Here is a 132,671-nt window from a genome sequence, read left to right as displayed (position 1 = left end):
CTGACCCACTCTTCCTCTACCCAGGGCAAGCCTTCCTCTCTCTGGCTCTCTTCGTGTGTCCCTAGGGCCTGGGATTCTAGAGGGCTGCCCCCGACAAACACGGAAGCAAAGGCAGCATTCAGCAGTTCTGCTTTGTCCGTGTTTTTTGTAACCAGGGTACCCACCCCATTCACTAGTGGTCCCACGTTCTCCCTGACCTTCCTTTTGTTATTGATATATCTGAAGAAGTTTTTCTTGTTACTCTTAACATCCCAGCAGTTGAACAAGCGTTGCTTATGTCTGAGTTGTGTTATTGGAAACAGCTAGTCGCACTTCAACATTCGGCATCTTACCTCACCTTACCTCTTGGCACCTTACCTCTTTGGGGGAAAAGTTGGGGGAAAAGTTACTGTACCAAACATTGTTGCCAAGTTTCTAAGGCCAGGCTATGGTTTAATGGTAGTAACTATGTAAAAAGAAAGAGGAAGAATCAGTCATTTGAAGATTACTTACGCTTGCAAATTTTATGACTAGTAAAAACTGATAGTCTTGCAAAAAATGTCTTAACAAAGTACTGTTCTCTCATTATCAACCTAAACTTTCCCATTTCAGTATTCTCATTTCACTACAGCTTTCAGAAAATACCCAAACAAAAACTTAAGCACCACAGAAAGGCTGCAGCACACACACTCTCCGTTGCGCTATTTGCATTTACAGCAGCTGGTTTCATCACATTACAGAAGGATTTGCTATCCAAAATACCCCTGAGCCCTAGGAGACCCCTAGAGGCGAAGGCAGCGCCAAAAGTAAGCGCCTAAAATGTTTTGAACAACTTATTTGAGTCGCTCTCGTAATGGAGACCTCCGAGGCCTCTCCATTTACTGCGGGACCCTCTGAGAGGCGGTTACGGAACCAACGGTCACAGCCACACGCTGACTCGCCCCGCCCCCCAGCTCGCCTCACCCCGCTCCGCCTCCCGCTCCGCCCCGCCCCGCCCCGCCCCTCCGGCGACGCGGCGCATCGCCACTGGCTCTCCGCGCCCCCCTGTGCCCCGCCCCTGAGCCGCACTCAGCCAATGGCGAGCGGCGATGTGGCGCCTCGTGCAGGGCCGGCCGCGGCTCTACCCAGTGGCGGGCGGTGATTGGCGGCGCGTGGGGCAGCCAATGGCCGAGGGGCACCTCAGAGCAAGCGGCTAATCGCGCGCACGGGGGCGCGGGCGCTTCGGCGGGTGCCGGTGGCGGCAGCAGGGACGGCGCGATGAGGCTGAGCAGGGTGTGGGTGCTGGTGCTGCTCCTGGGGCTGGCCCAGCTGGCCATCCTGGCGCGCTGCGAGGAGGAGGACGGAGGTGAGCGCGGGAGCGCGTGCAGGGGCGCCTTGTGGCGGGGGGAGCGCCCTTGGGGGCAGCGAGTGACCGTTGGGAGCGGCGTGGGGTGGGGGAGGGGCTCCCGTAACGGCTGCGGCCGCTGGGGAAGCTCCCTGGCGCTTGTCGCCCCCGCGCTGCCCGCGGCTCCGCTTGAGCACGATGGCCGCGCCAGGCCTGGCGCAGTTGGTTAAAGCGCTGGGAAGGGCGGCGGGCGCGGGGCTGGTCGAGGCCTGCGCCGGGCCCCGCGGGTGCGGAGCGTGTCTAGGTCCGGAAAGGCGAGCCCCTCACCGCCAGCAGCGCCGGCTGGAGCTGCGTGAGCGCTCGCAGGGGCGTCACGAAGTTGCAGCGGATGCAGCTTCCCACAGGAGGTCTGCGGGTCCTGGCTGCGCACTCAGTCCCGGGCCTTTCCTGGTGAAAACTTGGTGGGCTGGGCGCACTTCCCAATGTGAGCTTGCAAAATCCATCTACTACTTACCGTGTTGCTTGTTGCTTTCTTTGTTTTCAATTACCAATAAGTATTTTTCTTAAGGAGTATTTTCCAATGCCCTCCTTTCAAAATTAAGGATTTTTTTGCATTTCCTTATTATTTAAAATTTAATGCTTTTTTTTTTTTTCCAGAAGGCAGCTTTTTAAAAGGGCTTTTAAATGAGCCTGCAACAGATTGCTAGAATCTTCATGTTTTACATTTCTCAAGACCAAAATAATCCAGGACTCTGACTGGAAGACGGACCTTAGAATCTGCTCTTGAAAAGGAGGCTTTCAAGAACTGTATACAGATATTTATTAGCCTTTGCAGATTCGTGGGTCTCAAAAGCTGATTTGGTATCTGATAAGTCTAAAGGATAATCACTGGTGCAAAAGAGTTTATGTCCACTTTAATAAAATAAAATCTTCCTACTTTTCTCTCCCATGCTTTTTTCCAGTGCTTGAAGCATATCTTCAATACTCCTCCTGAAAGAAAGGATAGGGGTAGCCAACATAATGTTAAATGTTAGCGTAGCTTGGAGACTACATAAGATGAATTTGGAGTCTTAAGGAGAAATGTATAGGTGGGCTTTTGGGGCATGTAAGGAAATGTGGGTTCTCCTTAAGCCAAACTACAAGAACAAGAGTCTTCTTGTTACATGTTGCTGTTCTGGGTTTCTGTCCCTGAGCTGGAAGAAGTGAACATGTCTAGTTTCCATGGTCATGTACCACTGTCAAAGACGTTTCAGTTTGGCAGGGCCAGCAAATCTTTCTAATGCAAGTTAGGTTGTGTTTTCAGGTTGGGAAAAGTAGTAAAAGAGTTAATGATAGGCCTGGTATATTCTTCACTTGTTTAAAACTGTAGCTGCAGGTGGCGCTTAGCTCTCATCTTTCCAAACAGTGAGGATATGCCATCCTAACTGGAGTGGTCTTTTCTCGGAGTGGGGAGAGGGAGGAATGATGCATAACAAGCAGAAATAAGAGCTGTAATCTCATAATTTGGGAGAGATAACTGCGGTTGACTGACTAGCATTGGTGAAAAAGTACTTGGGCCTTTAAAAATAGTTTGGAGTGATATGCTTGGAAAATCAGTGAGCTTTGCACAACTTGTTGGGAATTTTAGGCACAGACCAGCTTTGAATGCTCTATAAAGCCTTTGAACACTGAGATCAGTGGAAGTTTCAACTGCTAAACAGCTTTGAAAACTTATCTTTTCACTACTGCTCTATGTAAATGAATATGGTAATAATTCTCTTGAAGTGTGTTTTGAGGGTTATTTCATTCAAAGGCGCTCTGAAGTAGCGACAATAGAATGCATTGTCCACTTATAAAGCAAGACTTTAAGTTAGTTTTTAGATCAGATGAAACGGTAGTAGGTGTTAAGGAAACTTAATCTGTGTCCAGGTGGCTTTTGGGTGATAAATGATCTGTTGTAACCTCACTGCTTTGGAAGCTTATGTTTGGATGTTATGTAAATTTGAAGCTTAATCAAAAACAATAGTGCTCTCGCTCTCCCTGATGCTTCTTTTAGGGGTGTGGTTTTTTATTAATATAATCTTTTAACAGAAAATGATTATTCTAGTTTAATGGCATCATTTCATCCACAGTAAGCTTGTTCTTAAGATTTGCTCATCTGAGAATTGCTCTCTTTGTTCCCTTCTTCTTCCTCAACTCCCCTATTTTGTCATACCAGTTCATTGACTATCAAAGATTTCTAATTCTCCAATATTGAATTATAGATTCAAGAAAATATTTTCCTGAATAAGTAAAATTTCACGTACATGCTTTGTTTTCTCACAGTAGTCATGCCTGTTAGCTTAGTCACAAACTTACTAAACTTAAGCTTACTGAGTAGTTTAGAACATGGAAATATTTGATTTTCTCTCTCTCTTCCTATATTTTTGTTTTTATTTATAATACTGGGATTCCAAAGCAGTTGGCTAAAGAACCTTTCCATTATTGCCGTAGGGTTTACACTGGGGGTGGGAGATGTTCTCTAAAATGTTAAGCAATGCCTGTTTACCTTGGATAATAATTTTTACAGATAACTTTTTAAAATTCCTTACATGTTCTTTTATTAAACCATCTCAATTTCAAGCCAAAATTGAATGAATTGGTTGAAATGTCTTAGCTTCAGATTTAATGTGCTAACTCCAGAAATATTTACTTGATGTATTCCAGAAGACTATACCTTGTATCTGCCAGATGCATGGAAATAGGTTTACACAGCACTTCTCGTAACTGTGTATATTTTTTGTTTTGTTTTAATAAATTTTCACACTCATTCCATGGACTGGTGCTACTTCAGAGCTAGTAAGTTGAGTGGTGTTCCTGTCGGAGGAAATTTTTGTAGTAAATTGCAGACCTGAAAGGTATCTATAACCAAGAGCGAAATACACTAGGGTGGCAGGGGTGGGACTAAGGGATCAGGGAAAGGGTCATAATTTCAATATGTCACCTTTCAACCACCTTGCTAGTAGCAAAATGATAGCACCTGAGATTATAGCAAGTGTGTCTGTTGCTTATCAGATTTTCACCCTTGCAGAACGTAAAGTTGTGTCCTTATTACATCTGTAGCACTGCAAGTGACAGATATCTGCTATATTGATAAAAGACACCTAGCTTTTCCTGCCATGCACTGCTGTCCTTGAAGGGGGAGCTGGTTAGCTGCATAATAATGGACTTCTCCAAATTCAGGTGTTGTGTATGAGGCCTTGCCTTGGGTGTCACCTTTCAACAAGGTGCTCAGTCTACCTTGGTAGACACTGTCATAGGTCTGTATGTATTAATACTCTATTCACACTGTATTTTGCTTTGAAGAACAAAGTAATATGCTGACATGTTAATGAAATACTGGTATTATCAGCTGGCATAGCATGCTCCAAAGTTTAAGACTATTAGAGTCTAGATTCTTTGTAACTTAAAGCTTAAACACTAATTTTGAAACAATTTGTATTGCATTTTTAATTTTACCTTTCCAGAATCTGTTACAAAAGAAGCTGATGATGATGAAGATGATGAAGATGACGATGAAGATGACGATGATGATGATGATTCTGAAGTTAAAGAAGAAAATGGTGTATTAGTCTTAAATGATGCGAACTTTGACACCTTTACTGCGGACAAGGACACTGTGCTGCTGGAGTTCTATGCGCCATGGTGAGTATCCCTGTGTGCTGAGCCCTGCCCTAAGTTTGGGTAGGGTGGATGTGAAAGGTTTTTTTTGACAGCTCACCCTCACTTTGTTTGTTGCCCGTCCCCCTCCCCCGCAATTGGTTTTTAGGGAATGAGAGGTCATCAGTAGCTTACTGCCATGAGGAAAAGCACGGGTAGGTGAAGGTCAGGATCATGACCGGTTTAAAAATATAGGTGGTTTTAAAGGTGATGTAGAAATAAATGACTTCTAGGAGAAGCACAGGACTCTGTAGTCCTTGGTGGGATGGGGGCTTCTCCAGCAGGAGATGGAGATGCTCCCTTCTCTGCCCATGTGCCAAGGAATAGAGCAGCTTGCTCCTTCCCAACAGATGTGGGTCAGACTGAGGGATCCAATGCCAGGAAAAGCACAACTCTGCTCTTACCTCCTGATTCTCTGACTGCATCCCTGTTGCAGCGGTGCGGACTGACAGTTGACGGTCTGGAGGGCCTGGTGGATGACAAGATGAGAGGGAGCTATGAGTGCAGCTTTGCAGCTGGTGATGCCAGCAGCATCTTGGACTCTTATGAGTGAGACTATGAGTGTGCAGTGTTTTTTCACCTACACTCTGCAATTACAAGACTGCATCTGGAAGACTCTATCTGCTTTGGCTTTCCTAGTAGAAGTAGTACAGTGACGTAGTCCATTGGAGGACTACCAAGATGGATGGGGACCTCGGGTATGTGACAGAAGAGAAGCTGAGGGAATTGGATGTACTTTTACTGGAGGAGAGTTGACTGAAGGGAAAACTTACTGCTGTTCATTATTTGGGAGGATAGGAAGAGCCACTTTTCTCCAAAGCACAAGTGAAAGGATGAGAGACAACCAGCACAAGTGGCACACCGGAAAATTCACAGTCCTAAAGAAAATTTTTTTACATGATGCTATAGCAGGTTGTTGAGAGAAGCTGTAGATTCCTGGTCCTTTGAGGTACTCTAATTGGACTGAATAGGGCCTTGGGCAATCTGGTCCAGCAAGAATTGCTTTGAGTTGGAAATTGGACTAAGTGACTTCTTGCTGCCCCTTCTAACCGACCTGTTTCTATGACTGATTATTTGTTGCAAGAGGCTCGCACAAAATCCACTCATGAGGTAAAAATGGCTTTAAACCAGAGTACCGTTATAGTACCACTGGATTGTTTTACAGAAATTGTTCTTGGGACTTACCTTTTCTCAACATCAGCAGTTTGATTTTTTGCTTGTATTGGTACTTCTGAGTCCCAGCAAATTCCAGAAAGCTTGTAAGGCAGCACGGTCTGTTGGCGTGGTGTTATATGTCCTGTTGCCTCACTGAACCTCTGTGCTCATGTGCCTCTGTGGAGGGGGCTTCCATAGCAGGGAATTGTTGAGATTTTTTTCTTCTCCTCAAGTTCAAATAGCTGCTGCTGCCAGAGGGTGTAGTAGAATTAAGGGCATGGCTTATTTATCTTGTCAGTTGAAACAATGCTTTGTTATGCACCAATATGATGATGATACCAACCCTCAGTATGGTTTCCAGTAACTCCAGAGAGCTCCAAGGAGCTACATTGGATTCACCTGTGTATAAGTGAGACTGAATTTACGTCAGAAAGTTTCTTCTCTTCAATATTTACAGACAAAAGTAAGATTAGGGAAAAATAAAGGGAATACATCTGCAGAGAAGTTAGTGTTGCAAACTTTTTCTTCGTGGCTTACACTTCTGTGTTCTGCTGGTCCAGTAGAAGAGGGGGAACCACTATCTTGCTTAACGAGCTAAACAAACTAAGTTTAGCTAACTTATATTGGCAGGCTTGACTCATAGAAACCTGGTGCTCAATACCATGTCTGCAGGTGTAGTTTTCCTGCATGAAAGCTTAACACACAGCTTGATTTAAATGAGCAAAAGGATGAATGGTCATCACAGACTAGCTCTTTACTCTCCCTCTTTCTAGTGGTGAGGCTCGGGAGTACAGGCACACTACATTTCCTTGTTTTCCGTCATTACGTTTTTGTCTTAATCTTGTGAAGTTTTCAAGTTTTTCTGCACCTGTGTCCTGGCTTTCCAGCTTGCGTAGCAGGAGCTCTTCCCAAAGAGCTCTGGTGCCAGAGAACAAGATTTGTGTTATGATGGATATGAGGTTTCGTTAGGCTTAAGGAATTTCTAGTTCATTTTTTATCTTTTTAGCTTGATTTAGCTCACAGGTGGGGAAGGTGGATCCAGATTAGGGAGAGGTTGAAGTCTAGGAGAAAATATTGGGGGGAGGGAAGAGAAGCCATGAGAGATTTGCGACTTTGTTGTGAAAGCAGTTAGAAACTTTTTTGCTTTGTATTAGGCCCCACTTGAAGAAGTGCTACCTATTGACTGAAATAGAACGGGAGAAGCAGTGCTTCGATCCCTCTCCCATAATCCCATGGACAGTGCCCACTTGATTAAGTTGCTTGAAAGTATAAGTAAAAACATTCTTACATTGTTGTTACTGTGAACAGTTTTTAAAAAAGACCTAGAAGTGCAGAGCAGTAAAATACTCTTCAGGTCTGCTATGCATTTATTTATTTACTCATGTTTCCCTTTCTCTGTTAGGTGTGGACACTGCAAGCAGTTTGCTCCTGAATATGAAAAAATTGCCAAAACTCTGAAGGAAAACGATCCTCCTATTCCAGTTGCCAAAATTGATGCTACTGCAGCCACATCACTAGCAAGTCGTTTTGATGTCAGTGGCTACCCAACCATTAAAATTCTGAAGAAAGGTCAACCAGTTGACTATGACGGCTCTCGAACAGAAGATGGTAAGCGTTGGTCCCTTGCAATTCTCTGTAACAAGGCAAATATATTCCTGAGCTTGCTTATTATCGGGGAGCTGTTTATTGAGCCTGCCGCAAAGGGCTGTGACCTTGAGCTAGGCAAGTTCTTAAGCAAAAGAGCTGTGGCTGAAATTTTAATTCAACTTCCAAGTTGGCTGCAGGCTAGAAGACAGTTTCGCAGGTAGTAGTATGGTTGCTGATGGAAGGTTTCCAGAAATCTTGTTTAACTAAAAGAGAAGGTAATCTTGTGCTTGCAGAAGGATTAGCCGCTTACAAATACTGGGTCTGTATGTTAACACCTGATTTGCAGCTATTACACTAATAAATGTGTCCAATTTCAGGATTATCAGAAGGGGAAACACTGTTTTTTGAATGTTTTGAGAGGATTTCATTTAAAAAAAATGTTGGAAAGTACAGACCTGTACTTTGCTGTGGAGGGCAGGACACTTTAAAAGGCTCCTGGGCAATACTGACTCTGTGTTCAGTCTGTGTGTACCACTCTGATTACAAAATGTTCACATCAACTCTCTAGTGGCTACAGAAATGATGATACACACTTGCTAATGGGGCAATTGAACTGTCTTTCAGCTGTTGTGGCTAAAGTCAAGGAAGTTGCTGACCCCAACTGGACCCCTCCACCAGAAGCTACCTTAGTGTTGACCCAGGATAATTTTGATGAAGTTGTGAATGGTGCTGACATAATTCTAGTGGAGTTCTATGCCCCATGGTAAGCAGGAAGGCAGTTGGCTCTGCCTTTCTAGGACAACTGTCCAGAAAACAGTTGGCAAAACTAGCAGACAGTAGCTGATATCTGCCAATACGATGGTTTTCTTTCATTATTCCTTTTCTAAGGTGGATTGCCTCAACACTGTGCAGATGTGTCTATATCTGATGTGTATCAGTCTTCATCTGGACTTAGAACCATATTGAATTCACTTGAAGACTAGACTGAATTTGTATCTCAGCCAGAGCTGGGTTCCAGAACTTTATTGTCTACATAATTTGTTTCTTAGAGTTTCTTCATATTTACTAAGCTGGGAACATGTTGGGAGGTGTAGCAAACTCTGGGAGAGGGTTTGTCTTTAGTTTGAAAGTTACATCACTGAAGTGATTCAGTCCCCCTGTCTGAGAATTTCCTCCATAGGTTAAAGTAAACGATCTCTTTTATTTTCTCCATTCAGAAAAACTTAGAACCCTTCCCCTTCAGGTGCAGAAAGTACCTAGCAAGTTTTCTGGCTCATAGAATTGTCTCTTTCCCTTGCCCTAGGTGTGGACACTGCAAGAGGCTCGCTCCAGAGTATGAGAAGGCTGCCCAGGAGCTCAGCAAGCGCACGCCTCCTATTCACCTGGCTAAGGTCGATGCCACCGCTGAAACGGAGCTTGCTAAGAAGTTTGATGTTACTGGCTATCCAACTTTGAAAATCTTCCGCAAGGGCAAACCTTACGACTACAACGGTCCACGTGAAAAATACGGTATTACAACTTCTCTTATTTTCTAAGGGCTTGACTACAAATGTATCGATATGACTTCAGAGCTTACAGAATTATTTACCTCACTGGAATGGTATTTCCCTTGAAGAAATCTTGTTCTGAGGTAGCTGGACATAACTTAAAACCCCCAAAACTCCAATTTCTAAATAAGCCAGTAGAATAAAGATGTATATCTGAATTTTTACAAAACCTTTTCAGTAACTGGTACCATATGCTCCTTTTCAGATAAACTAAGTGAAGTAAATACTTCACTTACTACTTACTATAGTAAAGCAGCAGTGGTGTAGGGAAAAAGTGTTTATGAAGGCTGCCAGTGTTTAGTACTGATTTTTAATATGAGTGAAAACTTAAGAATTTTCAAGCAGAATTTTGTCTAGTGGCCAGGAGTTAGGAGACTGTGAAAGACCTTGAATTTCAAGGAGGATATAAGGCCAATAACCTGAAAGACTTCCAGGTTCTAGTTCTAGCTCTGAATTCTAGTTCTAGATTCTATTATTTACTTATTATTTACTTAAAATTATTAAATTGGTATTTTTTGCTTATGATATACACAGAATGTTGTCCTGGCAAAATATGGTATTAAACTATGTCAGAGAAGAGAACCTGTGAACATTTCAGGTGACTAAATGTTCTAAGCAATTTCTTGGGTGTTTTGTCTTCCAGGTATTGTGGATTATATGATTGAACAGGCTGGTCCTCCTTCCAAACAGATTCAGGCTACCAAACAGGTGCAGGAATTTCTGAAAGACGGAGATGATGTCATCATTATTGGTGTTTTCAGTGGAGAGACTGACAAAAAGTATCAACTTTATCAGGAAGCAGGTAAAGAATCTTTTAAGATATTAAGCAAAAATGTTTATTGAGTTTCTGACCAGGATCTTGTGAGCATAGTAAGAGAATTCCTTTATTCCTGCTGTTAGCTTGGTTGGGAGGTTGAGTGGAAAGAGAAGAGGAAGGTTAAAGGATGATCTTTCACTTGCATTCAAGGAAAGAAGAAGAGAAGAAAGAAAAAAAAAAAACCACCAAACTTTGAGGATATAATCAATATATCAATCTACCAGTAACAGGAGATCTGAGCATTATGCTAAGACGTAAGACAAGTATGAGAACTAGAAAGGAAGGGAAAAATCCTAGCTGAGCAAGAAATTCAATATTCTTGGCTTAAAGCCTGTCTAATTCATTATCTCTTGTTGTGGTTTCCCACCTGACAGTTACAGGTGCTGTGCTCTGCTGAACATCTTGGGGGTGGGGAGTCTGGAGAGGAGAGAAAAAAAAAGAAAAAAGCAAGAGAGAGAAAAAGCTCATCTGCATCAGAAAGGTGCTGGGCCCAGGAGAGGGGAAGAAGAGAGGAGAAAGAGCAGCTTGTAACTGCACAGACCAAGACAGGCAGAGAGGCAAGTTAAGAGTCCTGTAGAGGAGTGTATGAGAATGGATGTTGAGAGATGAAAGACAGGGTATGAAGCAGGGACCCACTCTGGTCAGCAGAAGCAGCAGGCGCTCTAGGTGCCTGCTAGATTTTTGGGAAGTCTCTGATAAGAAATGGTTCATTGTTGAACTCTTGACTGGTATTGCTCAACTATCCCTGACAACATCTGTTTCTATGAACATCCTTACAAGGACATGTCAGTGGTCCCATTAACAATATTTTGTACTATGCAGAAGAGACCAAGCCCTGCTGCCTCAGTCTCTTTAGTCAATCCTTCTGTGCTTTGCATGCTCAAACTACTCTGAGCCACTTTTGTGTCTCATAGAGCTTTGAGAGGAAGGTGGACAATTCTTTTCCCCATGGCTATGCTTCTGGGGCTGCTGTCTAGACTGAGCTCTGCATTGGGTTCTAGATGATTGAACCTCCTCTTTTATCTGGCAAAAGCCATGATTTGGAGACTAAGGTACTAAGTCTCCATAATTTGGAGACTTCTTCATTGTGTACTTTGGATGCTGCTCAATGTTTTGAAGCATTTAAAATAAAACCATGGGTTTTTCATGGGTTGTTCAAAATCATTAAAATAGTACTATTCAAATTATATGCTCTATATACTTTTTTTACATACTTCTCACTCTCTTTGGGTGGGAATAATTGAAAGATGGCAAAACTCATCTCAAAAGATTTTGTTCCACTCTAAGTCTCTGAAATAAGAATGGGAAGAGTATGCCTTGCAATATAGTTGCAAGGTTTCAGATAGAGGCTCTTAGTTCTTTACCTATTTTTTTTCCTTACCCTTCTTCCATCTTAATTTTTTTTTTTTTTCAGCTAATGTTTTAAGAGAGGATTACAAGTTCCATCATACCTTCAGCAATGAGATTGCAAAATTTTTGAAAGTATCTCCTGGAAAACTGGTGGTCATGCAGCCAGAAAAATTTCAGTCAAAGCATGAGCCAAAGATGCATGTCTTGGATTTTAAAGTGAGTATTTGTCCCAAAGTTACAGGGTGTGCTCACAGATTTATAAGAAGCTTTATTAATCTGCATACATGAGAGCTGACATCTTCCTTTTGGAAGTGCTCTACTAAATATTCAATGCATCTTGTTTTCCCATATCCCCTCCCCCAAATTTGCCTTTTTTATTCTAATAAGCTTTATAAAGTGAACCCAGAGGTTATATATTCAAATATTTACGGCACTTTTAAACTAATCACTCTAAAGATGAAGTATGAATTTCTTCAGTGCTCTAGGATTAGAAGGATATAGTATGTATGTAACTTGCTACCTTTTTCATTTGTACGTACACAAACGATGATGTGTAACAGGAATATCAGTTAAAATTCATTTTCTGGACTCTTTTCCTAAAAAGGACTCCACAGATGGATCAGAGATTAAAGAGCATGTGTTAAAACACGCCTTGCCTCTAGTTGGTCATCGCAAGCCCTCCAACGAGGCCAAGAGATACTCGAAGCGCCCTCTAGTGGTCGTCTACTACACCGTGGACTTCGGTTTCGATTACCGTGTTGGTGAGTTAACTAGAATAACCCTTGAGCCACTTCATGAGGAAGGAAGTAGTAACTAGAAACCACTAATTTTGTTGTGTTCCTGTGATTTCAGCTACCCAGTACTGGAGAAGCAAAGTCCTGGAAGTAGCCAAAGACTTCCCTGAATATGTTTTTGCTGTTTCTGATGAGGAAGACTATTCTTCTGAAATAAAAGATTTGGGCCTGATGGAAAGTGGAGAGGATGTCAATGCAGCAATCCTGGATGAAGGTGGCAAAAAGTATGCAATGGAGCCAGAGGAGTTTGATTCTGATGTACTCAGGCAGTTTGTGCTTGCGTTCAAAAAAGGTATGGTCCCTAGAATAGGGTTTTGTTTTCTATTTGCTATCGTCTACCACTTATTTTTCTTTCCAAGTTGTGTTTTCCCAAGGCAATGGGTACTATCAGCTTAAATATATTTTTATATATATATGTGTGCAACATGATGCCCTTCTGTTGCCTATGGCTTTTTGATGTATCTCTTGCATCTTCTGTTAAACTCAGTACACTAAGTCCAGGCAGAGTCAGTGAACAACACTGTGGCATCTGTCTATATCTAATATGGAATATACATTTGGCAGGTAATAATATATTTCTGTAGCTTTGAAGTGCCAGTAGTTGATCATTTATATTCACGACTAGTATAATAAATTGCTGTCCATCTAATGCATTGGTGACAGACACTCCTAAAAAGAGGAAGAGTGCAAATTCTGTTGCCCATATTTCACCAGCTTACTATATTAAATGTTACCAGCAAGCTAACCCATGCTTCATGCTGGGATAAGTTTGCTTGCTAACGTGATGTTCGCTGTTAAGAAGACACATCCTTGCTCCATTTTCCTGAACGGAGATGATAGGGGTTGCTCTTACTGTATTCTAATAATGCTGTGTGTTTTGTTCCTTTGTAGGAAAACTGAAGCCTATTGTAAAGTCCCAGCCAGTGCCAAAAAGTAACAAAGGGCCTGTAAAAGTGGTAGTGGGTAAAACCTTTGATGCGATAGTAATGGATCCAAAGAATGATGTGCTCATAGAGTTCTATGCCCCATGGTGTGGACACTGCAAGAAACTAGAGCCTGTGTATACTGAGCTAGGCAAAAAATACAGGAATGAGAAGAATCTAGTCATAGCGAAGATGGATGCTACTGCCAATGATGTGACGAGTGACCACTACAAAGTGGAGGGATTCCCCACGATCTACTTTGCTCCGAGGGACAAGAAGAACAGCCCTATTAAATTTGAAGGCGGGGACAGAGATTTAGAGCATTTGAGTAAATTTATAGAGGAGCACGCAACAAAACTCTCCAGAACAAAAGAAGAGCTTTAGATAAGCTGAGGGTGGTGAAGAAAGAATTGTTTGTAGAAAGTAGTTAAAGCAAGTTACTGACAAAACTTGTTGAGAGAAGAATTTAGCTGTTTGAGCAAGGAAATTCTTGAGCAGTAAAGCAATTGCAGTATCTTTTTTGTATTGCAAAAAGTTTTTCTGGACACTGAACTTCTCTCTGACATGAATGTCTTATATTAGTTATGATTTCGATCTTTGGAGAAAAATACATCCTTTATTTTTTTGGTGACTGTCCTGAGCTTGATTCTTTGATTCCAGTGCAGCTCTTTTTTAACTTACAAGATTCTACCAAAAAGAAAAGGAGGGGGAAATGCCTCTACCAAAAACATTTCATTTTGTCTCTTTATTTGTTGGTTGTTGTTGGGTTTCATGTTCAGTTTAAACCGATCTCTCTTCTATTGTATTTTTGCATACACATTCACTTGACTGTATCATTGTATACATTACTGAGGGTAAGGAGTGAATTTCTGAACTGTAGACAAATTAATTAGTCTCACTGAAAGCAGACAGAGCATCTTGCCAACTAAACATACCTTGGGCCTGGCTACTTCTTGTTGTGCATCTCTGCAGAGAGAGTGATACCAAAATAACTGGTTTTTCTAACTGAACTCTCTACCAGTCCTTATTCACCTGTTTTATCTTAAAGGTCTTCCCAAGCATGTTTGGAATGGTAGACACCTGAAAGAAAAAACATCTGTGCTTGCATTCTGGTGTCAAGTTTGTGTACCATGGGTTTATTTTGCAGAAAGATTAAGGTGAGAAAATTACTCTTCAGTAGTGACTCTTCTGGAGGAAGTAGCCTGAGACCTTTTGATGTGCTTTATTCCTATAGGAGTTATTGCCTGTACGAGAAATGGTCACAGCTGCTCTGTGCTGCTTTACATGTATGTGTGCTTAAAAGTGGATTTTGATGTGGAATGAACTCATGGATACATCCATAAATTCATAGGCCTTGGTCAGGCTGGCCAGACTTGCTGACATCAAAGGCTGTCTTGTGAGCTTTGTTTTGTCCCAATCACATAATTTAGAGGGTTTGTTCTAAAAGTGCTGAATTTTCATTAGTCAATGGGAAGGTAAAATGCAGAACTTGGGATGTCAGTAGCCTTTAGATGACTGGCTTACTAGAGCCTAAAATGAAAAATCCTAGACTAAAATGCATTTGAAAGCGTTGCTCTCAGGCCATCTGGGCTATGACTGTTGAGTAATGAAAAAGTCCTGTTTGCAAAAGGAATTGGGACAGAATTGTTGGAACTTCTGTAATAAGCTGCTTCCTTTCTACTGGTTCATGGCCTGCCGTTACTAACTTTTTCTGAGAAATGGAGCAGATTTTTGTGGGGATCACATTAGGTTTAGATTTGGGAGAGTTGCTAACACCAAAGGAAGTAGAAAGAAGAGGTGGAAGAATAAACTGGGCATATAAAGACTGGCAGAAGCATTTTTGAACTCTTTCCTCAAGAGGTAGCTTCTATCCTGCTGAAGTTGGCCTTGCTAGGCTAAGGAAGCTGTGACTTGAGTGAGGAGTGAAACTGCTCTTGTCAGGGTATTGCTCTGTACATTCCTGTCACATAGCATATTGTATCTTTTAATTCTTCCTCATTAGCACTTCTTTTCTCCCCAGTACGTTAAAGATGAAGTCGCCTCAAGCATCTCCAAACCTTCACATTCAATAGCAGATTTAAAAACCAAAACTCTCCTGAAATACAGCCTGCCTCTTCTCTGATGTTGCAGTGTGGGCTGCTTGTGAGTGTCACCAGAGTAATGTTGCTATGCGTTAATTTTACAGATACAACTTCTGCTTCTGGCATAACTTACAAAAGACCAGTGTAATCAGTTTTTCCTCGAGGTTTCTGTATTGCGTTAGTTTCCATTGTTTTGGAGGGCATGTAGATGCAAACAAAGTGTAGTGTGGAGAGACTGATTTCTGCATAGCAAGGGTAAACCTAAATCCAGAGGATGCTTGGACCCCAAGCAGCAAGGGGCTACATCATCCTTAATGTTTGCTGCATCTTTGCTTTCCTGGTGAAGGGACATGTCTCCCTGCTGCCTCAACATGGATCTCTGTCCCCACTGACTGTGTTATCAGCACCCAGGAAAAAGGGACTATTGAATCATTCTCACAGAGGCTGCGTTAAGCCTTCTTTGTTCTGGTTAAACTGAAGCCAGTGAGCAGAGTACAGCAGCAGCCTCTCAATGAAGAGCACAGTACCAGATCTCCCCTGGGTGCTGAGATGGGAGCTGAATGGGCATTCGAGCACTTTTATCAGCAAAAGCTGAGGAATGTTAAGTAAGGATTCAGATCAAATTTCAGTTACTGCTTTATGTTGTATATTCATTCACTTGAGGCCTTGGCATTGCCATTCTCCATTTTCCACAGTAGAGGGTGGATTCTTCCTCCTAATCTTTAAATGTGTGGATATAGTTTGAGCTTATGCAGTACTTTAACTGCAAGGCTCTTACTGAATGCCTTGTCTAGACTTTGCTTTGCCCTTTCTTTTTGCAGCTCACACCTATAGGAAAGGAGTAAAATGCACTTCACTTTAAGAGCCTGGAGAAGGACTTGTGATAGATACCTGTGTATAGGAAACAGACTGAGATTGGTCTCAGATGAACATCAGTTTATATTAAACTGATGTTTTTAAACTTTGGGAAGTGTTTCAAAGAATTTGTCCCTTTTTATTCTGTGCTGGCCCCCAATTTGAGATGCACTCAGTTCTTCACGTAGCGATAGACCTTGCTTAGTACTGCAAGGTCTTTGTCCCAGTAGCAACAGAGCTATGATAATACTGCAGACTAGTGGCTGTACTGTTGCTAGCTCAGCTATAAAATAGGTGCTATTAACCCGAGCCACTCTGGGTTAGTAGTAATCAAGTATGAATCCATTTTATGTTGGTGGCAGCCCTATTTTGTGGCTGTACCACCCTGACATCTGTACCTATCCATATATATATGTCTCCACCTCCCAGCAAGAGAAAATGGTACTGTCACCTCTAGGCATCAGTCATGCAGGAAAGCAAACTTTTTTTGTTGCTTGTGTCTTTACAGCTAGCTGCACTCTGGGTGACACTTAGAACACACACAAACTTTCTGCAAAGTCAGAAGTCTCAAGGGGATGGCTTCATCATTAGGCCTCTGAATAGTAACACTTTCCACCTGAAAAACAACTTTAACACAATTGATGCCACTAAGGAGGAAAGATGCCACAATCTCTTCTAACTTTGTATGGATGCATCTTTCATTTCTTTGATGGCTTTTCTCATGCATTAGAAAGATGCAACCTTTAAAGTATCACTAAAGTGACAGTGATCTATTTTGGTGGCTTCTGCTCTCTTGCTGAAGAAAAAAAAAAAAGTGCAATGTCAAAGCAACCTGATTTTCTTAGCCACAGCTGTGTAAGTGTATGCCATCAGGGAAGGCAAAACCTGCAGTTTCTTCCAAAGGGAAGAAAACCTGCAGTTTATACTTTACTGTTGTATGGGTTGGTGCAGTAGCAACAGTCACCCAGGTAGGTGCTGAGAACCTGACACACACATCTTGTGGTAAACAAATTATTCTGCAAACTGTAAAACATCTCTTAAAATATTTGGACTTAGGAAGTTGTGGGGTTTTGTGTTTTTAGGGTCACCTTGCCCTGAAGTGTCAAGAACCAAGGTGGACAGCAATCCTAGGACTCAATACTAGTAGCTCAGGGAGTGAGCTCAGATTATCTGCGTGTGTTAGATGCTAAATGCTAAAGGCTGTAGTGAACCCTGGCCTGGAATCCTTTTTTTATACTATTTAAATGTTAGTCCTGGAGATGCTTAGGGCTGGTCCAAGATCTAGCTGGCAGCAAGTAAGGCAATGTGAAGATGAGGAGGCTGTGCCCCTGAAGTTTCCCTACCCTCCTGCTCTATGCTGCAGTAATGACTTTCTAAACAGTAAAAGGTAAAGAAGGCTGCATGAAACAAGGTCAAAGGCTTTGGGAAATGAAGCACAGGCTGTACTTGCTGGGTGCCTGCCCTTTCCCTGTGGGATGCGGGAGAATTTGTTGTAAGCAGCTTAAGCTCCGAAATGAGTGTTGGTCACAGAATTGGAATTGCTCGAGGATCAGCGAGTTGAGCGTTGCAGACACTGCAATACGCGATGCAGATGCTGCCCTTGATGTGGAGAGAAAAAAAGTAGTCGAGAGCTGTGTAAACAAGCATATACCCACTTAAATAGACTGGTGCACAGCCTTGTGTTTGCTTAGCAATTTGGTTTGGGCTTCCTGTACTTGAGCTGTGAAACTCGTCCTGCAGTGCACAGTGGAGTAGGATCCTTGAGCAAAGTGGAGAGGGACTCCAGTGTCTTGTCCCAGCTGATCACAGCCCTCCAGCTTCTGGTAGTGTGGCACAGACTGAAGTACACTGCAGGCTGCATACTGGGTTTCTGTAGGCTGGGCTTTGAATAACCATCTGCTGCTTCACACTGGAAATTGGTGCTTGTTATAAAGCTTTCTGCCTGCTCTTGGTTAAAGCTCTCCTATTTGCTGTGTCTGAAGTATTGTAACTTTCCTGAGATTTGGTATGTTTTGCTTCAAGGTGTAGGAGAGTTATTCTGGAAAACTGCATAGCAAGTTCTAGTCAAAATAATAGAGGGCAAATAACAGAAAATACCAAAGTTGTGCTCAGAAAAAGCAAATGAGAATCCAAATTTCCATGAAGTCAGAGAAATCCAGACCAGGTTTATCCCTGCTTTCCGTGACACCTTTCCCCACTCCCCGTATGCTCTGTGTTTTCAGAATGCTTATTTCCATATTGAGCTTAATAACTTCAGTTTAACAGATGTAGGTTCCTAACTCTGTTAAGAGCTAATCTTGATTTCTAAACTACAAAATGCATCCAGGAAATACAACGTGCCTCTTGAAAGTCACACTGTTTTGAGTAAAGAATGCAGTTTTGCCTTCATCAGCTAGGTGGGGCACTTCATATGCTTCTTTGAATGTAGTATATTTAGTATATTTAGTTGCAAGTAGTGCAGTTGCACTACTTGCAAGTAGTATTAGTTGCTCGAGTATATTTAGTTGCAAGTTTGGGCACTTTTTTTCCTGTTTTTTACTTTGAGCTATTTTGGGTCTTCTGCAATCTCAAGATGATGGAACAACTAACTCCACTGACTAATCAAATTGCAGCTCTCTTAAGTGAAGGAGAACTTCATGGGGGGCTTGGTAATGGGTAGATTGAGCTTTGCTCATGATGCTTCCAGGAAAGCCAAAGGAGAGAGAGAAAGCAACAGATCACAGAAATACTGCGGAAATGGATCTAACTGTGCATTAGTTGGAGTACTAAGCAGTCTTTTGAAATGTAAGTGGCATTATTACTCTGCACACATTTTTATTCTGATAGATTTTCCTTACTGTTCAGTTCAGACACAAACAGGTGCTAAATTTGGCGGGGGGAGAAAATAAGTCTTTATATGGGGGGAAAAAAGCTCATAGTGGGCTTTTATGTTGTTTTTTTTCTCTTGATACTTTACAACAAGTGCTAAGAAGACCTTTGAGTCTAACAGTTCCCTACACTAGCAGGAGTAATTGCAGCACTTCCTCACGCTGGAAACAGTCCAAAAGAATTGGGAAGGGTCAAAAAGTCTTTCCTTGATCCCTGTGATGTGACAACGAACCCCAGTGGCATAGCCAATTTGGTGTTTGTTTTATTTCTAACACTCTGGCCTTGTTTTGCTGAGAATTGGGATCGCATAGTGTAGGAATGGTCAACCTTAACTGGACATGGTGCTTAAACATACCAGCTTAGGGAAATGCTTTTGAACTATATATGTAAAGTAACGAGTCATCCCCTTGACTGTGAAAACACGGCAGGCTGCAAGCCCTCACTGTCTTGCATTGGTCAGCCTAAGTGGTTAATGAAGAATGCACAGCCTGGAAAGGAGAAAGGAAGCAGGATAACAAGGATGTTACCAGTAATGGTGAATCTGTACCCGTGAATAGCAGATAGCACAGCCATCATCACCTACAGATCAATAGCTATGTGACTGCAAGCAAATACACTGGTTTAGACACAGAATAAACCCAAGAAGATGAAGGTGGCCCATCTGGACTTAAGAATATCACTTTATGGTCTGGACAAATTGAAAACACATGTAATTCTAAAACTGTTGTTTTCAGCTTCTCACTAGCTGAAATCAGGAACCAACTTAGGCTACACTTTTAACAATGAAAAGAATGAATGCGCATTGCCAGTTTTGAGTGAGATGCCTCTGTAACGGACAAAGAAAATAGCAATTAAATTGAAAATTGTTTGATGGGCTTTGGCTTCAAAGAGTCAGTCAAAGGTGTTCAGTAATATAGTGCTGGCTGGGCTCATTTGTTTCCTACCAGAAGTAAATTATTATTATGTGGTTTTCTAAGATGCTTCCGAAGACATTTCCTTCCAACTCATAGATGGAGCTTTGGCTACTTTTTTTTTTTTAAATTCGATCCATTTTCAAAAACCTTCCAGAATAAGATACATACACTCAAATTTTTCTCATCCTTAAATCACAATAATTTAAAGCCAGGAATAGACTTAGTATGTTAAGAAAGAAGAAGGAGGGGGGAAAAAAAAAAAAAAAAAAAAGGCTGTTTCCTGCAGGGTAAGTCTGATAAAGTCTGATGCCTGAACAGTGCAGGTACTTAGAGGTCTTGTTCAAGACCAAGGTGGGATCTTTCCTTCCTCTTCCTAAACTTGCTTTGAGGTGCATCTCAAGAGCATGCTCTGGCCATCTACCTCTGCAAGATATGCACTTTCCCCTCACCTCTACTTAGAGAACTGGAAATCCCTCAGGGCAGAGAAAGAAAAGGAGGCTTCATCACCAGCCTCTTGGAGAGAGGGGGTTTGCTCGTCGTATTCATGCGACACTTGGGCCATTGGGTATTTCTTCACCCTAGAATCCAACCTACATCCTGCTGGATCGGGGCACTAGCGGACATTTGGATGCCTGCACACGAGCAGTGAGTGCTAGAGATTCTAGGAATGTTAGGCACAAGGAGGAACAGAGGCATCTGTAGCTCTCCTTCCCCACAGGAAATGTCAGTGTGGACTGGATAAAGCCGGAGGATGGATCTCCTCCTCTCCCCTGCAAGGACAGCACCAGTGACAGGAGGAGGTTTGAGCATTACAGCTCTTGGGGGAAAGACTTGCGAAGTTAGTGAGCTGACGGGTTATAAAGAAAAGAGTAGAGGGAGCAGGGGAACTGGACAAGTATGGAGCTGAGGGTGAGAAAAGGAAAAGAGAGAACGGATGGAAGAGAATGGAACACCAGAAAGAAGGGGAATCAAAGCCACAAAGATAGCCCAAGTGTTATACAGAAATAATCAGCTGTTATTTCTTGCTTTAGCTTCCAAAGTGTAGATTTTTTTCCCAAAAGAGTTAAGTGCTCTTTTGTAAGGTTCCCCTTCCCCTGGAATATTTTTTATTTATTTGCGTTGAAACATCAGTAGGTACTTCAGGGAGTGACCTCCAACTTCTCAAAAAAGCTACATCTCCAGGGCTGGTGCCTTCGTGCTGGGCTCCTCTCCCTGCTCTCTGTCATCCCTGCCCCAGGTGGCAACAGCACGGGTGGCTCCATCCTGTTTTATGGGGTGTCCATAGCACCAGCCTCCCGACAGAAGGAACCAAATTATTTATGTTTGGCTGCAAGTGTGGCTCCTGAATGATTTTGTAGATGTAAGGGAAAGTGGTATTTTAAGATTCTTGAGGAGTTAAGTGTGGGGTTTTTTTGCATTGTGGGCATCCTTCCTCATGCTAAATCAGTCTAAGTGGGAAGAGTGGAGGAGAAAACAATGTTGAGATGCAAAAGACTAGTCAAGTGCAGTAGTGGGAAGGGGGGAAAGAGAGAACAAGGAGATCAATCTGTAACTGACTGTGAACAATCAATTGAGATGCCCCACTACCTTCGGACCAGCCGGAAAGACATTCCTGTGCCTTATGTATTTATACCACCCGCTCTCCGCTGCTCCCCATGTTGTGGTGATGTGTGATATAGCGCAAGGTTTATTAACCCGCAAGGCTTTTCACTTTTTTCAGCCTTTTTGAAGGGTAAAAAATGCAACAGCAAAAGAAATGCCTCCTAAATTCGGAGTAAACCTGGCCCTGGGAGACAGGAGCTGCTGCCCCGCTGCCTTCTGGGAAGTCAATATGTAAAATAGGCATCCACGGCGCCCCGCGAGGAGAGTTTTTTGCATAAATTCGGTTTTTTCGCATAAAATCATATATATACATATTTTCCCCCTAAAAGGCGGTGGCAGGGGTTTAGTTACTTGTGCCTCTTTCCTGAGCAGGGTCAGCAAGGGAAGGCTGCAGCGTTTGGCTCCTGTGGACAACAAGGTTTTCTCTAGTACCAGTGCTCTCAAACAGCTTTTTCAAAAATTTTAAAAAATATATATATATATACACACACATATATATGTATGTAAATATTTATATATGTGTGTATGTGTATATGTGTGTGTGTGTATATATATATCCATATGTGCATATGGATATATATATATACACATATGTGCATATGGATATATATATATACACACACACACACACACACACATACCCATACATATGTGTATATGGATATACATATATATAGTCTCATGCTTTGTCAGCTGCTCTCACCACTCTTCTGAGCCAGAGCAGCAGTTATTTGTCCTCCTCCATACCTGGACAGCAGGACAGCTGAGGGAACTTAGAAATGCATTAGCAGTGGGAGATTTGGGGGTGCATTTGGTAGCACTATTAACAAGGCACTAACAGGATCTAGACAGGGCACAAGCAGCAGCAATTTTGTGTTAGTAGGCAGTTAAAATAACTGCAGCACAGAGCCAGAAGAAAGCACAAAAGAGGAAAATTATGTCAACAGGAGAAGGAGGGAAAAAAACTGGAACTAATATTTAGTACTTTAGCACTTGGGTTGATTAGCAGGGAATGTAATTTGCAGCAGTCTATTACTGAAAACCTGTAACGTGTGACTTGTATGCAATTTTAGGTATCTTTTAAAGCTGTGGTTATTCAAAATATCCATTACATCAGACACAGATTTTTTAAATCAATATTTTGGTGCACCAAAATAAGCCATAGTTCTCAAGAACCACTTACTAAGCAAGGCTAAAATAACCTGGTGTCCAGGATTCCTGGTGTCAGCCCAGCTGGACGTTGGAATACATTGGAGCATTGGAAATCTTGAAATCAGTCTTACTTTTATGTAAGGTAAATAGAAACCAGACCACATTGAACTAGGCCCAAATGTGGGCCTATGAGTGTGAACTATGATAAGAGACAGAAGTATGAGTTATACAAGTGATTCTGACAGGAAGGGAAGGTCTCCTCATTGCTCAGCTACAGAGTGAGCTGAGCGGTAAATGGAACCTGGTTTAATTTAATTTGGAGGGAAGAGGGAGCTAGGTGGGTTGATGGCCTAACGCTACCTGGTTTACAAGGATCTGTCTTCTCCAGAGCTGCTAACACAATGTCTTGCAGATGGGCTCTGTGCTACCTAAATTCACTCTTAGCCACACTAAAACCTAACACACAGAGAGGAGGCAGATGATGGAGCAGTGATACAGCCTTCAAGGGCTGCACCTGCTGTGTTTGGCTTGGAGCTGTACTGTACATTGTCCCTGCCTTTTCCACTAAATATTGGTTTCTTGTAATGCTGAAAATACTCATATGCTACATGCAGCAAAAGGATAAGCATGGGGTGAGTTTTTAATAGTTTGGTTGGATTCTTGGTAGCAATGTTTTGACTTTTCCATTTGGAGGAGGAACTGCAACATTATTAAGTACTCAAAACTAAAAGCTCCATAGCTGATCTTTATCTTTAATTTTCAGAGCACAGACTGCAATTAAATGGTCAGTCACAGATAATGACCAAGATGCTAATCTCCTCTACTGCCTTTGATATCAGTTTATTCCTTTTCCTTTTCTCCTATGAAAGGTTTTATTACCTTTGTGTCTTATTACTGAAAAAAAATGAGTAAGTTCTGGTTTCTTTGATTTCATTTGGATTTTCTTTTTTTGCTTGCTTATTAGAAGATTGTGGACTTGGATCCTTATCTCATCAGTCTTCTCTTCTGGAACCAATTATGGGCAGACACATGAAGTTCAGCTTGTTGCCTCTTCTTCCTGTTTACAATCAAAGCTGCCTACAGTGGTAGAAAGAAAGGATCGTCTGGAGTCCACTGTTTCAATTCGTGCATCTAGAGAAATTTTCATAGCAAAGGAATTGTATGCAGGTTAATTTATTTTATCCTTAATGCTTGACTTTCATGAAAAGGTTTTTTTTTTGTTTGTTTGTTTTTTTTTGTTTTTTTTTTTTGGTGGGGGAGAAGTGAGGGGGTCCATCCCTTCCCTTTTTCTCCCGCACAAGCTATGTAGTAGCTGTTTTATTCCAGCTAGTATGTAAAATAACAATCCATTTTATTTTATTTTTGCACTTGCAGATAATTGGGTTCATACCTTCAGTAAATGGAGAACAGTATTGCTGTAATAACCTCAAATCCTGTTAGCTATTATTTATGTTGAAATTGTATCTGTAAGTCTCTACCAGAACTGTATCTCCCCCGCCCCGCCCCAGCAGTTAATAGTACAAATAAATAAACAGACATACTTCCTTCAAGCACCTTAAGGCAGAGATTTACTGCATTGTTGATATACATTAGCTAAAGACCTAGGAATATGCATGAAGTTGGGAAAGTGGTATAGAATGATACAGACTTACCAATGTGCTGTAAAGGCAGTCATCCTCAGGCATATAACATTCCATCGCTTTAAATTAGTGGGAAACGACTTCTTAAATTATATATCTTTATTTTCTAAATTATAAAAAAAATCTTATGACACTATTAGTAGCATATCTTTCTGAGACCAAATAAGATGTTGTTTTGCCCTATTCATGGTTTCAGTCCTAAAATAAGTAATCCGTAGCACTATCAAAACATTTTGTGTGTTCTGGAGGAAGAAAAATATGTGAAGTATCTGGAATTACAAATACGCGCACTTTTTTTTTCTTCCATAAATTCCTTGCAATTTAGACTTTGGGAAATATTTCCTCCTAGTGAATTAATTTAAATACATTTGTTTGCTCTCTGTAGACTGCAGGTATTTATATATTCACATATAGCTAATGCTTTTCCCTAGAGAACACTCCCTAAGGAAATAGCTAGGGGAGTTTCTCAAAGGTAACAATGTTGCAGATTTCCAATTACTGTTTCCAACACTAAGCATCCACTTGCATACTCGGAAAGTTCAGTTTAAAAAAAAAAAAAATCTATTGATAGGATAAAACTGCTTAGAGAAAAGATACTATGTCCAACTTCACTTTAAGGTATATTCTGTTCAATATGTTTTATTTGCCTTAATGACAGAATTTGGTATACTTCCACTACTCTGCGTTTCTCGAGCTAAGAGTGAGTGATGAAATTTCACACTAACTATTGCTCATATCATGAGGAAGAATATTTTTACATATTTTTGTTACTGCATTTGAGTCTAACGTGTTTGTGGTGAAAATGTGACATTGTTAATCAGTGTTTATAAGTAGCTGAAAAGGCTGGAAAGACAAAAGAAGTTCTCCTTTTGTGGGTTATCTGGGGAATAAGTTTGTCCTCTCCCGCAGGATGCAGATGACCCTTTGGCAGAAAACCAGCAACATTTCTGTGGCAGGTTGTCATGTAAAAGGTAAGGACACTGTGCTTTGTGGCACAAGCACCCCCCTCACTTGTGCAGAGGGACAAGGGGGCACTAAAAACACTGCCCCCAGCCTGACACGTGTGCCATTACTTTCCCTCAGTGGTCTCTATTTATGTTAATTTTTTTTCTTGGTGATAGAGAAAATCAGCAGCTTCCTAAATGAGCTACACCAGTCCTAGAAAGACCTATCAGTCTGGGAGAGGCAATTAAAATTCCTAATGAAATTTCTGCTCAGGTGTGTCATTCCATACCTGGAACCTGTATCCCAAGTATCTTCTAGGCTTCCTCGGCCAGAATGAAATTCAGTGTTTGCTTCTGTTTCAGGCAAATGCTTGTTCTTAAGGCTTTTTAAAACCTTCAAATTCTTTTAGCTTCATAGGCCTGCTAAACATGGCCACAGTGGGGAAGGGCAATGCATTAACCCCAATAGCCAAATACTTAGCATTCATCTCTGAAGGTGTACAGGCTGTAAAAAGACCTCCATGACTGTAAAAAAGGCAAGAGAGAAAATGACAATACATCTATCAGGCGGTTGTTTTTAAAGCTGCTTGAATCCAAGAGGAAAAGCTACCACAAAACTTGCATTCATCTAATAAAAAACCTTGAGAAAGGACACAGGGCTCACAGCAGCACACAGGGTAGCAGCACCTGTGGTGGATGCAAGGGAAAGAACCACTGAGAGCTGTGAAAAGAAAATAACCAATAGCCCTCATGTCCCTGGCTTATTTAAGAGGCTTACTTAAAATACAAGGGTGCAGGGGATTAGCGGGCAAAGGCAGCAGATAGGAAGGGAAAGAGGTCAGAAAGCGTTATGACGATGGCACTCCCCTCCCAGAGAAGGAAGACAGCAAGACACATACTGCAAAATAAGATTTTTTTTTCTCAATGTGGCCATGAATAATGCATTATTTTTTTCCCCCATGCTACCTGGGTTTTATTAAATATCTCTGTGGTACTATAAAGTTTGCATAGTGACTGGTAGAGACAGGTGAGGAGAGGCTCTCTGCCTGGAGAACATGGCATTGCCACAACTGAAATGTGCTGTGCTGGGAGCAGAGGCCTGGGGTCGCTTGCTGTTACAGCCCTGGGGTGGCCCAAAGGGAAGGGGCAACCCCTTGGCAGGAAGAGACTGAGCAGGGCTCTGGTGAGGTGGCCAAAGGTTTGGGAGACACGGGGAAAGGGGAGAGGTGGACAAGGAGGGAAGGGGAAAATGGCGGAATGGCCTGTCTGCCCAGGCAAGGAGACGTGTGGAGCCATGGTGCGTCCTGGAAGGCACAGCCTGCAATTACAGATATTAAAACCTGGATCTTTCATGGTGTGTGGGAAGATGGGGAGCTCAGGGGGGCACATGGAGGAAGACAGGGCCCCAATGTCCAGGGCTGTGTGCTGAGAGCATGGCTGCCACCAGGCCTGTGCCACCTGCATCTGGCGCAGAGAAGGTGCCAGAGTCTTCGTTTCAAAGCGACAATGACTGTATGCCTCCTAGGGAAGAATTATTTTTAAGGCCAACACAATTATAGGCCAGGATTGTGCAGCAAATGAGGTTACTTGAAGCCCCTATAGGCCTATGGAAACTGGGGAGATATACTCATTGCAGTAGTGTCTTACTGTCCGCATGTGAGGAAGTGGAACTTTAACCACCTCCCCCTGATTTGCCTCTGAATACAACTGTGCAGGACAAGGAGGCTGTGGAAGGGGCTATATGAGCATATAGTGCAGCTTGGTTCACAAAAGGAAACTTTAGTTCTCATCGTTAGAGAGTTACTTGAGGGACATGACCACCAAAAATGAAATGTCTTTCTGTGTTAGAGCAGGATCTCCTGCTCACTGAGTTGTGTTCTCTGATTCTCTGAACAAATGAGACATAAAGTACCTAGAACAAAGAATTCCCATGTCTACTATGTGAAAAGTATAGGCAGTCATCACTTATTTCATGTTATTTATTCTTTTATCTGTTATTTCCTTTAATTAAAGCCAGGCTTGAAGTCATAAGCATTAAAAATAAAAACTAAATAATTAAAATGGAATCTTAATTTTCTTCATGGACTCTTCTTTCCCCTTCTACCACTAGCAGTGAATACCTCTTTCCACTGACTTTCTAGAAATACCTTTTTTATGCCTTTTAGTGCCAGGCAGTGGCTTCACAGAGAGACTGAATCAGAAAGCACAGTCTATGAGGGATTAAGGGTTTTGTTTGTTTGTTTGTTTGTTTGTTTGTTTTGCTGGGTTTTTTTTCTTGACTGAGTGCTTGTTTATTCCAAAACACACCAGGCTAACAAAAAGGAGGGTCAGTTCACAAACCAAAAGGGACAGAAGCTGCTAGACATGTTAAAATCAGTAAAGCGCTTAACAAGTATAAACAAGTGAAGGTTGATTTATACTGTGCATGATGATGATATTCCTGAACCCTGTTGATGAAATACTGCTTTGTCTTCCCACTGGAGTGTGGGAACAATGACATGAACATGAACAATATTTGTGTAAGGCTTTATTGCAAACAATATTAAAAAAAAAAAAAAAAAAGAAGTTCAGGTTTCAACAGCAAAAGACTAGTCAAGTGCAGCAGTGGGAGTGGAGAAAGAACAAAGAAATCTGTAACTGACTGTGATCAATTAATTATAAAGTCCACTGCCATCGGACCAGCCAGAAAGTGTGTGCTGCAAAGAGTGTATTTATATCTCTCTGTAGAGCACTACTCCCATGTTATAGTGATGTTGTTGGTGCCAGCTTTAGCCAAACAAACAAAACTGTCAGTCCTTTTGTAACTAACAGATATGTCTCTCTTTTAAAATCCAGGAATTATCTGTATTTTCCCCTAAATCTCTTTTCTTGCAGCAGCGACTGGCACTGATGCATGATGGGTGATATGCAAATAAGCCGCCTGCATAAATTGCCGGTTGCGGGGAATGAGCTCTGCCTTGTGCTTTTCAAAGCAGTGAAGCAGCCCAGCGTCAGTTTCACGGGCATTCTGGGATGATCTCCGGTATAAGAAAAACACACTTTTCGGATATTCTGTAATGAATGAAGAGTGATTTAAGAGCAGTCCTATGTATGTGATGTGCTCTGCGCTTGCACTTCTGCATGTGCAGCTCTCCAGGGACAGACAAACAAGGTCATCCACACACCTACGTGCAGACACTCTTCACCTGCATCTGCTGTAGCTTATAGCACAGTAAATGTGTCTGTCTGTACAAGAGAGGCTGAAGCTTTTCACTGTTGGCAGATCCCTGCTATGCAGCAACTCAGAGCTTGAACTGAGGAGACAGAGTAACAAGTAGTACCAAGCAGTACTGTGGGCCTGGATGGAATTTGTTTCTCAACAGCTGCTAACAAAGTATTCTTGCAAAAGGGAACTTTTCTTCTAGGGCTGATTAAATGTTTCAAACTGACATTTTTTGCTGCTTCCTTGTGGAGAAAGCCAAATAGTCCTTAAAAAAAAAAGAGAGAGAGAAAAAAAAAAAAACCCACAACTCTCCTAAAATATTACAGAGCCTGAATTTGTGAATTTGGCTTAATGGCTAGATGACATCATTTCTTGAGTATAAAAACAGAAAAATTCCATGCTCTCAAACCAAGCAGCCCACCAGAAAATTTCATTATTGAGAAAAAAAAATGTCTAAACTTCATATTTTGGCCTATTTAGGATTTTATGTATAATACCATGATGGACCTGAAAGAAAAAATATTTCAAATTTATTGTGGTGGAACATTTTAGTGTTGTTATCCTAATAGCACCATTCTTAATGAATGAATTTCTTTAGAAGTGTGTAACATTTCCACAAAGTCACATACCCCCAAAGAGACAGAATTCTTATATTCTGAAACAAGAAAGCTTTTCATGGCTTCAGGAAGTGAGGAGTCAAAGCTTCAATAAAACTGTTTTTCCTGAAGTCACCTCTGTTTGTTGTGGTTGAGATCCAGTGGATAGACGTGGATGGGAAAAAACTTACTTCAAGACAAGCAGGGACACTGAAGCAATGTCTTTATACTTGTATTTTTTTCTGGTATACTTTTCCAGCATAGCTTTTCTTGCCTGCCATCTTTGAGGTATTGGCGAAATACAGCCCAATGCGCCTGAACTCCAGAGAAAGCATTCTCTTTCTACAATCATCGCAGAAGTTAAGCTCAGCTTCTGTAAAACTTCAAGCCTTGTGAGCTTTCCACAAGAAAATTCTGTCCTTTGTCCAGTAAAAGTATAGCATAAGTCATGAGTTTTGCAACAGTTCCATAATATCCCTGTTAAATTGCAGAGTTCTAGACAAAGCAATTAAAGATATATATTCATTTCCCTGCCTTAGCTCAGATATTTTGAAGGGGAAATAATCAACAGATTCATATTGTCTTATTTATTTATTATCTAGGTTGGTTTTCACTTCCTCGATTTCTTGTGATTAGTCTTCTTCCTCAAACTCAGAACCTTTTACCATTCCTGATTTGTCACGAGATCATAAGTAATCCTCTTCTCCTGCCAAGTCTCTCTAATTACATAAAACTTACTGGGCAGAGAGAGCAGGGAAAAAAAAAAAAAAAAAAAAAAAAAAAAAAAGTCATTGGATAAAATTAGTTAGAATGCACGGGAAGGGATGCTCTCAGAATTCAAAATATTCCTTGAGCCTATTTATTATGTCTCTTTGTTGTCAAGTATCTTTCTAATGCAGTAAATATGTTTGGTTTCCAAACTGCTTTTACAACACAGTTCATTTGTGCAAGTTTTACATCAGTGATACTGTATTCAGTCTCTTCAAAAGATTTCCTAATCTCACAACATCTTTTTGGTCTCTCACAGTTGGAATCCATTTCTCTTGCTACCATTTTGGAAACTATTTTGCTGTGGAATTTGGTTCCTTCCAAAAAGCTGCAAAATCCAGCCACTCTCAGCTGTCATTCAGTGCATTGGTCACAAAACCTTTACTACAGCAGACTCCTTCACCAGTCCCTCAAGTGGTGTTAGAGATGCTAACCACCGTGTATGCATTGGATTTAAACTCTGTCTTCACCCTTGAAAGAGACGGCTTATTATCCTTTAGCCTTCATACTCAGATTTTCACATGTCTTCTCCACTTCCACAGCAAGGCCCTGCTTAACTTCACTGATATCCGTTTTCCTTATTTCAGAGATCTTCAAGGACTGGACCTGGAATAGGCATCACTTACGATAGGAGAGAGCCAGAATACCTGTGTTCCCTGTCACACAGTGGGAACTTGGGGCCAATCCCCAGGAAAGCATCAGGATCTGTCCCATGCTCATTACTCTTGGCTTCATCATTGAGCTTGTTCTAGTCGATTTTCCTCAACATCAAATTTAGTATCATTTTAGCACACTAAATTGTTAGCTCGTAGGATGAGCTGAACTCCATGGGTAATGTAGGAGAAATATGTCCTCCTCTTTGACAACTTTTCTAGTATATGTTTGAAGCTTTATTATCTACTGCAGAGATCCACTTTGAATGTAATAGGTTTTGTAAGAGCTCAGGGGGATTTCTTTATATAGCTTGTATTAGCTTGTTTGTTGTGAAGCATTGCTCTTCTTAGTAGCCTTGCTAATTTTAATGCTTGCCCTCTCTCACTATCGACTCCTTGTATATTCGGCTGGATCTTTAGAGACCTAACCCATAATCAAAATATTTAACATGTAATGTTGGAGAGTTAATGTTGCTAGGAGCTTTTATTATTGCTTTCATTTAGTTACTCTTAATTAATGATGACAGACTGAGGAAAAGGTGACAAAGATTCTACAGAGTGCCTCAGATAGGGCTCTACTCAAATCTTCAATGTTAATGATTGAGTTATACGTATTCACTAAAAGCAACAAATGACCTCATTTGACACTTTAATGTGTACTGTAAGCTACGTTCCCAAGAGTACTCGAGGAATGCAAAGCAAAATGTAATTTTACAAACATGTTCACATCCTTAGTTCTGCCAGCATGAAGATTAAAGGGACGTGTCTCCTTCCATTGTGTCTGAAAGGGAAAATAACACATGTGACTCCAAGAATTCTCCTCCTCCTCCAAAAAAAAAAAAAAAAAAAAAAAAAAAAAGGACCTCTCTTTAAGAATAGATATTTTATCAATACTGCTGATCTTAGCTAACAATGGCACAATGGCATAGCTCATATCTGAGGAAGGCATTTTTGTTAATCAATCCCCTCATTCAAAAAACTGAGGAGTAAAACTTCCTCAGTTTCTATTCAACCATAATACATCTACAGAAAATACAAGAGCCCAGAGCCAAGAAATGACCTCTCCAAGTGATCTAATCTGGCAATAGGATTCCAGTGGGTGAAGATAAGGCCCTGAGCACATCTGGATTCTCCTTTAGCTTTTATTTCCTAACATTGACACATGGTTTGCTTTTCATAATGGTTTCCTTACCTTCTCTGCACAGATACACTTTGAAGAGAGCAACAACTTTCACCAAGAAGCAGTAGTAAAAACAGGGCTTGGTGAAGCACCTTCCCCTACTTATGGCTGAGCTTCTTGAAATCGACTAAATATGACATTATGGTATTAATTTTCTTTGAAATAGCTTCTTTGTGTTCTCTGTACCTTGCTAGCGAGCTCTCTAATTTGTTACAGATATGTAAGTCTGTGTAGAAGAAAAAGCGGCGTCATGAGCCCACTTACATTTCTTGCCAGAGTAGGCTTTCTTCCCATTTACATTCTACTTTCTTCCCATGAGTTTTAATAACTGCAATTTACGCCAAAATTCACTGAAAACTTGTGTTGCAGCAGAATGGCTGCTTGGCCATACAAGCCTAGATTTAAATCCAGATTTTGCTGTATGCCAGATATAAAGTAATAAATGCCAGTCCATTTCAAAAACTGGAAGAACCATCAGCTACAGACATGATGTAACTGGGTAGAGGGTCTTTGTAGTTTCACCTAAAGGAAAGTATAAAAACTGGCATTTACGTAATTGGAAATTTCAGCAGAAATGCTTCCTTTTAAGCACTTCCAGACACAGGTAAAAATGTTTTTTAACGACTTCTCTCTTTCTGGTTTAAAGATACAGTTGGATTTAGTATGCTGAATCAGCAAAATGCTGCTATTTATTGAGCATGCTAAATCAAAGCAATGTGCACATCTACTTTGAAAGACAAGACTCTATGACAAAAATATTTTAAAGACTTCTGATATTTGTGGTTATTAGCTTACTAAAGTGATCTGACTAAAGTTAATTTTATTTCATCCTGTTTAGGCAGCTTAAGGGAAAGCTACCTGAAAATCGATGGCCGTTTCAGCCAAGAAAATTCTCTTGATGTTTGTTTTGTCCCAATAGCCTTGTCCAGCTTTCAGAAAATTTTATTTCAGTTTACATTGCCTATCAATAGGTCTGTGACTCTCCTCTCTGAATCTCATTCTTCTAATCTGACTTGTGCTTGCAAAACTAGCTTGATAGTGAATTGTTATTTCCTAATACATGATGACTCACACCTTAGGATTTTTCATTTACACTTTTTCTTCTTCCTTTTCACTGTCATATTGCAAATTTGAAGAGTATTAACATTATAGCTCATACTGTAGAAGCAATTTTATGCTTTAAAACAAAACTGTTCCTCCTTTCTCCCAAGATGCAAAGACACAGCCTAATGAAGTATATTCATGATATAACCCACAGCTTTTGTGATTTTTACTAACTTGGAAAAGAAGGAACTGTGAAGCATGTAGAACCTTTGTTTTATTTCAACATAAAATCTAATGTGTCATCCTATTCAGGGACCCACGGATGCTTGAATCATGAAGCAATAAAGTTATGCCTTTTATAAACTCATATGTCAGTTAAATTTGCCATTTGAAACATCTATTTTAATTTGCTTATGCTATGCCTCGTGAGGGAGTAATACTCTGTGATAGTGAGACTACATATTTAAATATAAAAATACAAATGATGGTCATGAATACCAATGTGATTGGGTCCCAGAATCTCTCTGTTTCAAATAATGAAGACTGGGAGCCACCCTTGAGAAGTGCTTAGCACACCGTGGTTTTAATGGGTATTTCAAATTAGCTTCAATGTTAGATCTTAGCACCTAGCTTACCTTTAAGTTAAAACAAAACAAAACAAAACTACTGGATGCTTCTTTGGGTAAATTTTCTTTTCTTTTTAATATACTGCATATTTTTAGTAATGTTATAATCTTTCACTATCCTGTCAGGTTATGACTATATGTGAGCAGTTAAATGGTTTATGACAAAGTAGTTTCTTTAAATCTTGGTAATAATATGAAATAAAATGAACTGAAGCTTAGCAAAAAGATCTAGAAAAAAAAAATTGCAACCCTCGCTCGACGCATGAAGTTACTCCTTTTGATGGTGCAAATGTTGTGCATGAGCCCAATGCTGGATTGAGGCTGTGTAGGGTTTCTAGGGTTTCATCTCTGTTGGTTTCATGTCTATTTTATCTAGACTGTTACAGTTAAGGTTGGAGGTCCCTTCCAACCTTAACCATTCTGTGATTCTGTGTTTCTGTGATTCTGTGTTTCTGTGATTCTGTGAAGGCTGGCACATCGTCTGTTTGTGCTACAAGTGGAAACCAGGCCTCCTCCTGACCTTTTCTTAGTATCCCCCCCAAAACCTATAGCATTAGAACAGGTCAAGGCTTAGTGACACACTCACCAGAAAAAAAAAAAAAAAAAAAAAAAAAAAAGGATAATTAATTCTTTGGTAACCAGGTCTGTAGTGCCTCCTAAACCTTGTATGCCTAAACATCTCTGTGAAATTGGGTCTCAATGATTTACTGAATGGCTTTAAAGCAAACAAAACAAATTCTCTCCTCCACTCCTGCTCTCCATGTGAGGAAGAGACTGACAGAGCCCTAGAACAGACGGCACAGAGAGGTTGTGGAATCTCCTTCTCTGGAGATCTTCCAAACCCACCTGGATGCCACCCCGTGTCCCATGCTCTGGGTGTCCCTGCTGAGCAAGGGGTTGGAGTAGATGATCTCTAGAGGTCCCTTCCAACCTCAACCATTCTGTGATTCTGTGATTCTCTTATTCTGTGACTTCAACTTAGATTTAAGCTTGACATCAAAATAACAGATTTGCTGTTCTAGAAACCTAAATAACAGTTACACTTCAAAAATGTGTTATGGAATACAAAAGTTGGATTTTTTCTTTTTTCTTTTTTCTTTTTTTTTTTTTTTTTGAAAGTCTGCAGTTTATGAGGAAGAAATGTTTCAAGATTTAGCAAGGTACTCATTTTCTTTTTTGTATCAGTGCAAATAATCAGTATATGTCATCCTAAAACTAATACTTTTCTTCATTTGTCTTGTTCTAAGGTGTTAATCAAGGCTAACATGGAATTACAGTTGAAGGTCTTCTAAAAGCGATGAACTAAAGTTTATGTGGTCCTTGTGAATGTAGTATAATAACTATTGAAAAGTACTGGACAAGCACTCACAGACATTATTGCATATATTTAAACAAGAGTAATGTTTATGTTGCTACAACAGTCAGGAATGACCTAAGGGGGCCACGTTTGGATTCAGTTTACATTTATAGTAATGTTTAGGCTGTTTTCCAAGCCAGAACCAGAGATTCTCATTCCAAAAGTTTTTCTTTTCCTAGATTTTTTCTCCACATATTGTAAACCATTTAAACATCAGTTACTTTAAAACTGGAAACAGTAAAGAAGTTTCTTCTGAGTTTGCGTTTAATCCACAGCATTTGGGCAGGTTTCCATCTATCCATTCATGTATCTGTGGTCTTCCTATTCTCTCTTAAGAAAGAAAAATATTATTCCATTTTATTAAAAGTTCAGGGTTCTTACTCAGTGAGAACATATATTTTTATTTTGTTCAAGCTGAGAGAATACTTGGAAATTTAGCTTTCAGTCTATCAAATACAACCTTTTTCTCCCTCTGCTAGTTATCTGTCAGGTTAAAGTTCATATAGTAAACCAGTGAAAATATCATTGGTAGAGCCATTAGTAACACCTTGCAACGCAATGATCAAAGATCAAGATGACAGATCTCTGTAATTTAATTCAATAAAAGGCATAAACTACCTTAAGTTTTTATTGCACAGTCTCATAATTGCTTTACAATATCAATTTTAGACCGACTCTGGTTAGAATACTTAAAACTTTGGGAATGAGCAAAGCCCACTATGGGCAAAGGCTGCTATAGGGATCAGTCTGAGGATCCTCTTTAATACATATGAGGTGAGATTTAGCTTATGAAGTGCCTCTGTCGGAAAGAATTACCTTTCTCATGATTCAGATTTGTGATCTCTACCATCTTGCATCAATGTTCCAAGAAAGGAAACATTTTGAAATATCTGCCACTCTTTGGACTACTAAATGCTGAGTGTTTTCCTTTGGGTATTTCCAGTCCCTTTTTCCCTGTACCCACAAAGGCTACCTGACACTCCACTGCTGGGATGGCATTCCAATTGTTTATATAAATGTACACAGTTTGTTTTACTGAGAGCTTTCCCTGCTGAGTTGGGGATTTTCTCCAGTGTTTAAATAGTGGTCTCTGAATCATCCTGACTTTTAGAGTATGATGTAATGCCTCACAGAGGAAATTCTGAAACTCAAATCATTGGAAAAATCAATGGGCAGTAAAGCTCTCTAAATGTCTGAGGAATGAAAGATTTAAAAAAAATTAAAAAAGTACAGATATTATCATACTGGATAAATGTTCTCCATTCCTAGCAGACCTCTGATAAAAGCACAAGTTTTGTTCAGATGCCTACTAGGAATATAGAACATTTACCCAGTATGATAATTCATAACCAAGGCCAGTACTTGAGAACTAATCCCTTCCAAAATGGATTGCAAATCCATGATCTCTAATCAAGAAAATGATTTTTTCCTTAATTCTCTTTAGCTATTTCTTGCTTATTCAGTTAAACAACACAAATGGGATTCATTCTAGTTTCAGCTGGTTTTTCCTGTCTGTACCATATTTCACAGGCCACTCATAGGGCAACAATCAAACACAGTCACTGTGTCCAAAGTCACTGGAATTTCTATATGATTTTAACTTTAGACGGGGCTATACTTATCCCATCCTTGCAATATTAGGCACAAGTTCCCCTGCTTGTTTGCTTGCTCAGTCCTGCTCAAACTGTGACCCCAGCAATGGACTCACTTAATGCGTTTAAGCTTCAGTAAGGACACTTTGACTGGGTCTGTCCTCCTCACTCACCAGTCCAAAAACCTACCTTGACAAAAAAAAAAGTGAGATAAAGTAATTAACTCATCTTACTGAGTAGGGGAAGGGAGACATTCTAAATCAAACTGATTTATCAACCACCAAAACCTACAGGACTGAAACCTGGCCAGAGGGACAGACCTGAGCTCTGAGACTTCCAGAAAAATATGTGGTTTAAGAAAAGGGACAGCATTTCTTGTCACATTTTGCTGATTTTAGAAATGACTCTGAGTGACCCTGACTGTTTGATCTTAACAAGGTATAACTGCCTCATACTCTAGAACAAAGACAAACATTATGAACAAATCTGAAGTAAGGCTTTTCGTTTTGTTTTGTTTCTGCAGACATTAGACATTCTTCTGTGAGGCAGAAATATAAGCAAAACCCAATTTGCATTTCACTCCTTCTGCCCTGACAGACCTTTTCCCAGCAGCAGAGATTCAGAGCCAGAGAACACATGGCAGCAGATGACAAACCGTCTAGTTTATCATCTAGGAACACATTGGGAAAGCCACATATTTACAATTACTTCTGTTCATTGGGGAATCTTTTGCTAACTGCTCCTTGTGGATGCAGTCTGCATGTACTGCTCTGATTTGCACTGAAGCTTCGAAACTGGCTCTTGGCACAGTGAAGTGTTGCACTAGGGGCTGGGCTTATGCAGCCCAACACCTTGTTTGCCAAGCAGACAGTGGAACTTGCTGCATTCTGCCTCCATAAGGTGTGTCACATATAACAGACATGCACAAATTCTCCTGGCAGGGAGAGCTGCATGTTGAATTGGAATTGTTTATTGTCATACAAATATTGAACATAATGAATTGACCAACCTGATTTTCTACAGGAACATCTTACATCTTACCTCTCTGGAGTTCCTTCACTTCCAGACTAGGGCCTGAATTACTATTCAGCTTTTAATGGCAAGAAACCATGTTTTCCTGGTATTATTCTTTTATTGTTGTTGTTGTTGTTGTTGTTGTTGTTATTATTATTATTATCAGCTCTTACGTCCTTTATTTTTCTAAAGTCACCCTGTTCAAAAATAGAGAAATCATTCTGCAATCTAAGAAAATCCCTCTTTAAATCTATCATATAGTTGTGGCCTCCTTATCCTTATTCCTACCTTACTTATTTTACCAGCAAGTAAGGTGCCCACAGGTTCTTTATACTATAGTTTTCATCATCTCCCATCTGGATATAATTTGCATTTTTCTGTTGCAGTATTTCTTTCCCAATTCTCATTGGCTTCTTAAAAGTAAAGGTTCATCTTTTCAGTGTTTTCATTTTATTCTCTGAAGGTTGTGTAACATTTACCACCTAGAACTTACCCAAGTGCAAATATTACTTTTGCTCTTGCTTTCTATCTAAACCCATCATCGGTACCCCTTTATATTAGAAAAGTGAAACATGAGAAGTTGTGCTTCAAAAGATACCACAGAATATTGGTGAACTCACAATTTTGCAGAAAGATATCAGCCAATCTCAATAAATATGTGAACTATAGTATAAAAATGTAGTCACCTGTAACAGGTAGCAGAGGAAGATACAAATCAAGCCATTGTAGGGTATTATATCACCCACGTGATATAGAAAATATTGTAATTCTTGCACTTCAGTGGGACTTAACCCCTTGCTTTAAGTTAAGACCTGTCTTATTCCTCTGATCACTGTCATGCAAAGCTCCCACTGTGATGCTTGGCTGTGATTTAAGAGCAGATAGCAGAAACATCAAGGGAAATTATGCAAGTTGGACATCATCACTAGTGTCTAAATTTGGTCACAGAGTTGGAGGTAGCTCTTTTTTATGAAGGCTCCTTTGGTTAGTATTGTGGGCTGAAGTACAGAGAATTACAGCTTTATTGCTTCTGAAACAAACAAACAAACAAACAACAGCAACAAAGCAGAAGTTTACTGGCCCTCAAAAAAAAATGTATATGTATATATTTGCTTTTGTTTCAGAGGGGAAAGCGCCGCGTACTGAACCGCCTCCCATAAAAGTGGCATTAGGCCCAGAGAGCTGACATTCAGAGCACAAAGAGTTTATGAGAGAAGACAGAAAACCTGCTTAAATGCCAGTACATGTGGTCAACAGCAGTAAACCCGTTAGAAAAAGAAAACCCCACGGGTACGCAAAAGGCACTAAAAAGACCAGTCAAGGTTAGTAGTGGGGTGGAATATAGAAAGGTTAGTTTAACTAACGGTAAATAATTTCTGTGAACCCACTACCTTCGGACCAGCCGGCTCGCCTGCTTCCTCAGCTGATATATAAATGTCTCTAATCACTCTCCCACCCAAGTTAGGATGATTTATTCTACGGCTACAAGGGAAGAGGAGGATGTCCCCAGCACCCTGAAGCAGCGCCCTGGTGCCGCTCCGCAGCCCCCTGTGAGCCCAGCGGCACAAGGAGCCCTCGCACGGCGCCCGGTTTGCATGACGGGAAATATAAGCAAATGACTGAACTGTGCACCCTCCTTTCAGGGCCTGAAACATCCTTATAGCTGATGAAATACTGGGCCGAAGGCTTCTTTAGGGATTGAATTTAAAAGTACATATTGGGAGCTTTGCTATTGGTGCAGAAATATGAGACTTGTGGCACTGGTTACACTTTTTGATCTCTTCCAGCTATAATTACAGATGGGAAGAAAAAAAAAAAAAAAAAAAAGCCTGCTGATAAAATGCAGCAGATGGCAGTAACGTACAAAGGAAACATGATCCTTGCTTATCTCAGGATTACTTTAAGCACACAGACTTTACCATGGCTCACACTCCCTGGCTGCCCCAGACCTGCCAAATGTCTCCATTTTACTTGTCTGGATTTCAGCTTGCTTTAGTGTATTTGCCAGCAAGTATCTTAAATCAAGAAAAAAGACAGAGATTCCAAGCTGAATGCCTTTGCAAGGTCAGGAGAACATCACGGAGAAGCGATTGTCATAAATAAATAGAAATAAAAAGAGCTGCTGGTAATTAGACATACCTACTGAGAAGAAGAATGTCATTTTGCCTTCATTTTAGAGGTCTTTTAAAAGTACCTGCTCAGTGATTAAAAGGGTGAATCAGATAAAAACAGTGCTACAGATTTTAAGCAGCGATATTTCATGGATTCATTCTGATATGGAAAAGTAACTATGCACTGGAACTGCTACGGCTGCTGTAGGACATAGAATTTCAGCATTTCTTGCAAAAAGTATAAAAATTTGCAGCTAAAATAGGGCATGCCTGATTGAAAAACATTTTGTATTATTTAGTTGTTTATGGAGATAACAATGATATTTTTAGCATGGCTCAACACCTGTCTAAAAGTGAAAATAATAAATCCTCCTTTGTTTTATACTGCTCAGAGCAGTTTTATAAAGGGAGGTCGCCCAAGCCCTTTTGCTCCTCGGGTTTAGGCTGCCTGTGCCCATTTATTTTTCTATCAGATAAGTAACTGTGGGCTCTGTGGGGTTCATAGGCTGTGGGGTGTGTGGCTGGGGCCAGCTTTGTGCTATAGCTGGATTTGGTGGCAAGCGTGAGAGTGGCCTTGAAATGCGGAGCTGGAAAGACGTGGCTTAATTGCATGCTTTGGTTTTCTGAGCTCTTTGGCCCCGTAATTATATGAGGGTGGACACAAAGTTTTGAGAGTTGGCAAAATGAGCCAACCCCTTCATTTTTAATATGACAGGAAGAAACATGCTTTAAAGAAGAGTCTTATTTTGGGTTTTTTTTTGTTTGCTTGATTGTTTTTATTTTTGTTTTTTTTCCCGCAAAACCGCTAAAGCGCTGCCACAACCAAACTCATTCCAATAATAATAAAATAAAATAAAATAAAATAAAATAAAATAAAATAAAATAAAATAAAATAAAATAAAATAAAAATAAAAATAATAAACAACCACTAAAAGGATTATTATAATGGTATAATAACAATCATCTCCTGAAAGCCACCTTTGATAAAGTGAAGTTAATCTAGCAAGAATTTTGTAGAATTCATGCCAACAAACTGTAGCTGTTCAAACTCGAACATAGAAACCTTAGTGTCTTTTCCACCTGCAGATGTATCTCCATGATGTATTCCATTTCATAATGGAGATAGTTGAAATAATCTTGTTTTTCATACATCTACTTAACTGATGTTTGTCTCTGGGAAAAAAAGATATCTAGAATAAACTAGTTAAGTGGTATTTCTGGACTTCTTATGAAGCACATCATAGAATATCATCTGCTACTCTCTGTTGAATGTTTAGATATACCTGTTGGTAGAGAGTATTTGTTTTTCCTGTTTTTCCTCTTTTTTTTTTTTTTTTTTTTTTTTTTTTTTTTTGTGGGTTTTAGTTTCAAGCTGCACTTGTCACTTTACATTAGTGACCTTTTTTATGGCATATTATTTTTGTGAAGAATATTATCCACTGATTTCTAAAAAACAAACAAATAAAACCCCACACAAGTACATTCAAAGAGATATTTGAGTCAAATTCAGAATCTAGATAACCTCATTTTTTGAGTAACTGAATTCTAAATTTAGGTCTTCCTCTGAATCTGGCAAACAGATGTAATCTGACACTGATAAGCCATACTGTGGAGTCAATCCTTTGGGTCATTTTCTGTGTGCAAGGACTAAGGCACTACTTAATTTCCTCTGCAGATGAATGTAGGTATTGGAGAAGGATGATTACAAGAAATAGTGTCACAAAAAGGAAGAAGATATTATCTTAAAAATAGTAAAAAGGCAAGAGGAAGATATGAAGGCCCAAGAAAGAAGAGCTGGTAAGAAAACAAATATAGAAAAGCACCAGAAAAAAAACCAAGAGTTATATATTTTTGCATGTTGATTCATCAATTCCTTCTTTGTAGAAGCAAGAAAAGATATCAAAAAAAGTAATTTAGCAAAGCTCACTGGATTATGCTAGTTGGTTTTGTGGATGTGAAAGTTATGCAGGATCAGAAATTGTAGCTGTCTGTTTTATAACTATTTTAGCCATTTTACTTTAAATCATACTACTTATAAAGAGAATATTAATGAATGAATTAATGAATAAAGTGAAAGTTAAGTCTGACTATTAATCAAAATGTTAAGTAAGTAGTCTCAGTGGACATTTATAATTAATTATTATTAATTAATTATAATTATAATTATAATTAATTATTATTATTAATTATAATTATAATTAATACTTGAATATATAAGTAGATAATAATTGCAAACTAACCAATGAATTGTAGAAAATACTGTCATCTGGAGTATGAAGGAGGTTTGATTTTTTATAATTTCATTTATTCATGGAACACATTTGGATAAACACAGGCTCTCTTGGCTCTCCATTCTCCTGAAGCCAAAACAGGGAGATTCTTAACGTCTGTCAAAACAGTAACTTTTTTTATTTTCTCAGGCAAAAAAGAAGCTTGGGATGCCAGGTGGATGGCCTTCTTACAAATCCTTCACATGTAGCAGCTGCACACATGGCCTGCAAGCAACACCTTTACATCACGTTCTGCTGGCTACAACCCCAACATCATGAGAGCCCAAAGCGAGTCTCATCTTCCCTTGGCTCTTGAGACCGCTCTGCTCACTGTGCCCTGGCAATGGTCTGAGGGCTCCTTCTGCTTCACATCTGGCCACATCTGTAAGAAAGACTCAGAAATTAAAATTTTAATGATAACTCCATTAGAGATTCACAAGTGAGACTAAAGCATGGCTGCCTCTCCATCAGCTCTTCTAGTAACCCAGTGCTAACATTAGTTAAGGGCCTAGTTGTGCCAGCAGCACAAGCATGTAAAAGCCAGAGAGAGGTCACACAGTAAAATAGCACGTTTGAAACCTTTGAACATGGCAACAGGTCAAATTCTTTCTATTATATAAACATCTACAAAACCCACAGATTTCTAAAAACAGCGTTCTGATTAAGAATACAAGTACTTTAACTGCAGCTTATTTTTTTCAATAAATTAAAAACAGTAATCCTGGTTCCAAATCTATAATTTTATATTGTCATTTTTGCCTGCATTAGGGAAAATTAAGGTATAAAATAGCACTGTTACCAATTTAATCCAGTATCATTATTCCCATTGTGTAACCTGTAGTAATTTATTGTACACATTAATGCTACATTATCCAGAAAGAATATACTATACTATTTGACTTTCCTTCATAAGATAGGAACTCAAAACTTGTGTAAAATTGGTCTGGCATTTTTTTGTTCTGAAATCTAATTAAAGATCCCTTTGAAAAGGAAAAAAAAATGGTTGAAATTAGACACAGTTGGAAAGTAGCATGAATTTCCAAATGTGGTTAGCTGTGGATTTTTTCATTATTGCTATTATTTTCTATTTTCATGGATTTTCTATGGAGTATTTGATATGAGAAATTTCATAGGGAAATTAAAATAATAGTGATTGCTTGTCTGGTATCAGGAGGGTTTGGGGAGGGTTTGAGAAAAGGCTGCATTATGAGTATTCTCTGACAACACAGGAAACAGCAGCATGGGAAGCGTGAAGTGAGTTGTTGCAAACACCACAGTGTGACCAAGGGGAGCCACAAACAACTCCAAGGTCTCCTGACTCTTATTCATTTCCTCTGCTGTCACCCATCAAGCAGAGCCCTAAGGAGACATTGAAAGGATATGTAGGCTTTACATTTCCATGAGTGGATTTCAGTGTGAGTTAATAATGTAAGAGTGCTGCTAGTTATTTCCCTTTCCTTGGTGGTCTTCATAAAACCCACAATTAGCATCTTGAAAGCACAGAGAGACTTTTGGCCTGCCCATCCTTTATTAGTAGCTAAAGAAAATGAGACTAAAGCCAAAGAGAGAAAATAAAATTAGCATTACACCTCACTAAGTAATCCTGAAAAGGCTGAAGTGCTATTAAGAAACCTCTCCCATGATTAGGACAGAAGACTCCAAGGTTATTTTCCAGGCCATCAAATCTTACACACTGCTATAGCAAGCACCATATCCTATCATTTATTTTATAACCTCTTCTGTTCCGCAATTCTTCCACCATATCACCTACTCCTAAAGTAGTCAACACGAGTAAATGCCTTCCCCTTCCCCGTCCCTGCCTTCTGATTTTACAGGCACAAATTTACAGTTCCTCCTTATTTTTGTGCTGAGTTCCAGTTTGCCAAACACCAAAAAACCCGGAGGAACCACTCCCTGCCTCCCCTTTCCTCTAACTTTCAGTTCTGATTCTTTGCCCCAGAGCACTTCTCAAGAAACATTAACTTCCATTTAATGGGAAGTTCATGCCTCTGCTAGAGGCAGAGAAATTAACCCTTCCAAGTCACCTAAAACCATGCTTACAAGACCAAACACCCTATGTTTAAATAGCCATTCACATGAGACAACACTTACCACAAATGATCTTGCATAGGGTTATTGGCTAGACCTACCTCAAACCTAACCTAATGTCTTGACCTGACATCTCACCCTAGGTAAGGGTTAATTTCTCATTTAGCACATGTAGCATGATACATTGAATGAGCAAATTTACTGCCAATGCAATTGTAGAATTTATTCTATCAACTAAAGATAGACTTTATTTAAAATGTAATTGCAATTTATACTAAACTACAAACAGAAATGCTAAAAATAAGACATGAATGTAAGTTCACACCACTGTTTCAACAATGTTAAAACACCCGTCTGCTTATGTAGATAACCACAGATACAATTTTTAAAATCAATAACAAAAAAAGAAATAATACCCAGGTGTGTGTGTCAAATATTTTGGCTTCCACTTAAGAAGTGGAAGTGGAAACAGTCCTTGCCTTATTTTTTTCCACGATTGTATTATTTCCATTATTGTATTAAAGCATCTTTGTACTTCCTAGCTGAAATAGCTGAAAAGGGGGGTAAAATACATTTGAAATCTTTGTTAACATTTGAAGACCAATACAACCTACAATTCCAAGTATATATGCTGTATATCCCTATTAGAGGTGTTGCTTCAATACTTCAGATGTTTCAGACAGCTGCAATCCATAGGAAATGTGAACACTGCAATAAATGTGGCACCCTTTCAACAAAGCACTTAAGCCAACACTCAAACTTTGCTGAATAAAGACCTGAAACAGTAAGACATCATAGTGTGTGCTTTGTATAAAGCACTTATTGATATATACAGGACTACACAATCCTAAATTCTGCTAAAACATCCTCTTTTCTACACTAAGACCAGGATTTTATGCCTTCCCCTGACTGCATGCAAGCATACATCTTTTATATCAGTTTGGAGCTAGCAGATATTTACAACATATCTCAAAAGCCAGAGCCCAAAGTATAAGCGTGCTAATGTGCTACTGGCCGGCTCCTTCAGTAAAAGAGGTCGAGACAAACAAACCTGATCCTATAATTTTGAAAGGAAATAAGATGGTACAGATCTATTTCATCTTTCAAAGAAACCTGACAGTCTCTAAATGCTTAAAATTGGCCACACAGCACTTGTTGCTACATTTTTGTGTGTGTATGAAATTTTGCTTTGCGGTATATGCACTTCAAAAGATGAGAAAGCTTGACCAGCTGCACTGCAGCATCTTCAACCCTTCTCAATCTATTATACATTTCATTGCATATTTTGAATGTGTATATAATATGTGGTAACAGGATAATGGGTATTGGCTCCTTGATGGCTGTTTCAGACCATTATGTAATCACATAATTGCAGACTTGAAGTATCTCATTTACTTGTTAGGCCTGAACTGCAGTTCTTAAGAGCATATTGTAAGGATGCTCAGGCAAGATTGTAAGGATAAAATATTCAGTTTTTTTTTTTTTTTTTTTTTTTTTTTTATTTATTTACCTCAGTGGAACCACTGATGTGGATGGGGTGAAAACCTTGAGTAAAACACAGTAGAAAACAGAATCAGGGTGAAGTAGCTAATATCCCAAGTTAAAAAAAAAATCACAATAAATCCAGTAAAATAAATATTAAATGAAAAGTACCAGTTCTAAGACAATAAAAGTATAATGCTATATCATCCTTATTAAATATAGAATTAAGTTGTCTGTGAGAGTGTCACGTAAGGTCATCTGGAAAAATCATAATTTTCAAAATAAATCCCAGAGCTTTAGATCAGATTGGTATCTGTACCATTTATTTCTTTTTAATCATAGATGCTATTCTCTCCTATTCCCAAGGCGCAACACAATGTGTTTTTGTGTTTGAGTTAGACATAAATGCTAATCCCACCAAGAAATAAATTCAACAATTCAAGTGCACTTGGCAAGAACTGAAGTTGCTCTCTTAGACAGCAACTTTATCCATTGATAAATATCAGTGAAAAACTTTTCTTCAAGAAATTGGAAGAGTTCATTGAGACCAGTCAAAAAACCCTAAATGAGTATAGATTTATAAGAGGTATAGATATTACATACTACATAGCCAATAAACCTCTGAAGCACTTGGATGGAATGAAATGAATATGATTAAAACAGCCTATATTTCAAAATAAATTGTCTCCTCTCATGTATAGATGAAAATTATTTCTATTAATAGTAAAATAAAAGATACCGATGCTTAAGGAAAAGTTATTTACATTCAGGAAGGAAGCACACATTATTTTAGGTTATTTGCAGTGTTAATATTTTGGTGTATATTTTAATAATTGATCATTTTAGCTCTTCATATGACCACATCTCACTGCTGTATACAATATAAAATGAGCTGCTTAAAGTCAGTCTGTGATTTCCTAGTATCATAGTGTCATTGAATTTACCACTTACTTCAGCCCTGAGTGGAAAGCACAGCGCAAAATACTGACCCAGAACAAAATCTCTCTGCTGGTCCAAACACGTTCCCAGTCTCTGCTGAAGAATGTGGTCCCGGCAGCTCGTGTGCCAGGTCAGTTATTCTCTGGTTGAGCTACTCCAACCTTACAGTGGATTTGGTGTCCTCCATCCTGCTGTGCTTGTGGGATCGGACTAATTCAGCAGCAACATGAACATGGGTCCGTTCATCTGGGTGGAAAGTCTATTCGAGGAGATATCACTTACAAACTGGTGCTCCAAAAATGAACTGGGTTCAACAGCTGCTTGCTGGAAGAGAAGGTTGCCATCTTAAATGTCTGCTCATCTTTGTGTAGCCCCTGTTGAAAGATTACAGCGCTAGGGAAAGAAATAGAGAAGATCCTACTGTATTTTATACATAAGGGAAAAAAAAAAGGCCTAGTACAATTTGTCTTGGCTGAAATTTTGCAAAGCTTAAGTTTCTCATTCCTCTTCTGCTTTTTTAAAGTTTTTTATTATAAAAACATATTAAATTATATATAAAATATAAAAATATTATCCCCCAAAAAAAGATTTTTAAAAGAAAGATTTTTTTAAATTTTTATCTTAATACTTAGTATTATGCATATATTATTTATTTTGTATGGTTCTGGCACTAAGTCTGAACATTATTTAGATTTAGGTAGACTCTACTGATGTGACAAAGAGATTACTTGCCAAATTTAGGAAACTCAACAAAAGGGACAAAAGCATTTTCTGATCCCTTTCCTTCCATTCAATGTATAGTGCATACACAGGTTCTATTTTTCATTTAATAAATAAATAAATAAATGTGAATACTGGATGTTTTTCCCCGGGGAAGACAAATTTTAGAAAGGGTCAGATGTTGGAAACCAAGCATGACAAAGTCTTGCTAACTGGTATTTCCTATAGGGTGTATTCCACAGGATGCTTTTGGCTCGTTACTCAAGAACGCCTTGACTGCTTTACACAACACCCTCTTTGTCATATCCACAAACATACAGCTAGCTGAAGTCTCAGAAACTATAATACGATGCAGCAATGGAAAATAAAGTGCTCTTGTTCAAATGATTACATTATGAATCCCATGGGAAAGGGTCAGGATTCAAAAACATTTTTGCTTTACTTCCACTGGCTATGGACAACGAACACTGGATGAACAAGTAACTGCTACTGTAGGTGCCTTTGCTTGCCTGTGCAGGCTGCTTTTCTTCACCCAACACATACTGCAGACTTGTGCAAGAAGTTTGGGTCTAGCAGCTAATTTGAAATGTTCACATTTTCAAGGCATCTTTATTTGTAAGCTCATTTAAAAATCCAGTTCAAATGTATTAGACTGTTGCTACTAAACAGATAACAATTATGTGTTTCTTGGCAAACTTAACTTAAAAAATGACTTTAACTAGAAAAAAATGACTTTAATTAGATTTTGGGGGCAGAAGTACTCTGTTCTAATAGAATCAGGGAATTTCTGTGCCTGTTACTTTTATTGGTTGTTCCAGTCAAATTTAAAATTGAGTATCAAATACAGAAGAATAATAGTAAATAATAAATGTTCAGATACCTCTTCCTTAAAAAAAAGAAACCAACTAACCAACCAACTTAAAAAAATAAAAATAATAAAAAAAAAACAGGTAAACTTCTCTAAAGATCTTATGATAAAACTATACTGGATAAAACTAGTTTAAGACAAACTCCACGTATTCAGCAGAGTAAAAAATATTAGTGATCAATCATACTATAAAACTGACTATTTATTATTAATTAATTAAGATTATTAACCACTTAACTCTGGTCCTAAATTTTTATTTATGTTTTACTTTATATGAAAAGTTTTTAAGGTAATAAATGATCAAATATTACACATTGTTTAGTGAAGAACAGAATGCTGTTAATGAATACAGATCTTTCAGCAGTCCTTAGAAAGGTATAAACTTAAAAGACTCTGCAGGAAAAAGGTGCTGGGTGTTGTCTCTTGGTTAGCAGCTTTCTGGTTGTTCACCTAAGATTGTACTGAGGAGATGATAATTGAAAAAAAAGAAAAAAAAATCCCACAGCGTGGAATCATTCTGGAATTCATTAATGCAGGATGCTAGCAACCACAAAATGCAAACATAAAGCTCCCCCAGCAGTATTAATTTAGCCGCAAAGTACATCTGGTTTATTTCATACTATACACTAATCAACACAAATGTAGCAACGAATGCATTGAGTTAATTTTATCATTGAGTTGTATTTTATTACTATGCAAGGATCTGATTTTATTTTTCCAAACAAATGTGGTCAATTCAGTTCCATGTGAAGCATCTGGAGTTTGAAATAAGGGCCATAAACCTGAATAAACCTAGCACAGAAAACATGAAGAGCAAAGACTGTCTCCATTCAGTCCAGGACAGTTGACATAAGAACATTAACTCTTATATTCTTGACTTCTTACATTCTAACAGGTAACTGTATGTGCGTATGAAGGTAGGGTTTTGTTTATTTTTGCCTTTGGTTCCCTAAACTTTTCTAAAAGTGAGGGAATGAGGAGGAGAGAGAGTATAAGTACACAAAGCCTTACGTTTATGGAGTTTGACAAAGTTCATTTCAGGCATTGGATGCAGGATTTTCTCTAGGCTGGAGAAGGCACACTGGGATTATTATGTGTTTCTCATCTCTACAGCTCAGATCTCTGAATTGCTGCTGTCTTTCAGGCATAATCGGAGTTTCAGGATGAATAAAGTTTCTATTCCACCTTATGTATTTTTCAGAAAGCTCTGAGAATATGTTAAATTTACTCAAAGCATGAACCTAAAGCTCCTTGAGCTGAACACCCATCACTGTATAAATGTTCTAGAATAAGAGCTCAGCAGTTTTCTGGGCCTCTGGGTCTATGGATGGGAAATGGGAGCAAAAAAGCTTGAGCTGGTGAAATAGATTCAGATAGTCACAATATACGACAATGAGCAGCTGTCAAATGGCAGCACTTCTGCATTATTGATCCTCTCCATGCTCACACTAATGTGTCTGTTTCCATCTGTGAGACTCACCATGCCAAGAAGGCACCGTGGAGCAGTAAATGAGGTGGGAAGCATCTGTGTGTGATCTACCTGCTATGAGGAAGAGCGAGGAGAATTCTGAACCAGCTACAGGACGCAAGGGCTAGAAAGGTTTGAAAGTGCCACGCTTGCAGTGTCCGTTCTCCCTAACAATCCTACACACCAGAGCAGTCCTGTGCTTGTGCAAACAAGGTGAAAGTTCAAATACAGAATGGATCACTCACACTTTGATTTGTTTTTGTCTACTGGTCTAGTTTAAGAAATGGGTTGCAATGTGAGAGCTGCATGCAGTGGATGCACTTAAGCAAGCTCCAAGATCCACAGCCAATGTCAAGCCATGGCCAGAACGTGACCTTATGAAGGTCTGCAAGAACTGCATGCAGACAAGCATCTGCTCGCTGTACAGTGTAACCGACATGGCACGCTGCCCTCTCTTATCTGAAAAGCTGATGCAGCTGTGGGCAAGGTTTCTCTCGCCATGTATTTGGCCACCCAGAACAAATATGGCATTATTTAACTCCTACATTATTTAACTCCTCCTGGCATTGTAGTTTAAAACTGCATTCAAGTCTCCCCATACCAACATCTTTCATCAAAAACAATCCTAAAAATTCACAAAAGTGCAGTATTAGACACACTCTTATACAGAGTGTCATCACTTTGTGATGTTAAAGTCACCTCTTCCCTGGGCATTAAAAAGTAGTTATAAACATTCACTAATCTTATCCTCATTCTGAAAATGTGAGAAATAGGCACACAGAAGTGTAGCTGCCAAAAATCAGAGCAAATCACAGGAGGAGCTACATGTAAATCCTGTTTCCTTGCCCCTGTATCACATGCTTCGCACTTCAAGCTCCCAACAGTTAGTACCAGGAATTAAGACCAAAGTGACCTAGAAAAGCTCAGCTCTGAAACAGTCTGTATCACCGTAATGTTGTCAAGCCTTTCCTATCCAGTAACGGTACTTGGAATCTGTGTATAGGGACTTAGTGTCACGAAAGGTTATTGGGCAATTGTCAGCTCTTAATACAACAGCTGCTAACACAAGGAGTAGATAGGAGCACATGGCTTCATTTAAGGAAAAAAAAAAAAAAAAACAGAAGATTTTTGTTATTTAGCTATTGGTTTAAGACATGGACCGACAAATCTAATTAAAAAAAAAAAAAAAAAAAAGTAGAAACCTCGTTCAATAACAGTCAGCGTGCTTATTCCTAGATCTGAACCCTTTTGTCATTGGACCTGAATGGATTCCCAACCTACTTATGCCACAGAATTTGTAGTTCAAACATATTTAGGTAACCTAGATCTGAGCATAAGTGACAAAATTTGAATTTCAATGTTGTTTTTCACATATATCAGTGATTAATTTTGCTCATAAAGTCAGACGGCTCTTGCAGCTACATAAACCTGCAAAAGATGAAAAAAAAATGTTATTCTCTTTAAAAGCAAGCCACAGAGCTCAAGGCAACCAAATCTAGACCAAACGCACTTAGAAAGATGGCAGCATATGCAGAATTTCAGCGTTTTGCTAAATCACAGTTTGTTTGCCAAATCATGTCCTTCTTTGGAGGACTGCCATCCCAAACCTGAAGGATGCACAAAGCTGAGGATTCCTGCTTTTTAAAGAATGGCAAAATGTTGTCAGATCATAAGATACATGAAAAATGTACTGCCAGCTGCTCGATTTACTGAAACATTGTGAGATAGCACGGTGCAGATGAGAGGGCAGATTTTGGCTTAGGATCAGGAAATGTCTTCTACTGGAAGGATCAGCCTTCACAGGAGAAGAAATCTGAGAGAAAAATGCAGAATTAATTATTTGGGGAAATTATGGGAAACATATGTTTCCCATAACCTTGATTTTCAGATTCAGTATAATTTACAATAATTAAAAGCATTCCCCAGCTCAGGTCAAGACATCAGAGGTGGCAAAAAGCTGGTAATTACTAATGTTTTACATTTATTTTCTTCCTACTTCCGCTACTACTGGAAGTTATAGTGGGATTATTTTTTTAGAAAAAGGGTAGAGTCATAAGGGCCCGTGGGCCTTTGAGGGGAAAAAAAAAAAAAAAAAAAAAGGGAAAAAGTGAAAGGAAAAAAAAAAAAAGAATTTCCTTAGGAGGAAAAAGACTGAAGTTTTGCATGAATCTAGATTATTTCTTTATGTCCATGTCCACTTATATTCATTATACCTACAGTTTGATTGGATTTTAGAAGCACAGCATTGACTCTTATTCACTTAGTCGTATGCAGCTAAGAAATTAAATCCAACAGTAGGACATGATTTATATATGATATAATAGAACAAGGTTTTATTCTGCCTTTGTCTAGGCTAGATGAAGGCGTGAGCTTTTGGGGTGCCAAATTTACTGCTAGCCTTGCTAAGTACATTGGAAATGAAAGAGCTGACATAAGGAAAGCCCTGTTCATTTATGGAAGATTAATAAGACAGAAAATCATTTCATTGTCCAACAATTCTTCACTTTATATTTCACAATTAGATCTGCCGTAAACTAGAGATTGATTTGGTAATGTCACCGATAATACTAATCTTGGAGAAAACAACTCTGTCCCCCCTCAGCTTCCTGCCACCGACGAGCAGCACTACTCAATGGCCTAGACCCAAGCAACTCATTTCCCGATCTAGTTACACATGTGTGACTGAGAGCAGACCCTGGCACACTAGCCTTCTTATTTTTAATTTGTCTCCAAGCTACGTGACGATCTTCTCTCTGGTTTGCATATATTGATATGCCAAGCACTTGGCTCGTTAGTCTGATCAAAAGACGGAAAGACCACACAAATATATGGATTATTCAGCAACCCTGACCCCGCTCATTCACACACATGTAATTGCCCTGCCACTCACTCATGCATAGAAATGATCACAAAAGCAAACAAGGACGTGCTCACTCATTCACATAATGAGTTAGTCACTGTTTCATTCACTCCGTTGACTCAGCCCCTCATACTTGTGGGCTTAGAGCCTGATCTCACTTTCCCAGCGAGAAGCAGGAACGGCGCCAGGTAAGATTCTCTTAAGAGTCACACAGATTGAGAAAACCAGAGGCTCACCCTCAGCTGGGCGGACATGGAATGAACTGTCAGCGTGGCGTGGAAATGTTTTCATATTTTCAGGTCTTCAGAAGAGCTGTGGGGCTGCACAGGCCTTGTCTGGACGTCTCTATTTCTCCCTCTTACTTTGCTGGCTTCTTGCTTTGCTGGCGAAAAATGAGGTTCTGCTGTTGTTGTTTTATAATGATTGTTATTAAGAGCAAAACGTGGCCTGTTGCATACGAATTAAAGACGAGTTTTCACCACTTACATAGCTATCTGCAATTGTTTCTCAGCATCAGCCTGTGCAGACACTCACTTATTTCAATATTTTCTTGGCTGCAATTCAGCACCTGTAATTGGGCACTTAAACGTCCCTTAATTTCCCTTAACTCTATGTTTTGTATCCAGCGTGAAGGCATCAGAGAGGAAAGTGATGCATAAGATCAAAGGCCTTTTTTATTCTGTAATGCAAGTTCGATACAAATTCAAATTAGTGATTTTTTTTTTCCCATTGCCTGTTTGACCAGCATATTCTGGTAACACCTAAAATGATGTTAGGAATGGAACATTATTTTCTCAGTTTTCTCAGAGCACTTGGGCGGCTTTTGTTTTTACAATTTGGATCTGGAGAGATATGTGTGAGATCATGTATCTGTCAGAAAGACTGCCAAATAACTGCAAATTCTTAACAGCTAGGAAGTAAACCTATCCATACAAAGCCACCACAAGAAATGCATCTGCGTAATCCTTTCTTAAATTTTAATTCTCTTTTTTTTTAACCATCTGCTTTATATACCTCCCAAAGCATATCTTATTTATTATGACTCATATAGACAGAATGTATTTGTTGAATGGATATGTAGAATCAGCTTTTACTTACTGTTCAAAGCCTTTATCACACATCTCCCTAAAAAGACTTTTCTGACAACATAATTTACTACTCCTGGCAAGAGCTAAGAGATTATCACGTCTATTTTTAAGGTGTAGAAAATCTTGGACTTCCCCTGTAAATGCAATATTTAATCAGTTTAAACAAATCTATGTTGACAAACAATATTTTTATTTTTAGCTTTATGAATTTACCAATTTTGAGGTTATGAGTCCTTGTGCATATACAACATAATATGCATGATTATGTCATTAAAAAGCTGTGTGGGTCAGTACGATAGCAAGTATTGCACTGTTTTAGATGTCAGGATTAAACAAATACAGGATAGGACCACACCCTTCCAAGTAAAAAGTCAAAACCAAGAAAATGATAAAAATCAGAGGCTGAGAAGGGGTAAATGATGCTGAAAATGGAGGCATGGGCACGACAAGTTCACACGCAGATGGGAAGGCAGTCACTGTACTGTTGGTAGAAACACATCGGAGAAGGGGGCGAAATGATGCACAGAAGAGATTCAGCACTTATGTCTACCTTTGCAAATGACCTGAACTATCATTACAGGCACGCTGTGCTTAGCAATGTGAAGAATTACTTGCACAGCCAAATGAGAACATCTGATTCTGTCAATGAACTTTGTGCATCTGTTAGGGTAAGTTAGTCACCGCCATGGAAGAAACTTAACACCTCAGAAACAGAACATTTAGAGAGCTCGGGCTCTCTAAATATTTCTCTCTAAACATCTCTTGGAACATTTGGGTTTGTAATCAGGATTTGGCCCAGAGGAAGACCATCTATCAACTCTTACTGAACGCCCATTTGAAGCTTTCAAATTTGCAGCTTTTTGGTAGGAGGAAAATTCTTCCATGTGAATAGAACACCCAACACTACCATATAGCTCTATAGTTGAATATGCCTGGAAAAGAGGAACCTTTCTGGAATTTGGAATGCTGGAATTCAAGTTCTTGACCATATGCTTTCATGGTGGTTTGGTTAAGGCCACGTGGTCCTTAAAATGTTTTGAATGCATCAGTAAATACACACTTAGGTAAATAAAAGTAGTAAGAAAGGTGAAGAATAAGCACACAAGGATGGGAAGTTATTTTTCTTACACAGTTTAAGCGGCCTCTGTGACCACAAATTAAACACAAATAAATTCTTTAAAGTGAAACCATTACATATAGATTTTTAAAGTCATATTAATTCTAATCGAAATCAATGGGAGACAATTAATCCCTCTCACAAATTGAAACGGATGATCTCATGCAGCAGACTTTTATCTCTGCATGTAAAAATAAGTTAATAGGAAAGCAGTTCTGTTCCTTCCATTATAAACAAACAAAAAGAGATTCTAAAAGCAATAACAGTGAGTTTTCCTCTCAGCACATTTTTTCTTAGTCAAAAAGATACTAACAATTATAATAAGGTGGCACATTTTGAGTGTGTGTCACTCCACCTTTGTCATGCATTCTCATCCCTGAAATAGAGTGTGTTGCAGTTAAAAATCTCCTTGAATGCAGTATGGCAGAGCTGAGACTGCCCCGTATGTCGAAAGCATGAGCGCTCTGTATAACATAACATAACATAACATAACATAACATAACATAACATAACATAACATAACATAACGCTCTGTATAAATGTATTACATACCTATATTAGGATATACGAGACAAGCATTCAGTGAAAGGTCAGGTGGATTTAGTTTGTTTAGGGAAAAACTGATGCTTTGGCAGACCTAGAAACCAGCTGTGGGCGTTTGATCATTCATGGCATCAGACGCAGAGAGTCCTCTGTATGGCACGGGAATCTGGTGTAAGGGCACTTCAACCCATCTTCCTAATCTGCTGAGCAACATACCTAGTGCTGTACATTGTCTTTCACACCCAGTCTACTTTCTTGCGCTCATTGACTGTATTTCTCTCAATGTTGTTTTGGCCCCACACGTGAGTTTGCAGCTCCTGGGTCCCACAACAACTGCATCAAGTCAGATGAACACCGCACAGTCGGCCGCATGAGAGCAAAGGAGTCTGCAACAGGAATAATTTCTACAACTAGAGATTACTTGAGTTTATTTGAATTTAGGGCTTCTTCTGGAGGTATATACCCCCAGCTGCAGCTCTGTGCCGAGCAGTCACCAGCACAGACAGCTGGTTCAGCGTGTTCATCTTATGTTTTAGTCCTGAGACTTATTCTCCTAATCCAGTGCAATGGCCAGTGTGCCCAACGATGCGGGCGGGTGGTCTGACCATTTCATGCAGCTCTGCAGAGATGCAAGCGGTGAACGGAAAACCAGAAGTCGGGTGCAATTTGTGAAACAGGACATGAGGCTGCATTTCCTTCAGGGAAACTGGTCCCTAAGTACCACAAAGCTACTGATGGAAAAACATTTTAAAACAAACTTGATCTTAAAACTGCTTGTTACAAAACACATATTCCTTAGAGTGTTATTTAAAAGTTAACCTAATTAATGAGATGCTTTTTAAATAATAATGCATCAATAAGTTAAGTATTTCTATAAAGGGTATGTACTCACTTTTACTGTGTGGTTACAGGACTGGGAACTGGGAACTGTTCTTCGGAACACAGAAATGACTCTTTTGTAATGTGTAATCTATAGAAAAGACCAAAGTTTTCAGCAGTTCAGAAGGGTTCAACCCAAATCTGATACTTTTTTCCTGAGCTTGATATTAACTTCATTGTCACTTAACACATATAAATATTTCTTCAAAATTAACATTTTCCCCCCAAGTACTATTTTTATACCCTGCCATCAGAATACACTCTTTTCAGAACAACTCTTCAAAAAACCAGATCTTTCTTTCAGAAAATTCTGTATTATTTATCTTGTCTAAAGATCTAGTCTAAATGTCTCATCATAAAGCTGGTCCTTGTTCTAACAGACGATGCTTAATCATAAAAAGGCAGCAGAAACAGAAAGTCACTTGGGTGGTTCACTCTGTGAGAGCAGAACACCTATACGGAGCTTGCTGCAACACTAAACCCCTGCGTGCAGAAAAAAAACAGCTGTCCAAATTCTCCTGGTTGTTTGAAACAGGCTGAATGACTGATCAGAAAATCTGTTTTTAAGGAGTTCCTCTCGAAGGAGATTCGACTCTTTAAGAACCCCAAAAGGAGTCCAAGTGTGAAGACTGTTTTCCTGTAATGCAAAATAAAACAAACTAAAAACATGTTTTATTTTCTTGTAAGTATTAGTTTATTTTATAAAAGATGAGTAACTCTCTGTGCAAGACAGGAGAAAAAAAAAAGGAGCTATTTCAAACGAGGTTTAGCTCACAGTGTGGGTTATAAAATACCATTTTTTCCTGCATGTGAGTAATTACACTACTTACATTGTTGCTATTAAGCTTATTTAAAAATGCTTACTTATATTTTCTGCCTACAAACAAAACTCATAAAGTGCAATTCCAGCCATCCGAATAAAGTCTATATCCTAACTGGTGAAGTGCTGGGTAGCCATTTTGGTGGTGACAGCCATCTTGGGGCAAAATAGACTTAAACAGCTCCGTTTCCGGAAATGACTAATGTTTTGCCAGTATGACGATTTTAATAAAATCGCTGAAATCAGAACCCACCTCACTGAATTAGAAGAAGGGTGAGGCCTTCTGTCACGCTAATGTGTAACTATGACATGAAAGAATTTTAGGTTGCACCATCCGAATTTATAAATAATAGAGGTATTACAGTAAAAATAAGCCATTAGGAGACATCTCTTGCTGAGGCTGGTAGGTAAATAGGGAACGTTCAGCATCGGAAGGCCAAGTCTTTAGGTTTCGTTGCAAGCTTTGTGGGTGATGAAGTGGAGCAATTTCAAGTAGTTACACACTGGAACATGGAAAATGTAAAATCACACAAATACACCGCTTTAAGGAGAACACCATGGAGCCTCCTTGGACTTGCATGCTGCAAGACCAAGGCTGTGCTTGTACTGTTTTCCAAAGGCCCAAGGGAGAGGGATGCGGTCACAAGGGAAAGTGAAGCGGTGCATTGTATATGCAAAGTTTTCTTTGTGTTTTTTTAACGATGAGCGAGGTGAGAAATGGAGCAAAGAGCGTGAAGGTAGAAGAGCAGGGCTGGACAGAGCCTGTGTCCTGCACGACACGGGAGCAGGAGCCCGGACCCCGTGTTGCCCGTACATGAGGGAAGCGATGGCAGCAGAAGCGGCTGCAGGCAGGGCGTGAGGGGCGCCCCGACCCCGGCTTCCCGTGGACAACCCGCTCTTGCCGTGATTTATCACGGAGCGCCCCCGGGCTGCAGCGCTGTGAGGGCTGGGCAGAGCGATGACCGGGGCCCAGGGGCACCCCGCAACTCGCCGCCCTCGGCCCCGGCCCGGCCCCTTCCCCGCGCGCGGCGGCCCTGCCCGCCGGGGCAGCAGCGGGCGCGGAGCCGCCGCGGCCTCGCAGCGCGCTCCTTCCCCCGCTCCCTCCCTCCCTGCTTCCCTCCCCGCCTCTCCCTCAGGGCTGCCGCCTCCCGCGCGCGCCGCGGCGCGACGGTTAAAACCGTTACACGGCTCCCACTTTCGAACTGATTCAAACTCGGCAGCGCCGGGCAGCGCCGCGCCGCCCCTCGCCGCGCTCCCTCCCTCCCTCCTTCCTTCCTTCCCTCGCTCCCGTTCGTCCACGCGAAGCGGCCGGGAGTTTCCGGGCGCGGGGACGGGGGCGCGGGGGGCGCGGGGACAGGGAACCCCCCCGGCGCGAGCAGCGCGAGAACAAAGAGCTGCCCCCCCGCCACCCCCCCCGCACGTGGGGAGCGAGCGCCCCGCCCCTCGTCCCGCCCCCGCCCGCCTCCGATTGGCTCGGGCCGCCCGGGCCGCGTCCGTCCAATGGAGGCGGTGCTCGGCGCTCGCCAATGAGCGCGATGCCCATTGGGCCGCCGCGTTTGGCGCTCGCGCCGGGAGGGTGAATCCGGCCGCGGGGCCGGAGGGGAGGGGAAGGGAGAGGAGAGGAGGCAGCGCGGAGAGAGCGGAGGGCGCGGAGCGGAGCGGAGCTGGCGGCAACGGCGGCGTGAGGCCGGGACGGGTGAGCGAGCGAGCGACACCTCGCGGGCTGCGGGCGCCGGGAGCGGCTCTTTATAGACCGGCTCCCTTTGTATGGGGGGAGGGGAGGCGGCGGGCAGGGCGGGAGGGAGCGGCGGGCGCGGGGCCGGGGGGCGGATCGGGGAGCCCCGGTGCTCGGCGCCCGGCGGGGAGGCGCGCGGGTCGCCCCGCTCCGCCGGCCGCTGACAGCTGCGGCGGGGGGAGACGCGGAGCCTCGAGTGCCCTTTGTCTAAGTTGGCTCTGTCCAGCCCGGCCGCCGCTTCCCGCGCGCCGCGGGCGGCCCGTAACGGCCGCGTAACGGCCGGTAACGGCCGCCCTCACCCAGCCGTGCCCGGCAGCGATGTTAGCACGCGCTTTGCTGGAAGGCAGCGCGTGGTGTGGGTTTCTTTCTTTTTCTTTTTCCTTTCTTCCCTCGTGGCCAGGGACCCCCGCGGGGCCGGTCCGTGTTGCCCCCGCCGCCCGGGGGGAGGCGGCGCCCCGGGGGGGTTTGGGCCGCGCTGCCCGGGCCGCGTGTGCGCCGGGGCTCCCGGAAGCGGCGGGCGGCGGGTGGCGCGAGCGCGCCCCGGCTGCTCCCGCTGCTCCCCGCGGGTTCCCTAAATAAATAAAAAAATAATAATAATAAAAAAAAATCGCTGTTGGTTTTCCCTCCCTGCCTTTGGGAAGCCTTCGTTCGGGGAGAGTGTGTAAGGCGGGAACTTGCCTGGCGGGCAGCTCTGGGGGACTTCCTAATCGCGGAGGGCAGCGCTTGAATCTGGGTTTCCAGCGCGCTGCGAGGGCAGGTTTGTGGGCAGCGAGAATCGGGGCTGCCAGGGCACGCAGCCCCCCGAGGTGTGGGGGAAGGTGCGAAGGAGGGTGCTGCACAGAGCTGCCCTCGCGCGAAGACTGTGTGGTTAGGGAAAGACAAAGACATCGGTGCCTTGTGGCGCCTGGCTTGTGTACATGGCATTAGGTGGTGCTTGTGCTGATTCAAAGTTATTCCTAGCTGGCAAAATAAAAGGCTATGGATGCATGAGTTGGGGTGGATAGCAGTCGTGTGCTTTGCTCAAGAAACTTTCTCTGAGTTAGGAAATACTGTTCTTACTGCACCTAGAGAAGAGTGTTTACCTAGCAAGTGGTGACTTGGATCCTTGGTCTCTTTAAGAAAACTATACAATAGTGTTAAGGCAGTTTAATTGTTACAAGAGAGCTTGGCCCTTGTGTAAATCCAGCAGCTGTAGGTCCACTCTTTATAAGTTTGGTTCTTAGATGTGTTTCAGTGAAGAGTTTTCCCAGTACTTTTAGTACAAGCTTCACCTCTTACGATTCCTTCATTGGCGTTGTGTTTTTCTTTTTTGTTGCTGTTGTATTTTTTTTAAGGGTTTGAAACATTCAGGTTTTTGATGTGATTTATAAAAATTAACAGATCATTCTATGTTTGTCTCCATTAACGAGCAAATTGAGAATCTGCAGGGTGCTTATTTATGGTAACTGTAAAGCTTCTTCAGAAGGGTGTGTTATTTGTGCAGGGTGTACCATACCTACTCTCAGCCCATTAAAATGTGAATATTTAAGGCCAGCAGAGTCCTTCAGAAAGCACATTTGCAATGCTTTAGGAGGTGGGACTGAAAAGCTTTGTGTGGTGTCTTGAGTGTCTTTAACTTAGAGAGCTAATGCGATGTCACTTGATTGCTTTTGAGATTATTACTTCAAAAGGGCTGTATTTCTTGTTACGGAGGGTTTTATTTCTTAAGTTAAAAAAAAAAAATCCCCTTTGTTTACCTGAGGAAGGAAATAAAAAGTTAAACACCATATGGGGAAGTCTTTGACAGTAAAATGTTCCATGAGGTGTCTACAACTATTCCGTTCTGAAATTTTAAAACAATTAAAGATTCTAATTTAGGAGAAAGAAATGGAAAAGCGTGCAAAAATACTTTTTAAAAAATATGTAACTTCAGCCACAATAGTGGCAGACATTTCTTATCGTCTTTGCCCAGTTTGGAACGCGCTAAAATGACGAAGATGTGTAAACTTAGGCCAGAGACTTATTAAAGCTTGCTTTCCCCCCCGCCTTTATTTTTTTTTCTATTGCCAAAATTACTAACAAGTTGAAATTTGGCTAGTGATTTTGTTGGAGATTATGTGTCAGAATAGAATTACGCTTGTTCTGTAACATTGCAGCATTTAAAGGTGAAATGTAAACGTAATCATTCACTGCTGCTTATCTGCAAAGAAACTTTGGCTTAGTGAGAAGAGGGTTTTCGTAGTGCATTAGGAAATGCACCAGTTGTGTATGTTGTAAGTGCAGGCTAAATGTTACTTTTCGTAAAGCAGTTTACGTCAGAAGAAACTAAGTCTAGCACTCCAAAATTTTTTCCCGGAAAAGTTGATTCATTACAAAATTCCTCTTGTAATTATTATCTTTTTAACTGTTCTTTTTGCAACATTTACATTTGCATGAAGATTCTACTACTTTAACTGCATATGTCTTATATACATTTAAACATATTTACAAAAACTTCAAAGCTAGCGCTGAGTGACAATTTTAAATTACTGCTGTGTTCATATGACTGAACAGCGAAGGGTTTATTTTTTTAAAAAACAAGAGTACTAACAGAGCATATTTGCAAATAAATACTTGCTGTACATAGTAATCAAAAGCATCGTGAGAAGCTAGTGATGGCTATAATCTGAATGCTGTGTAGTATCTATAGGTAGCATTTAATAGATGCAGTGTAGCTGACTTGAGCAGAAGTATCTGTGAAATTTTGTTCTCTGTAGGGATGCCTGAAATCTCATGAAGAAAAGCTGGCCTTTCGTAAGCAAGAAAGATTTGAAAGTTCGCTGAGTCGAGTAGGTCATTTTTACAGAATTACCTGTCTAAGCAAAATTCAGTTTAGCCAATTTTAAAAATGTGAAAGGATGTTTTCTGCACATTGTGAACATAATTCTTAAGGATTTGATTAGAAATGTGAATAGTACCTACTTTTGGAAGCAGAACAACTGTTGTTAACAAAAGCTCTAGGACAGTATGAGGATGATTATTTTATGGTGATCTTGCTACCTTTTCATCCTGTCGGGAAACTCTGTGGAGTGGTGCCAGGCTCATTGAAATGATGTCTAATTGAAATGGCATTTGGCATGCACGTGTGACTTGTACAGATGTTCTGCAATAGCCAAATTGGTCTTTAAATCGATGAGTTAGTGCAATGCTGATGTAGTTCAAATGGTAACTTCAGATAGAGGGGTATGTTTGGAGGAAGAAAGGTGAGGAGAAGAGAAACTGTTTTTTAAATGGATCTGCAACAAGGAGAGGCATTTCAACAACGAGACAAAGATGTTGGTTCCAAGTTAGCATAGTGCTTGGGGGCTTGTGATTGTTTTAGCTCGAGTTATTTGCCTAAGAGTTTTGCTAAACTAAAGATTAAAAGGGAAAACAACATTTAGAATTATTACATACATCTTCTCTCTGTCCTTATGGAAATCACTTAAAGGCTTAAGGATGAGGCAGTGTATTGCCATTTGCAGAAAAGGTGAAACTGAAGAGTGAAGGCTGTTGGGGTGTGGGAAGAGCAGGGTATATCGAGCTCCAAGCAAGAAAACGTGCGGTCGTTCCTCTTCAAGACAATTATGGCAATGCTGTTTTCCATAACTGTTAACTGTGGGTATTTTGATTGTTAAAGATGTCTTGTAGTTGTGCACCTAAATCTCCACTAAGGCTTGTGAAACTGTGAACTTGAGGTCTGAATACTGAGTGAAAATGAGAAAGCCAACTCAGTATTATAGTCAGATTAAGTATTTTGGATTAAGAAATAAAGTAACATCAGTAAACTTGGGTAGAGATTAATCTAAAGTAGCTAAAGAGTGTTAAGAAAGTAGATTTGTATAAAAATAAACAAATTAAGCTTCTTTTAAAGGGGGGGAAGATAAAGAAATTCTGAGAAACAGAAACATTGCTAAATAGAGTATTGTAAATTTTATGTATATTTTCAGAAAAGAGGATGGCTGTTAAATGTTCTTCTTATGTCCAGGAAAAATCTTTTTCTTAAAAAAAAAGGGGGGGGGGGCAGACTCTTACTTTGGGGCTCTTTTGGTTACGTAGCTAAAAGCTACAGAGAGAGTGATAAAGTAATTGCTTCTCCGCTCAATTTGCGAAGAATACTACTGTCTTGTAAAGATTTATTGTGTGAACTGTTTTATTATTTTTATTTCCAAACAGTTGTGCTTTTAAGGTGAGAAGTCTCTGGTTCAAGACCACTGCAAATCTAGTCAGATAAGACGTGTGTTTCAAATGCTGTCGATAAAAATAATGTAATGATGACGGGATCCATGCAGTACTGTTAACTGCTTGAAAATGTCACATAGAAGTACTCGTCAAAGCATCTAATTTGGATGTATATGGTATCATTAACAAATGAGCTAAAATTGACAGTGACTGTACTGCTGTCTTCCTGCTTGCAACTAATGACTCCTTTAATATACAATTGTAGAAGTATTTCAGAATTTCTTACTTATTTTCTTCTTTTTCTTTATATATAAATATGGTGCCTGATTACATGGTGATGTATGTGTAATTATGCAAGTGGCTGGTAAAAGTTGCAGTCCACAGACTGGACTGGAAAAACAAAAAAACTCCCCATCTTTTCCATACCATAGGCAATGTTTATAGTGTGTTTTTCACCACTGCCCCACCTCTAGGTCTTTAAATCTAGAGCCAGGCCTCCCGTTTCCCTTGTCAATTCGTGTCGCATCTGGCTCTTTCTCTCATTTTGCCTTTTATGTGGTTCGTTCAGTTTTTCCATGCCATGCATTCTTTTTTCACAACCCGCGTGTTCAGTCTAAATCCCAAACCCCTCTGATGCAATTTAAAGAAAAAAAAATGTTTGAAAGGAAGGAAACACAAATCTTAACTACTTATATAGGTTTTTTTGTTTTGTTTGTTTTCTTTTTATAATGCTAGCTGGTTTCCTTTTCGTTCCACGATTTTTTTTAAGCACAAGAGAACTGGAAAGCTTTATATTCTGTTGTGTAGTTGTCCAATCTCATTTTCAGTAGTAAGGTTAATCTTAATCCATGCCTTATTTTCATTTTTTTTTCCCTCTGAGAAGTCAGACAGACGTGTGTTGCGGGCTTACTGACATTACTCTGTCAAATGGATTAAAATCTTAATGTTGTTATACTTTCTCTAGTTTTATAATAAAGTTTATAATTGGGGACATCTTAAAATCTGTCTTTTGAGATGGTTTCTTCCAGCAATGCATCTGCCAGTTTGTGCTGTATTTCTAGTGGGTATTAGTAATGTGTTTACTGCAAAGTGAGATTTATCCTTTAACTCTTGGGTGAGAAATTTGGCACAAGTTGTTTTTACACTTACAAGTAAAATGGTTTATTTAACCACCATTGGTGTTCAAATGCTGCCTTGAAATCGGGAGTTTGTCCCAAAGCCTTGGAGCTGTATCCATAGCTCTCTTCCAGCCCAAGGAACAGTTTTTTTTTTTATTATTATTATTATTATTTTTTTTTTTTTTATTTATCTAAGATGATGAGTTTCTCAGTAATTTTCCTCTTTAAATCAAGCTTCTGGAAGGGTAACCTTTCTGGATTATATACCGTTTATAAGGAAAAATATTGCTTGTAACGAAAGAATCATGTACTGTTGCATTGATCTTTGTATACTTTTAGGAGGATATGAATACTGTATTTTGGGCTCTTTAAAAGGAGAGTTGGCTAAATAACTATTTGGTTGCTTTCATCATTTGAAGCTCATTACTGAATTTTTCAACACATTGGCACATATACCGAACACCTGTTAAGCTGATTTTTTTTTTTTTTTCAGACTGTTCTAAAATAAATTCTGTATGAGCTTTCTGCATATATGGACGTATAGTACCTTGCAAAGCTTAGGCTTTTTGCCTATGCAGAGAAATAAATGTGGAATAGCTGTTGAAACAAATTGCTGCAGTGCATTTTTTTTCTTTTCCTGTAGAGAGTAAGCATTTTTGTTGTTTTGTTTATTTTTTCTTATTTGTGTAACTAAAGAACCTTTTGACTTTTTTAAAGTAAAATAGGTGTGTCCACAAAACAAGTTAGGGTAACCCAGGCTCCCTGCTTCGGATTCACACCCTAAATTATTTTGCCTGTATAGACACGCGGCAAGTGCTCCTAGCAAGTGTTACTCTTTCTGCCAGCTTTATCAAGGGTATCTAAAAGTTTTGAATTTTAAGAGATGGAGCTGTTAGGCAACAGAGATTGTTTGGAATGTGTGTGGGAGTTGTCTAGTTTATTTAAAATGATAGAAAATATATCCTGTGGCATTCTATGAATTGAGTGTGGAAAGAAGAATTTTAAGGTATGCATTTAAAATGTAAACTGTATGGCTCAGTCTTTAATTTCTCTTGACAAATAATCAGGCTTGGTCTTGTGAAAGAAAAACATGAATTTCTACCTCTAATTGTGACTTGCAAAGAACATTATCAACGTCAAGCTTGAATCTTTTGTTGCTGCTGTAATGTTTGGGATTTTGAAAAGTTTTATTTGTTTTTGATCCAAATAGCCTTACTCATATCTGCAAATATAGCTAAAACTCTTCTGCACATTCAAATGTCCAAGTGAAAATAAATAGTTGCATTACCTGCTGCGTAGTGTTTTACTGATATTGCCCAAACCAAAGTGAGATTTTGATCTTTAATATTAAAGGCCTTAGTTTTGATTTCTTCTTCCACACCACCCTGAAGTGGACAAATACTTAAACTTAAAATCATTTATATTTTCAAACCAGTGTTTTGTCTTTTTTTTTCCTAAAAATAATAAGTTTTGAAGTGGTCTGGTGGTAAATAGTATTGATTTACATATATATATATATATATATATGTATAAAAGAAGGAAATGCATATTCCTGACATGATATTTGGTAATTACATGTTATGCCTGATGTTTTTATTCTCTAAATCTAAAAACTGTAGGAAAATTGGGGAAAATCTTAATTTTTGATGGGAAGAATTCCTTGAACAGTTACAGTGTAACTGTACAGTGTAAGTACAGGATTCATCACTCTAAATCTTTATCTTTTTCTTTTAACAGATGTCAGAAAAAATGTACTATATCAGGGTTTTTTGTTTTGTTTTTGTTCTCTTCCTGTAATGGTTGAAGGAAATGTATTGGAAATCTAATTATTGCTATTGAAATCTTAGTTTGCTAACTCATCTCACTTTTTATTTCATTTCTCTTTCATTAAAGAAAATGTAACTCTGAGAAGTAGCTTGTCATTGTTTCTTGACTAATAGATGTTTTCTTGACTACTAAATGTTTTAAATAAACCTCTTGCTTTCCCTGCTCCCATAAGATTAGGCTAGTTAAATAAAGGTAGAGGCAGTGCTCAGACTGCTGCCGTCTTCTTTGGTTAGCAAAAAATCCGAAATAAGCTTGATTTCTCGTATGGTTTTGGTTTTTTTTTTTTTTTTCCCAGCTTTTTTTATTTTTCAGCTTTATGTTCAATTAGCTTATCCCCTAAGACTTTAAAGACAACTTTGAAGGATTTTGTCAAGAACAGTGGTGGGGCTTTTTTTTTGTTTGTTTGTTTTTTAATATTTGAAGTAGATTGATTAGCCTTAATTATTGTAGATACCACAAACCACAGACAGATTTGGACAAACTTTCTGAAATACTTCTGGAGATTTGGGCTTGTTTATAAACTATTGGATTTATAAACAAAATGGAGATTGACATTTTAACATATCACCAGACGGGATAAAGGATTTTGAATGGCTGGTTGTTACCTTACTTAGCCAGTTTCTGTCTGGGCAAGTAAAACATTCTAAGGTAAAACAGCAAGAAGATAAATTAAGATCACTCCTGTTTTTTCCAGGAAGGAAAAGGGTGTGGAGGAAGACTTCCTTCTCTTTTATGTCTTAAGAGCTCCTTAACTCCTCATTCTTCCCTTTCTCTCTTCGTGCCCTTTGGTAAAAACAGAAAAGAGTTTTGGCTTGAGGTATGTGCCTGGTCTGCTTATGATGATTCTGGAAACTCCTTCTGAAAAATAATCAAGTAAAATAGTCTTTTGACTAAATACTCTGTGTGAATTCATAGCTAGAGGAGAAGAAAAATATTTTTGAAGGCAAATTAATATTTCTTAAAATGAGATGTGGATCATGATTGAAGAAAATGTGATTTCTGTAAGCATTAACTAAGACTGGCTTCCTTCCTGTCTTGTGTGTCAATAACTGAAGTGCTCTGTGATTTTTACTACGTGAGGTAAGTGGCTCAAGCAAGCAAAATGAGCTTCAACATGCACTGAGCACATCAAGAAATTGATCTGCAGGCTTGGGCATTAAGTGCTTTTACAACTTGTTAAACACTGGAAGTCTAAGGCCGTACTTTCAGATTCAGATTAAGTGAGGATAGCAGCATTGGATGCTCATTTTCTTCCCATCCAAAGAAATAAGTTATTCTCATCCAGAGGGCTTCCTTGCTTCTGTCACTGGCTGCAAAAATGCTTGTGCTATCTTGAGAGAAGGGATAACACAAATGCAGGAACAAGTGACAGGTAAAAGTGCTTCTTTTTTGTAGCATTGACAGTGTAAAGTAGTTTTGAAACTCAGAAGTCAAGGCTCTCTACCTCTTAAAGAGCTCTTGTGTTGGTACAATATTTGGGTAGTAATAGGAAACTGTCTTTGAAGGGATGCATTTACATGTTAAAGCCAGATCAGAAACAATGAGTGGTGGAAAGAGGATGGTAAATATTGAGCTTAGGTCAAACAGGTCAGGAGTTCAGAAGGGAAGGGCAACAAGGGTCCTACCAAATCTGAAAAATGCACTGAGGGTTAGAAGAGGTAATATTTGAGATAGGAGCATTCCTCAGTAAGATCTAGGGGTGCAGTGCAGGAGTGTAGCTACTGTAAACTTGCATATGAAATTGCATTATACAGATGGAAGAGAGCAGATCTGTCAGTGAGGTTTCTAAATTGTGGTTTACAGCGCTACTTGAAAAGGAATCAGCAGCAGTGCTGGATACAGCAGTAATCGAAGCCCTGAGTGGTGCTTTTACCTAGTGTTTTTTTTTTGTGTGTGTGTGTGTGAATTCTCTCTCTTTTAAATTTTTTACTTATTATATGAATTTACACTGTGCTGCAGCTTTCCCTAAGGTTATGGCGTTTGCTTTCTTCTGTGCAGAGAGCCTACATGACTTAATTATCTCTAAATCTCTATCACTCTGTCCCATTTGGTTTATGTTTGCTGTTTGCGTCAGAAGTTTCTGCAGAGGGTGTATGCAAAGTGATGCCATCAGGCTTGTTCTCACAGAAAGGCCAGTCATGAGAGGGAAGTTCTGATTAGGTTGCTTAGCTCAGATGCAAGGTCTTGTTTATGTTATGGGAATTTAGTAATCGCTCCAACTAGTTTCAATTTTGAGAATAATACTACAAATACCTCACTGCAGTTAGTAAGCTTGCTAAGCATCTGGTCACACAATTTCTAGACCGGGACACAAAAGGAAGCTGTATGAAAATGCAAGCAGAGCGAAGTGGTGTGCGAGTTTTGACTGCAGCCAGTAGTTTGGCTGAATTAAGTGTGTAATGAAATTGTGCTGTTCGTTCACTGATATTTGTCTATATTCTTGTAACAGAAAAGGTCCACAGATTTGGTTGTCAATAGCCATTTGATCAGTAGAATCGCATGTGAGGACATGGATTTAGCGCAAAAGGTTACATTTTAATCTTCTCTTGAAAGGTGGGCAAGAAGATTCTTTGTAATAAGTATTTGAAAGGGAAAGCAACCAACTTAATGAGGGTATGCACAGCAGAGCAGGACTGAAGTCCCTGCTTTTCAAAAAAATGTGTTCTTGTAATGTGCCTGCAGAATTACTGAGTATTTTTAAAGGCATAAAGACTGCCAAACACAGCAAAAGGAAACTAGTGGCTGTAGCTTAAGACTGAATACAAGATGGCTGGAAAGAATCTAGAAGTGAAAGCAGCAAAATGAGCTGCTGACAAGGTGAAAATAAGCTCTGGATGAGTAGATCATAGGTAACTTAAAAGAGGGTGGGAAATCTTTGAAGTAGAAAAGAGAAAAAAAATCTTTACCTCTCACTGAAATTCTTGATCAAAGGATATAGAAAAAATGTCTAAATCTTGAAATTGTGAAGGATCAGCTGGTCTTCCTGACTGAGGAGCTGCTGGGATAGTAACAAGGCCAGAGGACCACTGTGCTTGGCAAGAAATCAGCGGAGAGGCCTGTATGTGATTGTGGGGAAAGCAGGTCACAGAATAAGGGCTTTTTGATGACCTGTGTGTTATGGTTTTATTATATTTTCCTTCATCTCTCTCTAATCCTTCCTTTCATGAAACTTTCCCCTTCTTCCCCCAAACTACCTCGCTACACTTCAGAAATACTTCATTTTAAGTTGAGTGAGAGAGCCTGTCTACCTGATGAATTGATTTTGGCAGTGAATAACTGGCTTTTGAAGCAGAATTTGCAAAGTTACAACTTGGGCTGTGCTCCAGTTTTAGAAAAGAAAAAAAAAAAAATCACATTCTTGTGTTTTGCCAAGCTTTAGAAGGAAGATTGTGTGAAGTCTTAAATTATTGCCTTTTTTAACGTATTGGCAAGTTTGTGGAGGGCATGTAGCACTATAGTTGGACTTCATTCTTAACCGTGGAAGAGCTCTCCTAATATCTCTATTATCATTTAATAAGAAGTGGACCTGTAGGTTCCACCTGGACTATTCAGCGGAGAAGACCCCGTTCAAAGAAGAAAGCAAGACTGGATTGCAGTGTGAAAGGAGTGTGTGAGCTCACTGATTGATGGCATTGTTGAAGGAGACAGTGTGACACACCAAATGTTTGTACTGATTAGAGCAGTTCATGATGGAAACAGAAAACTAAACAATTTGATCAAACTTTTAAGCTCTTTGATTCAGAAATCATTGTACCTTTAATAGAAATATTATTTTCCAAATCATACCCATAACTGATTGAGATATCAAGATTTTGAGTGGTGAGATATCAAGATTTTGAGTGAATTCAACTAAAATGTTAAATTTTGTACTACTACCATTTTGTAGAGCAATCTTTAGTTAATCCAGTGATAGTAGGAATATATCCCTACTTAAAGGGTGTGTGTGTGTGTGTGTGTATATATATATATATAAAGGATATATTTCTACTTGAAGAAGTAGACATCCCAAAAATAACTGCTTTGGTTGTGTAGAATCCTGTAACATAGAAATAAAAACTGTAAAAGTAAAATAAACAGTGTAAATAGCATGTTTTAAATATATTATTTACACTGAAAATAGAATATTTTACATTGTGTTTACTACTATAGCAATAGCTAAGATGCTGCAGCAGCTGGCTGACCCTGCTTTTGTATAGCCTTTCCTCCTTATCAGTATGGATGCTAATGAGGCCATGTACTGAGCCCTCCTGGACTCTGAGTACAGTTAGAAAAATCTGCTTCTTTTGAGGGCTGAAAAGCTCTTATTTGATCTTATTAATCATTACAATAAAATTGATCATATTTGTCATGCTAATTCCATCTGAAATGCAAAGTGCTACAGTCAGTCAGTCAAGAGAGGAGGCATAGGATATAGTCATCAGCAGCTTCCAGAAGCAGATAGATAAACGAATGTGCTGCTTAAGGTTTGGATAAGTTAAAATGTTGTTCTTCCAAATTAAAATCTGTTAGGTAGCTGTTAATACACTAATTAACTACTGATTATGCATGTGTCAGGGGAGGGGAGAAGGCACTAGCTGTAAATTTGACTAATATGTTTCAGTGGAAGCAAAAATTTTAAGTTGTTGATGCATCAGAGAGAAGGGGGGAAAATTAGTGACAGATTGTCACTTTTGAAAAGATCTGCTAAGTAAAATGTAATTTAGTGTTGCAAATAACTGCATATAATTAAATGTATTACAGTAAATAGGAGCTTGATTTTGATGAGACTGCTCACAATGAAAGTATGTCTACTTATAGCAACAGGCCTTCTGCTTTTGGTGCTGCCAGATTAACTGCAAACTCTGTGACTGTCAGCAGTCTGTATTGGTGTTAGGGCTGGCACTAAAGTAACTTGCATGTGGTTGTTATGCCAGGTTGCAGTGAAAAGCCAACTTTTAATTCTGCTAGTGAGCTTGAGATCTTCTAGCCTGGGGCAGAAGAAGAAACAAGTTTTCAGAGATCTGGGCATCACCTTGTTACATGGACATTCCTCCTTCAATTCAAGTTCAAGGTTACAGTTCATACATCTGAAGCTGTTAGCGTGTCTTCTCCTTACAATGAGTCTGTGAAAATTAGTAGTTCTTTCTTTGACAACAGTTTGTATTGCAGTATCTATCTTCTGAGTACTCAAGAATATTCTTGCAGATCATAGAATCTCTTTGGAGTTGCCTGTGAGTGTTATTTAATTTAATCATCTGCAGTATCCACCACAACATACTGAAGCCTGTCTGGGTGAGGAAGGGCAGTTTGGAGTTACCTGCATACTCCGCCAGCATTCATTTAATTTAGAAGTTGTCAAAGAGAGCTCAGAAGAGGTTTAGTCTGTGTAGGCCCCTACAAGCCTGTTGGCATTTGTTTGGCTGAAGAGTGGCAGGGCTGGCATGAGTGGGTTAGTAAATGCTCGTGTTTCCAGTTGGTAAGAAGAATTTATATGCACTGGTAAAATGGGTATAGAAATGGTATGGCTTGATAAGCGCTTCTGTTGGAGTCAGGGCTCGTTTTGCCTCCTGCCCCCTCCCTCCCATTATGATTTTTTGCCTCTTGTTCCTGCTTCTTTTGCCCCTTCCCTTCTGTTCGGTCAATAATTCATGTGGCAAAGAATGCTCAAGCTGAGCAAAGTGGCTTGGGGAACTGATTTTGTTCAACAGTACTTAAAAACTGAACATGTTTGTTTTGGGGGCTTTCTTTTTTTTTTTCTTCTTCTTCTTCTTCTCTTTCTTCCCTCTCTCCCCTGACCTAGTTTGCTGAACAGAATCATAAGTACTTAAGCTCTCTCAATAGAAGACGTAGAGGTAGAAATGAGTGACCAGGGGATGTTGATATTGAAGACAGATGATGTCTTTTCCTGGTAAAACTGGCACCAACTGCTCAGACTGCAGAAGATTGTTTAGCTCGGTAGTAGGATTGGATATAAGATTTCTCTCCAAATTTAAAGATTCTTAATGATACAGAACTTCAGCATATGGAATAAAATGACTTTATGTAACCTTTAAAGTATGCATAAGTGTTTTTAGTAATTTCTTGATTTTAAAAAAGGTTGAACTGCACTGTAAATCTGTAAAGTTACCTTCCTGTCATACAAAACAGTAAAAAACAGATTGAATGTACTGTAGCTGTGCATTTGTAATGAAGTATTTCTTAATATTGAACTTCGTTAATCTTTTCTGCTGTTGAATTTCAGAGAGAGATTTTGTTAGTCTGTCTTGATGTCTGAAATACACAGGCTGGCGGTGACCTTGGAAATATTTTTCTTCCCATGGAAATGAGAATGTGCTACTTTATGCAGAAAAGTTTGAAAGAGATTTTTTTTAGGAAATACAAAACGAAGAGGAATAAGTAACTACAAAACTTTTAGGTATGTACTTAGTGTCTGCTGACACTAAGTCAGCACAGGTGAAAGACGACTTTGAGGTGCCAGGAATGTAGTTTTTTTTCCCCTTAACTTGTATAACTCTAATGTGGAAATAGGGAGCAGCTTGGAAGCTGCAGAAACAATTAATTTTATTATTTATTTTATTTTTAAAAAATTCCTTAGCTCAAGACAGTAACTTTGTTTCTTGACCGTAGTGTTGTGTTTTTGTGGGGTGGTTTTTTGGATCTCTGCCCACTGTTAACCAGAGTTTGGAGATAAATAAGGTAGTCAGATATTTGCCTGGCAGGTTACAACAGTAGTTAATAATAAATTATTGTGTAACACATCAAGGTCATTTGAGTTGAATTTGATGGTTTTAGAAAATTAAGATCCGTTAGATCTAAACTAATACTGATACTTGCCAATTACCATGTTTTCCACTGTGTTTTTTGGGTTTTTTTTTTTTTTTTTTTTTTTTTTTAAATCAAGTATTGATTGGGGGGAAAGGTTTATGGTAAAATCTTAATTCCTTCTTTAATTTCATATATATACACTCACCTTAGATGGATGGTTTCTAAGTGGAATATGAAAATTGCCCTAATTTTCTGTTCTGTTTGTTCTGTTGTCCACATTCAAATTCTCAGTTTTCCAGTCATTTTCCATTTGAAGCATACAAGAAAGATATATATTTTTTTTAAAACTAAACTCCTGGTTTCATAAATGCCTAAATAATGATTTAAGATAGTATTTAATATACGACAGTTTCTCTCTTACTGAGGTTACGTTATGTCCAGGGACATTCATTCAGTCTGGATCTGGTAACAGCCTATAGTTGCTGTCACGTCTGCCATCCCACAGCGAACCTGTGTATAGCAACCAGTACCAGTTTATGGTCTAATCTCTTGCACTGTTGTTTCCCCTCAGTTTTGGTCCGAATTCATAACAATCCAGCAGTCCTGAAGGCCGACAGCTCAGCTCCCTGAGCAGGGCTGCGCAGCGCAGCAGGTTCCTGTGCAGGTTCTGAGGAGTGAGTGTGCCAGTGTTCATGTTTGACCTTATGGGAGGTACAAGTAGCGTGTTCCTCCTCCCTTTGCCCCCTTTACTCTGAGTTATTTTACTACGTATGTGCTTCGTTACGCAAGAAAATATGATGAGTTATTTTATTATTCCATTTGTACCAGATTGTATACAGTTTTTTTTTCCCTTTGGGCTTGTATGTTTCTCCCACGTTTATTTTCATCTTCCTGGATATAATCAAATTGTTGGTTAAGGATACTCTTCAGTGTACATGTATATGTATATATAAAGTATATAAATAACTTTTTGAATATAGAATCATTAGTAACTAAGAACTGAGACATTGCACTGTGCACATTGATTTTAAATAGTGCTAGAAAGAAATTCCAAGTAGGAGGAACATAATATAATTTTGTTACAGCTTAAAACATTGTGTAATGTTATGCATAATTACATGCTGATAGTACCCTTTCAAAAGAGCAGACCCCTTCATTTATGCTCCCACACTTTCCATTTCAGAAAATTTCATTTCAAATTTCTTTGAAAATTTGGCAGAGTAGCCAAAGGAACTTAAAGTGTTTAACAGCAATATGGTTGCTTGAATGGATTACCTAATTTAGAGAATTATCTGTGTACTTGTCTGTCACTGATGGATATAGCCAAAATGATCGAAAAATACAGTATGTTGTTTTTAAAATATGGGTATATCTATATTTTTTAGCCAAAACAGAAGCTATTTTTCTACACTTAATTGTCTCTGAACTTATATTAGTTGTACTGGGCACACTTTGGCTACTAGAAGTCAGTAATTAACTAAATTAAACTCAAGTGTTCAGTGTCTCTAATGCTGATTGTAAAGATTATGCAGCTTGTCCATAATTTCATTAGGAAATTCTTATTCAGGAAAAAAAAATAACCATGCACACACTAGGATGCTTTTTATTTTGTTATTTTCCAATTCCAGATATGAAAACGTGAATAGAAACTTAAACAAATGGGTATGTTTTGTTTTTTTATAAGTGTTCTTTTTAAAATCATTGTGCAGGTAGGTTGAGTGTGTGTCATTCCTAAACGACAGTTAAAATTGCTATTAGTCTTATAGTCTTATAGATGTAGTTTTGGGGCTAAGTTCTTCATTGGCTTAAGGAATTATAAGTGTCACTTGTTTATAGTCCTTACATGATAGATCAGTCATACTATAAGAATTGATATTTCCCTATGTCCTCTACAAGTTCCCCCCATTCCCCATTTTTTTTAATACTTCTGACATGAGGGATAGAAGAGGAATTAACTGGTTACCATAAAAAGTGTGTGACAGTGCTGAAGTTTTGGGTGGTTTGCAACTGTCCGTAAACCTGCAAATATATTGGTTCATACCACCATTCATGTGGTTTGGAAAACTGCTTTGAAAAATAACATTCATAGAAAAAATGCAGGGTTTGTGGGACTTAGTATTATGCCATCACTTTCATGATGATGTATTTCTCTTCTCAGCTGTTGTTTTGTTAGCATATAAACGTGGGTGCTGCTTGTCCACTTAGTGTTGTTTCACTCCTTCCTAGTGGGTAATTGTGTAAAAAGCCCATATCTTACTTTTTCTGTATATATTTCTATGTGTTTCCCGTTGATCTTTACACATCAACAGTGTTATTTTATCTAGAACAAACAAACTTTTTATTGTTATTTTGTAATAACTTCCTATAAGCAGCAGCACTCTTTTGTGTCTTCTATGTCTTGTCACTGAGTGCTTTGAAGACTAAATATTAGTTGTGTACATTGTGCCCTGGTAGCAGCTGAACTAGTGCAAGAGGAGGCTGTTCCTGTAAGCTGCATGTTTTCTTCGAATGAGTGACCTGAGTGTGCAGAAGTTGCACTGTTTTGAAAGGAAGTATTTGTCTTCCTGTGAAGTGTTATTCTTCTTACGATTTTAGCACATCAGTTGAACGTGGTTTTCATGACCATATAGTTGAATAGATTTGATTCGTGTGCTCGATGGCATTTACTGATTTGAGTCTTCTGCAGCTGTTTCAGTTCTATGAAACTTGAGTGGGAGTTGTTTGATTTTGTTGTTAATTTATTAACATTGGGCTTCCCATTAGATGCTTGTGTGCCAATTTAATCTTAGTTAAGGAGCACTTTTTTTCCCAGCTTGTGTCACTCCTTATTCTCCAGGAAAAAAAGGATAGCAAGGGTTGTGTTTGATGTGGCATTAATAAGTGAGCACAATCCATGCTTTATTTTTAGGGGCTATACCAGTTTGGTAATGTCAGCTGAAGTTTCATTCAGCTTTTGATTCATTGATACTTTCTCCATGTCTTGTGTTTGAACCTGCCCAAGATGGTTTTGATGCTCTGTATTGCTTTAACAAAAAGACAGAATCTCATTTTTTGTTTAGTGATATTTATTCTGTGTATAACTTAATTCCATGAATGGAATGTGTTTCTATATTTTTTGCTTTGCTTAGTATAGCATGTATTTGCTGTACATTACAATGCTTTTATGTTGTCATCTAATCAATATTGTGCTATATTTTTGAAGCAGTGTTTCTCTTCACAACGCTGTTAGTGGTCTGGGATTTTTTTATTCTGATTTTTAATCTCTATCTCCTACATTGCTCGTATTGTGGCAGTCGAAATAAAGGAGCAGCTTGTCTTGCTGCTGGAGGCTGGCAGCAGAACTGCTAGGCTGGAGTTTCCCTCTGAATGTAACTCCCCCTGCTGGATCTCTATCTTCTCCCTTTGACTGGTTGAGTGCTAGGGCATCATGCAAAATTTACATATATACTTTTTTCCTGATAAAGTACTTGCTATGATTTGCGTCGGTGACACTGCTTTTAAGATGGAAATTAATAAATTTGGGAGGAAGGGGCTAATAAAGTATAATAATTCCATAAAAAAAGGATTTTAGATTCTCATATTCTACTCTTTCCTTTTTTTTTTGAGTGTAAATGAAGATCTGTTCATGCAAATAAACAAGTTGCATGAATTCTGTGATTCTGTGATTTCCTTTTCAAGATCATCTTGAAGTGAGGTAGAAGTCAAATTGAATCAAAAAAAGTTATGGCACAAAACTACTGAAAATTGATATCTGTCTACAACAGCAAAGAGCTACCAGTAATGTAGATAACTTTATCTTCCTGTCAAGGGACTGTGGTAGCAATGTAGCGCCAAATATCTTGCTCCAGCAAAACGGCAAATCACTTCCTTTGTTCATATTTATCTTCATAATTAAAAAGGCTAGAATTATTTTTGTTCAAATTGATTTTCCTTGTTTGAGAACGTGTAACTGTTGGGCAAGTGGACTTTTCAACTGTGCAGTCCACAATGGCTTTTCAACTGTGCAGTCCACAATGGCTATCACAGAATACTCTGAGTTGTTACAGTGCCACTCTCGAACAGGCCGGTCTTTGATGCAGTGTTTTTGTTTCACATTGTTGACAAAATAGTAATTGTCAGCATTATAGCATATGGGCCTTCGCTCTGAAAAGTGTTGAGTAGATTGGCATATTCTAGTAAAGGTTTAGATTATAACATAAAAGAACAACTTCATTGCCCATGGTTCTGAAAAATATAAAAATGAAGCACTTTATACTAGAAGGATGACTAGCACAAGTGGAATCTTTGTCCAGTTTGTGTCCAACTGGACAGTTTAGATGTTATTAGAGTACTTAAGGGAGGCGCGTAGAGAGAGAGGATAGGAGACTTCCAGCTTCATATTCAAACTATTGCAAAGCTCTGCACGTGTGGTAGAATGTGTAGATCTTCTTGGAGCATGAGTGGCTGGCTGGGAGGGTTATGCTAGGGGTCTGCATGTCTGCCCAGTCCCCGCTTGATATCCCAGCGCAGGGAGTGGTGTTTGTCTGAAGTGGGCAAACCTTGTGAGAAAGTGTTTTGGTCTGTCTTAAAATCATTTTTCAGAAGTTAATTTACAAGACTGCCTGCAAGGATTCAGGCCAACAAGGATTCAGGTGTCTTCCCAGGGGTATCCTGATTGGTTCTTCACCTTTTAAAGTCCCTTATCTTTCTGTATATAGCTGCTAGAGGTGCTTAAAGCACCTGAACTCTTTGACTGACTTGTAATTAAACCTGTTTTTTTGTTCAGTGTCTATCACTCAAGTATGCTTTTTTTGTTTCCTATTTTTTTTGATTAGGACTACATTGCAATTGTGTGGTATTAAAGGAAAGTCTCTGTCGTGCCTGTCTCGTCATTCTAACTTGTGCTTGGTCAGGATTCATACTGTTAACATGATATTGTCACTTATAGGATAACCATGGGTCAAACCGGAAAAAAATCTGAAAAAGGACCAATTTGTTGGCGAAAACGTGTGAAATCAGAATACATGAGACTGAGGCAGCTCAAGAGGTTCCGACGTGCAGATGAAGTAAAGGTATTCTATCTTTTGGTTCTTTAGTTTAAAGACTGGTATCAAAGAGAATTTGCTTCTGAGATATGACTTGCTGTGAGGTCCTGGTGAGTCAATGTGGGGCTGAAGGAATAGCCATATTCTTTCTGTTTCCTTTCAGAATGTAATTACATGCTAAACCTTAAGTTTCTAAACATGAAAATAGGTTTAGAGACAAGGGAAGGGATAATCAAAAATATTTAGGCTGACTGGCATTTAAACAAAATTAAAATGGTTTGGTTTTGAGCAAATTTCTTTCCTCTTTTATATTCATGCTTAACGTTTCAGTAAATGTTACGATGCTTTAAGAGGTGCCATTTATTTGTAATGGTTGTGTTTTAATTTTTAGAGTATGTTTAATTCTAATCGTCAGAAGATACTGGAGAGAACTGAGATCTTAAATCAAGAATGGAAACAACGTAGGATACAGCCTGTTCACATCATGACTTCTGTGAGCTCATTGCGCGGGACCAGGGAGGTTGGTTAACATGTGTTGTGGTAATTCCAATTACAAGGTTGTCAGTACGTTTTTGTTCTGTTGTTGAAAGTTGTTTGTTTGTTTGTTTAATGTTGTTTTGTTTTCTGCATGCTGTGACTTGGCAGCTAAATAATTTTCTTATGAGTCTCTTGAAAGTAAATAATGATTCTTTTATCAGATGATTTCTGGAAAGTAATAAGAGCATCCTATCTAGCTTTGAACTACACACAGAACTGAAACAATATCTTTACTTTTGGAAGTATTTGATCATTTATTAAGCAGCTTTTTTTTTCAAATCTGTTTGTGTCAGCAGTATTTAGTCTGATCTCACTTCTGATGGAGTTGACTGCTGCCATAGTGCAAACAAGGAGATAGTTCTGTTTCTATTGATTTAAAGCACGTGAAAGCCATGAGCATAATCATTTGACCAAGTGTTCTTTATACTAATTAATCACTTATCCACATAAATTCTAAAAGAAGTTAACTGAGTTGGTACACCCATTATGCAGCACATCCGAATTGGACACTAGAGTGGTGAAAAACTGTTTTCATTACTACAATGCAATTGGAAGATCTATGCTGGCTTTTGTGAGGGTAGCTTGGATAGTGGTTGTGCTTTCAGCCCAAGTTAATTCAGTTGGTCTGTAGACACTTCTTCAGACTGAGCCAGCTCAGGAATGTTTGACATGTAGTAATAGGAAGAGATATCTCTTCCCAGTAAGATGAATATAGAAAGACATTACTGTCAATAGGGTAAACTCTTCAAGGGAGTTTGTTGGACTTCCTTTTTTTTCATCTTGCAAGGTTTTCAAGGGAAACAGGGTGGGGAGTGTTACACATGGGGGTGTTTGTGTGCGTATGTGTTCAAATATATGCAGGAAAGTACTTTTACCAAATTATTTTCCTTTAAACAAGATTGAAAGCCTGTGGTGCTTCACACAACTTTACGTGTGTGTGTGTGTACATATGTACATGTGTTTGTGGAAATATCACAAATCTGATCTGTGGGATCAGAAATTTTTGTAATGTTCTGTAATAGGTGACAGGTACATGTCAAGATTAGGAACTCATGTCAAGATTAGGAATTTTTTTTATCATAGTCATTTTGCCATCAGAGTTAGATTTTTTTTTTTAAACTATCACTTTCTTTGATAGCTGAATTCAGCGTTCTTTTATATTAATTTCCTAACTGAAGCACATCACTAATCACCTCATTCAAATCCAGTCTACCTCATCAGAAGGGTTTTAGTGCTTGATTTTAATGTTGCCATAATTTAAAGTATATAAATTGAAAAATAGAGAGAGAGAATTAGTGGGGATTTTGAGAGAATTTTTTTTCCATCATTTTATTAATGTGCTGAATTTCTTCAGAGTTGTATGGGACTTTGACTAGTATTGGAATTACCTGATGAAATCTCTCTCTCTCAGTGAGAACCTTTTATATCTGGTAAAGATTGCAGGGGCTCACTGGCGATGTAGCCCTTTCTCTCCTCTCTACAGATTTTTAGTTACTTCCATTGGTTAATTGGTCAGCAACAACCAGAGACGGCAGCACGTGCGTGCTGGGCTAATGAGCATCTAGATAGACTCTGAAGCAAAGCAATTGGGGAACATGCCTGAGACTTAATGCCCAACAGTTGAGTCAACTTGACATGGCTTATTTGTCAGGCTGAGACTTCTAGTTTTTTTACTTGTCATTTTTCTCTAAAAATGTATGAAAAACTTTCTAGATGGCTGCTAGCTAGAAAATTCAGTGTTAACCTGCAACGGGTAAAAAGTCTTAAGGTGGTGTTAGGATTGAAACATGGCAGATATCTAACTTTATTGCCTGCAGCTAGAAAGAAAAGAAAAAGTTTGACTTTTGTCATTCTACTAGGGTACTGTCTCTGTATACTGTTTGTTACATTACTTTGTGTATTTCTTTAGAAATGTGAAGCTCTGTTCATCTTTCCCTTCTGGAAAGGAGAAAGATCTTTTGTCTCCACTTCCTTTTTTCCTTTCAGGTAGCTATGATAGCTGTTCTCAACTTTGTTTTACCTGCCTCCAAATCTTTTGTGATACATTTCCTGGCTGTGTATGTTCCTATTCTGCTTTTGTTTGTAACTTTTTTTCAGAATTCTTCATACTGCTGTCTGAGTAATTGAGAAGAGGTGTTGACATGTTTATTTTTTGGAAGCTGCATAAGCCTCTGACTTTCCCATAGCTAAAAAAAATCCATTCCCATAGCTAAAAATTATTGACATGTCCAGAGCTGTCCAGTAGGAATTAATTTTCACTTTTCCTCTGGCTTTTGTAAACAATAAAAATAATTAAAAATTTGAGGAGAAGATTAAATGTAAGCAGATAATAATGCAGAAAGAGGGTGGGAATCAAGACGTTTGGATCATCTGTTTCCAAAAGAGGTCTTGCTGACAATAGTGTAAAATTTGTTTATTTTAAAATAAATTTTGTGTGATTTCTTAGTGTATCTAAAACTAGCAAATTTCAGCTGCCTCTGTCTTGAATAAATAACACCCTTAACACCAGAGTAGCTGCATAAGATTCTGAATCATGTTTTGAAGTAACAAACCCGATCTGTATCACAGGCTGCAGTCTTGAGGAGCATCCTATGAATCTGTCACAGCTACTTACTTGTGCATCATTATATATAGCAGGAAAAAAAACACACCATGATCTATTCACAAAGCTATTGAAAAAAATTCTTATCACTTTTCACCTGTTCTTATATCTTCTTAGTGTTATTCCCTTTTTAAAAAAAATTTTTAAAGAAAAGTTTTTTTAGGAGGCAGATATGTTTACTCTTGACAAACAGCTTGAATTTTGAATGCTGAGTGTTCTTTTTGTTGTTCTTGTTGCTAGTGTAAGTGTACTTTGACCTCTTATTTCAGTGCTCTGTTACCAGCGACATAGATTTTCCAAAACAAGTCATCCCCCTAAAGACTCTCAATGCTGTTGCTTCTGTGCCTATAATGTACTCTTGGTCTCCCCTTCAACAGAATTTTATGGTAAGTTTAAAAAAAATAATGGGAGGAGAAATACTCTGTGAAGGGGGATTGGTTTAATTTTGGAACTAAAACATCAGTACATCTGCTCTGTTACACCTTTGTATCTTTTTGGTGTAATAATAAGGCTCAATTCCTCCAAATCAAATAACTATTACTTTAATTAACCAAAGCTGTGACCTCACTGAACCTCAAGATCTTGAAAATCCAGCTGTAAAGACAGAGTTCTATTTAATTCAGGTGCTCTGTTGCAATGTATAGCATTCGACACATGCAGGTCTATTTTAGAGAATGACTAGTTAGCGTACAGAGAAATGTTTTGGGAGGGATATTAAAGTGTCTATGTAAGAATGACAACTGGCCAACATACCTTGGAGTTGGATAGTAATTTGAATAAAGAGAACTTACTCCTGACAGAATGTTTATATGTAATCTATAGATTTCTGATATAGGAATTTGATTTATTTGAAAGGCTTAGCTTATAATAGAATGATTTTTGCATTTGATTTTGTTGTTGTTTGTTTGTTTGTTTTTTTTATTATTTTGGTATAGATAGCCTTTGCTGATATGGCTATGGTGGTAAAAATCTCTCTTTAAATAATTGCAGGTTCTCTTGAAATAGCAGAAGATAAAGCTGAATTTCAAGGTTCCCAAATTCTAATGTTAGGATATTGTAGTACCAGACATTTAATCTGTCTACAGACAAAACAAAAGTAGTTCAGGTGAAATAGTCTGTAGCCTATTTCCATTCTTGCTGCTTTGGACTTAGAGCCTTTTTGTGTATGTGTGTTTGTTTGTTTTGTTTTTTATCATCATACTTTCTCATCTCTTGCAAAGGAATGGAAATACAATTTCTAAAGCACATGACAGTGGAAGAGAAGCAAATAAGAAAGAAAAATCTCATAATCAAATGAACACTTCCCAAGACTAGCTAGCATACTGGGCTTCAATAGTAGAAGCTTTATGCAAACACCTTCTTAATGTTAGAAGCTAGTGTCAATATCTTAAGCTAGTCACTGCTGCTGCACTAAACAAACATCAAGGGTTTTAGATATTTAATTATCATAATATGTTATAGCAATGAAGCCCAGTTAGGTATAGCTAGCCACTGGTGAAAACTGTAATGCTGAAATGTGCAGATAAAGACATATTTTGCATTTATTTAAGGAACATCAACCCTTCATAATTGTAAACATTATTTACTAGGTAGAGGATGAAACTGTTTTACATAACATTCCGTATATGGGAGATGAAGTGCTTGACCAGGATGGTACTTTTATTGAGGAACTAATCAAGAATTATGATGGAAAAGTGCATGGAGACAGAGGTGAGCCCAAACACTCAGGTATACTCATCCCTTCTTCATATATACATAATTACTTTCAATTTTTATGTTGTAAGGCCTGGACTTTGTTTCTTAGAGGAGTATCTGTAGAATGACTATACTGTGTAAGCATTGGGTTCATTGTTTTAACTGTACTGCTTTGCATTTTCAAAAGACTGCACGCTATTAAAATAGTAACTTGGAGAAATGGAACACATTTTATTTTATTTTATTTTATTTTATTTTATTTTATTTTATTTTATTTTATTTTATTTTATTTTATTTTATTTTATTTTATTGATAATATAACATGAGCCATCATAATGGCTAAATTTTACTTGAAGTAGTTTTTGGCCTTCATTTTATGTCTAGAGCTCTGGAATAAAATATTATAATGTCCCTAAGCACGTTCTGCCTAGCAGAAGGTGGTGGGAGAAGAATATGGAACTCTAATGACAAGACTTACAGATGCGTCTTGACAGAATAACTGTTTGTGTGGATTTTTTTTTTTTTTTTTTTTTTTTTTTTTTTGTGTGTGTGTGTGTGGTGGAAATACGTGTTTGTGTGTGTGGATTTTTTTTTTTTCCTAATGGTTACCACAAATGATTGGGTATTTATAACTTCTTCCATCTTTAAGACAAACACGAGGAAAATTATATTCTTCTGTCGGTCTACTGCATAGTGTTTTGTTTTCCTGTAATTTTGTGTGGGAGTTGTACTATGTCTGGTATCATCTGCCTCTTAAAGTTTGCTAAGATCTCCATGAATAAGCTACCTTTTAGTTGCATTTTTTTCCCCTAGAGTCAAGTAGATCTGCTTGCTTTATGTGCCCATTCAGAAGTGGCTCATATGAACCTGAGTCTTAGAGTTGTGAAGGTTTCTTTGACTAATCTGCTTTCCCTCCCATTTAAAATTACTCTATTTGAGGAGTAATTGTTTCTTGTAAATTCTGTATTGATTATATTCCTGTTAACAGTGGAATGATGGAGAAAGGGAGGTGCATTTGAGTACACTGTGTGCTGCTCATGAAAGTTAAGCCTGTGATTAGTAGATGCTGCTCTCTGCTCATGAAATAGAAAGGCACTAGTCATCCTTAGGACACTAATAAGAAGATTAGTGGAAGGCAAAGTTGTGACTCTTTTGCCTTTAATTATTTTTACGGATGTACTTGTTCTCTGACACCCAGGGAACGTTTTGGACCAAAAGAATGAGTTACTAATAAATGTGTTCTATTATTGTTATTAAATGATTCAAGCCTATTAATCTTCTTTTAATAGTCTCAGGTTCCAAGTTTAAGGTAGTAAGTTTAACTGTACATCTAAAGTAGAATGAGTTGTTTTTGTTTTCCCAATAACATTTTTATGTGGATGTAAATAAATGTGAATGCTGTGGGAAACCTGTGATTGAGAGGAATACCCATCTAGGAGGCAAAATTGTAAATTGTGCTGTAGAAGGCAAAATTCATACTAACCTTTGTGTCTGTATTACTATGCTATTTAAAGCTAGTTATTGTTCCGTTTAAAACATCTTAATGTAGTACGTGCCTGTTTCCATTGTCTACAAAGTAATATATCTTTGGGCTTCCTAAAAGTTAGCGTGTCACCTCACTCCAGGTACAAAAAGAAGGTGATAAGCACTACATTTCCTACGTACTTCCTGATTCCCCCCAACCACCACTTTTTTTAATAAATAACATTCCATTTCTGTCAACATTAACTACATTTTTCCTTCCAGCAAAATGCCTTTTGTCAACATGTGCTGCCCTATGAATTTTGTAGCAGAATCTGAGCTAATGAGCAGATTTGCAGCATTATAACTTGCAGTTTTCCCTTGAATTTATTGCATATAACTGAACTCTCTTCTCACCTTGCCAGCAAGATCTATAGTGAAGAAGTGGATGTAAGACTGTTAACTAAAAATTTATGTGAGGATGCCATAGCTCTCCAAGAAAGATAGTTTCCATAGTATGTTTGCCTGAAATGACAGACTGGCTTAATCTGACCACATTGAAATTGAGATTTTGGCATAAAGTCTCTGAAATCATCTAGCTAGTGATTTTAGTCCCCCCCTCCTTTTAATTTTCCTTGTGAGGAAGAGAGTTCTATTCTTGTCTGCTGTTATGAATAACAGAATCAAGAACATAGAAAAAAACATTCAACAAGCTTCCTTCCCAGTTACTAATCTGAAAGTCAAATACTGAGTACTTTTTAGCTCAAGTGTAGGGAGTATTAGAAATAGTTCCTGTGTGTATTTTGCTTTTTGCTCATTCCCAATTTTGCTGAATTTCAGAATGTGGATTTATCAATGATGAAATATTTGTTGAGCTGGTCAATGCTCTTGGTCAATATAGTGATGATGAAGATGATGATGATGGAGATGACAATCCTGATGAAAGAGATGACAAGCAAAAAGATCGGGACGGTAACAGGATGGGTATGTCTGTATGCAGACTTTAAAAACAAGACAAACCCCCCTTTTCCTTATTCACTCGATAAAAGAAATTAGTTCAAACCTTTCCACTTGATATCTTTCGGATCCAAAGTTGCATCCTTTTCTTCATCATTTCCTTTGCATTAGAATGCTATGAAAAGTACTGTTACCAATTTATGTTTCTTTGCATACTGAGACAGTCAAGTGTTAGTAAGCTATTTAATAAATGCCTTGATACTCCTGTAGGTAGAATAATATTATCCAAGAGTAGGCAAAGTTCTGAACTGCCATCTCCATCTGCTGGTGAAAAAAATGGTTTGGCCAAATCTTACAAGTGCAATTCTGTCAGCAGGAAAGATCACTCTAAGCAGTTTAATCCAAGAACTCTGTAATTTAGAAATAAAAACCCTTTTTTTCTATCTTATTAGGATTTTGGAGAAGTTCTCCTTCTCTCAACACTTCCTTGAGGTAGAAAAGGAATAAAAATAAAATTGTTGTTTGTTTGCTTTCCTAATGTTTTGCTTCTTCGACAGAGAAGGAAAGCCACCCACCACGGAAATTTCCTTCTGACAAGATATTTGAAGCCATTTCCTCAATGTTTCCAGACAAGGGTACAGCAGAAGAATTGAAAGAAAAGTAAGAAAGAATTTCTTCTAGGTTATATTGTTGCATTATGAGACTTAGACTTACTGATTTTGTTAAATATTTTATGGTCAGGAATGATACTGATTCTAAGTTTTCAGGGCAGTTGATAAAGCAACTGATATTTGAAGGAGATTAGCTACATCAGGCAAGATTAAAAAGACTGTTCCTTCCAAATGAATCAAACAATAAAGAGGGGTGGCGTTAGCCTTCCTCGTAAACTATCAAAATGTGTTGGCTTGTGGGTGCTCATTATTGCATGTCACCCTTCGAAGCGGGGGGAAAGTAAAAGCTGCTCTTACAAAAGTCTCCTTTTTGGCATTGGTAAGTAATACAAATGAGTAGATAAGCATGTAGAAAGTAAATGCCATCTTTTCTAACAGTTTTATTTCTGTGCAAATGAATATGGAATTAATAACTTGTCGTATCACTGGGTGATGCTGGTGAACATACTATTACCGTTTGAGAAGACACACAATTCATAGAATCATAGAATCCTTAAGGCTGGAAGGGACCTTTGGAGATCACCTAGTCCAGCCCCCCTGCACATACAGGGTCACCTAGAGCACGTGAGACAGGATTGTGTCCAAGTGGGTTGTGAAGATCTCCAGAGGAGATTCCACAACCTCTCTTAGCGACTTGTTCCACTGCTCTGTCACTCATTGTTAAGAGATTTTTTGTTAAGTTCCACAGGAACTTTCTTTGTGCTTCATTTTGTGGCTGTTGCCTTTTGTCTTGTCACTGGCCACCATTGAAAAGAGGCCGACCCCAACCTTTTCACTGGCTTAAGGTATAAATACCCTTAAGGTATTTATACACACTGATCAGATGCTCTCTCAGCCTTTTCTTCTTGAGGCTGAACAGGCCCTGACAAGCTTTTCCTCAGAGGGCAGATGTTCCAGGTCCCTGATCATCTTCATAGCCCTGCGCTGGATTCTCTCCAGCAACTCCACATTTCTCTTGTATTGGGGAACCCAGAGCTGGACACAGTCTCCAGATGGGACTTCACCAGAACTGTGTATAGAGGGATGATCCCCTCCTTTTACCAGCTGGTGACCCTCTTCTTAATGCACCCCAGGATCTCACTGGCCTTGGCCACCAGGGCACACTGCTGTCTCATGGTCAACTTGTGGCCCACCATGCTGCCCAGGTCCCTCTTGACAGAGCCGCTTCCCAGAAGGTCGGTCCCCAGCCTGTACAGGTGTCGGGTTATTCCTTCCCAGGTGCAGGACCTTGCACTTGCTCTTGTTGAACTTCATGAGGTTTCTCACCACCCTGTTGTCCAGTCTGTCTAGGTCCACCTGGATGGCAGCACAGCCCTCTGGGCTATCAGCTACTCCTCCCAGTTTGGTATCATCAACAAACTTGCTGAGGGAGCACTCCATCCCTTCATCCAGGTCGTTGATGAATAAATTGAACAGGACTGGACTGAGGACTCACTCCTGGGGGACACCACTAACTACAGGCCTCCAGCTGGACTCAGCCCCACTGGTCACCACCCTCTGAGCTTTGTCATCCATCCAGTTCTCAATCCACCTCACTGTCCACCCATCTAACTCCCACTTCTGGAGCTTGCCCAGGAGGATGTTGTGAGGGACGGTGTCAAAAGCCTTGCTGAAATCCACGTAGATGACATCCACCGCTTTCCCCTTATCTGTCCAGCTCATCATTCCCTCATAGAAGGCTATCAGGTTAGTCAAGCATGATTTCCCATTGGTGAATCCATGTTGACTATTCCTGAGCACCTTCTTGTCCTCCATGCGCTTGGAGAGAAGAGCCAGGATGAGCTGTTACTTTTCCAGGGATGGAGGTGAGGCTGACTGGCCTGTAGTTGTCTGGGCCCTCCTTGCCCTTTTTGAAGACTGGCGTGACCTTGGGTTTTTGCCAGTCCTCAGGCACCTCCCCCATTCTCCAGGACCTTTTGAAGATGGAGAGCAGCTTAGCTATAGCGCGTGCCAGTTCACTAAGCACTCTGGGGTGCATCCTATCAGCGCTCCTGGATTTGAGGGTATCAAGTTTACCTAGGTCTTCTCTAACGCAGCCTTCCTGTGCCCAGGGCAAGTCTTCCTCTCTCCAGGCTTCTTGTCCCTAGGGACTGGGATTCCAGAGGGCTGCCCTAGGTAAACATTGAAGTGAAGAAGGCATTCAGCAACTCTGCTTTTTCTGTGTCTTTTGTAACCAGGGCACCCACCCCGTTCACCAGTGGACCCACATTCTTCCTAATCTTCCTTTTGCCATTGATATATTTGAAGAAGCTCTTATTTTTAACATTCCTTGCCAGATTTAATTGCAAATGTATCTTAGCCTTCCTTGTAACATCTCTACATTCCCTGACAACATTCCTATATATATTCCTATATTCCAGGCCCCCTCCTTGGGCCAGGGAGGGCGCTCCTCCTCCCTTTTTTCCACATTCTGCATACTGCTGCCTTCTGCTTGAGTTTTACCGGAAGCTCCTCGTTCATCCACGCAGGCCTCCTGCCCCCTCTGCCTGAGTCCTTACTCAGTGAGATGCCCTGATCTTGATGCTGAAGGAGGTGCTGCTTGAAAACTAACCAGCTCTCTTGGGCCCCTCTTCCTTCTAGAGCCCTAGCCCATGAGATTCTTCCAAGTAGGTCTCTGAAGAGGCCAAAGTTGGACCTCCTGAAGTCCACGGTTACAAGGCTGTTTACAGCCCTGCTTCCTCCTCACTGTATCCTGAACTCCGCTAACTCATGATCACTGCAGCCAAGGCTGCCCCCCACCTTCACATCTCCAACAAGTCCCTCTCTATTTGTGAGAACAAGGTCCAATAGCCCACCTCTCCTTGTTGGCTCCTCCATAACCTATGTCAAAAAGTTATCGTCAGTGCACTGCAGGAACCACCAGGACTGTTTGTGCCTCGCTGTGCTCTGTTTCTAGCCGATATCAGGGTAGTTGCAGTCTTCCATGAGAACAAGGGCCTGTGACTGAGAGGCAACTTCCAGTTATCTGTAGAAGGCCTCATCAACATCCTCCTCCTGGTCAGGTGGCCTGTAGCAGACAGCCACCACAGTGTCTCCCACGTTAGCCTGCCCTTTAACCCTTACCCACAAGCTCTCCACCCGCTCATCATCCACTCCTAAGTTGAGCTCCATGCATTCCAGTTGCTCTCTCACATACAGAGCAACCTCGCCTTCCCAGCCTGTCCTTCCTAAAGAGCACATAGCCTTCCATGACAGCGCTCCAATTGTGTGAGTTATCCCACCATGTCTCGGTAATTCCAATGAGATCATGATGCTGGGACCGCACACAGATCTCCAGTTGTCCTGTTTACTCCCCGTGCTTCCTGCATTGGTGTACAGGCATTTAAGGGATGAAATCGAGCGTGAAGGCTTCCTGGGAGGGGTCAAAGATGACCCTCTGTAATCATATCTTATATTCACTTCCCACTTCCATGCTCCTGCTGGACCTTCTGACTTGGTCCGCATCACACTGATTTGCCCTGTCTGTCACACTCCCCTTCCCCCTTCTTGCTTAGTTTAAAGCTCTCCTAACCAGACTGGCCAGCCTGTTGGCGAAGACGCATGTGCCCCTCTTGCTGAGGTGACTCTCATCATTCCTCATTAGCTGGTGGTGTTCAAACAGAGTCCCATGGTCATAGAAATCAAAACGCAGTTGCCAGGACCAGCAGGACAGCCAGCGGCTAACCTGTTATTATCCGCCTTTTCCTTCTCATATCCATTCCCCTCATTGGCAGGATAGAGGAGAACACAACCTGGGCACCCAGAGCTTTGACTGCCATCCCAAGGGCTTTGAAATCTCATTTGATTTTTCTCAATTTCTCCATGCTGTCATTAGTGCCCACATGAAACAGCAGCAAGGGATAATAAGCAGATGCCTGGACAAGCCTTGGCAGCTTCTCCATGACGTTCCTTGACATCCGTTAGTTGAGCCCCGGCAGGCAACAGACCTCTCTGTACAAGAGGTTGGGTCTTCATTTGTCACTGAATATGTGCAGTGATGCTGCAATGAAAAATTACAGTTTTAAAAATTATATTGAATAAAAAAATTTTTATTTCTTTTAAGATACAAAGAACTGACAGAGCAGCAGCTTCCAGGAGCTCTTCCTCCTGAATGTACACCAAACATAGATGGACCAAATGCCAAATCTGTTCAGAGGGAGCAGAGCCTTCACTCCTTTCACACGCTGTTCTGTAGGCGCTGCTTTAAGTACGATTGCTTCTTACATCGTAAGTACCCTTAAAGCACGCTTGTACCTCTCTTGCTGTTTGGTGCCATAAAGTGGAATACAGAAAAAGTAATTAGAAAATAAAAGCACTGATGTCTGCTAAAGTTTACAAAATAAACTTGTCTATATCAGCATCACTTTCTAGTGAAAATTGTATCTCAAGAATTTTAATGTCTGTGGTGTATTTTGATATGATTTAGCACTTGTAGCTTTTGGGGTTAGATCCGTTAGTGTCATTTCCTACCTGTTGACAGCCCTTGCTTGAAAATATAAACAGAGAGCTTTTATCTGCCAACAATTTTAAGAACAGAATTTTTTTTTGGGGGGTTAGAGCTGCTGCTTTGACCAGCCAGCTTCCACATTGTCCTGTGGAGCTGTAGGTACTGTTAAAAGGTGGATTTTTTTCGTCTGTTTCTTTTTTTTTTTTCTTTCTTTTTTTTTTTTTTTCTGGGTGACTCGTTGCAAGGAAGTACTCTGAAATCACCCTTCACCTGCAGAGCCAGGAAGCGAAGCAGAATGCTGTCTCCTGACAAAGCCATTAGTCTGGTGGTGTTTTCAGGAGTTCTCAACACTTGTGATAGTCCACTGGGGAATTTGGGTGCCGGTCCAATTTTTCTTAATTAAAAAGACTTTGTTGTTTTAATCAGTAGGAAAGCACAGCTCAGCGTTAAATTGCATTGCATTTTTTACAGTAGCATCTCAGTCTTTGGGGTGAGATTAGGGTGAGAAACTCCTGAGACTTTTACAGTGCATGTGGAAGCACAAGTGTATGTTTAAAAATACACTTGTATTTGATTATTTAATATAGCTTATGGATTTACCTTCATTACCTTCTGCAGGTCTTTACAGATAGAACTGAATAGATCTGGGGACTAGATGATGTGTCTACTGCTCTGGGAAGCCTGACACTGTCACCCCTTAGCTTTGTGGGACCAGCTCTGTGATGCTTTCTAAAGCTGTAGAGGGCTGATTCAAAGCATTGATTTTTGCCCTGCTTTTAAGTGCAAGAGCAAACCTGTGATGCAGTCCAAAGAGACTGATCTATTACTGATTTGCAATGGGATCTCAGCTCTTAAGGTAGCAGGATCTTTTGAGATGAAAGTATTGTGGTCTGTTTCTATCTGTTCACAGTCTTCAGATGATGAACAAAGTCTTTATTCTTAAGGATTGCCTAAATTCTTGCTTCTGGTGATTTTTGTACGTCCCTTAATTGAATCAGTGTTCTTTCCAAAGTAGCTTGTGTCCAAGGCATCGTTTTAAGTCATGTCTTCTAGTTAAAAAGGACTAGCCAAGCAATTTCTTCAGATTCTTGGGGTCATAGTGGAAAGAAAAGAAAAGAAAAGGAAAAAATCATGCCTTTTCTGAGGAGACAGTTTAAATGGACCTTTGTATCAAGACCAAGTGTGAAATAACTTGTAATTGTTAAGCTGTTCATGACAGCTCATGCAGCACGTGCAGCTTAAGAGGCTATCAAGAAACATTCTTGCTAGTTGCAAAGAGATCTCTTGAAGCTTCATTTACACATTCACTAGGTAGTTTGTTTATGAAGCCTCTAGATCGGACACTAAATTTAGCAAACTGACGCTTCATTCTTCATTCACTGAATGTGTATCCAAATCCCACTTTGGCCATGACTAGCTACTGCTCTGGATGCATCACTTTCAGTTTTCATCTGTGATATCACCCAAACAAACAAAAAAACACTAGGATTGTATTGCTTGAGCAGAACAAGAGCTAGGAGTTAATTTGTTAAGAACTGAGACGCTCAGTTGTGTGACTTCTTGACTTTCTGTGACACTTCCAGACTGTTAGTCCAAATTTACCTAAGTTAGTGCTGGAAATAAGCAACTCATCAAGAAAAAATGCATTAGTAAATATAAGACTGGAAAAGTTTGAATGTCTTTACAATAACACAGCTCAAGTTGTACTTCTAAAGTAAGTTGATAAGCTCCTACGAGTGACCTAATCGGTTACCCAGCTTCTACTTCATGCAGTTGCCAGGTCCTGTAGGACAATGTCCCAGCTTCCACAGGTGATTCTCGGTGCAATGTGGTTGGCTCTAGCAATCATATTTCTAATTTGAGATGCCCAGATCTCTGGAGGAGGCACTGAGAATAAAAAATATAGGGGTTCTTTTAATTCTGTTCTTGGCTTTGTGATGTATCCCTCTCAGATTCACCTCTTCTTAAGATTAGACCTGCTTTATGTAGTTTCAAACCTTTATTCTAGAAAGCTTGAGTTAAATATTGGAAAAAAAAAATCACTAGATTTTTAACATAGGATCATAGAATCATAGTGTCCTTAAGGTTGGAAGGGACATTTAGAGATCATCTAGTCCAACCCGCCCCTGCACATGCAGGGTCACCTAGAGCACGGGGCACAGGGCTGCGTCCGAGCGCGTTTTGAAGATCTGCAGAGATGGAGATTCCGCAACCTCTCCTGGTAACTTCTTCCAGTGCTCTGTCACTCTGACTGTTAAGAAATTGCATCTCCTTGACAAGGTGGCCATCCTTTTACATGCACCTGATGACGTTTCTGAAAAAAATAAATAAAAATGTGTACTGACTTCATTTGCTGGCGACAAGGCATTATGCCAAAGTGTCAGGCCTAAAAAAGAATTTAGAAAAAGGAAAAATACCTGGTAGGGAAAATTTCCTGGATAAATGTGATGTAAATGTACACTTTAGGTTAAGCTCTTGCCTATGTACTTTCATGTGAGGAAAAATAAGTGAATTGAGCCCACTGAGATATGATACAGGTGACATATCACAAGGCAAAGCAAAGACAGAACGTGTGCTTTGTGTGTCAGAGCTGGAAATAATTTCTTAAGGAAGTAAAGAAATGTGGAATGTAGTTATTCAGGAAATTCTGCAAAATCCTCTTCCCTTTTGAAAAAAAAACTTGCTCCTGATGCTTGACATGTTCATAACAGAGCTGTATATGCATAGTTTGCTTCTTGGTCTGTTATTTCTTTGGCAAGTCTCCAAATACCTTGCACAGTTCTGATAGAGTCTGGTTGTAGTTAGTAGGACACTGTACTGAGTGCTTCAAAATAGTCCAACAGAAGTTAATGCTTTCAGAATAAATACCATGCCTAGCATGTTTTTGAGGCATCTTTTAATTTTTTTAATAAAAAGTCAGATGTTCACAGGTTTCATTGTGTTATAAACTAAACATTTTCTAGTCTAAAGGAAAAACAGAATTTCAAAAAATAGCACTGATTTTAGGACCTCACGCAAAAAACTTTGAGAGAAATGTTTGCATCTGCAGCTGATATGTAACAAAAATAGCTTTTATTTCTGCACATTGGAGCAGTTTGGGCATTGTGGCTTGCAAATGCTTTTATAGTGTTTTTGCATTGCTGCAAAACCATATTCTGTATGATTTGAAGACAGAAATAAATCAAGTGAATAAAATGGTGATTCAGAAGATGCCATGTTGAAAAATAATCAAGTGTTTCCCCTAACTTCTGGGAGGGAAGGCTTTCTGTCACTTTTATTTTTTCTTTTTTTTTTCGTTAGGGAAAGATGGAATACTTCCACCTTTTATTCCAAGGTGGAATAGTTGTAAGAATCCTTTATATTTTTTCATGTATTTTATCTGTAAATACAGATAAATAGGAACACATGCTGTGTGCTAATAGCCACAATATGCATAAATTATGATCCTTTTCTTGCTTGTAATTGATTTTTACATATCTGTATCCCTGCATGGTAAATGGAAGCTTCACTGTGTGTTCCGATTTATAAACTGTAATGCACAATACTGTGTTTTACATGTAATTACATGGAATAGCAGTGGGATATTAGATAGTAATACGTTTATATTCATCTGCACCATCTGTGTACACCTGTGTGTGCAGCATTTTGCAGATGCGAAGCCAGCGTTCGACCGCGTCGCTTCCTGGGCTGCTCTCCTTAATGCAGGCGTACACACACTGTTTTTTTTTTTCTTTTTTTGAGCAGGGAGAACTAATTAAAAAAGAGAATTGCAGCAAACAAAGGATGGTATTCCCAAAAGCTCCTCACAAGAGTGAACATGTGCTCCAGCGATGGGCTGCACATTTTCCGGACTTTGGTTAGTAGGGCAGTAGGCACTTGGAGTGCTCCAAGTGATCCCTCGGAAACCATTCCAGCTGGGAGGCAGGCAGTGTTGGAGGGGGAGGACAAATTCTAGGGAAGGAAATGGTTTCGCATTTGTAACGTGGCCATTTTGTGATGCTGGTATAAAGGTCTGCGGATTGTACCTATCATGTGCCCAGTGCTGCTGCAGTCTAAGTCACCATTTACACAACTTAACAGCTTCTTTCCAAGTTTATGTGAGCGTAAATAGCAGTAGTTCCCGCAAGTTGCGGACTCATTCTGGTGCATCTAGCCGTGGTGACTCCTGGGTGCTAATCTGTTTTTCCTTGCAACCGAGGAAGGTGAACTGTGCTCCCACAGCCTGTCAACTTCCCTGGGTGCTGGCACCCTGTTTTTTGATGATAATGTGCTCTCCTTCCTAGTGCAAGTAAAAATTAGAAAAATTTAGAAGATTAGAAATTGTGTGTGTTTCTGACAAGATAGAAATTGAATAATCAAATCTCAGAGTTGAGAGAAGCACTACTAGGAGTAACCCTGAATATTGTTTTACTCGATGATAGAAGTATTTACTCGAATTTTTTACTCGATGATAGAAGTAAAATTCGCTCTGTTGGGGAAGGGAGATCTAGGGAATCTTTTTTGATATATGAAACAAACTGATGTAAAGGGGCATATGTAGAACTTATTTGAGTATTCAAATGGTAAGTCAAATGTCACTAGTTGGGATTTATTTTACTCTTTTTCCAGTTTTTATCATTTTTGTGCTGCTTCTGGTAAAATTTGGATAAAAAAAAACAAGGTAAGCTTTGTTTCTTGGATGCTGCTTGAGATATCTAATACATTCTTCTATTTTAAGTGCAATATTTGATTACAAGTATTACAAGTGCAATATTTGATTCTACAGCATTCCACGCAACTCCTAATACTTACAAACGGAAGAACACAGAAACAGCACTAGATAACAAACCTTGTGGACCGCATTGTTATCAGCATCTGGTAAGATAATTTCAGGAGGACCTTCAGAATTAATTGAAGCAGTGTTACCTTATACAGTAGCAAACTGTACCTAGCGTCGGGACATATGGCATCTTTGCATGTGAGGAATATGGATGTGGGCTACTTGGAGACAGATAACATTAAGGCTTTTGAAAAAGAGTTGCTGTCTTCCAATCATTAAAAGAAAGCCTAAGTTGGAAGCAGAATATTTTTTAATTAGATTTTTTTATTGAATGTAGTCCAATATACTTGTAGGGGGGGGGGGGAAAAAAAAGATTATTATCTCTTAATAATGTGCTGCAGTCCTTGTATCCAGTCTAGCTGAAAACAGGGTGTTACATAAGTACCTGTCTGTAACTTAAGAGTGGAAGGGATTAATTAGCAGAAGGAAGATTCTGTCCAGTGTTCAGCTCTTAAGAAGCAAGAAATTGGAAAATGGGAAACTCTTACTAAAATACTTTTGAATCTCTCTCATACCTTTTCTAAATTTTCCGGTATGAGAAAATAAGTATCTGAATTTCTGATCCAAAAACTCACTGCGTGTTGTCATACCCTTTTTCACTAGCAAGCAGATTGTCACTGATCGCATTTTGAAAAATGTAGAATACGTATTGTTCAGATGCCCTGTGCAAGAAATTTTGAAAGGTATTTTGCTTGGGAAATCTTTGTTTTCTGTCATAAAGGAAGATGAAAACTTACTAGTGATGTTTTCTTTTTTGTAGCCAAAATGACATCAGAACTGAAATACCAGTGTAAATATTTTTTAAAAGTAGATTTATTTATCTTGGGATCAAAAGTATTTGTGTTTGTGACTAACTAAAAGCACCTTTATGTGCAGAAACTCTTTAAAATAACATGGATAAATGCCAGAGGACATTAACTGCAATTCATATGTATGTGAATCACTTGTGAAATAATGCGAACTTCTACAGCATGCAGATGAGCCTATTCTGCCCAAGTCTCTGACCATAAATGAAAAATCTTTTAAACTCTTGTACTGAAAACTGTAATGTTTTGTCCTTAGGAAGGTGCGAAGGAGTTTGCAGCTGCCCTCACAGCTGAGCGTATAAAGACGCCACCAAAGCGTCCCGGGGGCCGGCGAAGGGGGAGACTTCCAAATAACACCAGCAGACCCAGCACCCCGACGATCAACGTGTTGGAATCGAAGGACACGGATAGTGACAGAGAAGCTGGAACTGAAACTGGAGGAGAGAATAATGATAAAGAAGAAGAAGAAAAGAAGGATGAAACATCCAGTTCTTCTGGTATGGCTGAGTTGATGCTTCTTTAGTTAGTTGCTGTGCTTCAAGGGATGTGTACATCTTTTGGGACAAAGCCTTAATTTGACCCACAGTCTATTATTTATTACAGAAGCAAACTCCAGGTGTCAAACACCAATAAAGATGAAGCCAAATATTGAGCCTCCGGAGAATGTGGAATGGAGTGGTGCTGAAGCCTCAATGTTTAGAGTTCTTATTGGCACTTACTATGACAACTTCTGTGCAATTGCCAGACTGATAGGGACCAAAACATGCAGGCAGGTAAGAAGCGAAATTACTTACCAAGGATGATAGCATTTTACTTTCAAAACTCTAGAGAAGTATATAAATGCTAATATTAAATACTGAGTGAAGAAAAATAATTAATTTTATTCATTTTTTCTCCAAGAATGCTGTGATCCAGAATTCACTCCACAAATGTATAAAAGTTGGTTTTAAATCTGTTTTTAAATTAAATTTGCGTAAGGTTTAAGTTAGACTCTGTTCTTAAATGATGAAAAGAATAGAATTTAAATATGTAGGAAAGAGACTATGACTGGATATAATCTGTAAGACATTGGTTGGAGGAAATCGTACTAACTTAGAAAATGAGTAACTTTCTACCAGTGAGAGATTTATCGTGGATGTATTATGGTATCTCTTGTTAGGTGTATGAGTTTAGAGTAAAGGAATCTAGTATTATTGCTCCAGTCCCTGCTGAAGATGTTGATACTCCTCCCAGAAAGAAGAAAAGGAAACACAGGTAAATCTGTTACTAAATAACCTTAGCATTAAACATAATACATTGGAGATGCAGTGAACCAGTAGTGAATAAAAACACAAAGTATTTTGAAGGAAAAGTCATAAAAAGTTTCCTTTAAAAATTAATATGCAGCAATAAAACAAGATAGTCTCAGATGTAAAGTGTTTTTGGTTTGGGGCAAGTTTAATGCTATTTCTCTCCCTTCCCCCTGTAAAACAGTTTCTCATTAGCAGATTCTTATAGCTTACTGCTGCAAATATTCAAACTAAGGTTTGCTTTGGAATACACTACACAATTGGTTGTAACATTCAAGACATTGCTGTATGGTTTAGTTTGCAACAGTTAAGTATTAAATTTAAAAGTGTTATAATTGAATTGAATATGGGTTGTAGGTGGTATTTTGCAAAATAATTTATTTTAATGGTAGAAAGTATTTTATTAAATTCAGATCATCCAAAAGCAAAAAATAATAGGGCAAACTAAGATTGCCTCATTCTTAAAGAGAAACAATTCCTTACAACATGGAGAAGGACCTCAGCTTCATCACCAACTAGACTTTCATCTGAAATCTGAATTTCTTCAGGTTAGCAAATTACTATATTTCCAGCTCAGAAATCTTGGGTTGCTTTATATTCCTTGAATAATGAGACACTGTAATTAAGATCAAAAAGCCTTTTCTGGAGCCAGAAAACTCATCTAAAATGATTTCTGTCAATTTTAAACTTAGTGGCTCCTGTCTGAATTTTTAGAGGTCCCTGAATCTCATAAAATATGAGAGTCTTGAAGTTTGTCAAATGTGACAGCTCTGAACTATGACTTTTTTTTCTTGGCGGCTAAGAAAATAAGGGATAAATAATTGACCAAAAATTAGCAAGAAGAGTGTTTCTTTCAGGAAGCAATAAGTACACTTTTTTTTTCCCTATAGCATTTCCTATTTCCTATAGCATTCCCTATTTCCTATTTTTTTTTCCTATAGCATTTTCCTGAAACTTCCCATATTTTTCTTCTCTATCTCCAACTTCTTCCAATTCTTATCCAGTAATTCTTCTTGCTTCTCTAGATTTAATCACTTCCAGGCTTAGTGAAATTCCTGATGCTGGTTCCAAAAGCTACTGTTCAAGTAAAACAAACTATTTCCTCCTTGTAGCACAGAAGCAACTGATAGAGTTGGGAAAAGATTCAGTGAGCATTTGGAAGAGATTCCGCTCATTCTGGGCGAAACTACTGATGAGATGCTTTTGGCACAGCTTTTCAGTCTGTGGGCATTTCATGGGCTTGTTGGGAGCTGGAGTTGTTAGCTACACTGAAAGTTTGGGATTCGTATTTGGGGGTTAGCTTTCTTTCAGATTCAGGGAAATTGATCTAAAAATAGGACCCATACTTCTTTTTGAAAAGTGCAACTTAAAGGGAGAAACGTGTATTTGGAAGCTGAAATAGATCATCTGGTTACCAGGTTGATATTTATTTGAAGATTTTGTTTTGTTTTCTAAACAAATAGAGCATATGTCAATATTTGAGAGTTTATTTTTTGTTATTCTTGCTAGCTACCACGATACCTTAGATGTCAGGAGCTTGGTTTGGAAATGCCTGGTATCACATGTGTACATGGTGATCAAGCTATTTCTGTTCTTCTCTGCACAACAGTCTTTAAAGGGCAACCTTCTAGCCCTTGTGTGTCATAGTGTGCCCTGAGGCCTCTCTAAAGAGGTGCAGCTTGTGGTTGCGAAAAGTAAGTGGAAGTCTTCCTCTGTTTCTTAGTGCATTCCGAGTTTACCCACTGCTAAGACTAAATCCAGTCCCAGAGCCAGAAAAACCTTGTCTCCTCTTGGGATTTTTTCGTTCTAAGTTTCAAACTCATCAGGCTTCCCTGATGCATGTGGCAGCACTGACAAAAACCAGTATTTGCCAAAAAGAAAAGCAGCAGCAGAGGGCTCATCTGATAGGACTTTCAATTTCTCTCTGAGCATCTAGGTAGAATTACAGAACGACAGACATCCTCTTGCCAGGGGCACTGTCACTGCGCAGGAGTCGCTGCTTGCTCCTCTCTAGGTGTGTCCACTACCATCCCGGGTGCTTCCATACCAAGCAAGCAGCTCATGAGGCTAGTAGAAGAACTTCTTAGTAACAGATACCCTCTCCCTCTCTACCATGTCTTTATTTTCCTGAATTTTTTTTTTTTTTCCCTCCATTGTCTCTGCTCTCCCTTAGGTGCTGTTCACTGTATATATTTCATTAGCTTATATGATTTTGCCTGGTGCCTTTATAAATAGATCAAAGACTCACCACTGTCCGGCAAAGGTTTTTCTGAGGCCTTGACACAAATACTGCTCTCTGGTACCTAGAGGGAAGGTGGTTTCTTAGTGAGGTGAATGTTTTAGGAGACTTGAAACAAGAACTCTCTGTGTGAGTGATGCCAGAAAGTTGAACACTGCAAGGGTTTAGCCACATATGTTTGCATTAAGTCATATATTTTGAATTTCCTATTCTATCACAGCATCCCTATATCTTTATATGAAAAATAAGTTAATAACGTCTTTCAGGAATGGATCTCTGCTGTCACAGTAGCTGATACCAGTACTTCTTTATAACGCTGGCCACACCTAATAGGTTGTTAGCAGAGAAGAACAGCATTTTTGACAGCTTGTGTCATAAGGCTTGTGAAAACTTTATTTTTTAAGCTGGATCTCATGCAGATGTCAGGAACCAGATGCACAAAACCACCTGCTTGCTTGGAAATCTGCCACTGAATTTCCAATTTGCTTTTTCTTCTGGAGTCTAGGCTCACAAGCTTTCTCAGCTTTCTGACACTGCTTTCTCAACTTTGCGCCATACCTTCTGTCTTTTTTTTTTTNTTTTTTTTTTTTTTTTTTTTTTTTTTTTTGAAACACTTGAAATTTGTCTATATTATTAGATTGCCTTTAAATCAGGAGACTTCTGCATTGGAGCACGTAGTAAGTAGGTGGAATAGTTGCTTCCCATCGCTCGAGGCCCCGGCTTGCAGGCGGCGATAGGGCAGCCCCGGGCCGGTAACGCAGCGGAAGCAGGCTCAGCAGGTCGCTGTTCCCGCCGGGGCGCCGTGCTCGTGCGGGCCTCGGCTCGCGCGGCAGCGCGCGCAGGGGGAGCGGCAGGGCTTTCGGGCAGGCCCGAGCGCTGCGCGGCCGCTGCTGCAGGCGCTCGGGGCGCTCGTCCGGCTTCCGCCTCTCGCTGGCCGCGCGGCGCTGGGCGGCCTGGGGCACGTTGTCCTCCGCCGTGTCCCCTGGCCACCCCTCTCCCATTCCCTCCTCGGCAGCATGTCTTCTGCCAGCTGCACCGGTCTCTGTTACGAAACAGGCTAAGCTGATTGTAGTCATTGGGGCTTCCGTTTATTTTGCTGTGAATACGAGTTATTTGGATGCTGAACTTTTTGTTGATGAGTAATTTTGTCATATTCAGGTCACCTTGTCAATGCAGCCCCTCATTTTCTTGGGCAATTACCATAGAAACCCCCAAATCCCAGCTGGCAACTAGTCAGCAAGTAGCATTTTGTTCTGAAGTTTTAGGATAGTGCTGAACTCAAAGCATGTTCATATATTAATTGGCTCTGCTAATGAAATGGTGCTCATCCCCAGAAAGCTTTTAAGGGTTTGCTCTGCTAGGAGGCCGTTATTATCTTGGGTTGAGAGACTAGCTTATATGAAAGAAGTGACATATAAGATACTTCTCAGCAGTACATTTTCCAAATACCAGGCAAACAAAACAGAAGTAGCTCGACATGCATTAGAGTAATTTAAGTCCAAATTACACTTGTTCTCCCAATTACCTGGGAAGCTGCTGCTGCTTGCAGAGAATCAGTGCCTCATAACTCATGAATGTCTCTCCCCTCTGGAGCGAGCCTCTCTTCACAGGAGCGGCATCTGTTTAGCAGAGTGTTTTGTAGCTCTGGTAAAGCCTTTGGGCCTGGACCCTTCCCCACAGCCTCCCAGTTACCTGGACCCAATTACAGAAATCTCAGCAGAGGTTTTCTCTCTCGTGCAGGATCCTTCAAATGAGTGAGAGGAGCCAGGTTAGCTATAGAATATTTAACATGAAGTGCACCTGTGAGGCCTTGAACCAGCAATGACACAGGCAGCCTGGTTCACTTCCAGCTGTTCTGTTTGTGTGTGGGGGGGATTATTCATTTAAAATAGAACTTGGTATAGTGCAGGTGTGAAAGTACCAGCTAAGTCTTCTTGTTTGCATTCATACAGCAGGAGTTTCTTTGGGGGATGCAAACTTTTGAGTGTTAAGTTCATTGAAAAGCAGCGCAAGTTTCTGTGTGATTCTGTGCTGAGGATTTTTGAGCACACACATTCACTAGGATTTTGGGCCAGTTGTAGTGATAAATCTGCATAGAAAGAGAGGTTGTGAGCTGCAGTTAGCAGCAAATTTAATAGTTATTTGGCTGGAGTGTGTGTGTAGGGAGACTCCCTTACTCTTAATGTTGCTGTATGACATCCTAACAACCCTGAGAAGTCTAAACTTTGATAATCATTACTCCAATAATTTTTTTAAATTAGGCTTAGGTCACTAAACTCTAAATGCCAACTAAAATGAATAAAATCGTGCCTCCCAGCCTGGAAGAACAATTAAAGCTGTGGATTTGGACTTGCATTTTAAGGTCTGCGTGCAGTCTGCGTGCAGCACCTAGAGGCCAGAGAGCTGCCCCTGCAGTGCCTGGAGCAGCAGGCAGGCCCTGCCTGGCGGGGTTGTCATCTGAAGCGCGTAGGAGGTGAAGGAGAGGGGGAGCATGAACTTGGCCAGGAGGCTGCCGAGCTGAGGGGAAGGCCGAGGAGAGGGAGCGAGGGGAACGCGTAGGGAGCGGGGAAGGCCGGGAGCCGCCGGCGCTCCGGGCGCGCTGAGCAGGGCGCTCGCAGCCGCTGCAGGAGGAGCTCCTGTCAACCTTCTCGTGTCTGTTTTGTGTTTTTGCAGGTTGTGGGCTGCTCATTGCAGAAAGATACAGCTGAAAAAGGGTTAGCATCTTTCCATTCAATTTATGTCCTGAACTTTTAAGATCCTACTGTGGTTTTGGGCTTTTTTTTCTTTTTCTGGTTTTGTGGGGGTTTTGTTTGCTTGATTGTTTTTTCTTTTTCATTTTTTTTAATGCTAGGTTATTATGTACATTTCATGGGGGGACTAGTGAACATGGGCATTTAAAAGGAAAAAAGTAAGCTCTTGATACAGATACAGAAGAGATGAAAGATTCCGTTTGCTTTATGTAACTGCTTGGAAGAGCACTTTAATTCAATAAAAGGGGAAGGAGGCTGAATTTCTATTCTTTTCAGGATGGCCTCATTGAACCGCAAACAATACCATTAGTATGAGCTGCAGTAATAGGCTGCATTTGTTTTCTTTTGAAAGCAGTTTACTTTAGAGGTAGTTAACTGAAAATCCATTGAAAACGGCAGGGACACTTAGCAACATAATTTTTTTTTCTTTGGATATCTCTTCCCTCTTTTGGTTGCTGATTGATAACTCCTCATTTGTACAAATGCATGAAAACCAGGACAAGCTTGGGAGTGTTCACAGTGAACGGAAGTTAAACAGCCCCAGATTCTCCTGGCTGTGCTCTAGACCTTGGTCCCTCGTTCCCTGCAAGGGTGTAGACTGGTCTATATTGGAAAAGTGACTTGGGAAAGCACAGTGGTATAATGGCCAGGTGGTGTTTTGCCAGTGTATCTGTTTGAGAGTTGACTCTTGTTCCAGAATAAAAGTGATATGGGGTATTTCACACAGATTTACTCTGCATCTTCATCACTGTCACTCTAGAACATTGCTCACACAGGAAATTATACCATTGTAGTTTCGTAGCTCAGTTTTCCACAGTAGACAGCTTTGGGCTCTGACTGTGCTCAGCAGATGAGTAATGGGACGAATGAAGTGCATGAGGAAGCAACCAACTAATGCTGACAAGCACCTGGTTCCCACCACCCTTCTGGTTTGGTGTCCTTTTTTGGGGTTTTGTTTTCTCCTACTGATTGTAGCTTTGGGGTTTGGGGTTTTTTGTTTGTTTTTAGAGAGTTAAGGGTATTACCTACTTTAAAGAGTGAAGGGAATTGTATTTTATTTGCACCTTTCAACTCTTCAAAATATTGCTCTCTCTGTTCAGATGGGTCATCTAATCATGTTTACAACTATCAGCCGTGTGATCACCCGCGTCAGCCTTGTGACAGCTCCTGCCCCTGTGTGATTGCTCAGAACTTCTGCGAGAAGTTTTGTCAGTGCAGCTCAGAATGTAAGTAAGGATTTTAAAGCCATCTGTGGCTTTGTTCACTGCTCTGCTTGCCAGCATGTAAGGTGATCCGAGCTGTCTGTCCCTGCTGCAGATGCTGTTTTCAAAAGCAGTAAACGGTGTGAGAAGGGAGCTCGTGTTCTGTGTTGGCTCTCTTAAGATTGTTTTTCACTTTGTTTAATGGCTGGTTGAGACTCAGAACTGAGAAAGACTGTAGCAAATTCAGGACAGTCCAGAAGCTACAAAACTTCCAATCTCCCACACAGATTCCCACACATATTTTAAACACCGCAGGCAGCTAGAACTGTATTGTCTTAATTCTACCACGCGTGTTTTTCAGGTTTGCCTTTTGTTTTCCCTGTGTTCCTTTGTAGGCCAGAACCGGTTTCCTGGCTGTCGCTGTAAGGCGCAGTGCAACACGAAGCAGTGTCCCTGCTACCTGGCCGTGCGAGAATGTGATCCTGACCTCTGCCTAACCTGCGGCGCCGCTGACCACTGGGACAGCAAGAACGTGTCCTGCAAGAACTGCAGCATTCAGAGGGGATCCAAAAAAGTATGTAAATAGGCACACCTCTGTGCCAGTTGTCCTATTTTTGAGGTGTTTTCCTGCCAGAGAATGGAATTAGTTTGCCTTTTGTGCTTTTAACCAGCAAAGAGGAATACAGAAGGGGATGTAACTTTTTCAGGTGCGTGTCATTCCCAGTTGCTGCTGTTACGCTCTCTGTGATTCATCACCTGCCTATATCAAATCGGTGTTTTGTATATTACAGACTACAGTGGAGTGTTATCTAGTGTCTGTTATTCCCCCATTCAGGCTTTGCTCATGATTTGCAGAATTACTGCTGGTTTAAAAAGCTAGCTCCTAAGTCATTCCTTCCCTAGAGCAGCCTCAAGGAGGCCTAGCTCACACGCTGGGTATTGGCTCAGTTCGTTTGCTTCATGTTGCAATAGTTGATGCTAAAGGACAGACTTGTATATAGACTACTAAAGCTGTCTAAAAAGCCTACTTAGCTTTCTGCTATAACAAAAACTGCTTCATTCTGCTCTGAACCATCTTCCCACAGCCAAGTCAGTCTAGAATTAAACTAGTCAATATTAGGCTCCTCTCAGTGGACTGGCGTAGTGCACATACAAAGTTGGAGGTTTTTTTGGTACATACAACACCTTCATTTCAAGGTGAAGCTTTCTTGTGCAGTTTTCTTAAACGTTCAACCTGTGACGGGTGCGCTTGAAGTTAGTGCATGAGGCTCAGGGCAATCTTTGTCCTGTCTCTCGGGAGCCCCAGTGGCTCAGATGGGTTGAAGTAAAAGACACCAACAAATGAAGCTGGTCATGACTAAGCTATTTATTTATTTATTTTCCTCCTCTATAGCACTTGCTCTTGGCACCTTCAGATGTGGCAGGCTGGGGAATTTTCATCAAAGACCCCGTACAGAAGAATGAGTTCATTTCTGAATACTGTGGTGAGGTAAGGAAGGACAAAACTCTCTATAAGCTTAACTGGTTAATGCTGTGTGTTGGCTAGAGAGCACGAGACTGCCTCCAGCTTGGCATGTTCTTCAGCTGTGTGTGCTCAGCAACTGTTGTCCAAGGCTCCATACTCAGGAGCCAGATGGTTTAAATGTCCCCAAAATGGACAGCACTTGTGGGAATGAGAGGTCAGAGTGGTGGCTGCATCTCAGGATTTAGCTGCAGTTCAGACATGTCAGGAACTTTGTGTAAAATCATCCAGTACGCTGCTAACACCTTGAACCAGTTAAGCAGTCTTGATTTTGAGATGCTTGTAATCATCTTTTGTTGTTTTCCCACTGCTCTGAAAGATTAACTAGTTTATACTAAGAGCAAAGTATGGCTATTTAATAGACCTAAAAGACTGCTGAAAAACATTTTAAAGTTTGAACCCAAGGTTCATTTTGTGAACCAAGGTCACAAATGATTAGAAAAGAAGAGAGATAGTCTCTTACTAGCACTGTTTCTTTCAGATAATTTCTCAGGATGAGGCAGACAGAAGAGGAAAAGTGTACGACAAGTACATGTGCAGCTTTCTGTTTAACTTGAATAATGGTACGTATGTACTAGCGCAAGCCTTGCACCAAAACAGGTGCACCATTTCCTTCATCCCTGGTCTTGCAGGTAGCAGGGAACACTGAGGAAAAAAAAAATCTGAACATCTTTGGTCAGCACCTTAAGGATTCCTAACACTGATGCTAATTCTGGGGGTGGGTTTAATTTCCCATCAATCACCTCTGAAATGCACCTGCCTGAAATGCACATCAGCACTGACGGAGCCAGCTACACAAGGGGCCTTGAGGGGATGTAGAATTTCAGGGAGAGGGATTACACACAGGCTTCAGTAAGAGCCTGCAGAAAGAAGTCCTGCTAGCTCTTGGCTGCAGTCCCTTTACTAGGACTTGAAATTAGCAGCAAATTGTAAAGGTAACTTGGGGAGGGAAGAAACAATATATTAGAAAACAGAGCTACGTGGCTGCTACAACTTGGAGAGGAAAAATCCTCCTGTGGCACTCATGAAATATTTCAAAAAATATTCTTTGAGCTGCCTTCTATAGATGTTAACTTTATGTGTACATATATATAATGCTCGTACTTGTGAGATAAAGAAGCCTTAAATCAGAAACTAAGGTACTGTCACTGTGGCAGGAGATGAATGAAGAAAACACGGCATGGGGCAGCAGAAAGCTTTTGTGTTCCGCAGAACAATAAAGCTGTCCTGTGAGGATGTGCCAGCTCCTCCATGGGGCAAGCTGAGCAGTTTTCCAGCTGTTAAAATCCAAGTACAATGCGTACTTTAAAAAAGTGAAACAAAAAAATGGACAAAAATCTGGTGATAGGTGGCAATCCTGTTTTCTTTTTCTCCTAGATTTTGTGGTTGATGCAACACGCAAGGGCAACAAAATTAGATTTGCAAACCATTCAGTAAATCCGAATTGCTATGCAAAAGGTAAGTTTTAAAGAATTTGTCTTTAGTCTAACACGCTGTGAGATTGACATTAACACACTGACAGATGTGTGTTCTGAACTAGTGTCCTACAACGTCAATTATTTCTGTTTCTTCTTAACAGTTATGATGGTTAATGGTGATCACAGAATAGGTATATTTGCTAAGAGAGCTATCCAGACTGGTGAAGAACTGTTCTTTGACTACAGGTTAGTAGATGTTATTTTTAACTTCTTTCCTGTCCCAGATTGGGTTAGTTTACAAGTACTTCGAAGCAAGCTCAAAACAACTCATTCCTGTGTCTGCCTTTGGTCTAGGCTTAGATCTGAGCAGTGATGGGACAATGCCCTGGCCTCTAAAAGCCAGCGAACCCAAATCTGGCTTGAGCAAAGCAGCTGGCAAAGAGCTCTGTAAACTCCAGTGTTCTCTATTGGAGAAAGGTTCTTACTTAGACACTTCCCCTGGTTCCCATCAGGAATGCTTAAAGGACTCGGTTCTGGTTGAGGCCTCTAAGCAGCACCAGGGTTTGTCTCCCCCCGCTTCAGAACAGGTTAGAATAAGATTGCTCTGTTCTGTTTTTCTGAAAATGGCTTACTCTAAGGAAAAACCAAAGCTCTGTAATGATAGCAGTTTAAGGTCCCTTTGAGAACTGGTTTTATTTAGTGGATACTAAAAAAAAGGTTGAAAAACCTAAGAAGAAAGAGATTAGCATTTACTTACCCTTCTGGTTCAGCCTCTTCAAAAAGAGGAAAGAAAAAAAAGAAAAGGTTGTTGTTCTGTACCTGCATGCTTCCCCAGGCCCCTCAAACTGTGGAAAAAACAGGTACAAGAGCATCGCAGCTCGTGCTGCTATGTCAGAGCAACCAAGCCGACACATTCAGCCTTGCTTTGTCTTTTCTTTCCCTCCAGATATAGCCAAGCTGATGCCCTTAAATATGTGGGCATTGAAAGAGAAATGGAAATCCCTTGACACCAGCTACCTCTTCTTTTTTTAAAAAAAAAAAAAAGCTGCCTTATCTTCAGGAATTTCTAGTACTGTGGGCAATTTTAGAAAAATAAAATGATGCAATTTGAAATTCTGAATTTGCAAAGTACTGTAACAGTAATTTATAGTAACAAATTTACAAAACTTTTTATTGCCTTCTCACCAGCTGCAAAGTGTTTTGTACCTATGAACTTTTGCAATAATGTGGTGTGGTACATTTTTCAACCGTGAATAAAGGATACTTGAACTTCTTCATTTTTACTGGAACTGTGTTGAAATTTTGTGTTAGTGACTTGAGGAAGCCCAGGCTTCAACTTCTTGCTTTCAACTTCTGTACAAATGCAGCACCAAACTAAACTGGGTTTGGGGGTTTTGTTCCATTACTTCAAGTCATACTTGAGATTCAAGAAATGCAGGGGTCATGGGGAATGGGAAAGTAAGTGCTCCTCTGTCTTTCAGTTACAGCACCTGCCTTTCTTTCCCTTTTCTATCAAATACCCTAAGAACATTTATGTTGCACCTCTTAAATTATCTGTTAGCAAAAAAATATTTTGCTTATTGGTGCAGATTACTCATTCAATTTTTTTATGTGTTTTAAGCCCTCCGGGCGTTGCTGGTGAGCTCAGGTCTTGTGCAGAGGCTCAGCTTTGCTTCTGACAAAACTGGCTGGAGTTTCTGAGCACTGCAGCCACCCCTCAGACAGCTGAGGGGAGGAACTAATATTGCAAAAGCCAACTGACAAGCTGCCTCTGATGCTTGCAGAGCATTCCACGTACACCTTTACCTCCCGTCCTCCTGCTCACGGTGAAGGCTTTAACGTGAAGTTAACTCGTAGAGCAAAGAGACAAAGCGGAGCAGCAGGCGTTCTTCTCTCTAAGGGCAGACAGCCCTCAGTCAGGTTGAGCAGCTTCCCTCTTGCCTTCCTCTGCTTTACCAGCTGCCTGGCATTCTGAAGAGGTAGGAATTCACCTTCTCATCTAACTAAGGCAAAACTGTCTGGCCCGAACACTTCAAACCTTCTCCTAGGTGAGACTCATCATAGTTGGGCCCCTGCTCCAGCCAGAAGGTGACAACAGGGTAAGTAAAGTGAGCAGTCCACTCGTGCCCTGTGCTCAACACGTGGGCCCAGGCTGCCTCTTCCCTAGCTCAGGCTAGCCCAAGCAACCCCGACCGATGTGGGGCGTTAGGAAGCCTCCGGGCTAGAGCTGTGCTGCTTGGTCCGTGCTGTGTGAAGCTGCCTCCTCCACGCCGCCTTCGCAGGCAGCTCGAACCCGGCAGGCTATTTCTGGCTTTGCTCATGACACAGTCATTATTCACAGCACTTCTCTGTCCACGTGTCCCCCTGGCTCATGCTACAGCCACCTTTGAGTTATGCCCTTGGCAAAACACAGATTTTCTGCAGAAATGTTCAAATAAATTTAGGAGCCAAAAACAAAGGTGTGGGGGGGTCAAGTCATTCATGGTCCCTTCTTTGTTTCAGTTTTTCAGACCATTTACAATCAGTTCTAGCACTGCTGCCTCATTCCTTCTTTATTATATATACTTTATATATATATATATAAAAATAGGCACACCCAGTCCTTTCTTTATAATCATCCATTTCTACAGGTCCCACAGAGCAAAGCATAACTAGCCATTAGAAGCTAATTTTCCTCACAATAAGACAGTATCAACCCAAAGTCTCGACCTGTTGCCTTTTATCACAACAAACAGGCAACAAATCAGCAGTTCTAGCTGCCCCCCCAGGTCCTTTCACCATCGAGAGGAGAAGGGGACATGTGGCCGAGCCAGGGCCTGCAAGACCCTTCCTTTGCTGCTGCTCAGCTCCCTGTGCACGAGCAGCACCCAGGCTGAGCAGAGCAGGACGAGGTCGCCCGGCAGCCCGCGCGGTAACGCTCCAAAGCCTTTCACTCCCAGGGCACGCGGCTGCACTCGCTAGGAACAGGGAATTGTTCTTGAGGAACATAATCAACTTCTAGGCAGACACAGGAACAGCCTAAAGATCTTAATAATTCTAGACAGCATTTAAGTGCAATGCCTTGTGTATCTGTTTAGTATCAAAAAAAAAAAATTGATTTCAAGTGATGACAGGTTGATACATATACTCCTGCTCTTAATGTATTTTCTATTCTGTATAGTTCTCTCTCTGATAGAGAGAGATCAGCTCTTCTCTCTCCAAAACACAAATATTTCCTCTTAAAGCAACATGCGTATTTGGTTAGAGATGAAAACTAATTTCTTATTGGCTTTAAGTCACTGGAAAACAGTGGAAAGGAGGAAAAGCAAAACAAGCTGTTATAGCTTTCATAACCATTATACCTTTTATTTACATTTAGAAAGGTAAGTAGTGAAACTTAAAACAATAAAACCAAATGCAACTTGTACAGAAATCTTTTAATTTTTTTTTTATTTATCACACATTAAAAAATGAAACACACTATACAAATGGTTTTTCATAGCAGATTACACATGGGTCCATTCAGACTCGCTCTCAAAGTGCTGCCAACATTTATAAGTGCTGCCTGTGAGGACAGCTGTTTATCATATAGCCAATGTATTGATTTAAATGCAGTAGCATGCAACCCTCGAAGGAGAAGGGTTTGATTCCTTTCTGTTCTTAAATTAGGTTAAATGGCATTGGTGTCCATATTTACATACTTGAAATGTATCAATCCTGAGCAGTTCTGATGTAAATCTGAGACTGGCTGATGGGAGTCCTGGTCTCAGTTATTAAAAAGGGAGGTCCAAATGGCAGCAGGGCGGCTGCTATGAAGTTCAGTTGCTTTCGTCCTTTCCATCACATACCTATTTGCCGTGTCACACAGTCAGGTAATTGCTAATAAAAACGTTAAGCCAGGTAGCTGTAGGTGTCCTTCTCGCCATCCACACGTTCCAAGTACTCCTTCTCGATGAGAATGTCGATGCATTTCTGGAGGGGGAAGCAGAAAGAGAAGAGGTGGGGACTCTCAGAAACGCTGGTTTTGTGTTTCTGAAGCACTACACAAACCTGATGAAGGAACCAGAATTCGGCACTATATGTTTTTTTTCCCCCCTCATTTTATCCTACAACAATTTTATCCTGCCCTGTGGCATTACATGGACCTGGAAGCTGCGTTACTGGCACAACTGGGAGAGCAGCACAAGTGTAGGAACAAGAACTAAGTGTAGGGCAGGGGCTGCTGCTTCTAAAAGCACCACCTTAGTTACTGTGTCACCATTGCAAACTAAAGCAAACTGCACCCGAGTATCTCAGAAATACACTATTTTTGGAAGCATTCCCTACTTCTTTAGAATTACAGGAAATTTGTCCCAGTTCACCTCCGCTCCTTGGAGGCCGCTCCTCATTGGGAAGCGCGTACGCAACGCTCTCCTGGCCCCCTCTCCCACCCTCACGCGCAGGGACCCGCCGCCCCACGTACCTTAATGACTGGAACTCGTGGCTTGAACCGCGAGGAGAGCTGCGTTAGCACCTCCCCGAGCAGCTGCTGGTGTTTCAGCACCTTCCTCATCTTCATGATTCGCACAATAGCAGCCTAAACGGCAGAGGAAGAGCTCAGTGCTGCGCGCGGCGGCGGAGCCCGCGGCAAGCGCTCGGCACGGCCGCGGGGAGCCACCCTCCTTAAGGCCAGGCCTAACCACGGTACCCACACACAAACCCCGAGGTGACCAACACCAAGTGTCAGTTCAGGTCTTTGACCTTTGCGTTTCTTGGAGAAACAAATTCTTACTTCCCTCCCCTGTCCTATTTGCATCTCACGAGTGGATTCCCAGTGAAGGGATAAAACATCATCTTCAAAATATTATTTGTAACTGACTCATTTATCTCGACATCACCTATGCATCTAGTTAACTAGCAAGGTATTGCAAGATGAGTACGTGGTGAGGCTGTGCCCCTCTGCAAGCCACACCAGCTCGCTGAGAAGACAACGTGAAGAACAACAGGATCCTACCAGGCCTTTCTGCATCTCCACTGCAGACCCCAACGGTCTGCAAGAGCACTGGGAATCCACCCGTGGCTCCAATTTGATATGCACTGGATAAGCACACTGTCTTTTAAATAAACAGGAAAACCCAATCTTCATTAACGAATTCAAAAGTGACAACTGTGGGTACATAGTGCGCAAATACTGTACAGTCCAAATCACCTGGATCAGTAGTTTTCTATCTTCCTCTATGTTTTTGTGTGTAGTTTCTTGCTCCTGCTTCTGTTCAGTCTTCATTGGCACATTGATGTTTACTCTTAACTTTTTGCTACAAAAAGATGAAAAATAATTAGTCTTTCAAAAAAAAAAAAATTACCAAGACCCACATTGAAACAGCAATCTTTAACATCATTCTTTTCTAAAATTAAGATGCTCCTAAAGAGAATCTTCCCCATGCCCTGCTAGCCAACTGTCTCTCTCCAAGCAGGTTTACTGGGTCCACCCCGAATTTGCACCTGGACCCTGGCGCTTTTGTCTCAGGGCACAGGCCAGCTTTGAGCACGGGCAGGCAAGGGTGCTGCCAAGCACACCTCGGGCAGGGATGCGGCTCAGGGCTTTGCTTACTTTTTGTAACCAAGATAGAGCTTTATTAAGGTATCGGGTTTCAACTCCACTTCATCAACATTTGCATTTTCATCTTCCAAAACCTGCACGAAAGAAATTAAATAATTAAGCAGGAAGACATTTGGCTGAACGGCAAGCAGATCATTTAAGAAAAGCAAAAGCACTTACGAGTAATTTTGATTTCAACAGTATCTGTAGAACTTGTGCCAAGATATCCTGCAAAGTTACAGGAAAATAAAAGTTGTCAGTGCAGACATAGAGCACCTTTCTCTCGAACTGGCATTGTAAGCATTTTAAAGATACTGCACTTCATCCACATCTCCTTTTGCACAATTTGAATCACGTTCTCAAACCTCTACAGAAAATGACGTTAAAAGGAACACAGAGATTTAGACCGAGCGCACGGGAGAGCCGAGGCTGGCGGGGAGCTCTGGGGGCCCCCCGGCCCCACCGCTGCTCACGCGGGGTCAGCCGGAGCCGGGGAGCATCTCGGAGCACGGAGACCCCACAGTCCCCAGGGCTAAACCAGGGGGCTGGCAATCACTAAACACACAGGTTGGACACAGGCAAAACACTGCAGGGTCCTGCTGGAGTGTATGGACACATTCTTGTTGCGCTTGGTCAGCTGTTGGCTGAAGTATTATACCTACATGAAGTACATATATGAACTATTTATTAGTACTCATCTAGCGCACGCGCTCGCTCTCTCTATATATATTACACAATATATTAAATACTACAATAAATGTCCTGAAAAATCATGAATAAGACCTCTGAATTTCCCGTAGTTATTTCCTAGATATGCATAAAATTTACCATCAGGTAAACATACATAAAAATCTTTAAATATACATAAAAAAACTTTCCTGACTTGAAAATAACTTTCCAGGTTTCATTTGAACCGGATTGGGTTCAAAACTATTTCTAAAAGACATAGATGTCTAATAACCCGTGGGCCATAAAGTCTAAAGGAGGGAACCTTTTCTACAACACGTTGCACAACGATAAACCTGAAGTTTCTACTAGGAGCCTGGACATACAAGGAGGAGGAAACCCAACACATGAATGTGGAAAATGTGCTGGTTTTCCTTTTTAAGTACAGACATGTACACAGTGGAAAAACTGAACATTTATTACGAGAGCTCAGCAGGAGGCTACATTATTTATTCTACTATCAACAGCAGTATGGACACGCTAACCCATCTTAAGAAATCATGATTACAAGAAAGTAAACCAGGAAAGAAAGTTGACCAAGCACAGAAAAGAGCTGCTCCTTCAGAACAGGAACCAGCTCTGGCTTCTGGTCCATCCAACCCCCATTTCTTACGATACCAGGAGCTGCGCTAAAGCCCAAGAGACGCCTCGGAAACGCTGTTAAACGTGCAAAGTCCCTACCATTTTTATTTGGGTACTGTCTGTCAGCTGCTGCACGGTGTAGGCATCTTCTGTGTTGTACTGCAATAAAATCGCCATCTGGAACGTCGATGCCTTCCAGATCCAGGGAGAGAAGGGAAGGGGGGAAGAGACAAACAGGAAATGAGTGAACAAACATACATGCGAAACGTGAACAGCCAGAATCTCCCCAGTGCATGCACACGTGCTGCGTAGCTGGATAAGGAAAAATACCCATCCAGGGCTAATAGCTCACACAAGTCTGAGATTCTTGCACAGCCACAACTCTACGTTCCAGCTACCTCAACATAAACCCCGAGACTGTGAACATCTAACTACTGGCAGCCCCTTCTTCCCAGCCCCTATGGAGGCGTCAAAGCCTCTTCTTGCTTGCTTGCTAATACTACCCTTATTTATTTTCTTCTGTCACTCCATGACTCTTACTCGTTTAAACACATTAAAAACCTACACAGACGACTGGATTCGTCCTCACAATCCTCCCAGCTCTAGCAGAGTGATTAAATCAAACCCTCAAGCGGGGCAGCCCCGATGATCCAGGCCTGTGGCCAGTGTGTTAGGCTCACACAGGCCGAGGACCCGCGCCGGACGCCTGACCACAGCCCAGGCTCTCAGCTCGTGCTCCCCAGGTCAACCCCTGATTAAACCACATGTAATTTACTTCTGCAAAGTCAAATTTCTTTTAAATTTTGATCTTAAGTAGCATTAAAGTGAATAAATCAGGTGTGTAAGAGAGGCTCTATGAATCTGCGCACTAACACCTATGTGGGGAAGTCGAACAGCACTGCTTCACTTCAGCAATACATAAAGGATTTGTACTGACTGGATTTGGACTTGGGCTTTGTTTTATTTAGAGCTGGCAGGATTTCTCTTGGACATAAAGCTGATCAACGCACATGAGCATTTTAAACACTACATAAACATATATGTGTGTATGTAAACATGCACATGTACCCACAGGTTCACTGCTTGAGGAACTCAGGTATTTAAAACGCTTACTGTGATACCTCATTACAGACTATTAATGAATACTGAGACACAAACAGAAAACAGCTCGGCGCACTCCATTATCTATTAAAACCAGTTTGTGTGTTGGCGCGGGTATTCACACGAGTGTCGCTGCTTCAGCACCTAAGCCTTTCTCTGTTTCTAACGCGTTTCTTTGCACAGAGCTCCTTTGAGTCAGGCAAAGGCCGTTACTCCCATGCGGGAGTAGAGGCACCTAAGAGCTGGTCCCGGGAAGGCACGAGGCGCGGGGCCGGGAGCGCGCGGTGGGGCCGGGAGCGCGCGGTGGGGCCGGGAGCGCGCGGCCCTCCCCAGGGAGCGGCCTGGGCACTCAGGCCCGGAGGGGCGCGAGCGGCGCGCTCCTCTCGGCTCGCTTACCGCCTCGCTTACCTGCAACGTGTATCTGTTTTTGAAGCAATTGGTGACCAGTTCCCCTTTGGACAGCTGATACAACCAGGTTAACTTTCTTCCGCTATGACGACTGGCATAAAACGCTGTAAATCTCTGATAACTCCGTTCTAACTGTATGAAAACAGCAGCAACAAAGAAGATTAGTTTCTTTCCTGCTTCTCTTCTGGAACATGCTCCCAAACCTGCCGTGGGAGAACCGAATCAGGGAACTCTCCACTGGCACATTTTCTAGGACAGACTAATGGGAACCCCAACTATGGAAATTCTTCCGCGTAAAATTCCCCCTTGCAACGAGTCTCCCTCTAACGAAGCAGCACCAATAAGAACCCAACCAAGGGAAAAGATCCTCATCTTCCTTTACAACGGATTCAGCAAGGCTACAAAGACAGTCTCCTTTAGCCACCTTATGTTCTATTTAGTAAATTTGTTTATTCCTCACATTAAGTACCTGTCTTGTCTACTCTGGATAACCACTCAGCAGAAAACTGATGTTTAGGAGCTGAAGAGATTACTGGACTGAAGTTAATTGCCAGGAAAGAATTATCTTATATAAAGGCATTCACAGAAAAATAACTAGGATTTACTTCAGTCACTGTTTGGTGTTTTGAGGAAACCTTCATTAATGTCCACCAGAGACACCAGTTTATGTTTCGGCCAACGTCCTCCCACCACCTGAATGACTCCTCTCCTTGCAAATATCCCCCGGCCAAAAAGCCGGGGCAGACGCAGGCAGCGCTTCCAGGCGAGCGCGCCAAGGCAAAGGAAAGGCAGCGCTGGTGGCGGCGCCGCAGGGCAGGAGGGCGGCCGGGCGCCCGCGCGGAGCGGGGCGCCCCACACGCGGCGCGGGGCCGAGGGCCCGGCCTCACCTCCGAGGGCAGAGCAAACGTGCACGACTGCTGGAACGGCCACGACCCCGAGCTCAGCACCTGGATGCTGAAGTCCACTGGAAGAGGGACACGGAGGTTAGCAGCCCAACCGCCCTCCCCTCCTCGGGTCCTCCCAGACACGCAGCTCTAACAGCCTGAACACAAACCAGACTGGGCTCTGTCCTGCTCGCCCTAACACGGTGCAAATCATAAAAAACATGGAAAGTATTTCACTATATTTTAGGGATAGTGTAAATCAAAGGAATCCATGTAAGATAAAATTGCTCTTGGGTAGCGTGAAAGTTTTTGTAACTTAATTTTCTCTCATTTGTAAAGATTGCTACCCTGTTTCTACACTCATGAGAGGCTTTTCTAAATAGTAAATGTAAAAAAAAAGTGTAAATGCAGATTTATTTACTTATTTTCATGTGAAACTTTCCAGTCTACAGTAAATATTGACAATAATGATAATAATAATAATAATAATAGTTCATGTTTGTATGGCATTTGGTGCAAGTTAATACAATATAAAAATAAAAAAAAATTCCACGTGATAACAAGCATTCAGACATCACTCAAAACATAACTATCAATTTCTGAAAGAATTCGTTTCAACAAGTTTCAGTGAAAAAAATTCCTCCATAGGAAAGCAACATGGTTACCTAAAAGATAGTACCCTTTTTCTTAATATTTCTATTCAAGCCTGAAGACCTAAGCCAAACTCTACTCCAAATTAAAGCCGTTTTAAGGAAAAGAATCTTTCCAATCCAAAAGACAGGATTCAACTTAACTCTCTACCTAAAGATGAGCTGCAAAATCAGGAGGAGGCTACCCATAAAGTGCTATTATACGACACAACAGACCTAAAATATTAATTCAAAAAAAAAAAAAAAAAAAAACACCCTACCTATCATGGTCAAAATACATTAATAATGTTAACCTACGGACGGCATGATGTATAAATCAAATGCTTCCAGCAGATACTTAATCCTTCTCTGTAGAATAAGGGGCAGCTAAACTACTGAACAGTAACTCAGATTCTGGGAACAACAGCCAGTTATAAATGTATTACTTACAATCTAATGGCTCTGAATTGGTCAGGTGCTTTTTAAATTGCTCATTCAAGTCCTTGCTTACACCAATATCTTGAAACATCCGCTGCAGCTTGGAAGTGTACTCAAAACCACAAGCTTGCTGCATTTTAAAAGCACAGATATGTCAGCAAGACCACACATGGGCAGTGAAGAACAAAGAGCAAAGAAAGCCGTTTTCACTGAAGATGAGGTGCAGAGGGCACTGCCCAAAGCACGAACCCAGCTGCACAAGGGCTATTTAACTGCCACCGAAAAGACAATTTTGGACAATAAATAAATGAATAAAACCCCACCACACCCACACGCAATGAGCAGACTACTGTAAGACCTTAGACCTTATCTGGCTCAACTCTGTACCAACAAGGGCTGATGGAATAAAGCAACATGACTGACAACATTCGAGCGTCGAATCACTTGGATAACAATGTTTATGTAATTTACTTGCCTTAGAATTAGACTTATTCCATCAGACAGGCATGCAAGTCTGCCAAAAGTGCAGTAGTCCTATGCTTTGCTATCACACATAACCAAGTGTGAGTAACATCACAATGTTTGAGAGAACAGACATCCCTGCTTTCCAAGATAACGCCCAGATCTGCACTACAGGAGGACACAGGATCCTCGAGGGATACTTACCTTAAGTTTGGAGATCATGCTTGCCTCAGCATCATCACTAGCGCTGTTCTGATGTACAAGTCTCTTAGCCAACATTTTAGCATAGAATTTTTGAAACACATCTTTATCCTCAATATACTTGAAGACAACCATCTGGATAAAGACAAGAATATTTATAAGAAGAAAATAATTAAGAATTTGTATTGAAGGAGAGCAGCGATAGTAGCTAAATCACTAATAATTAAATTATTAAGTTTTTTTTCCTAAAGTGAATATAGTTGTAAACATGTTTTTATCTTCTGTAGATACAGCTTGGATATGTGCATGCACACACATATACACATGCATCTCTACATAAAAATGCAAGGGAGCATATTCTGCTCAGCCATTTGAAATATATCACTGAATTGAAGTGAAGGACTCTTAATTTACTTTAGTACAATCCTTATAAAGGCAGCCCCTGCAGAGATTATTAAGAATATTATTGAAAATCTAAGATACTATGTAATGAAAACAGACATACAGAACAAAGTGCGCTTTTTTATGTGGCAATTAAATACTTCTAAGCTGTCAAAGAATTGCATTTATGTCTTACCACTTGATTGAGTGTATCTTCTAATTCTGCTTCTTCAGGGTTCTTTGAGCTGCAATGAAAGTAGAAATTTTTCTTTTTTTTTTTTTGGTAATTCCAAAATTACTAAATGGAAACAACATATGGAGGTTTGTGGAAGTTCATTTCATAAACGAGGAGAATGGCTAAACAATCAAGAGAATATTGTGGGGGCCAAGGACTGAGAGGAAACTACGTACTGAAATGAACACTTTTCCTTACTCCACACAATGCACATACAGTAGCAACTTTAAAGGACGAGAGCTCTAAACAGCAGGTCTGAAGTCCCATACCATGAAGTGCTTGGGGCTTCCTAAGGGCCTAGGATGATAATGCAGGATTTGTGCATTTAAATGTGCCTCTCTCTCTCTCCTGCTGCTAAATGCTACCGTCGTTTCTCATCTCAGGCGCTGGAGACAGCGAAAAGGCAACAGCTCCCAGAGCTCCCTCACTCCTGAGCAGGTGACAGCTAAGGTGGCATCACGTTGGTTTCCTCCTTATTATGCTAGCCCATCAGTCATGCCCCAAAGCTACCCCCAAAAAAACGCAAGTATTTATAGTGGGAATATATACTTGGGGGAGATAAAGGAGGGGCAAAGCAGGAGAGAGAACCTTTGTTACCCTCCCTCCCCTTAAAGGAAGAAAAGGAAATGTAATCTTTAAAAGTCCTACTGAAATTTTTAATTCAAAATGTGCTATAATTAAATGTTCAGTTCTGCTGCTCGAGACATTATAAAATTTCACAAAATAAATCTTTTTAAAGCAAAAGTCAATCCAAACAATAATTCACCTTTGAAGACATACCTTTTCTTTAGTAAAGAGTCACAGTATCGTGCCAGTAGCTCCGGGGATTTACTGGATGACTGAGCCATTTTTGTCACTGCATTATTATTTATAAATCGACCACAAGCCTATAAACCACAAAAAAGAGGGAAATTTTGGGGCGCCAAAACCCTAAGGAGAGGAAGTGGACATCACATGACTTCACATATACCTACTTTGTCCAGAGCAGCCACAAAACCGGCGTCATTGTTGAACGCAGACATGACTAAAGCATTATACTTCTTATGGACATCCAACACTGTCTGTACATACATTTTTGGATCCTATAAGAAAAAGAAGTTGTTGCTTGCAATGAAACTCACTGGCTTTCTGCTTTCTGTTTCTTCCAAAACAGGACTAATCGCTGTCTTAAGCAAATGTTTGTGGTGAAGATCTACTAAGTACTTAGAAGCATTTTAAATATAAGTTAGCAAGCAGACAAGTTTAATTCCAATCAGTCCCAACAGAGATGGGCAATCATATTTTTTTTTTAATTAGAAGAAACTCTCCAACTGAATCTCTATGATCTCTAAAGAGATTCTCTCCTTGAATCACTTGAAGGCACTTGATGAAGCTTAGAACAGATTAAAAAGAACTACAGCACACCTTTACCCACCAGGTACTGAACTTCTGGAACTTGCTGCCACAGCTTGTGGCAGCAGATGATATCAACAGGTTCAAAAGGAGCAAGACAAATTCACAGACAACAGGTCTGTAAAACAATATTGAAAGGGAGAGCCCCCTGTCCAGGCCGTGACATTCCTATCACATGAGCTCTGGGTGAGGGGAATGGACAGGAAAATGCGGCTACACTTGTTATTGGGGCTCTGAAAAGCTTCTCCTGCCACCCACAAGACCCAATTTACAGGCGTTAGGGCCCCTGCTCCAGTGCTCGGCTTGGGGCACAGGAACCGCCACATGCGTGAGACCCACACAAGACTCTCCTATAAGAATTTCAAGAGCTCTCAAAGAACTTTCACAGAGGAATCTCCCAGTGACAAACACAAAAGGACAGCCATAGGCATTGCAGGTGCAATCTTCAGACTGATATTAGTTAACACAGCTAACTAGAACACAACCCATTCTAGACTAAGAGTCTACACCAGGTCAGTTGGGTCATTCTGACATCTCTCTCCACCAAGTACAACATCTGTCTGACCGGCCACCCCTACGCCCTGGCAGGAGACTCGGAGGAGGTGGGCAAAGGCTGAGGTGTCCCTGATGGGATACTTGCGTTGAGAGCAGCTTCTCCACATTTCTCGATCGCAGCCAGACCCTGATTATGAATGTGGGTTTCCAAGAGTTTCTTCAGCTCTCCAAGGCCATCCTGGATTCGAGATACAAGGTTATACATGCGGCCCAAGTCTGGAAAAAAAAAGATAAAGACAACGTCTCCCTCTTGTATTAAGTATAACTCCAACTCCTCGTGTACTAAGTGGATAACAGAAATTAAATATTCCACATCACCAAAAACATACATGCAAATGCTGTTGTAAAAAGGTAAAAAAGCTATAGCAAAATATGAAGTGCTACGGTAAATCTTTGCAGTAACCTGGAAAGTTATGATTAGCTAAAAGGGAAACAATTTGCATAAGTATAACAATTTACCTTTACAACTCCATGGTAGTTTCAGGAGCTCAAGACTTAAATTACAGTGGTCTATTAAGTACTGATTTCCAGTTTTTCTAAACAATATCCCTCCCACTCCCCTTATTGAAGTTTCTAAATTGACACCTTCAACCAGGACTCTTGCTAGTGTTACTACTGGTTAAGAGGGCAGTGTTCTCCCACTGAGCGCCAGCCTTTCCGAGGCTCCTGCTCACACTAAACAGTTTTCAGGAATACGGCAGCACCGGCCGCCTTTGGTGTACTCTGCTGGTGATGGCAACAGCAACAACTGAGCAAACAAAATTTATAAACCAACTTCCTTGCAATAAATGAAGTACCGTCAGTAAAGCTACCTTTTAAAAGAACACTCAGGTGCCTGGTTAGTAACACAAATAGCTTATTTAAAAAAAAAAAAAAAGAAAAAAAAAAACCCTAAATTCAAGATTATTAAAAGTGAAAAGAAATTGGACAATAATTCCACGGCGGCTAAAACCTCACACTAAAAATCTCACCAATATTCACTCAAGACTTCCCAAATCAGGCAGTAATTTTGGGAAGTGCCACGTGCTCTAGGTGGCCCTGCGTATGCAGGGGAGCTGGACTAGATGACCTCTGAGGTCCCTTCCAACCTTAAGCGTTCTATGATTCTACGAAAAAGGGCTCTGCACTTTTTATTCTTTTTAACCAGGGCAGAGTCTTGGTATTTTTTGAATGCAAGACCAAGAAATGCTTCAACATGGACACAAACCAGATGCAAAACTCCTCGTTAGTTCTAGTAATCCTGCTCTTACTTAGTAGACACTCAGGCAGAAAGGCAAAGCACCAAATTAGCTCCTGCAGACCAACGAGAGTAGATCCACCCAGCTGGATCTGTCTTAAGGTCTTCAACTATATGTAGCTCTTCCACAGTGCGAGGGCCACTTCTCTGAGGAGCTCACATGTAATTTATTACCTCTTGAGTATTATTAGGTATTAAGTAAGTTGCAGCAATAAAGTAGCTGTCCGGCTAGCCAGCTAGCTCTGAAATACAACACTCATAACTCGATGCCTTTCTCATGAGGCTATGCCAGCTACATTGAGGCCAATTACTCTTTCCACTTAAAACACTTCCAGTTAAACAGTGGCAATTTTTCATCTTTTGTATAGAAAATACGTTGTTCGTTTAGTAACAGGATTTTAGCATGGTGATAGGACAATAATGCCAAGCACGGGTAGGATGTTCTGCCACTAGACCTGCCCCCAAACAAACGGTTTGGTTGCACACTGCTCCATCAGGAGCTCTACTTAGCCAAGTATGAAGCAGACACCACAAAAGCTCAAAGACGACTTGGATAAGCCCTCCCCACTCCCCATAAAGACAATTCTTCCTCAAAGATAATTATTCCCCATAATTATCATACTGATGCACATTGGTAACAAACGGTAAATGTGCCCCACAACCTTTGTCACTGGTTGCACAAGGAATTTAAAGTTACAGAAGAGCAGCTGGGGTTGCCTGCAATACAACACGGCTAACGTACCTCACACGAAGGACCTCAAACACCGTTACTTACGAATGTAAACAACAGCTGATGCTTAAGGGCTACAGGGCTAACAACAGTCAATTTACTTTTGAAACAGGTAACTTCTGATGCAACAAGTGTGCTTGAATGTTTATTTTCATTTTGAAGCAGTTCTTGGTATCAGTAAAATGATTACGTTAATTGTTCACAGCTGGTTAAGGTTGATATACAGAGTTCATCGGTCATAATTTATAATCACAACTGTTCACAGCTTGACAAGAGAGGCAAATATCACATTGGCCACTAAATCTCCATCCTGAGCCACGCAGAAGCCTCAACTCCAAGCAGTTTACACTATCTAACCAACATCGTTGGCAACAGCAATCACAGCATCTCTTCAGTTCTGTCACTTCCTTTCTTTCCTTCCTTATTTTCTATATAGATTTAATCCCCAATGAGAAACACCATTCCACCACCCCACTTGCATGATTTGCAAGAATTATGTTTTGACTGTTTTGTTTTTATTAGGCATTAACTCCTCCTCAGCCCGACTCGCTAACTTCTTAATGATACCTCAACTTTGGTAACCAAGTCTTCAAAGTCCCTGTAAAATAAGTAAACTTCTATTCTGTGTGCTACGTATGGAGAAGTAAACCTACGCCATTAGTGGCATTTCAGACTAATTTTCAAAGCTAAAATTATATCATTAATTACTAATTTGCACCTTTTTGTGCTATCTGTCCTATGCGAAGTTCTAATCAATATTTCAGAGGCTCCCATTTGTTTCTATGTTACTTTTAAAATTACCTAAACGTACCTAGAAAACTGGATTGTAAAATTCTCATTGCTGACTCCAAAGGGGTCGTGGAAACAGCAGATGAGAATAGTGGTCTGTTTTCTGTCTCATGCCTCTCTCATGCAAGCTTTAGTTCCTGCTGGAAGAATAGCTTAAATGCTCTTGAAACATTTCAAGCCAAATGTTCCAGCCATATCTACAGATACCAAAAATATTGCTGTTTTGCCTTAAAATTTGAGATTGGAAGGGCTAGCCTGAGGCCAAACCCATTTAATCAACAGCTGCTCACTGACTGGTTCAGACCTATCTTTTCCCTCAATCTAATTACTGCATAAAGTCACAGTTAGCTGTTATCAGAAGTTACATTATCCACAAATCACGGAATCATTGAATGGTTGAGGCTGGAAGGGTCCTCTAGAGATCACCTAGTCCAACCCTCTGCTCACGCAGGGTCACCCAGAGCACGGGGCACAGGGCAGAATCCAGGCGGGTTTGGAAGATCTCCAGAGAACGAGACTCCACAACCTCCCTGGGCAGCCTGTGCCAGGGCTCTGTCACCCTCACAGGAAAGAAGTTCTTCCTCACCTGGAGACGGAACTGCCTGGGCTTCAACTTGCCCCTTGTCCTGTCACTGGCCACCAATGAGAAGAGCTCGTCCCCTTCCTCCCTACATTCCCCTTCAGGTACTTATACACATTAATCATATCCCCTCTCAGCCTTCTCTTCTCCAGAGAAAACAGGCCCAGCTCACTCAGTCTCTCTTCATACGAGAAATGTTCCATTCCCTTAATCATCCTGGTTGCCCTTCTCTGGACCCTCTCGAGAAGCTCCACGTCCCTCCTATACTGGGGAGCCCAGAACTGAACACAGTACTCCAGGTGCGGCCTCACCAGAGCTGAGGAGAGGGGCAGAATCACCTCCCTTGACCTGCTGGCAACGCTCCTCCTCATGCAGGCCAGGATCCCATTGGCCTTCTTGGCCACGAGGGCACACTGCTCACTCATGGTTAACTTAGTGTCAACCAGGACTCCCAGGTCCCTCTCCGTGGAGCTGCTCTCCAGCAGGTCAACCCCTAATCTGTACTGGTGCCGGGGGTTATTCCTCCCCAGGTGCAGGACCCTGCACTTGTCCTTATTGAACCTCATGAGGTTCCTCTCTGCCCAGCTCTCCAGCCTGTCCAGGTCCCTCTGGATGGCAGCACAGCCCTCCGGAGTGTCGGCCACTCCACCCAGCTTGGTGTCATCCGCAAACTTGCTCAGGGTGCACTCTGTGCCCTCGTCCAGGTCACTGATGAACAAATTGAACAGCACTGGGCCCAGCACTGACCCCAGGGGGACACCACTGGCCGCAGGCCTCCAACTGGACTCGGCCCCATTTATCACCATCCTCTGGGCCCTGCCATCCAGCCAGTTTTCAATCCACCTCACTATGCACTCATCTAACTGCACTTCCTGAGCTTCCCCATGAGGATGTTATGGGAGATGGTGTCAAAAGCATTGCTGACATCAGGGTTGACAACATCCATGGCTTTCTCATTGTCCATCCAGCCTGTCATTCCATCCTAGAAGGCGATCAGGTACATCAAACATGACTTCCCCTTAGTGACTCCATGCTGACTACTCCTGGTCACCTCCTCCTCCTTCACATGCCTGGACATGCCCTCTAGGATGAGCTGCTCTGTCACCTTTCCAGGGACGGAGGTGAGGCTGACTGGCCTGTAGTTGCCTGGCTCCTCCCTCTTGCCCTTTCTGAAGACTGCAGTGATGTTGTCTCTCTTCCAGTCCTCCGGCACCTCCTCTGTTCTCCAGGACCTCTCGAAGATGATGGAGAGCAGCTGAGCAATAACCCCTGCCAGCTCCCTCAGCATTCTTGGGTGCATCCCATCCAGGCCCATAGACCTATGGGCATTCAGTTTGCCTAAATAATCCCTAACCCAATTCCCCTCGACTAGTGGAAGGTCTTCCTCTCTCCCATTTATCTCTCTTTTAACTGGGCTCTGTAGTTCTTGGGGACTAGCCTTAGCAGTAATGACAGAAGCAAATAAGGCATTTAGTAACTCTGCCTTCTCTGCACCCTCCATCACCAAGGCACCCTCCCCATTCAGCAGCAAGCTAACATTTTCCCTAGTCTTCCTCTTGCTGCTGATGTATTTGTATAAGCCCTTCCTGTTGTACCTGACATCTCTTGCTAACTCTAATTCCAGATGGGCTTTGGCCTTCCTTGTCGCGTATCTGCATTCTCTCACAATGGGTGGTTGGAGCTTCCCCTAAGCACCAGGGCCTGTGATGAGGAGGCTTCTTGCAGTTGCCTGTAGAAGCCTCATCCACTTCATCTTCCTGGTCAGGAGGCCGGCAGCAAACTCCCACGAGAGCGTTGCCCCTGTCGGCCTGCCCTTCAATCCTCACCCACAGGCTCTTGACCCACAAAATCAGAGAGGAACAGCCGCAAAAAACCTAAACCTAATATTTCAGTCAGCTTACCTTCATTTTTGTCAGCATCCAATAAATTCTGGAACTCTGTATGAAATATCTCCAAGTGTTTTTCAATAAGTACTTGCTCACATTTTCGTGCCAGTTCATCTTGTGTGCTCTCATGGAGATAGACCTGAACCCGACGCTGCTCCTCGAGAAGGCGCGCTTCAGCCTGCGGAACAGGGAGCACGTGAGCACGAAACCTCCATGAAAAACAGGGCAGAGATCTCACAGCAGAAAGCAGGTGCCTATTTAGTTAGTTCATCCAAGAAAACAAACACAGACAAACCTCTCTGTAATAGGGTACATCTGTTCCACCTATTTAATCAGTGGCTATGTTTCCGAGAATCATAGTGTGATTCCTCCTCTGTTGCACAGATATGGATTCAATGACTACATTAATGAAAATCTTATATTGCTGAAGTAGGGGGAAGAACCACAGCAACGTTACTTTCCCTCCTGCTTCTAGATAATTTTTTTTTTCATCAGATGAAAATCTGTTGCCAGAAGAAAGCAGCCAACAGGAGGTGCTCGCACCTTCAGGATCTGCAAACCCTCCAGGCAGAGGCAGCTTCCTTTAAAACAAACATGAATACATTTCATGCCTGCACAAAAACTAAAAGACACAAAATTACCATTTCATAATTTGCCCATCGCAAATTTATTCTAGTGTACTTAAATTCTTATACTGAAAAGCATTACACGCTTGTACATAAATGCTTCCCAATAACCTACAGTCATTTAAAATATACTAGTGTTTAATTTGGCACATTAAATGCTACTTATGCATTTATTCCTGCTAAACCAAATTTCTAAGTGTTGCTTGAGGAAGAATACTAAATTTGAAAATGTAATCCTGAAATTGTTTATATAACAATTACCTCTATTTTGTTTGTGGAAAATGTTGCTTTAGAAGCCATCTGTGAGTGATATATTAATAGGGATAAGGCACATATGGCTTCTTATCAGTCCACATTATTTAAATTAATAAATGTAATTAAGAGAAGGAAATGAAATTAATGCAGTTTCATAAGACTTTAGGATGCAAAGTGACCACGAAGGATCATATTAGGGACAACAAAAATCACAACTTAACTGCAGAAATATTGTATCACACACAGACAACCTTAGGAGATCCCACGTTATTGCTAACTTCACTCATTTTTGTAATAATTTTGCACTTGGCTTTGGTGACTTGACTGTGGATTACTGTTTTTAAACCACTACAGCTCAGAACACAGTAAATAGAAAGAAAAGTTTGGAAAGGGAAATAAACTTGTGTTTCAGAACACACATCAGCATTAAGGGCTGAAAGTCGACTTCCTTAATGACAGCAAATAGCATTTTTTTTTTGCTGAATTTTCTACAACAACCAACCAGAATCCTCTTAGATCAAGGTAATACTCTGACATGATGCTAAAAGGCTGGCAGGCACTAAGGTACCTGATGCATTTCTCTACATAACAACTTTGCAAAGCCATTTGGTCCCATCAGAACTCCATGCACAGAGCTACTGTAAGGAAGCCAGGTGAGAGTACTAACAATGTATGACTTTCCCTGTCTCCAGCAGGAGACTTTCAACATCCTCTTAGTGACAGTATGTGATATGACTGCTGGACTTCTTACACATGTGCACATCAGTCTCATTAAAGGCTTTTCATATATGTGAGGAGGAAGGGTGCGAAGTCACAACGAAAATTCTTGTCATAGACAAATAAATGATGAGAGAGAGCCTTGCTCTTCCCCAGGCATTGAAGTAAGTTGCACGTGTGATCACAGTCACTGAACAGTGCAAGTAACTACGAAAACAACCCTTGTGATGCCTAAGGCACAAATACGTTAAGAATTCCTTACACACATTGAATTTAAAAAAATAAAAATAAAAACCACACAAAACCCACATATCTGAATTTAAAATGAGCAGTTCTGGTAACTTGCATGATCTCTCTTGATCCCTCCAGGAGAGCATGCCGCATCACAGAAATCAATTAGACCTTTTTTTTCCCCCCATGCAATTCAATTCATGCACCTCTCCCTTTCTCCAAGGTCACAGCCCCAATTCAGATCATTCTGCATCCTCCCACTACCTTGACACTAGGGTTCAATATGGAGCTTTTTAATTTGACTGTTAAAACGCAGCAAATGAGTAATGAAAACGAGAGTTTCTTGTCTAGCTTGATTTCCACATTCTTTTCTTGATCTTGATCATCCCCTCTTGATTCCACATTCATTCTTTGTGAGGAGATGGCAAGAGAGTCCAAAGGGCTTAAATATCTCCAGTATCTGAATTTGATCAAAGACTATAAGAAGGCATTGTCTTGTTGAAGATTTCCTCTGTGTTTGGATAGTTTTCTGCATAAGCTTAGCTTCAACATCATCAGCTTCAAACCACTTGTGGATTTTGGAAGTCTTGATGATTGTTTGGGATACTATTAAGGCACTATTCATCACTAATCCCTAGTTCTTGAAACAGCTCCAATGACCTTCACACAGCTTTTTAGTGTCCTGAACCCAGGATGCCTGGACGAGCCCGTCATTTGGGTTATAAATGACTGAAATGTCCTTAATCTAGCTTTATATACATATATAAACATTTTAGAGGATGAAATAAAAGACAAGAAGTTGAAAGGGAAGTAATTAAAATCATTACTACAACAGCAACAAAGAAGCAAACACAGATGTCTGAGAACAACTGATTCTGGGCAACTATCCCAATGCACTGATGTCCAGATGACTTTCACTGTGTTTTTCCTGAGCCTGTTTTCTAATTACTATTTTATTTTTTAATCATCCACTTCAAAACCAAGATGCAGAAAACCTTCCTGTGGCAAAGGGAGCATGGAGATATTTGTGCAAGGGACACATTTTCTAAGTGGGTAAGCAGACTATTTTTTGCATACTCAAAGCTCTGGCTTTTTATTAAATTGAAAGGGAGGAGAAAAAGGAGTAATTTAGAGAGCAAGGAAACATACTGAAAAAACTGTGCATGTGTGTATATACATACGTATGTATATGTGTACGCAATACACATATAAGTGTGTGCGTGTATACGTATGTATATAGAGAGTAACACCTGTTCAGAATGAACATGACCTATTTATTTTAAATTCAGTAAGACTGACCCAGTAACCAGGCTGTAAATAGTCAGCGTTTATCCAGCTTGTTCTTCATTGCCCTGACCGGGATCCCAGGGGCCAGAGAAACTAAGAATTTAAGCCTGGTCTCCGCTGGTCAGAATTATTGTGTAGGGTTCACTAGACGAAAATATGCTGAAAGAGCCAAAGCTAATTAATGATCTACTTACTCTATGGTGGCCAGTTTGCTCAGGAAGAGACTTCAATGACATGCTACCAGTGTCTGGTACAGAAAGAGTAAGCTTGCAGTTTCAAAGCAGAAGGGCTATTTTGGAGGCAAATCTGAAAGACTACAAAACCTGTATTTATTTTACTGTCCTCTTCTGACTTACCCATTAAGTTTCATATTTTCATTGCACTTATTGCAATCCACTAAAGAGATAAAGCTACTAAACACAGGAACAAATGACTTTAGGGGAAAAAAAAGAACTAATTGGTTTTCCTTCTATAAAATGTTCAGTATTTTAAGAAATTGGTAAAAAAAAAAAAAAGCAAGAAGTTACATTATTACTAATTCAAATAAAAATCTGGACCCAGAAAATAATCACAGAGTTATTCAATAACTTACCTTCTTCATGTACTCTGTGACTGGGTTCTGTTGCAAGAATTCAGTGCTTTCTCGTGTATAAAACCTCTCTGTGTCAGCAAGAAATTGAGACTCGAAGGATTCTTTATAGACAGTTAGTGTAGGCCCCTTTGCAAATGCATCATCTTCATTCAGCCCCAGCTCCACTGCAAGAAAGCAAATTACAATAAAACTGTCTCTTACTAAATGATCTCTTGCACACACGCAGGTACTTAGTATTTTTAAAAGTACACATTTATTCTGCATTTAAAAATAAGTGGCATAGATTATTCATGTAATTTACACTTTTAAAAAAATTAGTGAGTAAACTGGAGAATGCAAGAAACTCCACTATCTCAAATGCTAGTTCAAATTCCACTTCTATTTTATCTCTGGAGTTCCAGATTATATCCACATATGTCTATTTTTATTAATGATTGATTAACCATTAACCATCATGACAAAACTCCGTTTCATATAAATGAGGGTTAAAACAAACAAATAAAAAAATCCATTCAACCTTGTAACTTCTTATGCTGCCTTTTACCCCTCCCAATTTTAGTACCTAAATACCTAATTTATAAGCCATGAATTTGTTCAGTACTGTAGATTATACAGTTTATAGTGTGTAATCCAGTTTATAATCAACTGGAATTGTATGTCACATATCTCAGCATACAGTCATTCACAGTCACAGCATAAATTAAATTATTACATTAGCAGGTTTAATTAATTGCAAAAATATATACTGGACATCCATGGGGGCGGGAGGCTATTTCTGGACTTTGATAGGGCATTTTTCCCCCGAGGAATGTTAAGTAAGCCTTAAAGAAATCTCATTTACCGTAAGATTGTACAACTCCACTGATCAGCCTTGTATTGATAGTTTCACCATTTCTTTCCTTTTCAATCAATTTCAATACAGCATTTGTTACCTTCGACAACAGGGAATAAAGGTGAGTCAGGCACAGAGAAAAACAGGCAGCAATTCAAGCACGGTACTTATCAGGGAGCATCATCCAACCTTCACGACAGTTTGATCCTCTTAAGGATAAAATTTAAAGAAACTTGAACATGAAAATTCCCCTCTCAAAGAGCAAGATACAGCTGCAATTTCCACAATACAACCCCAGCTGATTAGGAGGGAGCTATAAAAGAGTATGAAATGCTGGTTTGATTTTCTGCTCTTTTTGTTCTTGCATTTCCTCTCCATATTTTTTTTTTATTTTTAAAAAGGATCTTCCGAACCAAAGTACTATCTATTTTATACTTGAAATATAGGAGAATCTTGTAATAACAGCTGAACTAGCCACCTGTAATTTATACAAAGAAAGGAATAGCTCATGCTCGTGACTTGTAAACACTGTTCCTTACAACTGAAATCTAACCAGTATTTTCAAATGTAACCAGCGTTTTTTAGTATGACTCTTTTCACTATGAAATACTGGTAAATTAGACTAAACTGCCCTGCACATTTTGATGGAATGCCTTACCGTAAATTCTGTTGACTCACCGATTCAAAACATTTTATTAATATGACAAAAATCTCCCAGGCATCAGGCTAAATTTAAAGATTCATAGCAACAGGAGAACACATTGAAGCCCCAGTCCTGTCACTGTCTTCTCAAACCCTAAGACATTAACGTCAGTACGTACCCATCCGGCTGCAGGTAACACCTTCTACTGATTCAATTTACCACCGTTAGCTTTTTAAAACCTTTAGTTTTTTAATATACATGGGGTCCTCTCATCAGAGAGACCACAACATTCTTGATATCAAGGTTTGCATTTTGAACATCACAAAGGAAGTGGAAGCCTCTGCAGAAGGTTTTGATTTTTTAAAAGTTCTCTGGAGTAATTACCAATGTAAAGATACAATTTAAACCTAACCCTGTAAAGTAGCATCACACTCATAAAATACATACATACCTGCTTATTTAATGGCCTGAATAAGCAGTCCCTCCAGGTCACCAAGGCAAGCTACAAGCAGAGATGAAAAATAAAAGAAAAAAAATGTATAAATAAATATGAACAAACACAGAGAAACAACAATTCTTTAAGAAAAGCTAAATCTCTCATCTAACAACTTTTTTTTTTTTTTTTTTTTGCCAATCACACCTAAAGATGTCCCATTTGCTGACAGAAAGAAATCTCTGAAAACTCTGAAAAATAGCAGACCTTTTAAACTACTTTGACAAGACCATTCTTCCTCTTGGCAATTTTGAAGTTTATATAGTCCCTTAGCACTAGGCTGGTAAAAAGCAGAAGAGCTGAGAGGAAAGTAAGTTTAACCTAACCATTTGTTCTACCCTATGCAAAGTTATTCTAGCAATAAAACATCAAGTTTCCTAATGCCTTACTACCAAGGACAACATTTAGCCTTTATACAGAAATATTTTTGGTTATTGGCTTTACCTTGTTAATATTACTTTTCATTACAAAATACAAATAAATAAAAAAAATATAGCAATCATAGCAATACCTATCAGTCTTCTGAAACACAAATGTAACAAGGCAATTCCTACTACAAATGTTGACCGAATCTTATCAGGCCAGATACCAAAAAATAATGTAGCAAAGTTAACAGAAAGAAATACAGTTTACTTTGCTTAGTGTTTGGAGCAGTTGGTTCAATTTTAAGTAGAAGGACAAAGCCACAGCGATGCACAGAGAATTTGTATATCAGCATATATTCTCAAGTATCCAGCCCATGCCATATGGTGTGTAAATACATACCATACAGACTGAATCTTATGAGTTGGACCCATGAAGCTTTTACAGATACCTGTGCAGGAGGATGGGGAAATGCTAATGGGCATTTAAAAGAGGAGAAGAGAATTTTAACCAATTATACGAAGCACACTCCAAAAAAATCTGTGAACTTCATAGAAATAGCTAGTTTCCAGGAGCAACCTGTAGGATAGGAATGCAAAGAACAGATGAAAAGGATGATTCACTTGCTTCAAAAAATGACTTACCGAGTAAATTTCATATATTCCTTTACGACCTTCATCGCATTCACGACGAACCCAATGTCGATTGAGGTAGGCACATATCCCATTCAATACTTTGCTTGAGAACCTATAATCTTCCCACTGTTGAGTGTAGAATTTCAGCACACTCTCGTCCATCAAATCTTCGCCATCCTGTAAGGGAGAAGGTTTTTGTCAGGCTTGCAGGGCAATTTCTGAAGTACGCAGAGACATACAAAGGCACACGAATTTACAGTGTTAAGAAGTCCACACCACATAAGGTTATTTCTGCAATATCTCAGTATGGCAGTGTCACAGGAAACAGTGCTAAAATACTATTATAAATACAAGGCTGCTATCAGATATATAATTTTTTAAAAATGGTGGAAAAATGGATAGCATAGACAGAGTTCCAGAAGACACTTGGCTCCTCTAATTTGGACGGGAGCAAAAGGCAGCACATTAGAAACAGGGCTACACGGGTGAGTGTGCCAGGTAAAATCTGCATCCAACGTGGCAACCTTAACAAAGCGTAACTGCAACTTCCCTGGCTGCTGCTACCTGGGCAGCGGAATGAGGGGTGTGTGTACAAGGCCTTCGCTAGGAGTGAAGGGGAGGAACACTACAGCCTTGGATCTGCACATGGCACCTTGTTTGTTCATGTTACAGGAAAGAAGAATACATGCAAGTTTAGAAATCTTTCCAAAACAGACCGGTGTATCCTGAATGGACAGGGGAAGAGCAAAACAGGAGTTCATTCTGCATAAAACATCACATACATCTACGCAGCTGCACCATCACTGCCATCAAATTGCAAGATAGATTCACAGGGAACCCAGAATTTCTTCTATCACTGCTTAAATCTAAAACTTCAATGATTAAAAGTAAGTGTAGTTTGTTATACCTTTGTGGTTGTGAACACCTTTTCAAAGGGCCGAGGAATCTTCCTCTCAAAAACTAGCCCAACATGTAGTTGCATCAGTAATTATCTGATTAATGACTGTCATCAGGCATTTTCAACATCATCAGCAACCCCCCCATTTTTCCTAGCACCATTAATGTGCTGGCTATTGGTTATAAAGTCTGGCTGTACCTTTACAGGCTACTGCAGAGTTTAAGCAGCCGATGTTTTTATCCAAGTTAACATTATCTCTACAAACACTGCTTCAGCAGTAAGGTGCAACAAAGCTCACAGGTTCGCTCAGTGACTGCTCTACACACATGGCAAAGCATATGACATTTACAAATAGCTAACAGAATATTTAAGGAAAAAAATACGTATTTTTGGCTCTCTTAATTTGTTTCCAGCAGCTGCATCTGGCTCTAACTTTTGCGATGGAAGTTCTCCTCCACCAGCCTTTACTGCTACAACTCGGAGCTGATCCACGGTCTCACACTTACCTTAAGGAGATTTGTCAGGTAGTTCTTCAGAAACTCTTTGAGACGTTTGTACAACTCCAAGCCAACGAACTGCGCCCCGCCGGGGGTCTGGCCCTTTTTTGACTTCGACGGGGGAACCCCAGCTCCCCGCGCTTGGTTGGACTGGTGTACGCTGGTGCAGTAGTTATAGACGTGACTGGCAGCAACGTTAAGGAGTGTAGGTACATGAGCAAAAATGCAACAAAAACCGGTACGCTCCTTCTGATGAGCTCAGAACGCCCCAAAACAAAACGACCTAACCTTGAAATGTTGCAAGATACAATAATCTACATAAAACTAAAAAAAAAAAAAAAAAAAAAAAAAA

The 132,671-nt window shown here is 40.2% G+C and overlaps 3 protein-coding genes and 1 long non-coding RNA gene across 5 annotated transcripts in view; 2 read left to right on the top strand and 2 right to left on the bottom strand.

Annotated features, from left to right (window-relative positions):
• Positions 1 to 1,223: 1,223 nt before the first annotated feature.
• Positions 1,224 to 14,196, top strand: PDIA4 (protein disulfide isomerase family A member 4). Its single transcript, XM_026033693.1, has 10 exons — positions 1,224 to 1,324; positions 4,789 to 4,966; positions 7,539 to 7,744; positions 8,348 to 8,486; positions 9,027 to 9,232; positions 9,914 to 10,072; positions 11,502 to 11,653; positions 12,042 to 12,198; positions 12,290 to 12,523; positions 13,123 to 14,196. The coding sequence occupies exons 1-10, from the start codon at positions 1,237 to 1,239 to the stop codon at positions 13,536 to 13,538; spliced, it is 1,935 nt and encodes a 644-aa protein (XP_025889478.1). The 5' UTR covers positions 1,224 to 1,236; the 3' UTR covers positions 13,539 to 14,196.
• Positions 14,197 to 50,335: 36,139 nt separating this feature from the next.
• LOC112942707 lies at positions 50,336 to 56,937 on the bottom strand. Its single transcript, XR_003248428.1, has 4 exons — positions 56,710 to 56,937; positions 55,650 to 55,727; positions 52,246 to 52,391; positions 50,336 to 50,577 (listed from the first exon to the last, which is right to left on the bottom strand). It is a non-coding gene; the product is annotated as an uncharacterized LOC112942707 (long non-coding RNA).
• A 1,205-nt stretch (positions 56,938 to 58,142) lies between these two features.
• Positions 58,143 to 106,754, top strand: EZH2 (enhancer of zeste 2 polycomb repressive complex 2 subunit). Its single transcript, XM_026033698.1, has 20 exons — positions 58,143 to 58,152; positions 76,987 to 77,110; positions 77,475 to 77,603; positions 80,492 to 80,608; positions 81,812 to 81,932; positions 84,219 to 84,362; positions 84,893 to 84,995; positions 89,049 to 89,212; positions 94,198 to 94,289; positions 95,314 to 95,554; positions 95,661 to 95,830; positions 96,217 to 96,311; positions 101,259 to 101,299; positions 102,436 to 102,561; positions 102,933 to 103,111; positions 103,931 to 104,026; positions 104,541 to 104,622; positions 105,437 to 105,517; positions 105,639 to 105,723; positions 106,424 to 106,754. Exons 2-20 carry the CDS (start codon positions 76,994 to 76,996, stop codon positions 106,482 to 106,484), a joined length of 2,244 nt encoding a protein of 747 aa, XP_025889483.1. The 5' UTR covers positions 58,143 to 58,152; positions 76,987 to 76,993; the 3' UTR covers positions 106,485 to 106,754.
• Positions 106,755 to 108,926: 2,172 nt separating this feature from the next.
• Positions 108,927 to 132,671, bottom strand: part of CUL1 (cullin 1) — a 45,706-nt gene continuing 21,961 nt past the window's right edge. For both annotated transcript variants that reach the window (XM_026033694.1, XM_026033696.1), the window contains exons 3-22: positions 132,329 to 132,503; positions 130,934 to 131,101; positions 129,885 to 129,935; positions 128,800 to 128,890; positions 127,959 to 128,122; positions 124,266 to 124,428; positions 119,114 to 119,244; positions 118,056 to 118,163; positions 117,862 to 117,968; positions 117,043 to 117,091; positions 116,469 to 116,600; positions 115,815 to 115,932; positions 114,739 to 114,815; positions 113,852 to 113,983; positions 112,442 to 112,534; positions 111,215 to 111,262; positions 111,047 to 111,129; positions 110,645 to 110,750; positions 109,919 to 110,032; positions 108,927 to 109,428 (exon numbers count right to left, since the gene is read on the bottom strand). In XM_026033694.1, coding sequence (XP_025889479.1) covers positions 109,348 to 109,428; positions 109,919 to 110,032; positions 110,645 to 110,750; positions 111,047 to 111,129; positions 111,215 to 111,262; positions 112,442 to 112,534; positions 113,852 to 113,983; positions 114,739 to 114,815; positions 115,815 to 115,932; positions 116,469 to 116,600; positions 117,043 to 117,091; positions 117,862 to 117,968; positions 118,056 to 118,163; positions 119,114 to 119,244; positions 124,266 to 124,428; positions 127,959 to 128,122; positions 128,800 to 128,890; positions 129,885 to 129,935; positions 130,934 to 131,101; positions 132,329 to 132,503 — 2,191 coding nt within the window. In that variant the 3' untranslated portion in view covers positions 108,927 to 109,347. The remainder of the gene's footprint in view (positions 109,429 to 109,918; positions 110,033 to 110,644; positions 110,751 to 111,046; positions 111,130 to 111,214; positions 111,263 to 112,441; positions 112,535 to 113,851; positions 113,984 to 114,738; positions 114,816 to 115,814; positions 115,933 to 116,468; positions 116,601 to 117,042; positions 117,092 to 117,861; positions 117,969 to 118,055; positions 118,164 to 119,113; positions 119,245 to 124,265; positions 124,429 to 127,958; positions 128,123 to 128,799; positions 128,891 to 129,884; positions 129,936 to 130,933; positions 131,102 to 132,328; positions 132,504 to 132,671) is intronic.

This window comes from Nothoprocta perdicaria, unplaced genomic scaffold, assembly GCF_003342845.1.
Source record: "Nothoprocta perdicaria isolate Ctin4 unplaced genomic scaffold, notPer1 scaffold_131, whole genome shotgun sequence".
Classification (NCBI taxonomy): Eukaryota; Metazoa; Chordata; class Aves; order Tinamiformes; family Tinamidae; genus Nothoprocta; species Nothoprocta perdicaria.
The sequence above is the reverse complement of the archived record's forward strand: the minus strand, read 5'-3'. Positions and strand labels throughout refer to the sequence as shown.

Excerpts from the sequence above, each read along its gene's own strand:
- PDIA4 (XM_026033693.1), top strand. The coding sequence starts at position 1,237 with ATGAGGCTGAGCAGGGTGTGGGTGCTGGTGCTGCTCCTGGGGCTGGCC. Across the intron at positions 1,325-4,788 it reads CTGCGAGGAGGAGGACGGAG|AATCTGTTACAAAAGAAGCT; the intron begins GTGAGCGCGGGA and ends TTACCTTTCCAG. Across the intron at positions 10,073-11,501 it reads TCAACTTTATCAGGAAGCAG|CTAATGTTTTAAGAGAGGAT; the intron begins GTAAAGAATCTT and ends TTTTTTTTTCAG.
- EZH2 (XM_026033698.1), top strand. The coding sequence starts at position 76,994 with ATGGGTCAAACCGGAAAAAAATCTGAAAAAGGACCAATTTGTTGGCGA. Across the intron at positions 104,623-105,436 it reads TCTGTTTAACTTGAATAATG|ATTTTGTGGTTGATGCAACA; the intron begins GTACGTATGTAC and ends TTTTTCTCCTAG. Across the intron at positions 105,518-105,638 it reads TCCGAATTGCTATGCAAAAG|TTATGATGGTTAATGGTGAT; the intron begins GTAAGTTTTAAA and ends TCTTCTTAACAG.